This window comes from Phyllostomus discolor, chromosome 3, assembly GCF_004126475.2.
Source record: "Phyllostomus discolor isolate MPI-MPIP mPhyDis1 chromosome 3, mPhyDis1.pri.v3, whole genome shotgun sequence".
NCBI classification, from domain to species: domain Eukaryota; kingdom Metazoa; phylum Chordata; class Mammalia; order Chiroptera; family Phyllostomidae; genus Phyllostomus; species Phyllostomus discolor.
The window spans coordinates 211,820,846-211,942,057 of NC_040905.2; the positions used below are offsets into that span (position 1 = coordinate 211,820,846).

Sequence of the window (121,212 nt, forward strand, 5' to 3'; positions counted from 1 at the left end):
ATCCCCTTGTTACGCAGATGGAGAAACTGAGGCCAAGCACAGGGGAGTGAGGAGCCCAGGCCACGTAGCTAGTTTGGGGCAGACCCCCCCCACCAAGAAAAGCCCATTACCCTGACTCTCAGTTCAGTGCTCTCTCCACCACCCCCTGATCCCCAGGGTCTGGAATCAGGGAGACGGAGGGCAGGCTCCGGAGCGGGCCCCTGAGAAAGCCTGCTGGCCCCTGCACGCTGGAGGGGCAGGGAGTCCCGGGAGGCGGGGGCTGCAGGCTGTTTGCAGGGGGGCACAGCTTTGCCTCTGGGCCACAGAAGCAAACGACGGAAGGACACCCTCGGGCCCTCCACTGTGTTTAAAGGAGCCACAGTAAGAAGCATCCTCCTCCAGCCTAGTCCTGACAGCATCCGGACAGGTGATGACGGAGGAGCAGGGCGGGTCCCGGGGACCGGGGACCGGGGACCACACCTGGGGGCAACAGCGGGCTGAGGGCTGCCTGCAGGCCCAGTGCTCACAAATCCAACCGGGACCTGACCTCCCTGAGGAGGGGTGTCTTCCTGTGGACGCTGTGTGGCCACTGCCAGGGGCGGGGCTTCTGCTCCCGGGGACAGCTTTGGGCGGTGGGCCCCTCCGGGGGGTGGGGGCTGGGATCTGAGCCCCCAGTCAGGAGGAGCCGCTTGACGGCCTTGTTTTGACCCCTGCTCAGAAAGGAAAGACTCAGTATCCCCATCTCGCAGATGGGGAAACCGAGGCCCACAAGCAACCTGTGCCAGGCCCCAAGTTACCCGGCCCGTCGGGCAGTGGCAGGGTCCCATGGGGGGGGCAGTGAGGGGGCCAGAGGGACCTGCCTCCCAGGCCAGAGACTCCCTTAGCTGTGTGACCTTAAGCAAGGAATTTAACATCTCGAAGCGTCATCTTGGGACCTGGGACTTGGCTCGGGGGGGTTAGGTCACGGAGCTGTTGGGGAAAATCCGTGGGTAATACACAGACTGGTTTGCACAGAGCCTGGCATAAAACAGCCATTCAATAAATGTCAAATAATAGTAATAATTATTATTAAAGCACACGAGAGCCTTCCACCCGGCGCCCTCTGCCCGCTCTGTGACAGCAGCAGCCTCCGTGTTCCTCAGCCACAGCACCCCTCCACGCGCTCGAGCAGGGAGTGGGTGAGGGGGCCAGGCCCAGGGAAGGGTTAGGGCGAGGGCAGCAGGTGGCGGGAGGGTGGGGCGCGGAGGTGCCACATCTTGCTCCCATTCCTGACACCCTCTGTGACCTTGGACGAGTCCCCCTCTTTCTGTCTCTGTCCCCGGGCTCTTTGTTCCCGATGCACCCAAACGAGGTTGCTGTCTGCTGTGCGCCGCCCTGAGAGCCCGCCCTGGAGGAGGGTGGGAGCCCCTGGGAGCCACAGGCCCCCCTTGGAAGACCACAGAGGAGCTCTTCCCACCGCCCAGGGCTGCAGGCCGGCAGGAAACCTCCCGTTGCAGGGGGAGGGGATGAAGAACGCAGGGCCCTCCAGGGTTGCCAACTGCCTGGCCTCTGCCCTGGCCACTGCTGGAGTCCTCCCGGCCCTCCTCCGGGGCTGGCCAGGGTCTGAGGCCCTCCTGCCCCCCTGCTCCCCTGCTCTGCGCTCCCTCTGAGATGGCTTGGCTTCTCAAAAGCAGGGCCCATCAGGGTGGAGGCGGCATGTGTCAGCTGGTATTCAGGCTCTGGTTGTGCGCTCCAATCGCTCCCCCTCCCCATCTCCCCAAATCCACCCACCCACCCCGTTACCCACTGCTTGGGGCCTTCTGGGCGGCAGCACTTCGCGCAGGGAGTCAGAGCAGCAGCCTTGAGCCCTTGGCTGTTGGGGTGGGCGGACTGACTCACTGGGTCCCCTCCCCGGTGCCGCCGATGGGGCAGCCCCCACGCCCATGGGCGCTGGCGCCCCGTCAGGCCCCAGGGTCCCGGTTTCGGGAAGCGGAGCCGCAGCCCTGCGGCGCCTGACCCACGCTGGCTGAGGATGCGCCCTGCGCGCGGGGACCCGCTGGCCCCCAGGCCGGGAGGAGATGTTTAGGCAGCGACCCCCCAGGGCAGGCTCGCTCCCGCGGCCGCCTGCGGGGGCCACCCTGGCCGCGGGCCCGCCGGGACGCCCCTGCTCGCGGCGCCCCTCCCGGGCCGTGGCGCGTCCCCCGAGCCTCGCTGTATTTCCTTCCTGCACCTTTAAGAAGACCGTTGCTCCGCGGTGGGATGGTGTGTTAAAGCCACACAGAGGAAGTTACGCAGCCCGGATCAGACCGAGAGATAAAAGCCCCGATGGTGATCGTGAGTGACGGCAGGAGGATTTAGCCTCGGCATTAACTTGGAGCGGAGTGCAGGGGGGCCGTGAAGCGCCCCGCCAACCGGCCCACCCCGCGCGGGGGGATGCCCCGGAGCCCCGACGAGCCGCCGCGAAGCCCACCCGGGCCGGGGGCAGCCCGGCACCCGAGCGCGGGTCCTCTCCACCGCGCCCCGGGGGCCCGAAAAGTTTGCACTTGTTAGCGGCGACCTCCCGCTCGGCCGGGGCGGGCGATGCTGGCGGCGCGGGCGGCCCCCTCCCCCGGCCCGCGTGCCCGGGACGGCTGCGGGCGGCCCCCCCGGCGGCCGGAGGGCGCCCCAGCCCCGCGCTGACGGCCCCGGCGGCGGCGGGAGCGGCGCGGGGACGGAGCAGCAGCGCGCAGCCCTCAGCCCGCGCCCCCACCCAGCGCCAGCCAGAGCGGGGAGGCGGTCCTCGGCCTCCCGGGTCTCCGCTCCGGGAAGCTGCTCCGAGCCCGGGTAAGGCGGGCGGGGAGAGCCCGGCCGGCGAGCGGGGGGGAGCGCTGCTGCAGCTTTGCCAGCCTGGTTTCGTTTTTAAAGGGCTTCGGTGACCATGCAGGCTTCCCCGGCCGGGAGCCGCGGACAGCCGCCCGGCAGAGGCTCGGATGCAAAAGTTATTTGGTCGCGGCTGTCGCCGGCGGAGGACTGGAGCCGGAGAGGGGCGTGTGAGTGTGCATTTGTAGCGGCGTCTTAAAGGAGTCGCCGGTCTTCCGCGCTGGCTCTTCCCCACCAGGGGCTTTTTCCATCGTGCGCGTGTGTGCGCGCGCGTATGTGCTGGGGATGGATGTGGCGAGAATGCCTGGATGCGTTTGCGGAGAGGAAATTCGCCCTTCTCTCGCGCCACTCCCCCCACCCCAATTTAATTGCCGACCCGTAGAGCCCCCCCCCCGCCCCCCCACCCCCTTCCCATCTCTCCGAAAACTGGGCGTGAATTGCACAGCGAAACTCTGGCCAGCCAGGACTGGAAACTTCTCTCCGTGCCGGGAGGGGTGGATTTCTGGGGGAGGGGTGGCGCAGGGACAGGCTTGGGGACGAAGTGGAGTCGCACCTCGAACGGGGTGGCGCACAGATGGGGGGCGCGGAAGCGGCGGGAAGGCGGGAAGAGGACCGTGGGCTCGCGGGGTCGCCGGATCCGGAGTAAGTTGCCCGCGTGGGTCCGGGGTGGGGGGCGGGGGTGGGGGGCGGCAGGGTCGCTGCTGGCTGCAGAGCTGGGGAGCAGGACGCAACTCCCGGGCGCCGCGTCGCTGGGTGTCTTCCCATGAACGGAGGCTGGACCCGATGAGGGGCACCCTCCGGGCCGGTCCGGCCTGTATTAAGGGCGTGATTACTCATTGCCCCGGTGGCCTGCACTCAACTTCGGAAGACAAAAAGCAGCCGCGGGGCTGCCCCGCACGCTCGCGCGCCGTGCACGCCGTTTGCAGCCGACCCGAAGCGCGGACTCACCCGGACCTCCAGGCGCGCGCGGCTGGGAGCGGACCCGCCCCGGCCCCCTCTGCCCTGCCGCGGCCTCTTCCTCGCGCCGCGTCTCCCGCACGGAACTTTTCGGGGCTCCGCGGTCGCCGAGAGGGCGTGGGCTCGTCGGGAGGCGGAGCAGGGTCCTGTTCCGGGGCTGGGGCGCCGAGGCTTCGGCAGCGGGATGCTCGAGGAGCCGGCGGTGAGAGGAGCACCTACGGAGCCCCGCGTTGCTCGCGGAGGGGAGCGGAGGGCCGGAAGGTGACCCCGGCGGGCTCCCCCTTTTTCTCCCCCGGCACCACCGCCCCCCCGGCAGGCACTTCCACCCTCCGTGGCCGCCCACGCTGGGAAGGGAGCGGAAACCTCGGGGTGGCCGGGTCCGGGGAGAAGCCCCCGGCGCCCCCCTCCAGCGACCCCAGGGGCTCCGCGCCCACCGCGGCAAGTTTCCCACGAGGGCGCAGCCCGCGGGTCCGGGAGGAGCCGGCTCGGAGAGGCGCTAATTCAATAAGACAGAGGAATCGGAGTTCAGAAATCCTGGTAAAATCTAATTTTCGGGTTTTAATACCGTGGCCATCAGCCCCCTCGGCTCCGGAGGACTCTTAAAAGAAAATAAAGCGCATCGATTCCATTTGTTTCGGGGAGCTGCAGTTTCTTAATAATATCAGGTGGAGATTTATTTTCCAAGGAGAAAACGATCCGCCGGGATACAACCTCTCACTCTGAGATTTCCCGGCTGGCTTCTCTCTGCCGCTTCCCGCCTCCCTATTCCGGGGACTGTTGCGTCTCTCCGCCCCCTCCCTTTTTTTTTTTTTTTTTCCTTCTCTCTTTTGGCAAAAACCGACTGTAATATTTGCGTGCTGAGTTCACAATTCCCCCACGATGGCAGCAACGCCCAGCTGATGGACTGGTTGTAAACACATTTATTACCCCCGCTCCCGCCAGATTTTGTTGTGGTCCGCCGCCGCCCCCCTCCCCCCCCGCGCATTTTCCAGGGAACGCGTGGCATTTAAGCCCACAGAATTGCGATGCCATTAATAGATTTGCGAGTGGCCCCGCGCGCCCATGCCTCCGGGCCTCCCGGCCTCCCTCCGGGCCTCGGCGCCTGGCTGCCTCCAGCCCAGCGCCGGCGGAGCCCCGAGCGGCGGAGCAGCCGCTGGTCCTGCCGGCCGCAGGAAGGAAGCCCCCTGCCCCGCGCCCCAGGTGCCCCCCGCCGGCAGGTGCTTGTGAACAGTCCGGGACGCCGCGGCCGGCAGATTTAATTAGGGACCCGCCGTTTCCTGGCGGCGCAGAGCTCGCCGGGGTAGAGAGGGGCGTCTAGACCTTTGCTGGCCGAGCTATTTTATTTTTACTACATTTTCTCGGGTTGTAAAAATAATCGCCAGGCGGGTTCTTTCTGAGAGTTTCCTAGCCAGAAGCGCAGTCAAGGCCGGGCAGACTGGATAACAGGTTTCTCTCTCAGCAGCCGGAGAGGTGAGGCGTGAGCCTGTGGTCCCCACGGCCCTCATTCATCTCCATCAGGAGCTGCTCCGGCCGGAGGAGGCGGGGGCGGGGGCCGCCTTAATTCAGATGGACGACCTGGCCCTGGAGCTTGGGGCACCGGCGTCTCCTGGGGCGGTGCTGAGCCGGCAGCCCCCTCGGGACAGGGACAGCGTCCTCCCCTCTGGCTCGTCGTGCGGGGCAGGGGTGTGTGTGTGTCCTGGCGGAGAGCGGGGTCTCACCGAAGTGTAGCTGCCTCCTCAGGGGCCCTCGGTGCACCGTGGCTGGGGGGGGGGGCGTCCGGTGGGAGTCAGGCTTGAGTGGGCGCCCCTCTGCAGCAGGTGGGGCGTTGGGAGCCATCCCCACGGGGTGACAGCTAGAATAAATGAATCAGGTGGGTGGTCTGCTGGGACTCGCCACAGTGACCTTTGCCCTGTTGGCCAGGGCTTTCGGCCCGGATCCCACACTGGCGGGACTCCCGTTCCCCGGGTGACAGGTGTATCAGGTGTCTGGGAGCACACCGCATCCCTGCAGCTGGCTTTTTTTTGCAAGATGACATTTGCCTTGGTGACATCTGTTCGGGGCTTTTCGATCACCTCCAGTCGCCTAACACGGGGGAGCAGTAGCCACCCTAACAGCGGCCCGCTTCTAAACACGCCCGCTCCGGCTGCTTGCAGAGGTCTGCTTGGCCTCGGCCGCAAAATCGAAATGACAAACCCCTGTCGCTCGGGTTGAAGCCTTCGACACCCTTGGGCTCTCGGAGGTAGAGGTGAAACTCACTGCTTCCAAGTTTGGAGAGACGCTGACCGCTGACCCGCACCGGCTCCCTGGCCGGGGGCCGCCCCTGCACCGCTCTGTTTGCGTGTCCCTGAGCGCACGGCCCCACGGGCACCCACACTTACAGTCTCACCTCTGCTCGGATGTTTGGACTCACCCGTCTCGGTGTTGTTGTAAAGCAGCCACTCCAATCCCGGCTCCTGGGCGCATTGGAGGGGGTCGCTGACCCCAAGCGGGGGCCCTTTGTCGGCCTAACGCCCCCACGAAGCGAGGGAAAGATGCATCCCCCTTCTAACTGATGCGCCCCGTTTCCAAGCGCGCGACTCCAGCATTGTAAAAATAACCCAGTTTCCTCGGGAGGCCACGCTAATGCGGCCTCCTTTTTGCGCCCCGTGCCAGAGTGCTTTTGTTCTCACGCATCTTCATCCCTTTCTCTCTTTAATTCCTTGCAGGTGCTGTTGCTAATGAGTCCTCCCCCCTCTTCCCCGTGAAAGACAAGCCAGACTCTTGAGTACCTGCATGGGCTGAGCCGAAGTCCCCGAACTTCACAATAAGTTGCCAATGGCTACCAGCCAAGGGCAGCCGGCCCCGCCTCGTGCCCGTCCCCACAAGAGCAGAGCCAAATAAGCTTCTCCCCAGTTAGCACCTCGGTCGCTTTTGGATGGTCCGGCCCAGCCTCACGGGCGCTGCCACTGGAAGTCCGCGCGAGAAGAAATCTCTTTTATTGGCCTGAGATGCCGCGCGCAGCCCCGGGGAGGCACATGTTGGCAGCGAGCACGTCCACCCCCTGATTTTTATTTCTTCTTTACGACACAGGCCCGAGGGCCGCGCTGCCGGTGGCGCTGGGCACATCACCCGTGACGGGCCCTTCGGAGAGCTGGCCTGCGTGGAAGGACCAAAATCGAAGGCAATCCGACCCGGCCCCATGCCAGGTCCCCGTGGGCTTCCTCCCTATCCCATTTCCACCCTCTGTCACAATTTGAGAGCCTGCCTGACTCGATCACGTTCGCCTCTGGGGGAGGTGCGATGCCAAGGTCAGGAGGACGCCGAGTCGTGGGCCACTTTCTGACCTGCCCGTCGGCAGCCTGAGAGACGCCGGGGCTGGGTTTTCCGTGCCGGCCTCTCGGAAAGAGCGGGCCCCTCGCCGTTCCCCCCCTCGGCAGCCGCGCTCGCGTCCCCGGGACACCTGGCTCCTGTCGCCCGGCAGATGTGGCCTTTCCATGCCGGGGCCGCCAGTGCCGCCTGACCCAGCCGCTGCTTCTCCGGGGCCTCGCCGCGCACTGCACAGCCATGCTGGGCCTGCTGGCCCTGCTCCTGCCCTGCCTCCCGCTGGCCTCGGGGGACTATGACATCTGCAAGTCCTGGGTGACCTCGGAGGAGGGCCCCACCTGGGAGTTCTACGCCTGCCAGCCCAAGGTGATGCGCCTGAAGGACTACGTCAAGGTGAAGGTGGAGCCCTCGGGCATCACGTGCGGAGACCCCCCTGAGAGATTCTGCTCCCACGTAAGTCAGCTCGCTGCCGTTGGGTGTGCTCGGGCCGACGGGGGGTGGGGCCTGGGACGGACCCCTGGGATGGGCGAGCAGAGTGGGAGGAGCCAGTGCTAGGTTGGCCGTCCTGCATTTGCGATTGGGACCGGGTTTCTGCCCCGCCTCAGAAATGTGCCAAAGCCGAGGCCACCCTGAGGAGTCTGGGGTCAGGTGGCACTATTATTCGGGTGGGAAACTCGTAGCCAGCGGACCGCTGAATCCTGTGCTCTGGGGACGACCACAGTTGCTGAAGTTCCAGCCTCACAATGCGCCCCGCCTCCCTGTGGGAAGTCAGCATTCTGGGCTGGTGAGCCAGGTGCCGTTCGCCACGCTACACTCTGCCCTCCCTCTGCTCCTCCCTCCTGCCTGGCGGCCTCCTGGCCCCACCCCCCAGCCCAGCACACAGTTCTGCCAGGCCGGGGTATGCCAGGCACCGAGCTGGCACTGGGTGGGGGGAGGTGTGATGGAAGTGCGGAGGGTCTGCGCCAGAGAGGGAGGGAGGAGGGGTCAGACCAGGGCGGGCAGTGTGTCTGAGGCCCCTTTGGATGCCGTCCCTGTGTGCCACACGGAGCACCCCGTACTCAAGTGATGGTGGCGGCAGCAGGACCGCCTCTGCGTGTTCCAGGAGTCTGTGGGCGGGGCCTGGGTGGCTCTGTAGGAGCTGCTGGGGGGAGGGTGGCTCTGGACCGGTGGCATCCCTGGGCCTCTGTGCCGTCTTCTGTAAAGCGGGCACCCAGCCGCACGCCCTCCCGGTCCTTGTAAGGAGGACATGCGCTCATTCACGCGTGTGAAGTGCTCGGAGTGGGGCTGGGCACCAAGCGAGGGCCCCCGGGGGGCAGCCGTTGCCCTTCCCATCACACAGGTGGAGAAACTGAGGCTCAGAGTCGCACACCAGGAAGGGGTGAAACTGGGAGTCAGCTGTCCGGGCCCAAAGTCGCTGAGCCGACGGCCTGTCTAGGGGAGCCGTCCCCACTGGGCCCGGTGCCTGGCAGGGGACCAGGCAGGAGCTTACTGGAGGGGCTCAGTGTCACCCTTGGGGTGTCTGTCGCCTCCGTGTCCCTGGGGGAGCCGCCCGGTCTGTGGGTGTGTAGCTGGGCTGAGCCAGTGTCCCTACCAGGCTCCTGAGGGGGCCTCAGTCCCAGGGGACACGGCAGTCCCCTCCCAGAGCAGCCAGCCCAGCTGGGTATCGGCTGGACTGAGGAGAGAGGGTTGGGGGAGGGAAGGCTGGGGGCTGGGGGCTGCAGTCCACGGGGGTCACTGCGCTGGGGTCCCCGGAGCTCCACTGGCCCAGGGACAGGCCAGGAGGCGGGTCCCTCAAGGTCAGGGGCAGGGCCAGGGGCAGCCCAGCTCTGAGCCTGCACCTCAGGCTGGCCGTCCACCCAGCTCACGTGAGGGCTTCGGCACACACTCCCCGGGGCAGAGGCAACCTCTGCCTCTCGGGTTAGAGGCTTGACAATATCGCTTCTGTTAAATATTAATCGTTGCCTTAATGTGCTGGGGGAGGGGTGGGGGCGGGGCAGCTAAATCCTACTTCGCTGGGCCAGCTTCTAGTCAAAGGACTGGAGGTGTGGAGATGACCAGCAGATGCAAGTCCGAGGGCCTCTCCTGGCCAAAGCTGGCTTGGATGCCCTTGGCCCTGGACCTCCGCCCTCACCCGGAGAACCGGGTGCTACTGCCGGGGTGGGGGGTCGCCCCACAGTCCAGCCTGAGCCCAGGGCCTGGGAAGAGGCTTTTGATTCCGCCTGCTTTTCCCCTGGGCAGACAGACAGGGGAGAGCGGGGAGGGGGCGGGTGGGGGAAGAAGAAGAAATCTGACGCCCCCCTCGCAGGTGGGCCCTCGGTGCCTGGACACCTGTCTGCGGGACTCCAATGTCCCACGGCGGCCGATGGCCACGCGCAGGTCGCCAGGGTGGGCCACCGCCTCGTCAGGTGGAAGGCATCCTTCCTTGGGAGGGGGGGGCCGGCCTCCGGCTCCTGCAGACAGGAGGGGGTTCCACCCAGGTGGGTTTGCCCCCGACGCCGCTGTGGGCTGCAGTCTCTCCTGAGCAGGTCCTGTGTGTGTCTCCTTAACGGTCCCCCGGACTGTTTGAGGCGGGGACTGTTCTAATCCCAGTGGAGGGATTAGCAGGTGCCGTCTAAATCCGGCCAAGGTCACCTGGTTTACAAGGCAGGCTGGGAGCGTACCCACCAGGCGGCCCGCGCCCCCTCTCCTAGCTTCAGCCTCTTCCTCCGTCATCGTGGGGGGAAGGATGCAGCCCGGGCGTGTGTGTCCTGGGTACAGGGCCGGCACATAGTAGGCGCTCAGTGTGTGGCAGCTGTCATTCGCCTCGTTTTGTAGTCATTCCGCCCTTGGTGGCGTCCCTGCTCTTTCTCCTTCGCCTCCCTTCTGCCTGGAGGAGGCCACGCCCTGCGTCTCCAGCCTCAGGACTGCAGCGGAGGGAGCGTGCTCGGGCAGCTCAAGCTCCTCCAGCCACAGCCCGTGTTCTCAACTGGCCACCAGGGGGCGCGCTAATGGTAGCTGGGCGGCCCACTGCCCCCTTAACCTGGCCATCCCAGGTCGGGTCCCTATTCCCGGGCCACCCTCCTGCAGCGGGTTCTGGGCTGTCCCCCTGTCCCACCAACTGGAGCGGGAGCCCCAGAGCACCCCGAGAGTGCAGAGGGGCCACGGGGCGGCTGCCCGTTCCAGGGTTCGGGGCGCAGGCCCCGCCTTGCTCCAGGCTTGTGTCCTTCCGCAGAGCCACCTGAGAACCGAATTGTAAATTCCAGCCTGGCGAGGAAGGGGCGGGGGAAGGAAGACGAAGATAAATGAATAAATAAAAACCGATTGGCTCTAAATGCACAATGAGAATTAATAGGGATGCGCTGTCAACCAAGAGTTCGCAGGCAAGGGCGAGAGCTCAGCAGGGCTGCAGGGGAAGGGAGGCGCCCGCCACCCCCCCGCCCCAGATTCGCAGGGCCTGGCCGGCGGGGCTGCAGGGCGGAGGGTGCCGGGAGAGGGCTCTCGGCCCCTGAGGGCAACTGCCACACCCGGGCCCCCCTAGGGTGCCCGTGGGCATGAGGAACAGCCCCACAGTGCTCCGGAACAGAGGGGACCCCCGCCCTAAAAGGGGAGGAACCCTTTCCTTGTGTCTCTGAGACAAAAGCTAATAACCCTTGAGCTTCAGGAGAGAGCTGGTGAGGAAGGAGGGAGGGAGAGAGGGAGAGAGGGAGAGAGGGAGAGAGGGAGAGAGGGAGAGAGGGAGAGAGGGAGAGAGAGAGAGAGAGAGAGAGGAGATGCCGGCACCAGCTGCAGACCAGACGGGGCAGGCAGTGTTCAAAGGGAGCCCACAGCCACCAACCTGCGACCCGGGGTGTGGTCCTCGGACCAGGCGCGGAGCCTCCCCTCGTTGGAAATGCGGAGTGCTGTGTCCCGCCCGGAACCTGTCCCCACTCTGCATTCTGGCCCCAGCGCCACAGAGGAGAGCAGGGGACGGCCCTGGCAGCCTCCCCCTCTCCCGGTCCCACCTCTCCGGTCGGTCGGCAGACCTGAGGTCGACCTCACACTGGACGCAGGGGGCAAGGCAACGCGAGACAACTCCTGCAGGGCCAGGTCAGCAGCAAGAGGGACACAGCAGACAGCAGGGACAAAGGGGGGGCCCTTCATCCCACCCCACAACAGCCCCCTCGATGCCCCCCTCCCACCTTGCCTGTGCCCAGACCGTTCCCTTCACCCACAGCACCCTCCTTTGCTTTCTTCCTGCGGCCTCCCCATTCACCTGGGTGACCCCGCTCAGCGTGGAGGTTTGGGTGGGACTCCGCCTCCTCCAGGAGGCTTGCCCTGACTGCCTGGCCCAGGTGGGTTCCACTGTCCCCGTCCGGGCACGCCCCTGTCATTGTTCTCACTGATGTGGCCCGACGGTCAGTGCTCAGGCCCCCGGGCTGGACAGGTGGAGGTGGGCATCCCGTGCCTCGTGACCTCTGGCATGAGGCTTCACCTCCCGGAGCCTTTTCCCCTTAATCGGGGGCTAGTCACAGAACACACCCACGGGGCGGCCCTGAGCGCCGAGCACCCGGGAGGTGCTTGTTCTTGCTAGTTCTCCTATTCCCGACGGCTGCTCCTGCTTCGCTTGTGAGCTCCTCAGGGGGCGGGGCTGTCTTGTTCGTCTTTGCCCCCCCAGACCCCCCCAACCCTCTTGGCTCAGCCAGGGCTCAGACAGCGTTTTGCAGAGTGAATGGGCGGGCTGGAAGGGCAGGGAGGTCCAGGGAGGCCTTGCGGACGAGGGGAGGCCAGAGCCGAGCCCTGCAGGGAGCGCCAGGGCCCCCACCGGCCCCCGAGGCCTCTGCCCCATCCTCCAGCGTGTGCCCCCCCCCCCACCCGTTCTGTGGGAGTCGTGATCAGATGACACCGGGAGGTCTGCAGGGCTCTGTCCTCAAGCAGGAAGTGACTTTGGAACCTGAGCTTCCCCCAACCCTTCGTTTTACAGCTGCTCAATGTCTGGAAACGCCTGAGGCAGGGCCCAGCTGAGGACAAGAATAGTTCCATGCGTGACATCTTGTTGCACAGGGAGGTGACAGGACGGGTGGCTCTGCCTGAGAGGTCTGGGGCGCAGGAGCGAGCCCTTGCCCCTGATTCTTCTGAAGAGAGCGGGTCTGGGCCCAGAGCCGCGCGGAGAGGAGGGGGCGGTACGGCCGGAGCGCCAGGTGGGGGAAGGAGAAAGGGCCTGGGGAGACGTCTTTCCAAAGAGAGTCAGAGACCGTGAGGTTCTAGAACTTTCCAGTAAACGTAGTCGCACCTTCCCCAGGCTCCTCTTTCTCCTCTGTGTCTACGCTCCCCAGCCCTGGTTTTTGGTGCATCTCCGTTTTTCTCCAGGTGCACCGAGTTGGGGGATGGGGGATGGGCAGACAGGCCGGCTGCCCCCCAAGGGGGACGGGGGGGGGGGACGAGAACTCGGGGTTTGGGATGGGGCCGAAGGGGCTCGTGCTTCTCCCACCTCTCGGGGTCGTGGCTCTGGGACTTGGTTTTCTTCACCTGAAAGTGGGGGTGATGCCAGGCGCGCCTCGAAGGCAGCCCCTGCCAGTCAGTGGGAGGAGCAGGCATGCAAAAGGCTTCGGTGGGGTGCCTGGTGCCGAATGACGACCCGAAACTCGGGAGCTTTCCTCGACCCTAGAACGCAGCTTGAGAGGCAAGCGGGGCAAAAGCAGAAAATGCAGGCCGGAGCTGATCCCGTCGGCCAAGCGTGGAACGTGGGGGAGGGTCTCGTGGGCGCTGGCGGTTCTGGGGCCTGGGCACCGGGGTGGCCCCGGGTGGTCCGTGGCCTTGAAGGGCCGGAAGGATTCAGACGAGCGGTGGCCCCGGGCGGAAGCAATGGCATGAGCACAGACGCGGAGGAAGGGGGTCCAGGTGACATGTGGGGGGGACTGTGTGGGTGACCGGGACAAGCCACTCCACTACTCGGCTCCTCAGAGCCACAGGCGTGGGATGCTCCAGTGCCGTTTGATGGATGACCAGAGTGAGGCTTCCCAGGCCCCCTAAATGGCTCAGCCTCCCTCTGTCCAGCTGGAAGCCAGTCTCTAGGGTCCGGGGCAAGGCCAAGGGTGTGGCTGCAGGGAGGGGAGAGGGGACAGCGGGCCGGCAGAGGCCTGGGGGGCCCACAGGGCATGGAGGGCCCTGAGGCTGGACAGGGCCTGGCCGCCTCGACGGACCAGCTCTGGGACCCAGCCGTCGCCGCCCCAGCAGCAGCCCAGGCCGCAGAGCTCTGTCCCCATCACACAGCCCACAACCCCGGCTCCCCTGCCCCGGGGCGGGGCCCAGCCCACGTGGCCCCTGCGGGTGCCGGGCTCCTTCCCGGGGGGCCCAGAAAGTGGGACAGGCAGATGAGGCAGGAGCCGGTTCTGTTTGCCTTTGGTTTACGGGTTCCGATTTGTTTTTCCTCAGCATCAGATTCGCTGAAATATATGCAAATGTGCTTCTAATTCCCCGAGCACACGCCAACTGTTGGCAGGGGGAGGGGGCGGGGCAGCACCTTGGAGCAGAGCCGGCGCTGGCTGGGAGCCGGCCCCTCTCAGCTGGGCGGAGTCTCCGGCTGCCGGGACACCAGGCCACGCCCCCGGCCTCAGTGTCCCCAGCTGTGCGATGGTGCTGGGTTTGGCCAGATGAACCAGCTCCTGGGTGACTGATGGCCAGATACACCCTGGGACTGGGGGAAGCGCAGGCTGGGGGTTAGCCCTGCTCACAGACCCACAGGAGAGGGGACTCCAGGCACAAAGCCGTGTTCCGGTGTGAGTCCTGTCCCCAGCGCAGGGTTCAAGTTCAAGTTCACACTCCTTTACCATAGTGTTCTCGTAAAGGAACATCAAAACAAAGACCAAGCCGAGTGCTACACCATATAATGCGACATCACAAAGAATCTGAATCGTCTTTCATGTTAACGGCTGCCACGCCCACACGGCACCGTGCTGGTCTCCGGCCCCCAGAGTGACGATTTGGGGCTCCGCACCTGTGTTGCCGCGGGGCTGCCGCCACCGGTTTAGTTAGCGCCTGGCACCGTGCATGGTTAAAACATGTTTTCTGTGATGAAGCATTTTAAAATGTTTTAATTTTTAAATGGAGGTGAAATTTACGTCGCACAAAATTAATCCCTGAAAAATGTTATTGCTGTAAGAAAAAAATGTGTGTGTGTGTGTGTGTGTATGTGTAACATAAAATTTGCCTTTGCACCCACTTGCAAGTGGGCAGTGTCCTGGCACTGAGCACGCTACGAAGCCGTGCAAGCACCGCCTCTGTCCACCCCTGGGCAGGACGTCCGGTCCCCACTGGCGGCCACTCCCCAGGGCTCCCTCCTCCCGTCCGGGCATTCGCCCATTCCAGTTGCTTCATACGCAACGTGGGGCTTCTGGGCCTGGCTCCTTTCACTCGGCATCCTGCGCCCCCACGGTTCTTCCGTGGGGCAGCAGCGGTTGGCCAGCACCCACGCCTTCCCGTGGCCGAGTGGTACCGGCCCCCCCCCCCCCCCCCCCGCACCGTCCACCGCAGCTTGCTCATCCGCCATCCGCCGAAGGACCCTGGGTTGTGCGCGCTTTTTGGCCGTCATGCATCCAACTGTCGTAAACATTTGCGTACGGGGTTTTTTATGTTTTCCTCTCTCTCGGGTAGAGACCTGGGAGTGACATTGCTGGGTCAGACGCTGATTTTTGTACTCAAGCGTCTGAGGAGCTGCCAAAGTGTCTTTCCGCAGCAGCCGTACCCCGTCCGCCCCCATCGGCCCTGCCCAAGGCCCCGGTGCCCCACATCCCTGCCAACACTTGTTATTTTCCATCTTTGTGTTTTACTGTGGCCGACCTAGGGGGTGAGAAGCGGCATCTCACTGTGCTTCTGAGCTGCATTTCCCGAACGGCTGACGGTGCTGGCCCCGTCTGCTTACTGGCCACTTTGTGTGTCTTCACAGAAACTTCTCTTCAAGTTCTTTGCCCACTTTTTCACTGGGCTGTTGGTCTCTCTGTTGCTGAGCCGTCCGTGTTCTCTGTATACTCTGGGTGCCAGGCCCGCGTGCTCCACGATGTGGAAACTCCCCCCCCCACCCCCCCAGTTCACAGAAGATTTTCGGTCCCTCCATTGAGTCTGTGGACGCACAAAGAATTTCTCAGTCAGGTCCGATTTGTCTGCCTCCTCGTTTTGTGTCTCATCTGGGAAACCACTGCAAAGTTCCAGGTTATAAATGTCCGTGCCTCTGTCTCCTTCTGAGACCTGTGTAGTTGCAGCTCCTCTGGTTGGGTGTTGACCGTTTTTAGGTCATCTCTGTACGGAGCGGGAGACACATCACGCCCGACTGCATGCTCTGGCTCTCGGACGTCCGGTTCCGCCGACAGCGCTTGTTGGAGACGCCGTCCTTCTCCCCCAGTGTTCTCGGCGCCCTTCCCAAAACCAGTCGGCCGTGGGTGGCAGCGTGCGCCCCGGCCTCTCGCGTCACTATGCCGAGGTGCTGAGTGCGGTGTGCATGCGGCCCTCCCAGACCCCCTGCACGGCGGGGACGCTGCTTACATCCCATTGTCCCCATTTCACAGATGCGGGGACTGAGACTCCAACACCGAGGGGCAGAGCCCAGGCTCCAACTCAGACCCTGGTCATTTAACCACGGGTCCACGGTGAGGCCTGAGGACAGGGGGGCCACGTGCTCACCCCAGCCTCCCCCCTCACGGATGTGCGTGTGTGGATACATGCACGTGTGTACACACGTGCACACAGGAGCACACATGCACACACATAAATACACGTGCATGCACATACATATAACACACAGCTGCGAACACTGGCAAGGCCTCCCAGATCATCTCCCCGCTGCCCCTGTGGGCCCTGCGGACCACCCTGTGGGCCAGCCCTCTCTTGGGGTGCCTTTAAGGTCGAGATGTTGTCGTGTGTGGCTGTGTGTATGTGTGTGTGCGGCCGTCTGTGCCCAGGGAGCGTCCTGTCCTTGCCAGCCCGTGTTCCCAGCCCAGTGCAGGGTGGGGGAGGGGTGCCAGGTCTTCCCCCACCCCCGCCCCGGGAGACGGGGCGGAGTCTGCGAACCTGTTTCCTTCAGGCACCCGGCAGCGTGTTCGCTCCCACGTACCAGCTCCGGGGACAGCGAGACGGCTTTGCCCGGGGCAGCCTGACCTGTTTTTCTGGGGAAAAGTGGGGGCGGGGGGGGATGCGCCCAACAAGGGACAATGACGGACCCAAAAGTAGAGGTGGAGGGAGCGGCAGGGAAGGGTGGGGGGGTGGCATCTGCCTTCCATGTGGCCTGTCTCTCTGGGACCAGGCAGCCCCCCACCCCATGCAGGTCCCCAAGGGTCTGGCTGCCCCTCAGCCTGGGCTGGGGGCATGGGACAGAGAGGAGGCGGGAAAGGGAGCCGGGGAGCCAGGTGCCACCCCAAGATGGAGAACTGTCCCACCGCAGGGTGCTGGAGGCAGTGGCCTCAACCTTGGCTGCACAGCCTTGGGGTCTCCCGGGGAGCCGTCATCTGCTGGCTGCTGGGGCCAAGACCTGTCCCCGAGGGCCTGATGTGGTTGGCGGTGGCAGCAGGACAGGGGGATCGTATTCTGTGGCTTCCTCCTCTCCTGTGCTTCTTGAAGGCCCAAGCCTGGTGGGGGCTGGGGCCCCCGGAGTGGAGAAGGCAGGGCTGGGCTGTGTGAGCCCAGACTCTGCCAGGCCCTGTCCCACGCGGGGGTCCTCAGAGGGCCGCATGGGGGAGTCCCGGAGCTCGTGGCACTCCCCACCCAGGCTGCGTGGTCTCTGGGGGGCGCCTGGGCGTTGGGATTTATTACAGCCACCCCCTGCAAACCCGCCACCAGCAGTCTCCCCAGGACTGCGCCGGCCCCTTCCAGCCTTAAGCATGCTGCTGCCGGTTCAGTTCAAAGTCCCGAGGGGGAGAGTTTGCTCTCAGAACCCTTCCTGGTGTCTGAGCTGCAGACACCCCACCCTTGCTCTGGCCCCCTGGGGGCTGGGGGGGCCGGCTCCCCACTTGCCCTTTGTGCCCAGGTTCTGCACCTTTCTTCCCGGGTGGGCCCTGGCAGCCAGCCTCAGGGCCTTCCTGCAGCTGCTACTTGTCAGGTCTGCCAGCTCCAGGCCCCTCCCGTGGCCTTGTCACCTGTGCAAGCCACCAGGCTCCTGGCCTAGCCTAATTCATTAACCCTTCTCTCCCTGTAGCCTTTTGCATGTCTGATCTGGCCCCTTCGCTTGGCCCCGCTCTACGTGGGGAACCCTCCTCACAGCCTGGTCCATCGGCTTCTACCTGTGCATATCCAGCCCACCCATGCTTGCAAGCCTGTCCTCCTGAAATCTCACCACCCCCAGGAAGCCTTCCGGGTTTGCTCTCCGTGCCACTCACAGCACCAAGCATGAGTGACTGCTCTGGTGGTCACGGCAACGTGGTCAACACCCCCCCCCCATAAGGGGTCAGAGGGCCCAGGTTCCCAGATGTGCGCCTGGCCCCTGGGAGCCTCCGTCCCTCACCTATAAAGTGGGGGATGACAGCTGACATCGTGGTCCAGGGGCCTTTTCTTGGATCGCTGCACTGGGCTCCCCAACCTGCCCGGGCACCTGAGTCACCTCAGAGGGTTTTTCTCGGTTGCTTCGCCGGATGGTTGGCTTGCTTGCAATCTGGCCTCTGGAGCAGAGGTTCTGGCCCTGGGTCCAGGCATGTTTTCACGCCCCTCCCCTTCCCTGGGACCGTGAGGGGCGACCAGGCCTGATCGCTGCCTCTCCAGGGCTGTTTCGCCCACAGAAGACATGCACAAACAGCTGATGAAGGACTACGTGAGTGAATGAAGGAATGTGTGAATGAATATGTCCTAGTTCAGCATGGCCACTCCCGCCCTCACCAAGGGCTTCACCCAGAGTGATGCACCTGTCCAGGTGTGCCCAGGTGTGGGGCGGGGCCAGGGACTTCTTACTTACCCTCTGCCCACCCCCCAGGGGGGAAGTGGCTTCAATAGTAAAATAATCCATAAGAATTGTGTGTGCAGTTTGCAGACACAAAAAAGTCACTGCACAGTCCCCTCGACCAGGGGCTGACCGTGCAGCAAGAAGCGGCTCGGCCGAGTGGGTCTCCCAGAGCACGTGGGAGCCCCGGCCCCCCCCTGTGCCTCCCTGACCTTGGGCATGAGATGGGGACTGTGCCTTACCTCATAAGGTGGCCACGAATAGAGAAAATGAACTTCCACGTGGAAGATCACCCCGGCGAAGTCTGGTGAGATGCAGTTCTCACTGCGGAGGCTTCCGGAAGGAAAAGGAGAGAGGGTGGGAGAGGCGGGCAGAGCCAGGGGCGGTTGGGGGCTGGACTTCATCCAGAGCGGGGTGGCTCTGGGACCTAGCAGGGCGGCTGAAAACACACTGGTGGCTTCTAAAGGACATCTGGTGGCCCGTGAGGGCGGGGGTGGGGGCAGGAAGAGGCAGAGGGAGTCAAGCTTCCACCTCTCGCCCCTGTGGGTGGACTCCCCTGGCAGGGCGTCCCCGCACCAGCCCTGGGCCTTTCAGGCCTCAGCCAGGCCCCATTGTTCTGCTTCCCAGGAAGAAGGCCAAGGACACCTCTCAGGAAAGCAGAGGGGGCTCTGCAAAGGCCCCAGGGACAGGCGGCCGCCCTCCTGGAGCACTCCAGCCAGACACTTGGAGGGGCCCCGGCCGCCCTGCCCCCAGCCCTCCCCCTCCGCAGCGTTCAGAGCCTCCGCGCCGCTCTTTTTCGCTCCGTGATAAAATATTTATGTCAGCAGGCAGGCCCTCTCTGGGAAGGCTGCCTGCGTCTAGCGTATGCTCTGCACGAGCTTTTAAAGAGCAGGACGTTTTTCCTACTCTCTAAGCATTTTCTGAGTCCAGAATCAATAATGCACTTTGCCGGGCCGCTCTTCCTCCGCGCCCGCCCCCCACGCCCCCACGCTGCCGGCTCTCCTTTCCTCTCGCCTCTCTGCCTTTCCTTCGGCTCTCCTTTCCTTCTTTCATCCTTCCCTCTCTCCTAAGTTAGTTTTATTTACTTAAAACACAATTAAATGGAAGCGTGGAGCTGTTGGGGTGGGGGAGGGGGAGGGCCGGAGAGAGGCCAGGGCAGCCCCCTGCAGGCCAGCTGCTGGGGGAGCAGGTTGGGCCGGCGGGGCCGCCCTCTGGCCCTGGTGGGGAAGCTCTGGGCCGGGGAGGAGGGCTGGGGCTAACCCCGCCTCCTGCTCTCCTTTCCCTAACCACTTAGCAAATGTGTGCAGCATAACCAGAGAAAACAGGACTAACGCGGAGAAGAAAGGAGCCTAGAGCGAAGAAAATATGTGGACCGTGAACTGACATCTATCACCAAACTTTCTGGGGAGTGAGCGGTTCAGTTTGGCCACTCTGGTTTTTGTGGTAATGAGTTCCCTGACACTAGGGGTATGCAAATGGAGAGGGAGCCATCCCTTCTCTGAGACACATGCCCACATGCGTCTGGTCTGCTCAGTGGTACCAGGTGCAGAGCTGGGGTGTGGAAGTCACCTGTGGGGGAGGGGCACAGGGGTCAGTCAGGACAGAAACTTCCCACCCCAGACATTCCTAAAAACCTGGCTGTTGTGCCCAGGACAAACTGGAATGCATCCTTTTTATTTTTTTATTTTCTTAAGGAATAACATTTCATTTCCTGGAGAGAGTAACCCTTGTCTGGCCAGAGCCTTGGCAACACCCCAGCCTGCCCCCTCTGGCTGTTCCCCCTGCCCTCTGACCTGGGCTTCCCCCGCGGACCCTCCCCTGGACAGCTCAGGGCTCCCCTCGAGGGCAGGAGGGCCCTGGGAAAGGCTCTGTGGGCGGAGCCAGAGCTGCGGGGAGCAGAGGGGCCCCACTCAGCCAGCTGCTTCCTGCTCCCCTGACTTAGTGACTGCACGACCCCCCTGGGTGATGCCAGGCCAGTCGCCTGCTGTTCTCGAGTCCAGGCTCAGACAGAAGGTTCTAGAAGGAGGTCTCCCTTTCCCCCCAAACACCGTGGGGAACCGCTCTGGGCACTGAGATGCAATTCCTTCCATTAGGGCCAGGCCTGCAGGGCTCGTGGGGCCACTGAGACTGGGGTCCTTGGCGGACCTCTGCCCTGCAGGTGTCCACAGGGGCTGATCAGGGCCGGGGCCACCACCCAGGCTCTGGAGGCTCTCCAAGAGGGAGAGCGAGTCCCCAGGAGGCGACTGGCCCTGGCTCTGGGCCCTTCCCTGCCCGAGGAATGGTTGGGCTGGGAAGACCCGGCTCCGGTGAGAAACAGAACCCAGGAAAACAAGAGAAGCTCCCCGGGCAGCCGCAGCTGCCGCCCGGAAAAGCCAGGCAGGTCAGTCTCCACAGGTCCCCAGCAGGGAGCTGTGACCTTGCCGGGGTGGCTCCAGAGGGAAGGGCAGAGAAGCCGGTGGGCGGGGATGGAGTTGGAGGCGCGAGCAAGAATCAATGAAACCAGAGGGAGGCGGGGAGAGGGAGCAGGTGGGGAGACAGGGAGGAGGGGGGAGGGGGCAGGGGAGAGGCAGAGACAGAGCCGGTCAAGGCATCTAGAATTAGAATCTGCCCCGGCAGACTCTCCGCTTCCGCTCTGTTAATAATTTATCCCCACTGCAACTTTTCTTACCAATAAATAGGAAATCGTTTGTCAGGGAGAATTCCCCTGGCACCGCGCTCTCTCCCTGGAGCAGGGGAGGTGGGGGCTGTTTCTGCTCCTGTCCCCCCCGCCTCGGGGACCTGGGGACCCAGGCTCCAGTACGACTTGGGGAGGTCGCTGCCAGAACTCAGTCGTTTCATGAATGGGGCAGCGGAGGAGGCGAGGAGAGGGCACAGCCCTGCCCAGGGTCCCACCAGGGGTTAGGGACCATCCCCCGGATCCTCACCCCAGGCCCTCCTGGGTCAGGGTACCCATTACAGAGTCGCAGGCCCCAAAGCTCTGGACACACAATGCAGGGGGAGGGTGGGCCCAGCGCTGTCTTCCTGCCTCCCCCCCGCCCCCACCGCCTTTGCTCCTGCTGGTGCCGCCTAGCCTCCCCTTCGGTGTCCCTGCATCCCAGTGACGGGTGCTGGCCGTGCTGCCTGTCCCTCCCCTCAGCCCCTCCATGCCCTCCCACCTCCAGCCCCCGCTGAGGTGGACAGGGCTGAGGAAGAGCCACGGACAGGGTCAGAAAAACCCGCGGGCCGCTGCACCGCTCCCCGGGCCTGCCCACATGCCTCCGCGGCAGCGCCAGAGGCCGCCGTCCTCCCGTGGAAGCCGGTCTTGGGGGCAGGGCCCGGGGCGGGTGGCAGCACCCCTTCCCGTTTGGGCGGAGGGCACCGTTCCCCGGCTTGTCTCCGAGCCTGGCTGCCTGGCTCCTCGTCCCACGTCTGCCACCAAGGAGGAGCGGTGTGACCTCGACCACTTCTCCACCTCTCCTGGCCTGTGGGCTGTGAACAGCCGGGCCCCGCTCCCCGGGCAACCCCTCGTGGTGTGTAACTCGGCCAGGGCCTCGCCTTTGCTGACGCCACGGGCCAGTGACAGTCACGATGCTGTCTCCCTGCCTCCGCCACACGTGGGCCGGGCCTCCAGGACGCCGGCCACGTGGCATCTAGTATTGTTCTCTCTCAGCCCGACGAGGTCAGCGTTCTCAGCCTTCCCGGGATTCCATCCAGTGGACAGAGCTTTCCGGAGTGGGTGCCCAGGCAGTGCTGGGGGCCGGGGGCAGCGAGGAAGGAGGCGGAGGAGGCCACTGCCCTCACGGCTTCCCCTCCCTCCGGGCGCAGAGCTGCTGTGGCCGGTGGGTGGGTGGCTGCCCCAGTTCCCTCCCTGCTCGCCGGCTGCTGCCCAGGTCCCCAAACCTGCCTCGTCGGGGTGCAGCAACTGCGAGGTTCTGTCCTGATGCAGGTGTGAGAAAACACTTGTCCTTCTTCCCCAGACTCTGTCCCAGTTCCGGTGACGGCCCCTCCATGGGCGTGGGGGTCAGGGGCCGGAGGCCCACGCAGCCAGACTCCCAGGGGCGCGGTTACCTCCGTGCCTGCCGACAGCGACCTTCCCGCTCAATTACACGTTCGCCGGCAGCCTGTCTGCGGTGTTTACAGCCTGGCCTCTGGCTCCCACCGCACCCTTCGTGCAGAAAACAACATCAAAGCAAGAACATTTAAGGGACCGTCACGAGGTCTGAAAAGCGTGGCAGGAAATGGCTTCTCCACAGAGCTGAGCCTCTGAGGGTCCGTGGAGGCAGCAGAGCTGCAGATGGGAGGGACACGGTCTCCCCAGGGTGCCCTGGGTTGGGTCCCCCGAGTCCAGAGGAAGTGAGGAGGGGCCGGCAAATGCTCGCCTCCGGTCTGTGGATTGGAGATAAGGCAGGGAGGTCCTGGGCCTCGCTGGGAGAAGGTGTGAGGAAGGCAAGGGGCCCACCCAGCCCAGCTGGGCGCAAGGCTGCCACTCAGTAAACGTCGTGACGGTCACCTGGTCACCTTCGTCCCAGCCAGCAGCAGTCCCAGGTGTGCCGTTCCGGCTTTCCACGGGGGCTCCTCGGCCCGTGCATGCAACACTGCTGTTAACCAATCACTGCCCCCGGCTGGGGGCGCTCTCTAGGCATGTCCTACACAGCTTCTCACGAGATAGTGGACGAGAAAATACAGACTCAGAGAGGTAAAGCAACTTTCTCCGGGTCACACAGCTTCAAGGGGAGGAGCTGAGGCAGAATCCAGGGCCTTCTGATCCAGAAGCCCGTTTCTGTAACTGCTCCCGACTCCAGAAAAGGGGTCCCCAGCTGGGGACGGGGGGCTCCACGCACCCCCTGCATCTGCACGGAAAGTGCGGCGCATTGCATTTTTCTGGAGAAAGCTCCGAGGCTTTTCATGAGGGGTGTGATGTTTATATATATATGTATTTGGTGATGTTCATGGAATGTCTCAAGAAACCGTTAACCGCTTTTGAGAATATCAAAGGTCGGCCCTGGTGCCTTCTGAAAGGTCGCACGTGCGTGTGCCTCCGCCAGTCCTGGCGTTGCCCCCGGCACAGGCCACTGGCCACTGGCTGGGACTGTTTGTTTCATCGTGAAATCCGATCCCACGGGCACAGGAGGTGGCAGAGGCTGACCGCCCACGCCCCCAGCCTGGCAGCTGTCAGATGGAGGTGGGGTGGGGGGGGTCCACCCACGTCCCGTCCCGGGCTGCCTCCAGGAGCCCTCCCAGCACAGCCCTCCCAGCACAGCCCTGCCAGAACCTTCCGTGGGAGCCACGCCCCACACTCCTAAAGGGTTAACGGGACTCCGAGGTCCTGGGGCTGGAGGGCGGTGGAAGGAAGGAGAGGAGAGGCCCGTTGGCGACGGCTGGGGATTTATTTATTGTGCTCGCTCTGCAGCCGGCGTGGGCTGGAAACACACAGGCTGATTCATTAGTTTCTGACCATCTGCTTCCCGGAGCGGGGACGGGAGCGGGGGGCCGGGGGGCCCTGCAGGTTAGGGCAGCCAGCCAGGCCGGAGCCCCCGTCCCCTGGCAGCACCGGCTGTGTCAACCTTCGTGGTGACAGACAGGCTGGCGAGGCCAGAGTCTGCGAGGGGTCTGATGTCCCCCAGCGGGGCCCGCCCGGAGGTGGGGGCAGGGTGAGGGGAGGGGAGGGGAGGGAAGGCAGGGGGACAGAGAAGGACTGGGGGAGAACAATGAGGTGGGGGTGCCTCACGGCAGTTAGTGGTCGACAGAAATATCAGCAATCAATTAGATATCTTAACGTTAACCTATTTGTTATTATATCAACAACTAATTAATATGATGACGATAACAACTAAAATGGAATGAGCAGCCACGGAGGTCCAGGCCACGTGTGGAGACTTCATGACCCTGTCCCAGATAAGCGCACTCCACCCCCTGGTGGATGATGAGGGAATTGGCTTGAAAGACCCAGTCAAGCAAGGAGGGCTTCCTGGAGAAGGGCTTCCTGGAGGAGGGCTCTGAGCACCGGGAGGAGGGAGCGCAGGCTCAGAGGTGAGAGGGGGCGAGGCGGCTGGGGAAATGGCGCAGCCCTCCGTACTGTGCTGACGAGTTTCCCAGGGGGACCAGGAAACAGCACCTGGTGACGGCGTGCTGAGAAATGGGGCTCGTGGCAGAGGCCCCAGCGAGCGCTTCCAGGGAACTTACCAGAAACTCACAGTTCCGGCCACCCCCAGGCCACTCCCCCACCCCCACCCCCGGCCCCCTGTGGCCCCCCTGGGACGAGGCCTGCCTTGGTTTGCTAGGGACTCGGTGGCTTAGTTACCCAACAGATTCATTTTCTCAGATCCTGGAGGCTTCCAGTCCAAGGTCAAGGTTCGATGGACCCTTGAAGGCCAAGGCAGGGTTGGCTGCTTCTGAGGCCTGTCCTCCTGGCTCAGTGAAGACCAAGGAGCGCCTTCTTGCACCTCATCGTGCGGTCTTTCCCGTGCACGCATGCACCCCCGTGTGTCTCCGGGTGCCCAGATTTCTCCTCCTTGCGGGGGGGCACCAGTTAGGCCCATGCTGAGCACCTTGTCAGTTTGCCCCCCCCCCTTTGGGGGCCCATTTCCAGTACATTCCACGGCGAGGTGCTGGGGTTAGGGCTCCCCCATGTGAATGGCGGGGGAGGGGGGTGTGGACACAGGCTAGCCCCTAACCAGGCGTCAGGGGCAGCAGAAGGAGGTGGCCTGGGGCTGAGGGAAGGATGGTTGCCGGTTAGAGGGGACCGGGCGCATGCTGACCTGGCTGGGGACCGTGCCCTCCTGCCCGCGATGTCTGGGCGTGAACTCGGGGGCAGCTGCTCCCTGCTCCCGGCCCTGAGACACACAACTGCAGCCCATCCCGCCCCTGGGATCAGGGTGCCCCCCAACCCCCCCGCTACAGGCCGGCCAAGCGTCTGGGGAGGGGACCGTCCACCACAGGCAGGCCTGCCTCCCCGCCCCAGCGGGAAGCCTCACCCCAGCAGGCCACCGAGCCACCCCGTGGGGCCTCTCACCTGCCCCCCCCCATTCAGGGCCCCCAGCTCGACCCCGAGGCAGCTCAGACCTCCTGCGGCCGAATCAGGCCCCTCTGCCTGCCGTGCTGTGCGTGAGGTCGCCAGCGTTTGGGACACCCTGAGGTTGTCCGGGACAGGAGCAGGCTCTCCCTCAGAGAAAACAGCATGGGCCTCGGTTTCCCCCCGGTGTTCAGGGGGGGTCGGACTCAGCAGTGAGCCCTCTGCGGCCCCAGGAATCACAGGCCTGGCCGGGTGGGGTGAGCAGCGGTGGCACGGGGGTGGGGGGCCAAGGGCAGAGCTATTTCGGTCAAGGAGGCCTTTGTGGAGCCCGCCGCAGTCAACCCCAGGGCCTGCCTGCCCACCACGGGGCCCAGGGCGGGCTGGGGGCACGTCCGCCCCCAGAGGGATCAAAGGCGGCATCCTGGGGCCGAGGCAGGGACAGGTGTGCGCCGCCCGGCCCCTCAGGAGGCGGGAGGTGGCACCCCCCACCCCCGCCCCCGCCCCCAGGAGCTGCGTGGCTCATTGGAGGGGGAGCAGCTTTAACTCAGATCCAAGCCACTTGTCACGGAGCAAACGGGAGACCTGAAATATTCATCAAAAAAGCCGCGAGTGGTCCGGGAGCTGTGCAGTTCTTAGTGGCGGGTTTATTTTCTAATTAGCAGACTGTAGCTCTGAGAGCAGCTTTCTGTGTGCGGACGCTGAGCGGACAGCCCGGACAGCCCCAGCTCGCTGGCCCCCACACGGCCTCCCCTCCCTCGCCAGCTGCCGGCCACCGACGCCCATACGGCCTTGTGCGCCCACGTCCACAGTTCACAGTGGGGTTCGCTCTGGGGCGCCGGTCGGCGGGGCCGGACAAATGCCGGATATCACGCACCCACCACGAGCGTCTCTCAGGGTCGTCCCCCTGCCCTGAAACGGCCCCGGGCGACCAGCCTCCATGTGGGTTTGCATGGTGGGCCGGACCGGGGGGAAGGATTTGAGCTGCGTGGAGGGGAGGCACCACGGGCCCCCCGGGCCTCCCAGAGGTGGGGGGGGGGGCAGTAAGCCAGGGGGCCGTGCCCTGCATCGCTCACCAGCGTCCCCCACGGGGCCCGCCAGGCTGAGGACCCAGACATGACCGGCCACGTGGATGCCGCCCCTCGAGAGGAAACCGCCAGCATCGTGTTGGTGTGCCCAGGTCACGCAGGGGGCAGACTCGCAGCTGTGCCCAGGACGGGAGACTGTCGGGCTCTGCCCAACTGGTCAGGGCGAGGCTCCTGGGGGGCGGGGGGGGGGGGGGCTTGGGTGGGGCCACCGCTCCCCGAGGCCAGGTTTCCCCACCGCAGCTCGAAGAGGGCGCTCCCATTCTGCGTGTGGCGGGAGCGAGTGAATCGGGGACAGATGCGCCCGAGCCGAGTGCCAGCTCAGCACACACTCGCAGCGAGTGTAGGAGGCGCTCGGAGAGTCAGGGGTGTGGGAGGGAGGTTTCGAGGCAGACACAGAGCAGGAGGGCCGACCGCAAGGGCTCGGAGGCCCGGACAGGTGGGGCTTTGGGGACCGTGGGCGTGGGTGGGCTAAGTGCCAGGAGGTCAGGACCGGTGGCTGCAAGTGTCAGAGCCAATGTGCTGAGGGGTTAGACCTGCTGCACCCGCCAGGCAGCGGGGCGTCAGGGGCACCTGGGAGCGGGGGACTGACACCCGCCTCCCTGGTCGTCCATGCACGTAGGGCAGGGACGGCTGTGTGGTTTCCTGGGCAGCCGGGACGCGGCGTGCCTTCACGAGTCTGGGGGGATGGGGGTACAAGTCGCAGGCCCAGGCTATGCTTCGATGGGGTGCCTGGGCAGGGATGGGACCAGCTCTGTGGCCTCTGGCTGGGCACGCGGCAGGCGGGGCCTCTCAGAGCAGCCAGCGCCCAGCCTTGCCTCCCCCACCCCCCCACACAGGAGAACCCCTACCTGTGCAGCAACGAGTGCGACGCCTCCAACCCCGACCTGGCCCACCCGCCCCGGCTCATGTTCGACCGGGAGGACGAGGGGCTGGCCACCTACTGGCAGAGCGTCACCTGGAGCCGCTACCCGAGCCCGCTGGAGGCCAACATCACCCTCTCGTGGAACAAGAGCGTGGAGCTGACGGACGACGTGGTGGTGACCTTCGAGTACGGCCGGCCCACCGTCATGGTCCTGGAGAAGTCCCTGGACAACGGGCGCACGTGGCAGCCCTACCAGTTCTACGCGGAGGACTGCGCGGAGGCCTTCGGCATGCCCGCCCGCCGCGCGCGCGACCTGCCGGCCTCCGGCGCGCACCGCGTGCTCTGCACCGAGGAGTACTCGCGCTGGGCGGGCTCCAAGAAGGAGAAGCACGTGCGCTTCGAGGTGCGGGACCGCTTCGCCATCTTCGCCGGCCCCGACCTGCGCAACATGGGCAACCTGTACGCGCGGCTGGAGAGCGCCAAGGGCCTCAAGGACTTCTTCACGCTCACCGACCTGCGCCTGCGGCTGCTGCGCCCGGCACTGGGCGGCACCTACGTGCAGCGGGAGAACCTCTACAAGTACTTCTACGCCATCTCCAACATCGAGGTCGTCGGCAGGTAAGGCCGTCTGCGGGGGACCTGTATTGCCGAGGTTTCTGGGGGCGGGGGGGGAGGGAGGCGCATGGTGGGTGATGAGCTTCCGAGAGCCCAGCTGCCGCAGCCCACGGCCCGGGAGGCCCGGGGGGCACTGAGTGGAACTGGGCAGTGTGGGTGGCGCTCCAGCGAAAGCCCAGTGTCCGGGAGGGGCTCGGTGGTCGTCCGCCGATGCAGTGACCGGGCACTTGTGTCCCCAGACCACCCTCTGGGTCTGGGGTTCGCTGGAACGGCCCACCCAACCTGCCACAGCTGGCACAGTCAGTTAGCTTAGGCCAAGGAAAAGGTACAGAGGGAAACCAGACACAGGGCCGGGGTGCAGGGCTGGCGCCTGGGATGCTGTGCGAGGTCCCAGCCGTCTCCTCCCAGTGCGGCCAGCGCTGGGCTCCCCCAGCGACGGTGTGTGCCGACTCGTGTGGACTGGTGCGCCCTGGGGAGTCCGCTGTGCCTGGTGTCCAGGATTTGTACGCGGACTCAATCGCGTGGGCATGGCCACTCCCCTGCTGGACCTGGGTCACCAGTCCTCTGGCCCAGAGGTCAGGCCAGGGCCATGTGGCTCCGGGACTCCACCAGAAACCCCATTACTAGCATGGACTGTCTGAAACAGCCCAGGGCCCCAGGTACACACACACACACACACGCATCAGGCATGACGAGTGTCACATGACACGTGTAACATCCTCATGTAACAGGAGGATCAGAAGCGTGACGAGACACTCCCAGCAGCTCAGCCGGGAGCCAGTCCAGGGCCAAACTCTTCTTAAGAAAGGGTAAGCGGAGAGGCGAGGCGTGCTGAGCTGGTCCTTTGCTCACAGCTGTGGGCGAGACTGTGTTTTGAAGACACATTGTTGCCGGGAGGTGAAAGCAGCCTTTGATCCCCGGGGACTGTTCGGAGTCCAGACAATGGGCCGGCCTGTGGGGGCCAGGACCGCATCCCTGAGCCACCTCCTCTGCTCTCAGGGGCGAGGCTCCGAGGCCCCGCCCCCCAGGGTGGGCCGAGGGGCTGCAGTGTGCACAGCCGGGCTCCTCTAGCGCCACCTGGGCCGGCAACATCCGCACCCCCAGGAAGTTTGATAGACATTCAGATTCTCGGGCCCCACACCAGACCTACCGCATCGTGAACCCAGGCGTGGGCCCAGCGGTCTGTGCATCCACGAGCCCCCCCCCCCCCCCCGAGGTCTTGGTGCCCACGCAAGTCTCAGAAGCCCTGCTGTGATGGCTGGCGCTGGGGCCCTGGGGCCAGAAAGCCTGGGCTGGATCCCCGGCTCTGCTCTCCCCTGGCTGGGAGGACAAGGACCGCTCAGGGCCTCAGTTTCCCCACCTGCAGAACGGGGATAACGATCCTGCTTCTCTCTCCTTGGATCGTGCTGAGAGTTAAACCAGTTCAAGTTGATGAAACATTCCGAACAGTTATGTGTTTGGCACATAACATGTGATGATTTTTTAAAATTCTATTTGTTGGATAAACTAAATAGAGGTCAAAATAAGGGCGTCGGAGAGCTGGGGCAGGCAGAGGAAGGCCCGGGTTGAGACTCGAGGCTGCCGGGACGATGCGGGCTGGAGCGTGGCCGGAGCCAGCGCGGACAGGGCCACTCTGGAGCCCAGCAGGGGCGGCGTCCTTGGGTGTCGCCCCACAGCAGGCCCTGACGACCGCTGGGTGTGAGGTCTGAGAGCGGATAGGCCTCTCACTGCGTGGCGCGCCTCGATCACCCCATTTCTGTAAAATGCGTGGCGCGCCCATGCGTGTCCGTTGTTAATTTTGCATAGACACTACAAAGCAGGCCCCGCCCAGAACGCCTCGAGGAGGCAGGGAGAAGCCGGACGCATGCGCGCTGCGCGATCATCGCCGTGCCCGCCCCAGTGGACCGCGGTTGGGCGGGGCTGCGCGGTGCCTGCGGTTGCAGCCGTGTTTGCGTTGCGTTGCACTCGGACTCGGCGTGTGGGCTCCAGGTGGGCCGAGGCAAAGGCAAGCAGTTCACGCGGCGGGGTCAGGTTCAAGGCCAGCTGGTGAGCGCGAGACAGGTGCATATGCAGGGGCCTGTGGTTCTGGCAGCTGGACTTCTAATCCCCCCTACTCAGGGCAGGGTATTTTAAATCAAGAATGTTCTGGAAGCCTGATATAGGGCCAGCACTGTGGGCACCGGGGGTCAAGTTTCGGCTCCTGCGCCGGCTTCTTGTGTGTGTGTCCAGGGTTTGGGCGTCTGGTCATCTCGGCGACCTCTGCCTGCCCTCGAGTGCAGTGGTCATGCTGGTTGAAGACCCTCCCTCTGCCCGGCCATCCAGCGAGGCTCAGCAGACCCCACGCCTGTGGGGGCTCCAGCCCCTTGTCTGACCTGCTTGGGGCAAGAGTCTGGTCAAGAGGCACCTGCCACTTCATTGGGTGGTGCAGGTGGGGACCTGAGGTCGGGCAGGCTGCAGATCTGGGCTGGATGCGGACAGTCCGGGCCGGTAGCGCCCCCAGACCTCCCGAGGTGAAGGTGGTCTCGTGGGGGGACTAGCTGAGCCTCGGTTCTTCGGCGTCACACAAATTAAAAGTACCTGCTGGTGCCAGGGTACCTGGGGGCCATGCATGGGGTTCCAGCCCCCTCTGCACCCTCTCTGTGCCTCGGTTTCCCAACTGTAACATGAGGATCAGAGGCGCCTGGAGCCTGCGTCTCCCTAGCACGGTGGCAGGGCAGTCCCTGCCCAGCAGCTCCCAGGTCCCCTTGGCTCCCAGCCCCTGTGGGTGGCGGCGGCAGCAGCTGTGGTGGTGGCAGAAGTGTGGCAGTCCATTCACAGAGAGAGTAAGCACTCTTCAGGTGGCTGGTTGGCAGGCCGGCCGCAGCTTGGCTATCGATTAGTCAGGTCTGGCTAGATGGTCGGGCAAGGGCTGCGGCTGCCTCTGTTTCCTTTCAGATTCCTTGTGGGAGAGCCCAGCTGTGCCAGGGAGTGGGACAGGCCCAGAGGGACAGGACAGGGCATCAGAGGTGGGCGTGAAGCCCGTCCTGAGTGGGCGCCGGGGACCCCCAGGGCTCTCAGGTTCTGGGCTCCTTCAGAATGTCCTGACCCAGAGAGACAGGCACCTCCCCTGTGGCCAGGTCACAATAGCAGCAGCTAGTGACCATTGAGCCTTTGCTCAGGGCCACTTCCCATTGAGCAGATTGAATCAACAGTTGAGTGCTTCCCTCGGTGGCTGTTGGATCCGAGCCCCACAAGCAGAGGATGTAGCATTGAGTAAGCTGGACCTGATCTCTGCTCCGTGCAGCTTCCCCCATGGGGCAGCACGCCCCACAGACCCGTGTTTTCAGATGAGCAGGCGAGGTCAGGGAACGTAAGGTGGGCACACAGCTACACTGAACACCAGGCAGCCCAGGTCCCACCCAACATGTCCGAGCTCCAGCCCAGCTCTGTGTGGGACCATGTCACCCGCCTCCCCTCCTAAGGGCCAAGGGCTTTGATACTGTGGCTGTTCCCAGCTCTGTCAGCTATTTCCAACGTCAGGGGGAGCCCTGCCGGCAGGGCAGGTAGAAGACACGGGGCAGAGGCCCCAGGCCCGTGGGGAAGGGGCCAGAGCAGTGGGGGCCTGGGGGGTGAGGAACGAGAACTAGTTATGGGTGAGGAGAGAGGCGAGGAGCTGCGGCCCCACAGGGCGGGGCAGTGGACAGCCCCCAGCCCCTTGGGGCCACTGCCCCCGCCGGCCGTCACCGGACTGACTGAGCTGCATCTGCACGGTGGAGCTACAGCAGGACTTCGCCGGCTTGTGGTGAAGTGACACATTAGAAGAGCGTGCCCAGTGTCCCATTCCTCTGGTGAGGTGTCCAGAGAGGCAAGGGACAGCGGTGCGGGGCCAGGGCTGCCTGGGAAGGAGGGCGAGACCACCCCGGCCCGCAGACACCACTGCTGAAAAGGAAGCAGGAAGCCTGCTTTCTTGGGTCAGTGGGGGTTACTCTCCCAAATGTCCAGAGGGGCTTGGAAGACGGCGTATGTGGGGAACATGGGCCAGGAGAGGCAATAGGGAAGGGTGGGGTCTGCGGAGAAGTAGAACCACCAGGCTCCTCCCAGGACAACGGACCAGTATTGCCAGATGTTTTGCTGTTGCAAGAGCAGGCGCACGCAGGTATATATGTGAAACATGCCACAACATTTTTTGAAAACCTTGTGCGGATCCAACGAAACACACCTGTGGTTCATGAGCTGCGGGTGGCCCCTCTGCTCTGGCCTTTCCATGTCTTCTTGAGGCAGAGCTCACACAGCCCCTAGACTACTAGAAGTCAGCAGGCCGCCAGCAGGACAGGCACTCTGGGCTGTGGGGCATGTGCAAAGCAGCCTCGCCCAGCCTGCCAACTCCAGGCCTGAGGGGGCCGGTCCTCCTAGCCTCGCCCCCAGGCCCTGCCCAGGGGCAAATTCTTCTGCTCAGAAAATTCTCAGAGGTTCCAGGGGAGCAGTCCCTCTGGGCCTTGGCCAGCCAGGGACAGGAAAGAAAGAGTGAGCTCCCCATTCCTGGAGGCATGCCAGCCAAGCAGGGTGGCGTTTGTGGGCAAGGAGGGAGCGAGGGCCTGTGCCCCTGCTCCGTGCAACAGGAGCAGACGTCCGTGAGGTGAACGGGAAGTACAGACGGTGCTTTAAAACGTGGAGGGTGGCGGGTGCCAGGCATTGCGTCCTCACCCCTTTGCACCCGGGAGGAGGCTGAAGGCCTTGGAGAGGTGACACCCGCCAGGCCCTGAGGCTGCATGGGCACATCTGACCAGGACTGGCGGAGCCCTCGGGCTCCCCCCACCCACCCCAAGTCTGCTGGGGTCCCTGGGCCGCTGACACGCCTGGTTTTCCTCTGCCTGGAGCCCTCCCCCTTTCTTGCCTTCTTGTCTTCTTCCCTAAACGTCCTGTTCCTATCGATCACCGGTAACTGGAGATGGACGGAACTCAGGACGAGAATAGAAACCGCAAGAGGGAAGAGGACCCGGCTCGGTGGGGCGGGGCCGGAGACCACGCCCCCTCACTCAGTGTGCGTGCGCAGGCCCTCTTCTTCTCTGCCCCGCAGCCGTGCTGCAGGGGAAACAGGCGAAGGTGGGAGGTGTGGGCGCTCAGGCTCCTCTGTGGTCCCCCTGCGGGTGGGGCGCAGGCCGGGCCTTCCTCCTTCACTACGATCAACGCTCATCTGCTGAGCGATCTCAGGGCCGAGGGGCATTGTGAGCCTCCTTTGTACGTTTCCTCATTGGGGCTGCCCTGCGGGGATCGGCGTCCCGGCACACGGACGAGGAAACGGGGCTTGGAGGTTAAGGGGGCGGCGACTGTGCCCACTCGGACGGCGGCTGCCAGATAAACAGAGAAGGATGGCGTTGGCGCGGATATGGGGTTGCACCCGCGCACGTGTGGTGGGGGGTGTGCAGTGGCGCGGCGCTCCCAGGAAGGTTGCCCATCCCTCAAAAACCAGCGAGGACCCCATGGGACTGGCAGCTCTGACGGCACTGAGCGCAGGAACGGGGACAGACATGCCGGCACACATGTCCGGGGCAGCACCGCTCACAGCAGCCAAAGGTGGAAACGGCCCGAGCGCCCGTCCACAGGCGATGGGCGAGCAAAACGTGGCCCGTCCGCACGAGTGCCCAGCCTTCAAAGGAAGGACATCCTGCCCCCTGCCACCACACGGACGAGCCCCGAGGCAGGACGTGGAGGGAAACAGGCCGGTCACGGGAGGACAGACACTGGGGGATTCTGCCAGCAGGAGTGCTGTTACATTCACAGACGCGGGAAGAGGGAGGAAGGTCGCCAGGGGCTGGGGGAGGGAGAGTACAGAGTCGTCATTCAGCGGGCGTACAGCTGCCATTTGGGCCGATGTGGAAAGTTCTAGAAACGGTTACCTATAGTGGTCACACAATAATGCAAACGCACTTAATGTCACTGAACTAGATACTTAACATAGTAAAGTAGTAAGTTTCACATTGTGTATTTGATTATAACTTTTTCCTTTTAAAGACAGAAAAAAATGGGTGGGTGGATAGTTTCCTTGCCCGACTGTCCAGGCATAAAATCCCGGCTCAGGTGTGAGCCCGGGCCAGTCCCTGCACCTGCCCGTGGCTCGCTCCCACCTCCACAAAACAGAGACGATGGCCGTGGGGTGTCACGAGATAGCCCACGAAGAGCGTCCAGAGCTGTGGCTGGGCCCCGGCAGCACATGGCACGTCCCAGTGTCACCACCATCGATGACACAGCAGGTCGTGGGGCACGCCCTGGAGGCCCTCCTGCCAGCCCGTGGGCTTTTGGGAGAGCTGCGTGGGAACCTGTGCTCAGTGTCGGGTGTGCTTCGAGCCATGGGCCAAGGAGAGCGCCCCATCTTCATTCCAAAAGGGGGTCCATGACCCCTAAGTATTTGAAGAGTCAGCCTTGGGTTCTGTTTCCGATTTTCTCAACCCAACACGCGTGAGCCCAGCTCGCTGGGACGGAGACCTCGTTGGGTGCCGTTTGCACTCCTGGAACTGAATCTGGGAAGCTCGAGGAATCGCTTCCCGCCGGAGAGCGGGCTTGCTCAGTGAGAGCCGGTGCTGGCTGCTGAGAGCTGGAGCGGGGTGGGGGGGGGCAGAGCTGGGCTGAGGGTGGGTGCGGGAGGTCCCTCAGGGCGTCTCTGTCTGGTCTGCTCACCTGACAGGTGTTGCCCCACCCTTAGTGGGAGGGGCAGAGGGGGTCCCAGGTTTGGCCAGGGTCACAGATGTGGGGAGCCCTCAGTGAGCTGGGAATGGGGTCACTCACAGTGACGCCTTCCCAGCTGTGCTGGGAGCTTGGTGCCCCCCTTTCTCTCGCTGAGCGAGAAGGCGTTCCTTCTGAGATTCTTCTCACTGTCGTATTCATTCATTCCACAGTATTTTTTAGTGGGCACTTGTGTTAGATTCCTAGGGCTGCCGCAACAAGGTGCCGTACGTTAGGTGGGCTTCAAACACCTCAACGTGCTGCCGTACAGTTCTGGGGCCTTGGGTCTGGTCAAGGTGTGGTGGGGCCTTTGCACCCGCCGTTCCCCGCCCCCGTCCACTGCCAGGTAGGCACCCCCACCTGCTCTTGCTCACCGTAGGGCTCAGCTGCAAGACTGCACCCTCCCCAGCTCTCCTGGACCCCCAGGCCCCGGTGCCCGGTGGGTTCTCCCAGCCCCCACCATTCCCCTCGGTGGGTTTCCTTCTGGCACCACCATTCATCTCCCCGCTGGTCGGTGAGGCTGTGGCCCTGGCCGTGTTGGGCATGGAGGGGGTGCCTGTTGGGGGTTGACTTTCCTGTGTCCCCCCCAAAAAAAATTCACTGAAGTTCTAACTCCAGGTGCCTGTGAGTGACCTTATAGGGAAGTAGGGTCTTTGCAGATGTGACTAAGATATAAGTTAAGACGAGGTGAGAACGGGTTAGGGCCGGCGCTAATCCAACATGACTGCTGGCCATCTGCAAAGAGGCGCCAGGTGAGCCCCATGCAGGGCAGAGGACCAGAGAAAGACAGGTGAGAAGACGGGGGAGGGGCGGCTGCTGGGCGTCGTGGCCCAGGAATGCCCACGGTTGCTGCCAAGGGCCTGACACACGGCAGGCGCTCAGGGACAGGGAGTGCCTGTTACTGGGTGGGCCATAAAGTCCATTATGTTTTTTCTGTAAAATGACACATTTTTCACTTTCACCAATCACTTGGATATTTTGAGTCTGTTGGCCATCTCCTGTTATTGGCTTCTAGTGGGGGAGGCCGGGGTGCTGCTGAGCACCTCCCAGGGCATGAGACAGCCCCACGGCAGAGAGTTATTTGGCTGAAATGTCAACAGTGCGAGAAACTTGGCAAACCGCTGTTGACACGTTTAATCGGTCACAGCGCCTTCCCCACATGCTGCACACATCTTTTTGGGTGTGTTTCAGCTGCCTTTTTACCTTGATTGAAATAATGAAGCACAATACACCAAAAATGTTGAGTATTGTCTTCCATCTTCAATATTAAAATGACTGCACAGAAATCCACCAATTTTGATTAAGTTTTTTTAAACGTATGCTGATGTGACAGCTGCCACGATACAATCTAAGGAAATTGTTTCAAGTGAAGTTAAAGACAACCAAGCACTACCAGAGCCAGCATGCAGAGAAAGCGTAATGGACTTTTTGGCCGACCCAATCTTTCCCAGGAGTCGGGGTTGAGTCCCCTGAACAAACCACCCCCGGGGGAGCGTCACTCGCTGGGACCCTCTCCTGCCACTGGGAATCTCTGGACCTCGTCTCCTGGCTCTGCCCCCTCCCACAGTCAGCGGCCGTGCAGGAAAGAGAAGCTGATTTTAACGTGAGATGTTGCCCAGGGGACTTCGGCGGAGGGTTACCGCCCAGGGTAGCGGGCACGGGGCCAGGCGGACGGACCGGAGGACCCAGCGCCTCTGGCGGCTGGGCTGGAACGCGCTCCCGCACCCGCCTGCCGGCTCTGTGACGTGCAGGCCCTTAGGAGCCAGAACTGAGGCAAAGGGCGTAGGGCAGGACAGACAGGGCTGGACCGGGGCGACAGACAGAAGAGGCGGGTCAAACGCAGACGACAACCCAAGCCTGACCCTCGACCCCTCCGCAGAGGGAGGCTGGGGCGGGTCCTATCGGACCCCTTCAGCATCAAGCAGGCACTACATCCAGAGAGCCTCCCTCGCGTGCGCCCCCTGTAGGCCACACACGCGCCTCCACTTCCACCAGCATGCAGGAGCCCTCCGTCCCCGCGGGCCTTGACCTTGGGGAGTCTCAGGGCTTCCCCCTTGCAGGAGTGGCCCGTTCAGTTCTTGGGATCCCGGAGACTGGTCCCATTCTGGGGGAAATGTGCCCCCTGTGGTTCCTTTCCAGCCCTCCCGCCCCATTTCGCAGCCTGCGCAGGCTCCTAACGTGGACGCCCATGACCCGCCCCCCCCCCCCGGGGGGAGTGGCACAGGCCAGCAGGACGTTGCTGGGGGACGTGGCTGGCCTCCCGCCCTTCCGCCTTGCCCCTCCGATGTGGAGGATTTCTGTGCCAAACACAAGCCCGGCCGTGTCGCTTTACTGCACGGGGACCTTCAGGGGCTTCGGGTTGACCTCGGAACCGAGTCTGCACTCTGGGACCCCGCTCAGGGGAGCCGGGCTTTCCCCCACCCCCGTGGGCAGCCCGGGCTGCTGCTTCAGGGACACAGCCCGGCCCCCCCGGACCTCCTCAGCCCCCGGGGCTTGGCTCAGAAAACAGCCCCGTCCTCTGTCCCCTTCTCTGGCCTTCAAGGAGAGCAGCGCTCCCGCCGCACTGTCCTTGCTCTGGTGGCCACAGGGACACAGCTGGCCTGGCCCCCGCCCCCGGGCTCCGAGAGAGGAGGCGCTCAGGGTCGGCGAGGCCGGCACGAGCCCAGGCTGGCAGGCCGCGCGCCTGTTAGAGTCACCCACTTGCTCCGTCGCCAGTGAACAGACTCACGTACGCGGACGGACGAGTCTCACTGTGGGCGACTCCGTCCAGGCAGGGGAGGGACCAGGACGCAGGCGGTGCGAGGCGAGCGGGGAACCTCCGCTGGGCCCGCCCCACCCACGCCCAGCGCCCCCCCCCCCTCACGTTTCCTGGCCCCTCCCCTGCGGCCACCACCTGGCCCTTTCCTCCAGGGTGATGGCGCCCCCCGCAGGGGAAGGGGGGATTTTGCTTCAGTGAGTTCACCTGGCCGCACCCACGGGTCACCCCCAGGCTGCGCAGCCCCGGGACCCACCGGCCCCCCTCCCCGGGCCCCTCTCTTGTTTGCCGGGAAGCTGCCTCCGGCTTCATGATGGGTAATAGGGTTTAGCAGTGGACCGCGGGCCGCGACGCACGTTAAAGCGCCTAATAGAAAAGGACTTCGCACAGCCGCCCAGATTTGATTTGGCCAATGAACTCAATTGCCAGCCTAATTACGTTCCAGGAGGAGCACCAGCCGGCATCTATCCGCATTACCCCGGAGGGCCAGGTCTCGCCAGGCGACCATGGCCTCCCAGCCCTCGTACTGGGCACCTCTGCTCGCACGGCCCCACCCAGGGTCTCGGGCCTCCACGGGGCTCGCTCCCCACACTCCTGCGCCCCCTTCCCGCTGACACCCTAGGCCTGCTCTGTTCCACGGGTGAGCTGAAAGTCATCACCAGGTGTAGGTGATTGACTGCCCAGGACTCCCAGGGTCCTGGGCTCCCCCTTGCACCCGCCAGTGCACCCCATGTCTGAGGGGTCCCGGTCAGTGCCCTGGAGTCCTGGTGGGGGCCTGTGAGGGGAGCCAGTGCGGCCCCCGCCCTCCCTGCCCGGCTCTGGCACGGTCTCCAGCTCACCCAGACTCCCGCTTCCTTGGTTCCCCCCACCCCCACCCCAGAAGCCGATGACATCACTCTTTCCGGCGGCCAGGGGTTGACCTACATTCCCTCCCGCCTGGGAGGCTCTCCAGACACCCCTCTCCCCTCCCCGGGAGGCGGGGAGGGCCCAGCTCACGATTTTCACGGAGCCATGGGGCCCGGCCCGTGTCCAGATGGCGCTCCTGCAGGCAGCTCCCGGGCACCGCCTGCCCCTCCCCGCCGGGCCCGGCACGCTCGGCCTGGCGCCGGCTGGTGTCCCCGCTGTCCTGGGCCCCGTCCTGTGTCTGTCGGGCACCTCCCCCTGCCCAGCAGATGGACGGGACGGGGTGAAGTCATCACGCCAGTGGTCCCCGGGCAGAGGCAGAGTGAGCTCCCCGTGAACTTGGGGTGTCTGGGACTGCATTCCCCAGAGCTGAGGCCTGGCTCTGCCTCCGGACCCCTGGGGTCTCCTGGGGCTCGTTAGGGGCTCATCGGTTCGAGAGGAAGGGACAGCTCACCAGAGCCGGTGGCTGTGGCCGTCTGTCTGGTGGGCGGGCAGCAGGGCCAGCTTCCTGGGGGCAGTGGGTGCCCCCCACCATGGCAGGCCTCGAGAGAGGTCAGGGGTCACAGAGGGCCAGGACGCAGCCACGCGGGTGAGCAGGTGGCAGGTGGGGCTGCCAGATGAAACGCAGGACGCATTTAATGTTGTATTTTAGATGAAGCATTAATCACTTTCAGTACTTACACTAAAAACATTATGGATTGTTTGCCTGAAACTCAAATTTAGCCAAGCACCCTATATTTTTATTTGCTGAATCTGGCAACCATAGTGACAGGAGGGGTGACTCGGAGATGGGGACGTGAGTGGGTCCCCTTTGTGGGGGTCCCAGGGGCCCGAAGCACATGTCGGTCCTGTCTGCTCCGGGCACGGCCGGCTGCTGAGAGAGGCCGGGGCACGAGGGACACGTCCCTTGGGCCTCAAGCCCGCAGGGGCCGCAGGGTAAGGCCCGCCCCTCTCCCAGGAACCCCCACGCCCACTCTCACTCGCTGGCCATCAACGACAGCAGCGGGAATAATTAATAGGCACATTTCAGGACGGCCATCTGCGTGCCAGGCCCTGAGCCAGGCCCTCCTCAGGGACAGCCCTGCCACGTGGGGACAGCCCAGTCCCCGTTTTACAGACCCAGAGACGCGGCCCCCGAGCCTGGTGCCCGCCGCTACACGCCACCCGGGGCCAGCCGTGACGCCAACCGGCCAAACACGAACAGAAGCTTCTGCACAAACAACGGAGAGCCTCGGGGTGCCACGAAGGCCAGGGACCTGAGGAAGCGACGTGCTCAAGGTCACCCAGCAGGTCTGCAGCAGGACCTAGTGCGGATCTGGCTGCTGACTCAGCATCCACCTCTCTCCCTCCGTCCCTCCCCCTCCCTCCCTCTCTCTCTCTCTCTCTGCACCGCCCCCGCCCCCCGCCCCCGACTGGAGAGACCATACGAAGAGTTACAGGCGTGGGAGGTGGGGAGGGGACAGCAGGCCCGTGGGCCGGCCGGCCTTGCCCTGTCCCTGTGTTCATTATTAAATAATGCTCCCTGATGGATGAGCCGAAAAGTGCTGTGTCGCGGGGGCAGGCGGGCAGCTGACGCTTTCCTCGTGAGATTGATGGTTCTCGAAGGTCAAATTCAGAAAGCGATTCCTTGGGAAAATTGATTCCGTGGATGCGGGGGGGAGGTTTGGGCCGCAGGCGCCGCCGGGAGTCTGGCCGGGGGCAGAGGCTGGGGCTGGGCTCGGAGGTCGGGAAGGGGGGCTCTTCCTTCCGTGGCTGCGTTTCCTGGCCAAGTCTGGGCCTCGGAGTGGGGGAACAGGGCCGTGGGCGTGGGTGGCGGGCGTGGGGAGGGTCTGCTTCAGTGCCCCCTCCCCTGGTCCTCGCCGCCCACGTGGAATCCACAGAAGGTGAGCGCTAGCGGTGGGAGGGTGGCCATGAGGTCAACATCCCTGGGTTCAAATCCCGCCTCCTCCAGTCAGAGACGGGGCAGAGAATCCTGCATCCTCACCTGTGAAACAGGAGAGAGGTGCCTCGGCCCTTGCGCCCTGGACAGCACCTGCTCACGCTGGAGCACCCGATAAACAGCGTGCTCCCCCTTCCCAGGGCCCCCCGAAACGGGGAAAGGAAACCCTAAGAGGCGAGCAGCCCGAGGAGGGGCAAGGCCACGCCTGTGTCCGGCGGAAGTGTGGGCTGGCTGGGCGTCTCCGGGCCGAGGTCCGTCTGAGAGTCCGCCCTGGAGACTCCCCGGGCTGCGGCCCAGGGGCCTGAGACCCTTCCCGGAGTGGGGTCCACCCGCTGTGCGGCCGTGGGCAGCTTACTCACCATTTCTGTGCGCCCTTTCCTGGTCTGGGCAAGGGAGCCCCTGGCGGCGTGTCTCCCACGGGACTGGGGTGGGGGCCGGCGTTCCAGTGCGTGCGGGGCGGTCCCAGGACGCGCCTCTCTCTGAGGCCCAGCGTGGTGGGTCTACAGGAGCAGCGCCGGGAGGGACGTTGCAATAAAACCGCTCCCCAGGCCCCGTCTCCTGGCAGCCCCCACCGTTTCCCACCCGTGTGTGTGTGTGTGTGTGTGAGACGCCGTCGCTGAGATCGAATTCCCGCCCCAGAGACGCACGCACTTTACGCGCACAACCCCATGGCTTCCGGCGTACTCGCCACGTTGAACGAGACAATGTTCTCATCACCCCGAAGAGAAGGCCGGCCCCCTCGGCCTCCCCCCCCCAACCCCAGCCCCTAAAACCCCTGCGTCTCTGGGGCGTTGCCCCCTCCGCACGCACGTCTCCTGCGAAGGGAGTCATGCGTCACGTGGCCCTTGGGCCCGCCCCCGGCGCTCAGCACGTGGCGTGCGAGGCGGGGCCACGTCCCCGCGGGTCCCGGCTCTGCGACCCTTTTTACGGCCCAGCGATACTCCACCGCGAGAACACGCCGCGTTTTGCTTTTTCGTTCACGGACATTTGGGTTGTTTCCATCTTCTGGCTGTTACGCGCGATGTGGGTGTGAGCACGCACGCACGAGGTTTCGTGTGGACGCGTGTTCTCGTCTCTCCCGGGTGGACAGCCAGGGGCGGAATCGCCGGGTCTATGGAGATCCTAAGTCTCGCCTTGGAGGGCCCGGCCGACGGCTCTCCAGAGCGTCCACGCCGGCTGACCGTCCATTTCTCCGCGTCCGCCCGGCACGTGGTATTCCCCGTGACCTCGGGAACAGCCGGACGGGGGTGAGGCGGGTCCTCCGTGGCCGTGGCCGTGTTGACTTCCTGCTCCCAAGGGTTAAAGGTGACCGAGCGCCTTCCGTTGCCCGTTTGCGCACCTTCCCCGGGGAACTGCCTGTTCAGATTCTCCCCCCATTGATAAAAACTGAGTTGCTCGTCTTTTTATTATTCAGTTGTAAGAGCTCATCATCCATTCATACAATGAAGTCACATTCATAGGACAGAGAGAAATCTCTCCTCAGAGACACAGTTGGCAAAATTCCGCTCCCACTCGGGGGGTCGTCATGTCACTCCCGCGATGGTTCTCTGAAACACCCGGGAATTCTCCGAACTTCCGTCCTGCCGTGAGGCGGCGTTCCAGCTTCGTGCCTGTGCTGGAGGGTCCCCGCGTCATGCACTTACTCGCTGATTTACTTCCATCGCTGCACTTGCACGTTTGGGCCTCGCCGACGTAATGATGCCCCACGTTTGAGGAGTGTGTCACGTGAAAGAAGTCCACGGTCGCCATCGGACTGTTGCACAGCTCACGCGTGCCCGCCGGGCAGTCTGGGGCGCACTCCACCCGGGGAGACGCTGATGCCACGCTCCCTGGGAGGAGGCAGCATGCGGTGGCGGGGGATGTGATCAGAGGAGGAGGGACTGTAAGAGGCCTCCCTGGAGAAGTGACATTTGTCCCGGTACCTGCACCTCCCCTAGGTGCTGGCTGGAGGAGGAGGGGGTGGGTGGGGCCGGGCAGCATTTTCCAGGCAAGGACACAGCATGTGCAAAGGTCCAGAGGAAAGCGAGCTTGAACAGGGAGAGAGAGAACATACGGGGGCATGGAGGGAGGGACACGAAGGGACCCTGAAAGGTTAGGCCCGTGCACAGACCCCACTCACACACACACACACACACACAGGCAGCACCCCGCAGGGCTCCCTGCAGAAGTCAGGAAAGGAGAGAAGCCCTCGCTGACTGGGTTCTGTTTCTCTGCCGTCCACTGGGGCTCCCCCGCACACTATGGGGGCGCCTCCTGGCAGCCCTGCCCAGCGGGGAGGTGCTCACCCCGGGCCCTGCTGGGGAGGGTTAGGGCAGAGAAGCTGAGGCAGCCTCTGGGAGAGGAGGCTGGTGGGAGGTCCCGGAGGGACGCCTGGGTTGGGTCAGGAGTGGCCAACCGCATGGCCTTGGGCGGCCTCTCCCCACCTGTAGACCCCGCAGCCTCATTACAACCTGCCTCTTGGGTGCAGCAGCGCTTCTGTGCACTTTTAACAAGCCGAGGGCAGCGTTCCCGCCGAGGTCAGGCCGGCCGGCTTTCCTTTACTAGCTGGTGTCTAAGAATGCCTTGTCCCCGGGCCGGAGGCGGGGAGACACTCCCGGTTCCCCACGGCCAGGTGTGTCCCTCTTGGCCAGCTCCCTGGGATAGTGAAGGGGACTTGAGAAGGGGAAAAAAACCCTAAAACCTTCCAAGGTCAAATACATTTTGCAAACAAAGCTTTGTTAGACCGAGTTAGACAGGTTTCATCCCGTGGGGTGTCAGAGCCTGTCTCGTGCTGGCGCGCACCGTGCTGCGGGGGGTGGGGGGCAGCGTACCTATCGGCTGCTAGACTATGCATGGGTGCTTTCTCTGCCACAGATCACCTCTGGGGTCCCCAGGAAGGGGCGCCCCAGTGCCAACAGGAGCCTGCCCGCCTGCCCCCTCTGTGCCTTCCCCAGGGCTGGCCACAGCATACAACACGGGGCAGAGGGAGGGTCACAGTGGCTCGTGGGGAGAAGCAGTCACAGTGACCAGTAAGTGGCGCTGCAGGAACGAGCTGTGTGTTCCTTGCACCCACACCTGGGACCGCTTCTGCCTCCGTCTGCAGGTGTGACCACAGGTTGGAGCTCCAGGGAAATGGAGGCGGGCTTCGCCATGGGCCCCTGCCTCACCCCGTGTCACGGGGATGCCGCGACAGGCTGTGTGTCCACTCTGGAAGGGAAGGAAGCCGGGTCCATCGCTGGACCTGGGACTTGAGCGCTCTTCTCAGCCCTAGGGCCTTACTCCTTCCGGAAGGTTCTCCCCTCCTCACCCGAGTAACACGTGGTCCTCCAGGTTTTAGCTTAAAGCCGCTCACCTGCTCGCACGTGACCCAGGCCGGCCCCCGGGCCCCGCCTCCTCCCGATGATGTCGGGCGCCTGCAGCAGTAGGCATTCATGAAAGACCTGCTGCGTGGCTGCCGCTTTTAAACTGCGGGTCTCTACTAATCTTCAGGCTGTAGGTGAGCAGAAAATTGGGCAGACTGCACAGAAAGCTCCTCACCCCCTTGCTTGCCCTGCACAGCCTCCTCTGGCTAACCTCCGGCGTCAGCCGGTGCATCTGTGACAGCGGACGGGCCCACGCCGATGCATTATTAATGGGCTTCCCTCTCGGTGGTGTGGTTCTGCGGGCTTGGACACGTGTCCGATGTCATGTATCCACCAGGACGATGTCACACAGAGTTGTTCCGCCTGCTCATCCGCCAATACCCCCCCCCACTGATTTCTTAGGTGTCTCCCCGATAGACCCCACCCTTCATCGGAGTAGGGACCCCATCTGCTTCATACCCACTGCCCCTGCTCAGAGCCTGGCATGTAACAGGTGCCTTGGAAATAGTTGTCTTTGCGTATTTGAATAAAACAGGATTCTGTTAAACACGTTATCCTACAATTTGCTTTTTACTAATATTGAAGTATACCTTGGACATGTTCCCGTGTCAGAATATGGAGCATTGTCTGTCTTTCGCTTGTTGCCGTGGGAGATTTCCAGCACGCCCACGGAAACAGAGAATACTACAGCAGCCACCAGCCAGGCAGCTGTGGGCCAGCCCAGCCCTGCCCCCGCTCACGGCGGCTCTCGCTCGCCCCACCTCTGCCCGGGTCCCCCCTTCCCCCTGTTGGGGAGCAAACCCCGGGCAGCAGAACCTCGCCCGTCAGTGTCCCAATGTGACCCTCTGAAACCATGACCTCGGGCCCACCACCGCACCGTGAACGCTCGCCTGGTTCGTCAAGCACAGTCACTTCAGACTTCCAGCCGCCCCACGAAGGCACGTTCTGCTTGTTTGAGTTTGGAGGTTGACGGAACAGAGATCCAGGGAGGTCTGTGCCCCCCTGCCGCCGGGGGTCTGCCTCTGGGGTCCCTCTCCGCCTGGCCCTCCTCCGTCCGTCCCAGTCGGACTCTGCGACTCGCCTGCTCGGGAAGCTGGGGGGTGATTAGGGGTTCCCCACCCCTCCCCACCCCACCCCCATCTGGATTCTTCTGGCCGCACCGCCCTGGTGTTGATGAGTGTGTTTCTCTGTCCCCTCTGTTTCCTGCACAATCTTCGCTGGATCCAGAGGCTTGATCCGGTTCGAGTTCAGTGTGTGTGACAAGACGGCTTCGGGGCCGGGGTGTCCTTCTTTCCGTCTGGAAACGTCCCTCTGGTCGTCTCTCTGTGACGTGCCAGGCCGAGGGGACGCAGAGCAGAGGGGCTGCTACCCGGCGACCTCCTAATTCTGTCACTCCTTCTTCGGCGGTTTGCTGGAGTGTTTCCGTAAAGGAGACGCCCCCGTCTACCGCGGGTCTCCCAGGGGTGCTGTCTGCGAGGGACGGGCAGGACCGACGCTCCGTCCTTGCCCTCCAGCGGCTAGGTGGCAGAGCGACGGGCTGCCTGTGAACGTCCGAGTGGGGGAACCACACACGTGTGGACGAGCTGACGGGGCTTGGGAGACCGGCAGGTTTTCTCTCCGCCCTTCAGGGCGTGGGCGTGGCCGCAGTTGCCAGCACAGTGCCGCCCGGGCCAGGTAGGTCCGCAGCCACGGAGCAGCTCCTGCTCCCTGTCAACCCACCCCCGTCCAGCGCAGAGTCAGGAGCTGGGCCGCTGCACACGCGGCCTCTGGGACCAGGGCACCTCGCACCCCGCCCCGGCAGGGACGTAGTGAGCCCTCGCACCCCTGACCGCAGAGAGGCCGGCGGCTGGGTCCCGGGCGGCCTTCATCCTGGGCGAGGATGGGGTCCCGGCCGGGCCGGCCCGACGCCTCCCGCGCCCCGCGCCCGGCTCGCCCACTCTCCGTCCCGTGTCCCCGCAGGTGCAAGTGCAACCTGCACGCCAGCCTGTGCTCCGTGCGCGAGGGCAGCCTGCAGTGCGAGTGCGAGCACAACACCACGGGCCCCGACTGCGGCCGCTGCCGCAGGAACTTCCGCGCCCGGTCCTGGCGGGCCGGCTCCTACCTGCCGCTGCCCCACGGCTCTCCCAACGCCTGTACGTACGGCCCCTGTGCCCCTGCCGCCAGCCGGCAAGGCCATGGTCCCCCCGCCCCACCACCCCTCCCCCTCTCCTCCCTGCCTCCTCCCGGCGCCCCGTTCTCCTTCCAGAAGGGTCCTCCAGCGTCTCCAGACCCCCACAGACCAAGACCCAGTCCTGAGGGTCACGCCCAGTGACGGACAGACAGGCCGGGCCCGGCCTTGGCTCTGACACCTCTCCTCCCCCCGGCCCTATCGGGGCGGCTGAAGCTGCCTTGTTTGGGGTGCTACCCCTGCACCCCGCTTCCCCAGGTCTCCAGGGGCAAGGTGGGGCCAGCATGTTTCCATGTCCTCAGCTGAAAACTTTCCCACCCGGGTCCCCACCTTCGCTGGGCCAGCCAGGAGAAAAGAGCCCCAAGAAAAACAGACTAAAGCAAGCCCCCTCAGGTCCCCATCTCAGCATGAGCCCCTGACACCCAGGGGCCAAGCCCTCAACGACAGCCCCACCTCCACCTCTCCCTTAGGGCCCCCCCTCCGCCCTCTCTCTGCAGACACAGGCCTCTCCTCACCTGGGGGCCCGGGCTCCAGACCCTTGGGTGCCCTGCGCCCAGTGACCGCAGAATGAAACCCTGACTAGCCACACCCCCGTCCAAGGCCCCGTGAGGCCATTCACCCCCACACACCTCGAGCCCCTTCCCACCCCCACTCTGAATCCAAACGCCCTCCCCTCCCCAAGTGTCTCTTCGGCCTGGACCTTTCTGTCCCTGTGGCGTGGGACACACACCTTGCCCCCCCGACACTCATGTTCCCTGACACCCCATCGCCCCCCAGAACCGCCTCCCGCCTGTTCTCCCCAAGCCTCCTTGTCCCATGTCTAGTAAGAGAGGCGCATGCGCACCCCCAGCAGAGTGTGTGGCCCTCATGGGCATGTGCCCTGACGGGATGAGTCACGGCTCTGAGACTCAGTTTCTCTGTCTGCAAAATGGGCTAAGGGCGGCCCCTCCCTTTCGGGGCAGCGGTACATGTTCCGGTCCCTGCAAAGTGGGGGCTCACGATGGCGGGGACTGTGAGCTTCCTCCCCCGCCCCCCCCCCACCCTGCAGCAAGGAAGAAGGGGCCTGGGTCCTTGCGTCTCCGGCCACCCCCCTGTGACCCTTCTCTCCCCACAGGTGCTGCTGCAGGCTCCGCCGTTGGCAGTAAGTACACACCTGGGTCCCCACCCTGGGGACAGTGACAGGGACCCACAGTGCTCGAGCCCCTTTGCATGTCCTGGAAAGAGCAGGAGACAAAAGCAGGGGGTCCCCGACCCTGCTGGGCACTCAGGCCCCCCACCCTCGCAGCTGCGCCTTGTGCACGCTCACCTTTGGCTGCTCCTCCCGCCCCCTTTCACTGGCCCTGAGGCCACCCCCCACCCCCACCCCCCACTGTTTCTCCCTCAAGCCTCTTGGTTAGTGCTGCTTTGGAGAGGTCCCCACGACCCCTGGGTGAATCATCCTGGCCGCACCTCTGGCCCGGCAGGAGTGGGGGTCACGGCCTTCCCCACCAGACCAGCGTGAACCGGCGCCTGAGGCGTCCAGAGCAGGCAGGGCACCTGCAGGAGGGACAGGGGCATCCCCAGAGCTCACAGAGGAAGGCGAGGGAGGGTGGGCGTGGGTGCCTGGCAGACACCACACACCCCATCCCACTTGCTCCGAGTTGGGTGCGGGCCCACTGGGCGGTCGCAGTGTTGCATTTGACCCTGGCACCCGGTGGGCGTGGCCATCGGCTCCAGGAGCGCCTGCCAGTGCCAAGAAAGCTCAGAAACGCATCTGGGAGCACGGCCTCCCTCCGCCAGGGCTCTGTGCGGCTGTGCCAGCCCCGGGGGCACCTGCTGGGGCACCAGTGGAAGGGGGCGCCCAAGGCAGCTGGAGCTGGAGGGGACTCAGGTCCACACCATGGGGCCCCAAGTTCTTCCCTGGGCTGCCCCACGACCCCCACCCTCTCACCAAGCATCAGCAGGTCCCAGGAAGACCCCGTCCCCAAAGCCCCCATGGGCACTGTGGCCATGAAGGGGGACCCGACCACTCCTGGCCTCTCCATGTCCACTGCTTGGGGGATGGCCCCCGGCAGCCCACCGCCCACAGGTGGGGGCCCAGGCACAACCCGGCTGCCCCACCTTTCCCAGTCCCTGCCCCGCCCCTGCCTCTGGCTGTGGCGTGACATGATGCGGTGGGGTCACGGGCCCTGGGGATGGTGGGCATGGCTCTTAGAGAAGCTCGGACCCTACAGCTCCCAGAGGGTGTGGCCTCGGGGCCATCTGGGCCCCAATCTGGGGTTCAGGGCTCCCTTCAAGCTCCTAGAGTGTTCTTCCTCTCCACACTGCACCCCGCCCCCCAACAATGCACTGCTCAGCAGGGCACCAAACTAGCACGGCCAAACGGGCAGGGGGACCCGGAAGGACGGGCCCGTGGCAGCAAGGCCACGCACGGCTCACCCAAAGCCAGCGCCTGTCTCCAGCGGGACTCCGGCTTCAGCGCCGCCCCTGCAGGCTGCCCCACACCCTGGTCTGGCCCAGCCCCCAGCTGCCTGGCCCCCGGAGCGGCCCAGAAGGCAGGGCAGCCGGGCCTTGCGGCCAGGTGTTTGGGATACGGGCCGCAGGGCACCTGGGGTCAGGCCGGGGCCCGGCTCCCCGCCCACATCAACCGGAGCGGCCATCCCCGGGGGCCCCTGCTCACGACAGAATTGCAAACACAGCTTTCTGGGCCTCACTCCCCTCCAGACCAGGACTGGCCTGTGCTCGAGGCGTGGGGTGCTGGGTGGCCCTCTGGCGCCACCTGGGGTCGCACCAGACTGCTCCCTGCAGGGGCCAGGCGCCCGGAGGGGACCCGGGGCGGCATACGGCAGCTCTCTCCTCCTTCACCCTCTTCCACGGGGGCACTGGCAGGAGGCGGGGCCAGCCAGGAGGGTCCAGGGTTTCGGTGGGGAGTCCTTGTGGCCCTGGAATCGTCTGTGAGGTGGAGGACGGTGGGGCGGGGGCAGGCTGGGGACCCTGGCATGGGTCGGCCCGGCCGCCCGAGACCGCTGCTTTCCTTGCGGAGCCTGCGATGGGCGGACCGGAACAAAACCAGTCGTGGCAGGCATTGCATCTGCCCGCTCCGGGTGGTCCGTCCGGGCGGGGGCTGGATGCTCTTAAGCATACACGCTGAGGGCCCCAGACTCTGTTTTCTGAGCTGCTGCTGATGCGGTGTGAGGGCACAGGGCAGGACCCTTACAGGAGAGGCCAAGGTCCTGAGCTGAGGAGACGAGGAAGCCTGGACTTGGGAGGAGGGGGCGCCCCTTCCGCTGCGGGGGACGTCCAGTGAGGCCGTGGTCGGCGGTGGGGCCTGAGCCCGGCGCCGGGGCCTCAGGGGAGCAGGCGGTGCCAGGGTGCAGGCCGTGACTGCAGGGGCCGTGTCTCGGGGTCACCACTCCTCCTGGGCCGCGGACGCCTGTGCCCGGGCCCGTTGGTACTGGACCCCGCTAAGGCGCCCCAATGGTGGGGTGCACCACCCCACCCCTTGCAGCTCTGCGAGGTGGGGGCTGCCGTTGCCCTCGCCCCCAGGAGCGGGCATTCAGGCTCAGGAAGAGATGGCCGGGCTGAGGGTGTGAAAACGCACCCCATGAAGCTGCCAGAGGAGAAAAAAGCAAACAGTGACAGAGGCACATGGACAGGACTGAACTCCGGGCGGGGCTTGCTGGCCCCCAGGGGTTCCTGCCGCTCCCGGCCCAGCACCGCTGCCCTGAGCCCCCGGGGCCCGAGGGTGGGGGACAGGGGTGCTGCGAGGTGGCGCCGTCATTGCGCCCGGCTCCCCCAGCTCCCGACTCCCAGGGAACAGCCGGGCCTCCATCTGCTCCTGGCACAGGACACCGGCCCCGCGAGAACGCTCTCCCGGCACACCTGAGTCCGTCCCTGGAGAGCCCCACGGGGGCCTCTCCCGCCCCCGAATCCCTGTCCCTGGAAAGGTCCCGAGTCTCTCCAGGCACCTGCCGGCAGGTGCTTCGGGCTCTTTGGCTGGAGGCCAGCTGGCCCAGATGTTTCTGCTTCCTGCCAACGTCAAGCTGCCCGAAGGGCGGGGCCGCCTGGTGCAAAAGGCCACCCCCCGACCTCTAATCCTCGCCCTGAGGCGGGGGGGCAGGGGCGGGGGCGGCGCCACAGCCAGAGGCCTTGGCGCGGGTTTCTGCGCCTCTAACGAGGCCCCGCCGACCGCAGCCGCGGCCTCGGCTCCTCGCCGAGCACGGCGGTCATGTCCGTGTGGTGTCTGAAGGCTCCCGGCCCCCGGCTGGAGCGGCGCCCACGCTTTCCAGCTGGTAGATTTCCTGCTTCTTTCCCCGCGAGCTGGCATCCCCTGTGATCCCTGTAGAAGTGGGAAGAACCGATTTCCCCACCGTCCCTCTGGGTTTGTCCTTGGAAATGCGGCGCCGAGCGACGCCCCGACTGGGTGGGGTCAGCCGCTGCTTCCCGGGCCGAGTGTCCGTCCCGTCGGCCTTGGAGACGGCACCGTGGCATTTGGGGGCTGACGCACACAGGGGTCCCTGGGGAGAACCGGCCCACACCAGGGGTCGGAGGGGAGGCGGTGGCTGGAGAGGCGGGCCGGACGCCGGAGGGCGCCGCCGCGCCGGGTCGGACGGGGGCCTGCGAGGGCCCTTCCGCACACGCTTGATGTCTCGGCCAGAACGCGCGCCTCCTTCACAGCCGCCAGCGCGAGAGGCCTGGGCCCGGGTGTGGGACTCGGTGTTGCTCCGCCCCTCAGTAGGGGACGGGCCCACACGGGGAGGGCAGGAGAGTGCCCGAACCAGGGGTCCCGCGGCAGACAGGAGCGCCCCGAGTCTCAGGCACGGAGGTGCCCGCCCGCCAGGTGTCAGGCCCGTGGGCGCCCGCCGCAGGCTGCAGTAGTGCGGACGGACCTGGTTCTCCGTGGCAGGTGCAGACGGCCCTTCTTACAGAGCTGCGTCTGCTAGGGGGCCTGTGGGGCAGGGATGCCGCAGACCGTCCCCAGGACACCCCCAGCCCCATCCTCTCGTGTGACCTGCTGTCTTCTCTTCTTCCCCCCAAGAGTGGATCAGGCCATGGACGGGAGCCCCCCCAGGGGAGAGATCCCCCTGGCCCCAGGGGTCCTCCAGTACACAAGGTATGGGGGGATCTTCTTAGACCCACAGGCCCCTCCCCCTTAGTGGAGGTAGCAGGTGTACATGGTGGGGACCTGGGGTGGGGGCTGCAGGGGACTGAGGGCGGGGCCTTGGTGCTCTCCTTGACCCCCACCTACCTCTCACCTGCTTAGGGTCAGTGACATCACCAAACCCACCCCTTGTGGTCACACATCCCCCGAAGCACTGGGGAGCCCAGTGCAGGTGCGATGGAGCGCTGAGTGTCAGGGCTTCCTGCAGGGGGCGACTGCGAGCACAACAGGGAGATAACAGGAGAAGTGGGCCCCGGGCCATCCCGGTGGCGGGCCCACGGGCAAAGGCTTCTCGGTGGTGTGGCCGAGAGCGGCCCGCCCAGCAGGGGAAGGGGTGCTGGATGAGGGAGGGCTGAGGCGGCGGCAGGCCCGGAGCCTCGGGCCCCAACTGCGGGGGAGGAGGCGCACCTGGGCTTGTTTGCAGCCACAGATGGGCGCGCACAGGGGGCACGCAGACCTGCCCCAGTCTCCAAGAAGGGGAGCCACCCTCCTCGCAGCCCACCTGTTCCCTGGACATTAGACTCTAATGCCCTGGTAGGCAGGAGTGCCATCTCCTCCTGCCCCAATTCAGTTCCCCTCCGCACGGGCTCTGCTCCAGCGCCGGGCTGGGAGCAGGGGTTTGAGCGCCCTCTGCTGGCAGGATGTTGCAGAGCAGGAACCAGAATCGGCGAGGGAGGGTCTGCAGTTAGCTCCCAGACGCTGACAGTTGGAGGGGCTGGAGCCGCCACCTCCCGGCCCTGCACTGGCTGGGACACCAGGCTCCTGGAGTCTGGCAGGCTCGCCCGGACACGTGGGGCGGGTCCTGAACAGGCCGTGCCCTGCAGCGCGTGCCAGTGGGGAACCGGGGATGGGAAAGGCCTGGCTGTGGCTGGGGTAGGAGAAGCTTCGGGAGGAGGAGGGATGCCAAAGGCGTGTGTGGCTGCCACTCGCAGACTCGGGGGGTGATGCTCGTGGGAGTCTGGGGGGTGGGGACAGGGGAGCAGAGGAGAAGCCCTGTGTCCGACCCGCCACGAGACTATCGGGGGCTTCCGCCCGGTGTTGCGCATGCTGTGGGGGATCCCGGAGTGCAGTGACTCGGGGGTCTGCCCAGCTGGGCGTGGTGATGCTGTCTGAGGCGGGGTCCAAGGGCAGGCTGGTTCTGGGTGCTCCTGGACGTGCTCGGTCACCTCCACTCCGAGCTGGTGGCAGAGCCGCCCGGAGCTCGCCAGGGGTCCTTGGGGGGGCCCTCGCTGAGCCTTCCCTGGGCCCGGACCGCCCACCCCGGGCAGCAGGACTGTGGCTGACGGAAGAGTTTGCTTCTCGCCTCTCTAAGCTGTGGGCACCTTCACCGCTGCCCCCACCCCCGCCAAGGCCTCCAAGCCTTCCCAGCTCAGGCCCAAATCTCCTCAAGTGGTGCCTGATGGAGAGTTCCCAGGTAAGAGGAAGGCCCCAGCGCCGGGTCAGCCCTCCTCCAGTAACCGCCCCCCCCATCCACCCTCACGGGAAGAAACCGAGGCAGGGAGGAGGGCCGAGGCCAGGCTCAGAAACTCTCCCGGGGAGCTGGGTCAAGGTGAAGCTGAGCCTGCCTTCTCTCCAATCCCCCACCCCCACCCCCCAAGGGAGCTGGGAGCAGGTGTGAGTCAGAGGCACAGCAGGCAGTGCAGAGCAGCTGCTGGGAAGAGCCTGTCCCGGCTCCCCTGGGGGGTGTGGCCTGGGGCTCATCTCCATTGAAGGAAGACCTGGGACACAGGGGTCACCACACTGCTCCTCGGGACACTGGGAGGGTGCCCTGCCTTCTCGTCCCTGAAGGGACAAGGGCCAGGGGCAGGTCCTGGAGGCCCATCTCCTCCTGGGCCCATCTCCTCGGCTCATTTCCTCGAGGTCTCCCACGGCCGCGGCCCCTGACACCCAGTCCTCCCTGCTCTCCCACCACAGAAGGGAGGCTGGGTCCTCTGGAGACACCTAGCAGGCGCTTCAGAGAGGGTGGCCGGCACCCTCCCTTGGTCAGGGGCAGCCACACTGGCTTTCTTAGTCAAGGAGGTGTTGAGCCCCATTGGAAGGACGCGAAGAAATGTCCCCCATTCTTATGTCAGGGAAGGTGACCCTCCTCGCCAAGCCCCACCCCTTTACGAGGGGGTGGAATCCACCTCCATCCGTGGGGCCTTGCCCCAGGTGGTCACGGGGCTCGCCCCATGCCTGGAGCGGATGCAGGGCTGGGGTCCTCCAGCAGAGACGGGGCCCTGTGCCTGTGGTTGGAGTCCAACGCTGGACTCCGAGGCTGGAGGGAGATGAGGTGGGCGGGTCCTCTGGTGTCAATCACATTTGCAGAACAGCTCAGGCTAATAAGAAGGGCCCTGCAGGTGGCATTCTTCCTTCCAGACGTCTTCCAAAGCAGCATGGGGGGGAAGCTTCTGGCCCTTTCCATCCATCCTGCCCAGCATTCATGCATGCACCTACCCTTCAGTGAGCCTCTGGGGGCGTGGTGGCGAACACCCGCCCTGGGCGCACAGTCCGGTGGCCATTCCCCCCACCCCCTGCATGAATCACTCCTAATCACCCTGGCATCTCCCGACGTCTCTGCTAAGAGCACCTCACCCTGGCGTGCCCGGCACCTGCTGCCCACTGGCCCTCCCTGGACCCCGGCCATGGGGTGAGGGGGGTTTTGCAGGCCGGGCTCAAGCTGGCGGGCCCATCTCTTCCCTGAACCTCCCTCCACCGGGCCTGACCTATGGGCCCTGGGGCTGGCCCTGCCTCCCCCTGTGCCTCAGTTTCCCTGCATGCACGGGGGAGGGGCAGCAGGAGGGCCTCCTCGCCCTGCACCCCTGACCCCGGTGTCTCCCGCGCCACCGGCCCAGACTGCGAGTGCTACGGCCACTCCAACCGCTGCAGCTACATCGACTTCCTCAACGTGGTGACCTGCGTCAGCTGCAAGCACAACACGCGAGGCCAGCACTGCCAGCACTGCCGCCTGGGCTTCTACCGCAACGGCTCGGCTGAGCTGGACGACGAGAACGTGTGCATCGGTGAGCCGGGAGGGCGGAGTGCGGGGCGGGGCGGGGTCTGAACACCCCTGGGTCGGGACCTCGGGAGGCTGCGGGAATTCCCATCCCAGGGCCCACGAAGCCCCCGAATCTGCTGTCAGTCACGTCCCAGTTTGGTTCCGGGCCTCGGGCTGGGGTCAGACTGGTTCGAGTCTTAGGGAAGCCATCGTTATCCCCGCCCACCGGTTCCCTGGACCTTTGACCCTCGTGCCCTGTGAGGCAGGAACCCGCCTGCCGCTTTCTGGATCCAGTTCCCCTCCGCTCCAGCTGCAGCTCCGGGCTGTGAGCAGGGCTTTGAGCGCCCTCTGCTGGCAGGATGAGTTTGCTCTGTGCATTTGGGCAATTCCCTTCCCTTCTCCCGGCATCCCAGGTTTCTCTGCTTGTAAAATCAGGAGAGGAATCAGATCAAAGGTTTTCAACCCTTTTCCGCGGCTAAAAGCCAGAAAATTCTCAAATGAAATTCTTCTAACGCTTTATAAGCACAGCCCCAGTGGGTTTTTTTCAAACTCTGCTCCAGAACTGGCTTTGGGACCCTGGGCCTGGGCAGAGACAGGCCATCCCAAAAGGCCAAAGCCGTGGCCCCCAACCAGCGCCCACCATGCCCACCACCCCTGCCCCTGTCTCCAGCAGAGGCCAAAGCTCAGCCCTGGTGCCCAACCCCTGGGGCTCCCACCGCCCACCCCCAGGCCAGCTCTGGCTTGGAAGAGGGGGGGCCGCCCACACAGCTGGAGCTGTCGGTCTGAATCACAGCCGCCGCCTCCGGGTAATCCCATCAACTCCAAAGTGATCCAGACGGAACTGTGCTGCAGACGTCACACGGCCGGCGGCAGGGGCAGGGCTGGGCCTCCGGATCCGATTAGAGGCGCCCCTCCCCCACCAGCGTCCGACTGCCTTAACCCCCAGGCCCAGCACTGGGCTTTTCGGATCCCTGGAGAGGGGACATTTGTCCCGTGCTGTGCATGGGCCCCAGGAGACCAGCTGGAGAGGCTGGAGGCCTCTGGGGCTACTCCTGCATGGGCCCTGGAAGGACCTACAGGTGGGGGCTACATCTCCCACCCCCAAGACACACACACCCCTACCTACCACAGGCCCCGGACAGAGGGCCCCTGCCTCTGATGAGGCTCCTTGCACCTATCAGAGCTGTTTGGAAGTGACTGTTCTGGTCACAGATGCGGAGACTGAGGCCCAGGGAGGGGGAGAGTCTGTCCCAGACCACACAGCGCCGGAGGGGGAGGGGCACCAGGGAATGAAGTCGGTCTTCCGTCGAGTTCGGACGCCCGCCATCTAGCCACGGGCTCACGCGGACACCGCTCGCCCGCCGAGCCGGCTGGGTGGGGTGAGGTCCGTGCCCACAAGTCCCCCTGAGCGCACACGGCGCCCCTGTCCGTCCAGAGTGCAACTGCAACCAGATCGGCTCCATGCACGACCGGTGCAACGAGACCGGCTTCTGCGAGTGCCGCGAGGGCGCCGCGGGACCCAAGTGCGACGACTGCCTCCCCACACACTACTGGCGCCAAGGCTGTTACCGTGAGTGCGCGCCCGCCGGTGGGCGGGGCCTGGTGCTGTGGGGGGGGGCGGTGGGCGGGGCGCCGGGAAGCCAATGCTGCGGGGGCAGGGGCCTGGCGCATTGGCAGGGCTTAGAGAGGTGGCCTGAGGTTGCCGGAGACAGTGTCCGGGCGCTGGGTGGGTACAGGTGGGGAGAGGGCCTGTGCAACTGCGGATAGGGGCGGGGTCAAGTGCGAATCCCGAGAGGCTGAGCTGGAGTTGTCTGGGAAGGGAGTGGGAGGCAAAGTGCAGCCGGGGGTTGGTTGGAGTTGGCTGGGAGAGGAAGGCAGCGAGGCCGTCGGAGGAAAAGGCCTGGCGGAGACTCGCATTAGCCGAGGTAAGAAGATGGGCGAGCGCTCCAGCCACACGGAACAGCCCCAAGGCCAGTGCCAGGAGCGGGGACAGCCAGCAGCTGCTGCGGAAGGGAGGCACAGGCGAGGTTTCCTTGACGTAGTCACCGTCCACGCGGGGACGTTCCACACCAAGTGCGCCCCAAGTCTCCAGCACCCACCTGGTCCAAGCGGCACCCCCAGGGGCTCGCCATATCCCGTCTCAGAAGCTGCGACTTGGGTGGGGGAGGTGGAGTTGGACTGGGCCTCGACTCGAGTTAACTGCCCCTTCGCCCCGCAGCCAATGTGTGCGACGACGACCAGCTGCTCTGCCAGAACGGCGGCACCTGCGTGCAGAACCAGCGCTGCGCCTGTCCGCGCGGCTACACCGGCGTGCGCTGCGAGCAGCCCCGCTGCGACCCCGCAGACGAGGACGGGGGCCTGGACTGCGACCACGCGCCGGGGGCCTCACCGCGCCCCACCACCCTGCTCGGCTGCCTCCTGCTGCTGGGTCTGGCCGCCCACCTAGGCTGCTGAGCCCACCGGAGGACCCGCGGCCCGCGAGGGCCGGTCTGCGAGCTCTGCGCCCTAGGCCCTGCGCCCCGGGGGCCGGGCGACGAGAAGGGTGCGGCCCGAGCTGCTCCCAGGTGCTACTCAGCGGAGTCCTCCGCGCTCCTCCCAACCCCCTCCGTGGCACCTGCCCCCGCCCTGGCGCTGCAGCAGGGGGCGCCGAGGGGTCCTGACCCCAGCGGCCTGCTATTCTGGTCTTAGTTTTTCTACGTCCCGCAGCCCCTCTCCTTATATTTTTTTTGCTGGCGGTGAGACCAAGGGCGGAGGGAAACGCTGCTCGCCCAGCACCGCAGGTCCACACACACAACTGTTGCGGACACCCCGCGCCCGTCCCTGGCTCGCCCTCGGCCGGCGGACCGGAAGTCCAGCTGCGACACCTGCAGCGGCTGACTGCGCCCTACATTCCTTCTCCGTTCTCCTCTGCAGCCCACCGGACGCCAGGCGGGAACCACGCCCGGGCCCGGGAGCTCTTGTCCGGGGGAGGGAGGAGGAGGAGAGCTGGGGGCGGGGGGCGCTGGAAACTCCGTTTTGTAGAGAACTATTTTTGTTCGTGTTAACCGTCCCCTGCAGGGAGGGGCAGGAGCGGGGCGCCGGTCACCGCGGCGTGGTTGATGGTGTGTAACTGCACAGAGTAAAGGTCTGCTCGCTGCTGCCTCCGGGGCCTGCTTTCTTTGTGTTCGCTGGGGATTGGAAGAGGAGCCCAGGAAACTGCCTTAAAGCGCCCGTGTCCCTCTGAGGCCACATTCTCCAGGCCCTTCGGGGAAGGAGACCGGGAAGCCCCGCCCACCGCGGGCGGGGCCGGCGGAGCGCTCTCGCCTGAGCCAGGCACGTGGCCTTGCCGGGGACCGCTTATTCCCCAAACTTGGGAGGTTGCCTCCCTCCTCTCACCAAAAACCAAACCAAACCCGGCTTATTGCACTTTTCCTCGGCTGTCAAGTCTGCGAGCGTGGGGTGGGCGTTGGTATGGCTGCTGAGAAGCCCGAGGGAAGCGGCTGGCCCCGCCTTCTGGTGCGGCACTTCCACGCTCGGGTTCTGAAATCACGACACTTGTGGGGCGTCAGAGCTGCCAACCCGGTGCTTCAGGCCCAGCGTCTGCGGCTGCTGCTGCCTCCCTCAGGAGTCCCCCCACCCCAAGTCCCGGGCTGGGTCCAGGGGCAGCTGCAGAGCTGAGCAGTGCTGAAGGATGGGGCTCATTCGCAGAGACCCTGTGCTAGAGAGGGTGTCCTGGGGGTCCCCAGCTCTTGGGGTTCCCCTCCCCACCAGCTTCCTAGCGGCCGGGCAGTGACCCGGGGCCACCTGGGTCCCCCTGACCCCTCCAGCCCCTGCCCTGGGTGGGTCAGACCTGCCACACACCCCTCAAGCCCCCCAGGCCACGCTAAGAGCCAGCTGAGCCAACCTGGCCTCGGGAGTGAGGTCACAGCAGGAGCCACACCTGATACCGGACCCACCCCCAGCCCAGGCTGCGGGGCTCAGCTCCCAGCCCCCAACGCAAGTGCCTTCTGTCCTTCTGTCCGTCCTTGTGGCGCACACCACCTTCCTCACTGACCGAGCCCTCCCCCTCGGAAGTGAGACGCGGGGGGGGGGCTCCCCACGAGTAGGAGTGGCTGTGAGATAGTTCTGGCCAATAAGCTGAAAGCAGGGGTGATGGGTGGGGCTTCCAGAGAGTTCCTCAGATACCTCCCCTCCCCCCACTCCACACCCAGCCTCAGCTGGCCCTGTTTGGGCCCTGGCTCAGCAGGCTGTGGGGAGGGCCCACCTGGCCACGCAGGTGTGAGACTCCGGTGGCGGCTGAAAGGTGGAAGCTGCCGCCCTGAGGCCCTGGCAGGGCCGAGGACCTGCCCTGATAGCCGACCTCCGCACTTCTTGACGTGTGACAAAAAAATAAACTTGGATGCGATTAACAACTGGAATTTGGCTTTTCTGTTACCGGCAGACTTAGCAATTCCTAAGCCATAGGCCCCGCCCCCTGGCATCCAGCCCCGGGTCCAGAGACCCCAGCAAACCCTTCATCTCTGGGCCGCGGCCCCCACGCCACACAGTTCGCCACGAAGACCGGTTCCAGCAGCGTCAGGCCGAGTCGTCAAGACCTTGCCGCCTTGGGCCACCTCCTTCCAGAACAGGCCCTGCCTGCACCCCCACCTGAGAGTGAGGACGAGGGGCAGAAGCAGACCCAAACCCACGGGGGGGGGGGGGGGGGTGACGACCGCCTACGCAGGCTACCATCTGTAAACAAGTTGCCTTCGCCCTGGTCACCACAGCACTGAACCATAGGGGAGTCCAGCCCGGGCTCGAAGCACAGTCTGGGGGCTGGGCTGGGCATGTGGGCTCCTTAGGAAGGGAGGGAATTGGGATGGAATGGTGGGGTGCCCCCCAGCGGGCTCTGGCACGTCAGTCACACTTTGGGGTGAGGGGCAGCCTCCTTCCTCGGCGCAGCTGCTGGGAGAGCAGCTGTTCACAGGCCAGCACTGTGGGGGGGGGGGGGCGGCCTTAGAGAGGAGCTCTGGGCTGACACCAGCAGCTTCTACCACCCCCACTTTGTGTCACCCCGGGTGTGATTCCCTGGGCAGGGGGGGAGTCTCCAGAGGGGTCTGGGCGGAGAGGGTCCTTGGCGGCCTCGCTGTCCTCCCCAACCCCTCCCAGCCAGACCAGGACCAGAGCTGCGTCAGCCGGTCTGCACGTGAGGGCTGCACAGGAGCAGCTGCAAACCAGAGCGGCACCCAGCGTCTGAGGGCGGGGCCCAGACCGGAACCCGGGTGCAGGCTGGAGAGCAGGCTGCCAGTGGCCACTGGGAAAACTCGGACATCTCGCAGGCAGCTGAGAGCAGAGGAGGTGGTTAGGGGAGCCCAGTGTCCTCTCCCAGCCGGAGTGCCCTCTGCCATGGGGCTCTGGGAGGGGAGGAGAAGAGCCTCTCATCTCCTGTCTCGGGACACAGCCAGTGTTCATAGCGCTGGGCAGCATGGTGACCTTCGCCTTCCCCCGGGGACAACTTTCTCCAGCTCAGTGCCACCGGCCTCAGGGGCCAGGCGGCCCTCTCGGGAGGGGCCTGTCCTGTGCACTGCAGGTCGGCAGCAGGCCCGGCCTGGAGCCACTCCGCGCCAGCGGAACCTCCCTCCCCCTGTGATAGCCAGAAGCATCCCCAGACATCTCAAGCTTGGAGCAAACTTCCCCAGGTCAACACCCACTGACCGGGAAAGACGGCCACACCCATTTCACCAGCGGTGATGTGGAGGCCGGGGGAAGGGACAGAACTTGCCCCGAGTCCCACTCACTGAGCAGCAGAGGCACGACAGCCTGACTCCAGAGCCCAGGGTTTGACCCAGACCAGGGCCCCAGCAGGGGGCACCCCCCCCACCCCAGGGCCAGACCCAACTGCTCCCGCCCCCACCCTCCGCCCGACTGCAGCACAGGGCCCCGGGAGCCGGGCTTCAGCTGCACGGCCTGGCTGTCGGGGGACATGCCTCCCCACCCACCCCCTCCTCTAAACAAGCAGACACCGCACCTGCCATTTCTGCCTCCTCTGCACCCGGTCCAGCTGCGCAGCGTCTACGGGCACCTAGGGAGCAGCAGTGGGCACCGCTGGCGGGCTGGGCCCGGCTGATCTACTCACCACTCCCCTGGGGACCCCTCCTCTGCCCACAACCCCCAGCACAACTCGGGCCAGAAGAGTTCAGGGAAAAGGCCTGGGGAAGAAAAGTTTTGCTTGCTGATCTTTCCCTTTTTCAACACAGATGTCAGCTGCAGAGAAGTCAGAGACACAGAAAGGCGAGATGGTAATTTCTAAGTCAAAACCACCCCCATTCTCCACCCAGTGCTAGTGACCGCTGAGATTTTGACACCGGTCCCCAGTGCTTTTCCACGAAACACAGCCACATGCGGCAGCCTCCCTGGCGTCCGTCTCCCCGACGTGGGCAGAGCCGAGAGCCACCCATCCGTGCAGCCACTGTCCGGCTTCGGCCACTGTGGCCCCGGGGGTGCCCTGGCCACAGAACCGAGGCACTGTACCCAAAGGCAACTCTGGGTGGCCCCGGCGGAAAAGGCCACCTGAAGGCTCTCGGGCCCCCAAGCCCCTGAGGACCAAGCTAGGCAGATGTGCGGGGAGGGCCCCAGGGAGCCGGGGCATCACCCAGCGTCCTGCCCGCAGTGGCCAGGGCGCCCCGCAGCCTGCACACCTGCCTCCCTCCGGTGGGCAGTCCGGCCTCGCGCCTGCTGCGGGCCCAGCCCTGCGTGTTCGTGGCCAGTGCTCCCACTCCATCCAGGGAGGCGGGCTGTCTGCCCCGTCCCGAGGAAGGGCGCAGGAAGCAACACAAGCCAGCAGAGAGGACAGGCAAGCTGCCCAGGGCCACACAACCCAGGCGCGGCCGAGACCAGACGCAAGCCCAGTCCTGGCACAGAAGCCCAAGCCGCAACGCCAAGCCGCACAGCTGTCCCCCTTCCCTCTACTTCCCTTACTTCCTAAAACAGGAACAGCCTCGTTGAACGCACGCCCCCCACCAGCCCGCGTGCCCCCCACAAGCCTCTAGGGCAGCACTTAGCAGCATCACCCTGCACATCACGTTGAAGGCGCTCTTTGGAAACAGGGAGGGAAGGCCCGGCCTTTGGCTTTCGGCCCCTCCTAGCGTTCTCCTCGCCCCCCAGGGCCTGCTGGCCGAGGGGCCCGGCTCCCAGCGGGTGTGCCACAGCCTCGCCCACACGCCCCTCAGGCAGGACAGGGTCTGGGCGGCAGCTGGAGTCGCTGTGGCTGTGCAGCTGGTGGCCCAGTGGCAGAGGGCCCGGTGCCCCCACTCCCCGAGAAGGGGAGGGTGGTCCCGAAGGCACACACTCGGGGGTCCGGCCACCTGGCTGACCTTGGGCAAGTCACCCCGTCTCCGTGTTCCCCAGGCTCCTCTCCTGTGAGAGGGGGTGTTCAAAACGCTACCTTATCACGGCGTGACGGTGAGGACGGAACAAGCCCACGCGCACACTGCCACCAGGCCGGCTGCAGTAACCCATCTCCTCCCTGCACCCCGGGGGTGTGGGACCCCACGCGCTCCACGAGGCAGGGGGAGCATGCGCAGCGGCCCTTCCTCCTAGGAAGGTCAGCTTCTTGTGCTGCGGCGCTGAGTGCCCCGGCACGGACTTCACTGCCGGCCTCCCGTCCCCTCGGGCTCACATGCACTGTTGGGACTGATTTCACAGAGGCAGGAAGAGCCGGGACTGCCCATCAGTGGCCTGGGAGTCACTGTGGACACACCCAGTCCCCAGGTCACAGAGTTGGCCCTGACTGGCCGACCTCATCCACTCGCCCCCAGGGCTAGACCAGGAAGCCTGGGGCAGAGCCCAGGAGAGCAGGGTTCAGCGGCTCCCTCGAGACTCCAGAGTGCAGCCGTGGGGGGACAGCGCCATCCAGCGCGAGACTCTGCAGCAATGCCTCCTGGGAACGGGCAGCCGAGCGCAGGCCCGAGGCCCAAGTTAACCGGCGAGCTGCAAGGACGCCAGCACACTGGGCTGCCGCCTGCCACGCTGTGGGCGCCGCTTGCGCCGGTTAACTTGGCAAGTGTCCTCTGTGCACGACGGTGACCGTACCTCGGTCCCTGAAGGGTGACGGAAGGGTTCTGCGTGCACAGAGACTGCCTTGCGGTCCCCACGACACTGCGTTCCACCCAAGCTGAAGCTGGGTTTCAGCGTCCTCCTTGGACTATTTAGTCCTCAACTAACGAGAGGGGGTGGCTGTGCGGCCGTTGGAGGGACTTTGGAAACCACCGCCCCAGCTGGGAGGGGCCCCTGCGTGCAGGCCGCCACAGGGCTCGCACGTCCCTGCAGGTCAGGGTGTGCTCGCCGTGCCCTGTGACTCCCCGAACGTCCTGTCCCCTCCCCTCCCCCTGTGCAACCGTCTGGAGCGAGCCAGGGCCGGGGAGGCTCTGCTCCCTTGCCCCGGGGACAGTGCCCCGAGGCCGAGGGCGTGTGCCTCTGAACAGGCCTGCACTCCTGGACGTCCCCCAGCTCCGTGAAGCTTGTTCCGGCCGCAGCCGTCAGCAGTCAGCCCCAACCAGTCCCTGCCCCCGTCGGGGGTGCCCCGGGAGCTCTTTTCATGGGTCACCGTTTGCTTGCCCCCGTCCCCAATCCCGCCCCGACTCTGGGGAGCCTGCGTTCCTGGCGGACCAGATGTCGGTGTCTGACGCACCATTGCCACCACGGTGGGCCGGCTGGGACGTACACCTCCGTGCCTTCCAAACAAGACTCCAGAGAGGGCTGGGGAGCCAGAGGCGGCGCCGGGGGCTGAAGAGCAGCCCGGGTAAGACGAGTCCGGCGGCAGGCCCGGCGGGTCGCCTGGGAAGTACGCTGCACCTCACATCATCGACACAGAACTCCTAAGCCATGTCAGTCGTGTTTCCACTTTTTAATTCTGCTATTTTCTCTTAAAATTTAAGTTTTAACAAAGAGAACAGATTGAACGTTTGCCAAATCCCTGCTAGGAATTCAGAGCGTAGAAAAATCAAAGCTCCAGCAAAAAATTATAATGTGCACAACTAGCTTCAGAAAATAGTTTAGTGCATCTCGGTTATAAAACTCATTTACAGATTATTGACATGTACTTATCAAAACCGGCTCCCGACACTGCGTGAAACACAGTGACCTGTGCACCCAAGGCCAGCTGCACTGAAGAAGTGGAGTGAAACCCACTCGTGTTGAAAGAAGAGGCAGTGGGAGAAAACAGGTTCTCACCACGCCCGGGCGAGGACGAAGCCACAGGCCCTTCCTCACCTTGCAGTGATCTCCCGCAGTGACACTGCCGTGAGGGACAGCCACGTCGAGAACGGCATTGCAACACACAGGAAAGGCTTTACGCAAATGCTTTCACCAGCTGAACAAGGAACGGTTTCCAGGGCAAAACCGGGCAGGCCTCTTCCTCCAGGAGGGGCCCAGGGTGCAGGCTTGCTCCTCGGGAAGGGCAGTGCGGGTCTCCGACTGGATTGTGCACGACCAGACCGGGCGGCCAGTGGGGACGCTCCGAGGGGGCAGGTACCAAGCTTTCCGGGAAGCGACGCTGCTCGGGCCTGCGGTCCTCACTGCAGCTGTGGGCCTCGCTTCCTGCCCCAGCTCACAGCGTTTTTAATTCTAAATGGTCACCGCTGCAAGGGTCTGCTCCACCGAGCACTTTACCAGGGTTGCAGAAAAGTAAACTTAGAGCAGCAATGAGCTCTCATGCCCAGGCACACGCATGAAGCTCGAAGGGCCCCCAGCCCCACCCCGCACCGCCCTCTCTGGCTCCGCCAGGACCGCCTCCCACCCCGAGATGGGGAGGGCGTGCTCCCTGCTGACAGGAGCGCTGTCTGGGTGCCAGGGAGGGGACACAGGTCATGGGGAAGTGTGGTGCCGAGACTTTCGGCAACCAAATGCTGCTTTTTAAAGAACTCTCAGTAATCTACTCGGTAGAAATCTCTGAGTAGTGCAGAGCCCTGTCTGCTTAAGCAGAAAACAAGGAAGGTTTCAAGCGGGGCCCATCCAGCTCCAGGGCCTGTTCCCCTCATCAGCTGGTGGCTGAAGCGTGTCGCCCCGAACCTGGCTCCACACCTGCCAGCCGCCGCCGCTGCTGTGCCTTCTCACGTGGGATAGTCCCCGGGCGATCCGTGCGTGCTCAGGAAGCTGGGCTCTAAGACTTGGCGACCGCCCCTCTGTCCAGGTCCCTCCCACCCCGCGGGGGCCAGGCCCCACACCAGGGACACTGCACCACCACGCGTCCTCACAGGCCGACAGAGCTCCCAAAGGCCGCGGGAGACTCCCGCTCTGACCTTGGTCTGAACTCCAAGGACCTGCACCCCCTCCTGGCCTTCCCTCGGAGCGGGTGTTCTGTTCCCACCTGAGACAGTTTGCCCGGCCTGTCCCACGAGGGCCGAGAGGGCCTGTCTCTCTCCTGCTTTTCTTTCTTCCTTTAAAACAAAGTTGGTTCTGCTGAAAATAATCAGCATTGTAAGCAGGAGAGAGAAAAGCGGTCTACGGATTAAACTTTAAAAGGACTTTGCCGTTTGCTATGCAAATGCGTATTTCAGCTTCTCTGGCACGCACTCGGTGGGACTGGCCCTTTTACAGGAGGAGGAGAGACCGGTGTTCAAGCCTGCGGCCTCAGGCAACACAGATGACACTCGCACGCCCTCTGGGAGGGTTTGCAACGGGCAGGAAGGTGCCAAGGGTGACCCACAGGCCCCGGGGTCAGGCTGCGTTCCCCACGTTCCAGCAGCGCACACACTCCTCTGAAGAAACCCGAGTCTTATCTGGACAGTCCCACCAGCCGGCCCCCTGAAGCTGGCGGCGGTGCTTGTGGCCGGGGGGCTCGTCCCCGGCTTCCCTACAGTTTCCTCCTCTTTGAGCGGCTGTCCTCCCTCTCCGGTCTCCGGTCCCAGCCCGAGTTCCTCTTGGGGCGATGGCTCACAGGGCTAGGCATCTCCTGGTCCCAGTCCCTGAAAGCCCTGGCGTCTCTTTGGCGGCTGTGCCCCCACTCCTGGTCATACACGCTTGTGGCGGCGGCGCTGGCAGCAGGAGGTTCACACGGCGCGTGCGGCCAGTGGACGCTCCCTGTGGCCGTGGACCACTCCGTGGTGCTGCCCGGCACCTGGGGGCTCCCAGGGAAGCCGGGCTCGCCCAAGGGGGGCGTTGCTCCCTGGTGCTGGGGGCTCGAGGGCTCCGGATCCCTCAGGCACCTCCCTTGCGCTTCAGAGCTCAGGCCCATCCTCTTAAGCAGTCGTGGGTCCCGCGGCTGGTCCTTAACCGGAGGCCTCTCGGGGTCCTTGGCAGCAGCGGTAGCAGCAGCTTCCTTAGGGTCAGGGGCGGTGCCATTCACGAAAGACGCAAACAGCGCCTTGATAATCTCGCTCTCGGACTTGCTGCTGGGGGAGCCGCCCCGGGGGCTGAAGCCCTCCAGGGCCAGGGCGGGGGGGTGGGTCAGACTTCGCTGCAGCGTGGGCTTCAGTTTCAGGATCTTCGTTGCGTCGTGTCTATAGTTTTTGTCGCAGGTCTTGATGATGGCACCGCGCCTCTGTGCGTCCTGAATCAGGTGGTTCCAGTGCTGATTGTCCTTGAAACCAAGAGAAGGGAGAAAGAGTTACACCCCAACAAACACTCACGAGCTCGGGAAGCTCAGGGCTCCCGCTTCGTTCCGGGACAAAGAAAGAAGCAGACTCCCGCGCACGTCCCCCAGAGCCCGTCGCCGTTCGACAGGCTGGCAGGGAAGCGGCCGGCGCCGGCCCTGCACCCCGGGCAGCAACCTCGTGACGCTGTTTCAACGTCAACTAACTAAATGAAATACAATTAAGAATTCAGTGGCACCAGCCACACTGCAAGTGCTCAGTGACCACGCGTGACCAGCGACACACGTGCCGGACAGTGCAGAGCGCGTGCCCGTCACCCCAGGAAGCTCCCGGGGGCTGCAGATGCAGTCTCGCAGGTCTCGCGGCCGGGCTACCGGCATCCGAAGAGGAAGGCTTTGGCTTCAGAAAGCCCTAAGTGCCTTTTTTGAGTGCCTCCAGCTATTCTAGAAAAGGTCCGCAGCTTTCATCAGACTCCCAAAGGCCTCCCCAGCTCCAAAGGGCTACAGTATCTTCATCCCCTGAAGCCCTACTCCATGCCCTGGGCCTCTGCTCAGAGGAGCTGAGGCTCTAAAAGAGCATCTGCGGAAAGAGCCCCGCCCCTCCCGCCCCTCCTCCCCGCGGCAGTTTCCTCAGCAACACGCAGAAAGAGGACAGAGTGGGCCCGAGGGGGAAAGACAGACACGGGCTGAGGAGGGAGGGCCCGGCTGCTCCGAGCCTCATGCTGCTGCCCAGGAGGCAAGAGGGCGCAGGGTGGCCGCGCATGCAGCATCACCTTGGCGGGACCAGGTCACTGGGCCTCTCTGCGCTGGCTCCTCGGCGGTGAACAGCCGTGTTTCCTGCACTGATTCTAAATGTGCGCTGCGTCGCAGCGTCCCAACCCTGAAGTTGGAGCAGCTGGCCCAGGGCGGTGCCATGCACGGCCTCCTGGGGGAGGGCCCGGGCCGAGCGCCAGGACCCTGGACTCACAGTCAGTACGCAGGTGGAAAAAGGGAAGTGTCCCGGCTCTCGCCTGCAAATCTAGCCACAGACGCCCGCTGACCAGGCAGAGCCGTCCCAGCCCGGGACCCTGGGGAGCGCGGGCAGGACTGGAGGCCGGAGACCGAGGCGGCGGAGTCAGGAGGCACCGTCCCGCGGACGGCACCCAGACGGGGTGCGCACAGGCAAGGACGTCGTGTGTCCCGACCTTGGAGAGGGCGAGTGTTCGACACCGAAAGTGAGTGACTTTCAAGAATATCTGAACCTATTCGCTTCACTTGTATTTTTTATGTATCAGCATGAATGATGCGATAAAAATCTGCCTAGGTAAGTCTAAAAAAGTTCCTTCACCAAATATAAAATGAAAGTTTTCAGCAGAAACCAGGTGCCGTGTCCCAGCTGAACCGCAGCAAACCGAGGAATGCTGCACGTCATAACTGACGGCTTCCCGGACCGGATCCATGACGGCAACCCCGTGGCCCCACGGGGTATGTGAGCCCCGCAGGAGTCACACACACCATGCACCCCCAACAGGCCCACATGAGCAGCTCCGGGGCTCCACCCCCTCCTCTCTCCTCCTGTGGCCGAGACACAGGCAGAAGCAGATGCTCGGCTGCCACTGCGGCCAAGCCTCCCGCACCTCAACGCGGTGCCTAACCCCATCCGAAGACTGCAAACACTGTTTGGAGAAGGGGTTATTACTCTTGGTTTTGTAGAAGAAACCAAGCGCCTTAACCACTGATTCCATTTCTGTGAGGGAGACGGAGCTAAAGAATAGCAACAACGAAGCAGCCCCCAAGACGACAGAAGTTGGAACACCGATGGTAAGGTGGGTGTGAAGATAACATCACAGCTAGAGGTCAGTGGTGTGCAAATGTGTGCAAAGACTCTCTAAGGGGGGTGGGTGGTGGAAGAACGCTATACAAGAATCAATTCCCTACATCCTCGTGGGCTTCCCCGCCCTTCCGTTCCGCGCTTCTCCGCCACAGCGCTGCCCGTCCACCCCAGTCTGACCGCGGGGTGTACCGCTGACCACAAGGGCGCAGCCACAAGAAAACCCCTGGGTGCCAAATAAAGAGGGCAGTGCAAATCGGGGTGCCCACGAGAGCTCCTTGAACACGGCACCGCTAAGAGACACATGGCTCTAGTAACGCTTTACTTTTCAGGTTCAAACATGATCAAAATGCAACTGCATAAAAACAATCATTGTAATAGATTATTCAAGTGACAGTAAATCCTTTTTAACATTCAGATCTTTAAGGTCACAGAAAAAAAAATTTTTTTAAACAGTCTTTTACTGCCCTGGCTGGCATAGCTCAGTGGATTGAGCGCGGGCTGCGAACCAAAGTGTTGCAGGTTCGATTCCCTGTCAGGGCACATGTCTGGGTTGCAGGCCACAGACCCTAGCAACCGCACATTGATGTTCCTCTCTTTCTCCCTCCCTTCCCTCTCTAAAAATAAATAAAATCTTTAAAAAAAAAAAAAAAGGATTCTTGAAGAAAAAGTCTTTTACTTTAGGGTAACCACAGATTCACAGGAATTTGCAAAAGAAGTACAGAGCCGTTCCATGCACCCTTCACAGTTTACACAAACAGCTATGAAAAAGTTTTTTTTCTAACTTTCAGTTTATATACAGATTTGCGTGGCAGAGAAGCAACAGAAAAGTTTTTAATCGTGAAAATGTATAACTGCACTCGATTTTATCCTCCACAAGAACGAGGGGATGCATGTCACGGAGCAGAAAGAACAGCCTCGTCTCCACGCCACTGCACGCACTTGAGAGTGATGTACTAGATTTATTTTTAAAAGCCTCATTTTAAATTGTCAGCATTTATAATACACCAGAAACAAAGCCTTTAACCACACTTAAAAACCGGAGGTACGCAGCCTGAAAACACTGTTTCAAGGGGGCAAACAGCAGAAGCCAAGACCCCAGAGGGCGTGAGAGAGGAGGATGGTGTTTGAGCGCCCTCTGGTGGTGCTGACCAATGCGGGGAAATCCCCGCTAAGGGAACTCGTGACTGGCGGAGAAACCAGGAAAGCGGAAAGCTGTCGCCCCAATGAGCCAAGGAGTGAAGACATGCTTCAGCCAGTTGTGATACCAGCAGTCCCGCTGCACAGCTCTCTACCAAACAAGCCCCTGTCGCCTTCCCGAAAGAGCGTCTGCACCGGGTCCCGGGGACGCAGCAGCAGCCCTGCGCCAAGAGCCCGGGCAGAAGGGGACCCAGCCGGGCCGACAGCCACACTGAGGAGTTCGAGCGCTCTGCACGTCACCTGAACGGCCCCAGAATGCAGGTGCAATGATTCTTACCAGGCCCCCTTGAGAGGACGCCGTGGCTCGCCGTGGCTCCCTGGGGCCCTGGGCTGCGCAGGCGAGTGGCCTCTGCGGAGGGAGCTCCAGGGAGAAGCTGCCGGAGGGCGGACAGCGGGGAGGAGGCTCCCAGTGCACGCCTCCGTGGGCCCCTGCACTACCCCACGCTGACGGGCAGTGAAAACTAACCTCGCCCCACCACCGGGGACGCCAGCGCGCCGGCCCCGGTCCCGCACCTACCATCAAAGTCCGCAGGTGGCCCAGGATGAAGAGGCTGTACTTGGCTCGTGTGATGGCGACGTTCAGTCTCTGCAAGCTCGCCAGAAACCTAGGCAATCGGAAACAAAGTTACTTCTCTCTGCGCAGTGTCTCGGGGGTTTGGGGGTTTGGGGGTTTCGGTGTGGGTGAGACGCAGGCAGTGTTTAGACGGTTTCCCATGGGCTCTTCTGACTTGTAAAGGCACGGTGCTTTCTCCTCTTCTTCCCGACGCAGGGCCCCGGCTCAGAAGCAAGACCCACTGAAGACAGTGCGCAGAGCCCCCAGCGCCGTCCTTTAAACCGATGTGCCTGTCGGCTTCCTGTTTTGACTCGAATGAGACACTGGGAATCTGGACAGTATGACTTCTAAACCTGACAGACGTCTTAAAAATACGGGACTTGATCAATCAGCCTTAAATTTAAACGTGTCTGAGAGCACTAAAACGCGGGGGAACGAGTGCAGAAACAAACGCAACGCCAGATGTGAGGAGCGCTCAGAAACGGCGGGTCTGCTGCAGCACGCAGACCAGCTGCAGGCAGGGGCAGAGACGACATCCGTGACTGTTTGCTCTAAGCGCAACTGCACATATTTACAGCCAGTAAATTTCACCTGTCACTCACGAGAGGAAAAATCTCAGTGCACCGAGACTCGGGAGTTTTCTGTCGCCCACGGCACACCCACTGCACCCCCTCAGCCTCTCTGGAAGTAAGCTGACCGTGGTCGAGGCGAACAAACTCGGCCGAAGCAGCAAACACCGAGAGGAGGAAAAACCACGTCACGACACATCCCGTGGGAGAGGAGGCCCCGCAAACACACCGGATCCAATGACACACTCACGCTCACTAAAAACAGAACAGACTCACACCGTGCCATGGGTTAATGTGCAAGTACCCGGGCAAGCAGGACCAACAGTGGATTAACTTCACAGCTGGGACAATCACAGCAGTTACTCACCCAATTGAACCTTGCACAGTGTTCGCTCGGACGCACGTGACAATGATACAGTCTTTCTGACGACCCTGAAACGCGTCCACGGTATCTACTTCTGCGAGCCTGTTCACAAGAGAGAGATGTTTGCTGCAGAAAAACACGCATTAAACACACATGTTCCTGCAGTAGTCTTCAGAAGTGTTTTCGTGGTGTGTGTAGTTTCGGAAATACAGCTCACACAACACAAAACTCGCTATTTCCAAGTCCAGTCACTACGCTGTGCGACCATCTTCGCTGACCGCACATTTCTGCCACCCAGAGAAGCCTGGTCTCAACTGCCCCTCCCGCAGGCCCCGCCGACCACGGACCTCCTCTTCATCTCCACGGAGCCACACGCCACGTGGCCTTTGTGTCTGGCTCCTGCTCCCAGCACATTTTCAAGGCCTACCTGCGCTGTCACAGGGGTCAGCTTCTGTTCTATGGCTGAGTATTTGTACAGGTGCACAAATAAGAAGTGTATTCACCCATTTACAAAGCCTGTCCGAAGTGCTTGCTTACTAACTCTGTTTCTTTACTTTTTAAAGGTCTGTTTAAATCTTTCATTTCCCGAAAGCCAGTTTTGGTAGTTTGTGCGTTTCTAGGTCAAGAAACTTGGAGTCAATCCGTTTCCAATACTTTTTAATTTTACTGCCAAGGTAAGACCACGACAAAAACGGGATCTTCCCTCTATGTACAAAGACACTGAAAGGGTTAAGGAGGGGTGTCCTACCCACAGCCCAGGAAGGCTGTGAGTGCAGCCCAACACAAAACCGTAAATTTACTTAAAACACTGAAATATTTTTGTTACGCATCGCAGTGTATTTACCGTGGGGCCCAAAACGACTCTTCCTCCTCCAGTGTGGCCCACAGACGCCCAGAGGCTGCACTCACAGCCCTGGGTCAAACCATTTACTCAGTGACAATGGGATTCCCTGTGTCTCGCAAGAACAGGACTGAGCGAACAAGCCGTGAACTAAACGGGAGGGAGCGCCCAGAGAGCTCCGAGGTGGATCGTACCGCCAGGTGTCCGGTGGCGGCGGGTGTTCCACAGGCAGGGGCTCGGTCCCCGGGGCTGCGAGCGTGCCCACCCGCAACCCCGTGCCCTGGGCTAGACCACGACCCCGGTCTGAGAATACGCCCCACGTTTCCTCCCTTTGCAGCCTCTTTCTTCTCAAATTCAGCTTAAAAACGGAAAATATCTGTACAGATGAAGATGCCTTACCCTTTTCCTTCAAATTCTTTGTCCAACTCCTTCTGAATCATCATCTTCTGAGCCTTGTAATGGGTTATGATGCCCACATTCCGGAAAGTAACATCCTTCCTCTTGTCTTTGAGAAGTTTGATCAACTCTATGACCACTTTTATTTCTTGAACGTTCACGTAAGAGCTAAACAAGAGGGACAAAAGGACACGTCAGAACTAACGGCAGCCCCGTCTCTGGCTGAAGGCCCACTCCGTTTCCACGACAGAAAGGTAGGTCCCATCACCGCTCACGCTCAGCAGTGACTCAAAAAGGCGGTTATGCCGGCCCTCCGCGTCGTGGTGCGAACAAATACAAAATAACTGGTGAAACCCAGGTGTACGAGAGAAAACGTTTTAAGTCAACTGAGGCTTAGGCGCCACTTTCTTGACATCTGGTGAACACCTGTCAACACAGGAGCAGCGGCGGTAAGAAAGAAAGCGTAACAGGGACGATGAGGACAATCGAGATGCGCTATCCTCCATGCTGCGAGAAGAGGGCTTCAGGTGGGGTATCTTTTTTTTACTGCCCTGACCCGAGGACATGTTTTATTGATTTTGGAGACAAAGGAAGACAGGTGGGGGGAGAGAGAAACACCCGTGTGAGAGAGACAGATCAGCTGCCTCCTGCACGTGCCCCAATGGGGATCCAACACGCAACCCAGGCACACCCAGGCACGTGCCCTGACTGGGGATGGAGCCCGCAACCCTTTGGTGCACGGGACCATGCCCTAGCCAGCCGAGGCCCTGCCCAGACGGTGCTCCAGCCCAGCCGTGCGAACCGCGCACCACACGAGCAGGGCGAAGCCAACCACACAGACTCCCAGGTCATGGCCCTAGGAGATGAATGCCAGGGGATCCTACAGCAGCCCTGTTCTCGCTGGCCTCCCGTGCCCCCCCAACTCATTACCCCACAGGGGACAGGACACGCAGAGGCACGGTGGGGGACACTGCACGGGCACCACTGTTCCCAAGGCCACCTTGTCTCACTGCAAGAGCCTTCGGTGCCCACCACCCTGAGTTCACGACGTCCTGTGCAGATGAGCCAGTAACCAGCTCTGCCTCCCGTCCTCGTCACTTCTGTTCTGCTCAGTCCCCGCTCAGGTCAGCGCCCCTCGTGCCCTCCCACCCCACGACGCTCACGGAGCTCAGCTCTCGGCCCTCTGCCCCACCCCACAGTCCCTCTGGCAGCGTGAACCCGGCGTCGCCGCACTTCTACCCCCCCACCTCAGGGACTAGTGTCCGGTCCTCCCAGGACTCTGCCTGCTCTGCGGCTCTCAGGACTCAGGAGGGTTCGTGCTTCCTCCTGCGCCATCGTGCCCCGGGGTGCCCACACCTGTGCCAACCCGGGCAGCCCCCGGCCTGCCTCTCCTCCGCTCGCTCACAAGCAGCCCTGGCTCCTCCAGGCGTTTCCCGATGAGCAGCCCCCACCCCCTCTGCGGCCACTCACAGACCCCCCAACAACGCAACACGTCGAGTACTGTCCACCCTCTGTCTCACACCCTACGCTGGCCGCGTCTACGCTGCTCCTTCACAACACTTAACCCAAATGGCGCCACTCACCGCCTCGGCGACTACCTATCAGAACGTAAAACGGCTTGCTCAGAGCTGTGGCAGCGGCCCGGATCTGCTCCAGTGCCTGCGCCACATGGGGGGCAACACAGTCCCCATCACACACTCCAGAACCCAAAGGCTGAGACACAGACAAGGGTATGAGTGGTTTGTGTTTTAAACAGGAGACGCTGTTAACAACCTGGTTCAATGAAATGGGCTGCGCTGCCATCAGACGGAGGGATGTGTGCGGACAGTGTTTTGAATGTAAAAATGAACAGAAACACACAGCAATTGTGGGACCCCCCCAGGGAGCGAGAAGAGAGGGAAACGTACTCGTTGTCCCGCCGCTCCAGGCCATCTCCGACGTCGAACACCAGGTAGGGCTGGAACGGCCACTCCGACGAGCACCGGATGGTCTCCGTCACCCTGCGGAAGAACAGACGCCGCTCAGAGCACAGGCCAGCTGCTGGAGAAAGCTAACTGTCACCACCGTTGTCCTTGTGTAGGAGGAAGCTGGGGGAAATAAAGGCACCAGAAGGACCACCTTCTATTGAAATGCGCTTTAGCGAAAGGTAGAACACCAAGTTCACTTCTATTCTAGTGCTTGAGAGAATGAATGATGTAATTAAAACCTAACAATCACAGTGGAAAGTTACTCATAACACAGGAAGTTAAAAAAACGCAAGCCACTGAACACTGTGTAGAGCACGCTGTGATTTTGAGTTAAAAAAAACTAAAAAGACGCGCACAGCACAAGGACCAGAAGAAGATAAGCCAAAATGTCACTGGTGACTACCTCTGGGTGGTCCAAACACCGCTGGGGTTCCGCCCTTCTCGTCTTGCTTGCCTACATTTGCTGTAAGCAACGTGACTTTTATAATTACAGAAAACCGGTAAGTTTCAGATCGACGCTTTTCACGACAGGACCGCAGAACACAGTAAACCGGCTCTCCCCCGAAGCCGCTAAGCCCACACACGGACCCGGAGGGCGAGGACGGGGGCCTACCTGTTGGTCCTCAGGCTCTTGCCGTACACGTAGTTGGAGGGGAAGAGGCAGATGTCGGGATGCATCCGGTACTGCATGTTCAGCTGCAGGATGGGCAGCCTGCCACTCACGTTGTGCTCCACGTTCTCCTCCAGCAGCTTGCAGAAGCGGGCCATCATCGACTGGTCGTAGCCGAACTCCTGCGCCTTCTGTCGGGCGGGAGAACAGCCACCTCTGAGGGTCTGCCCGCCCTCTCCCCACGGGAGCAGCAACGATCACTGAGCTCTAGTCCGCGCACAGCGTGGTTCGGTTCGGGACCCACGCCCGACAACTGAGGCTCCGAGAAGGAAGACATTTCTGAGCCTGGCCCTTGAGGAGCCGGGCAGCTGGCCCCAGAGGCTGAGGCGCGGCCCCTGCCTTTAGAAGCCCACACCCTGCGCGTGAAAGGGACGGGCCTCAGGACTGACCACCACTGAGGCTGCGCTGATGCCAACACCTGTCTCAATGACGAAAACACACAGAAAAAAGGTAGATTTGAACAATTCTTTCTGGGGCATGGTCTCGGCAAACACTCAACGCCATTGTAAATAAGCCTTTTCAAATACTGACTGCTTCACCCCCCCCGCCAGCTGATTTCACGTGCCCACAGCCTGAAAGCCTGCCGCCGGCCTGACGAGGGGACAGAGCTGTGGGGTCGCCATGTCTGCGCCTTGGGACGCGCCGTCCACCGCCGGCCTCGGACCAGGACTCGGACAGCACCGCCTCGACCCGCCCAGAAGCGGAAACGTGCTCGGGAAAGTGCAGGAGGACGGGCCCTCCGAGGGCAGGCGTGGGCACTGCAGGTGCCTCACCCCCAGCAGTGGGCGGGGAGCCCGGGCTTATGTCTACACTGATCACTTCCTGTGTGGCTGTAACTAAATAAAGTACGTACTAATAGACATTTGACCACGTCATTTACACGCCCTGAAAAAAAAATTTATTCAAGTTAGCCAAAATCTCACTTTGACTCTTCTCTCCAGGGCAAGAGAACAAGGACTCACACGAGGTGACACCCCCACTCCCAGAGAGAGTGCTGAGCCCCTACGAGAGTGCGGGGAAGGACCCCCCTGGGCCGCCTGCGCCGGAGATGCCGCTGTCCCAGAGCCGAGCCCTCTGCGTGCGTGCACAAGCACACACCTGGCAACCGCCCGGCACCCACCAGGGACACATCCGTGCCTGTCACCCGCTGGGACGTGCGCTCTTGGGGGGGGGGGGGCAGGGGCTGCAGCCCACTCTCTGCGCGGTCGCCCCGGCACTGGAGCTGGCACCTGAGCGCGGCCGGCACGCGGCGAGCCACAGACTGAGGGAGGGGACGTGTGAGCACACGGGTGCCCCGCAGGTCTGTTCAAGTACTCGCTGGGCTGTCCACAGTCATCGTCCTAGAAAGAGGTCGAAGAAATTAACCTGTACTTATTTTCTGAACTTTCCTCAACAAGCCTGCATTATTTTTGCAATGAGCAGGAAGTCCAAATGGATTTCTCTCATGTCTGCTGTTTTTATCACTCACTAAAGTGGGCAGCTGGGCTGAGGTCCCGCAACAGCCTGTTCAGCCCTCGGTCCTTCAGAGTCCGAGCAGTGCATCTCGGGGTTGCGTGCCGCCTCACTAGAGGGGCACGGCCTCGCTCAGGGCCAAAGACCCCACACCCGCCCCGCCCTGGCCTGGCGTGCACTGCCGGCGCCAGCGTCACGGGGACAGGAAACACGCGGGGCGGACCACGAGGCAGGTGCTCGCTGTCACCTTCCCATCTGAGGGCGTGAGGGCCACAGACAGTTTCTTGTACCACGGGGCACCGGATTCTGAAACTGGAAACATACTCCAAAGGTAACTTCTCTTTATAACGCTTTCCTCAAATTTGCACGTATGTAAATACGAATCAGTAGGCTGAGATTCTTTCCCTTGCTTTGAAAGTTTTTCCTTCGTTATCGTTGTGGTGTCCACGTTACCCAAGTAAGCCCGACAGGCCCCTTAAAGCAGCGGCGCACAGCCCGCCCCGGGGAAAGGGGGCCGGGGGTCGCTCCGAGTCCCTGGTGCTGCCCCTGCCTCGCACGCGCGCGCGCATGTGCGCAGAGGAGCACCTTCAGAGACGTGGACTGTGGAGACTCAAGCTGCGCTCCTCTCGCCCCAGCCTTCCCAACACTTTGCCCTGCAAGTAGGAGGGAATGATCCAACAAAGGCCCCCCGCCCACAGAAAGACCCCAAAGCAGCCCCTTCCACGTTAAAGCAGCCGGAGCGAGAGGGACTCACCAGGGAGATGACCGTGGGGGGGAGCTGCTTCGGGTCCCCCACGAGGATCAGCTTGTTGCAGCGGTGGATGAGTGGGGTGAGGGTCTCGACCTCGCACGCCTGCCCCGCCTGCGGAACACAGCACGGACGGAGACGCGCCTTAATGGTCTGTGCGTTTCGCCCAGCTGTGCAGGGTCTGCCCGACTCACAAACGCTCCAGCCGTTCGGAGAAGAGCCCCCCTTCCTCCTTCTGCACCGAGTACTAAAAGCAAGCATTTTCTTAGAGAAACACACAACACAGCAAACACTCTTCACTTACACACACACACACACACACACACACACACTTGGAAGCCAGCCACCACTCAGGTGCCCGAGACTCGGAAGGACACGGAACGTCCCAGGTGCTCGGTCCCCGTTCCTGCGGAGACTGCGTGTCCCACCCCCCCGAGTCCCCCCTCAGTCCTCAGGCAGCCTTTCCGCGGCGAGACTGGGCATTCTGTCCACTGCACGCCGTGTCCTTCAGTCCTTCCTCACGCCCACCTCTGCCTCCCACCAGGTGACTTGGGGACCGTGGGCCTCCTGTCGCTAATACGTGTTTGCTCACAAATGACCCAGGACAGCACTGTGGCTCCGAGCTGTGCAAGGGCATATTTAAAATGCTTCAAAGGGCAAGGGGAGACGCTTCGAGGAGAAGCTTAGACAACCCTTGGCCGGGGCTTTGTGAGGAACGCCCGGACATCCCTACGAGTAAAACCCTGGGAGGGCGATTTTGACTGTGGGGAGTCCTTGGCAGCCTACGTCAACATGAACGAACACTCATGTCGTGGCAGGGAAACTCGGAAGCAAAGACCACTGTATCAACATCTCAGCATCCCATTTGTCTGCGACCCCTCACGGCGCCGTCCAGGCCCGACAGCGGACTGACCTCGTCGACGATGACGCAGCTGAAGGGGACGCCCCCCTGTCCGCGGAAGGCGGACTCGAGCAGCAGGCCGCCGCTCGTGCTCAGGGTGCAGCAGATGACGTGGGACTCCAGGATGATGATGCTCTGGGTTTTCTGCGGGCGCCCTTGAACCTGAGACAACAAGCAGAGGTTCGTTATTATTCAGTTGCATGTAACTTCTTGACCACAGTAGGCCTACTCTTACTATAAAACACCCACCTTTATTATATGACAGGATAATATTTAATAAATATAAGGGGATAACCTCAACCTACAAAAACAGCAGAAGCATTCAAGATAACCAAAAAACATCGGAAAAATGTATTGCTTTGCAGTACAGTCTAAGCTTAGAGTCAGATTTAGGCACACGAAAAGAAATTTGCCCAGGGTCTGATTTTGTCAACGTCAATGACGACTCTTACAGCCAGAGATGCACGTGGGCGGGTAGCAGAATAAGCGGAGACTAATTGGTTCTACTGAGTTGTGAAGTGATTGCCTGAGTAAAACCAAGGTCGGAACTAAGCTTGACTGTGTTTCTCTGTTTGTTTTTAAGTCCGTGAGGACATTCTTCATTTTCTGAAGGCTAGCGCCAACAAGAGGGCCCGGAGCACTGACGAGCACTCCCCTCCCAGGCAGGAAACAGCCCTGGCCAACCCCAGGGCCCCCGTGCTGACGCTCCGCCACCCGTCCCCTCCCAGTCATCAGTGAGAAAACGGACAGGCACCAGGACCCCAGAACAATGTGACTAACAAAACCCACGCTGCCTGTGAGCATGAACTTCATCCTTCAATTTGGAAAGACTGGGTTTGGCTCAGTTTAAAATCTTAATGAAAAGCTCTCCACCTAATTTTAATTTAAATAAGCAACTGCTAATGGAAATATGCATTAAATTCAATTGCATTTATTTAGCCACACAGAGAAGGCTGACAATACACTGAAGACAAAAATCTCCTCAAAAACACTGGGGACACCACTGGTTTGTCTCCTGCTCGCTCCCTGGCCCCAGATGAAACACTGTGTTATCTGAAGACACGCCATCGGAGCCCCCGGCGCCCCTGCACGTGAATTCAGACATGCGTTCTCCTCCTCCTTTTTCGTAGGGAGAACACCCACAAACCGATTTTCATTATTCACCTGGCTCTAAGTATCATAATTGACTTTGCAGTTTGAGGGGGAAGGAAATAGAGCATCTAATAATGGATTTTTAATACGTACCCAGACCTAGAAAAGGAAAAGCTATTTTATGATCACTTATTCCTTAGAAATCTCAGGTGGTGATCAGACTTCATTATCAGGCTCAATAAACAAATGTAAATATACATGTAATTATACCACTATCTCCACTTTTGTATGTCTCAAATTTCTCATAAAAATGTTTAAAATGTAATTGATAAAAGCCCACTGGTTGTCTGAACTATGTTGTAATTACAAAAAGAAAAAAAAAAAGAGGAAAATGTTATACGGCTAAACTACTTACCTCTTTAATTTTAGAAGCAAGTTCCTGCCTTTCTTTGGAAACATGAGCAATTCTTTCATCTAATTCTCGCCTCTGGAAAAAATTAGAATGCCGTCACCAAAATTGAACAAGCATTTCAGAATGCTCTCCGACGAACTGCTTCACTTCCAAGGGGGAGCCTGCACTTGACCTGCGACAAACACACCGTCGGTTTGCTTTCCCTTCACGGGTGAGGCCCCGACACTCTCCTGCGTCGCTGCAGTCCGGGCTGAGCTCAGCTCCTCTGCCGAGCCCCAGCCTCCGCACCTGCTCGGCGTGGCCGGGCAGCCCGCAGACCTTCACGGACTCCAGCCCCTTCCCACAACACGTGCCCAGGGCAGCAGCCCAGTCACAGCAAATGCCAGCTCCCTAGAGGGTCTCTCCAGCAGCGTGGACACCAGCGGTCTCCTGGCCCACCCCCCACCCTGGCACATTCCCCATCTGTGCTCCCAGATAAGGTCTGTGGGTGGGACCAGCCCATCCAGCCTCAGCTCGGGAACCCCAAAGCACTCCCCCCTCAGGCCCTCATAAAGGCATGTGCCCCAGGTGCTGCATCTGTCTGCCCTTGGCCTTGACCTCCCATGTGGCCCCTCAAGGAGAGCTGTGCCCTTCCTCCAGGACCTGAGTAACAAACTTCACTATTTCCGTGTCTCTCCCAGTCTGTTGCTATGTAGTGCTCTCCACCCAGCACCCTGTGCTCCCCTTAGCAGTCCGTGAGAACCTGATAAATTCTTCACTGTGTGGGATGCCCTTAGGTCCAGTGTATGGCATGTAGGCTACTTCTGAGCACCCCGACCCTTGGGCTGCCATTCCTTCACTCAGTCGGTTGATTATGGCACCTGGCCCCTTAAAAGCATGGGTCAGAGCTGCCTGCACACCAGAGACTGACCCGAGTTTTTCCTTGGAACCGATGCACGGGTAACAGGAGGGGCTCTCTCCACCTGGGGCTTTCTGAGCTGGGTGGTGGAGCCGAGAGATGGCTGACACACAGACAAGCCAATCAGAGGTGGAGAAATGACATCACTGGCTGAAGTTAACCCACTCCTAGATGTCCCAAGTCAAGATGCCAGTGAATTCCCTTTTGTCTAGCGTGAATTGAGTTTCTTCAACTTGTAATCCAAAGATACCTAATGAATTCAGCACAGCTGTAACAGAAGGCAGGCAACAGCAAACTACAGCCTGTGGGCCAAACTCAACTCACCTCCTGTGTATGTAAATACAGTTTTATTGGAATACAGCCACACCCGTTGTTTATACGCATCTCCTGCTGCTTCTGTGCTACCACAGCAGAGCTGAATTGAGGAAACAGACCTGCAAAGTCTAAACCATTTACTGTCTCGACCTTTGCAAAAAAAGTTTGTTAAAACTCTGATGTAAGGCAAACCACTTTTGTATATGTTTTTATCAACAAATTATGCTCTTTTACAGTGAAAAATGTCATCAAAACTCATCTAGTCTGTGCACATGGTTTATTAAAAATGTTAACCAGCCCTGCCTTGTGTGGCTCAGTGTATTGAGCGCTGGCCTGTGAACCAAAGGGTTGCCAGTTCGATTGCCAGCCAGGGCACTTGCCTGGGTTGTAGGACAGGTCCATGGTGGGGGGGGGCGGTGAGAGGGGCAACTTATGGATGTTTCTCTTCCTCTCTTTCTCCCTCCCTCTTTCTCTATAAATAAATAAATAAAATCTTTAAAAAACTAACCAACAAATGTTTAGATACCTGCATTTCCCTCCCACCTCGGCACAGAGCACGCTGGCGGGAAAGTTCATCTAGCTGATGGTCCAGGTACTCCTTTCTTTTATGCATCTCCTGAACGTGAGATGGTAAGTCTTTTTCTAAAAAAGATAAAGAAAAAAATAAAGAATTACATGCTAACTCTCATACACACACATGCATACCAACGAGACTCCAACCGGTCCCCGAGGCTGGACTCTCCCCAGGGTCTCCACAACACATTAAATGCCCAACCCCACCCACTGCACAGGAGGAGGCGCAGCCGATGTCGGCGTGAACCTTGTTTGGTACTCACTCATTCTGTGGCTGACTTGGTTGTCCAAACTGAATTTTAGGACCTCATTATTAATAGCCTTTTCTGGCCCCAGACGTACTAAATTGATATCTCCACAGTTCCCTGTTGATGAAAAGCACAATCATGAGATGGAAAGGACACTGCCAGCCTCTGTCCACTGGAACGGGAATTTCTGAGCAAACACATGAGCACCCAGGAAGGGGCTGGCCGTGAACTGGAGGCGGCGCCACCAGAGGCTTCACACATGCCACTCCAGAGATTCTGCCGCAGTTGAGATTTTGAAAATGAGAATACAAGGAACAACTTTACACCAATGTATTTGAAAACCTAAGACAGAGTGAAATTCTTTTGAACACGTGCATTAGCAAAATTCACTCAAATCCAGAAAATGTAAATCAAGCCTTAACAATTCAAGACATTTAGACAGTAGATAAAAACTCACCCCTCGGTCAGAAACAGACAAAACAAACAGCACTAAAAACAAGTGAACCTTCAAGGGAAAGACCATCTGTCCTACACAAAACATTCCAAGGAAAAAACACTTTCCCCTCGACTCCACTTTTGGTTTAACTTCAACGCTAACACCAGAAAACAATACGACAAAGAAGTTATAGGCTGGCCTCATTTATGAATTTTAAAAATTCTAAATAAAACATCAGTAATCCAGGTATATGTTAAAAAATAGTAACACAACCAAATTGGCTTTAAGAATCAAAGCTATTTTATCATTAGAAAAAAGTAATTTACCACATTAACAGACGAAAGAAAAACTTCACTGCCATTTCAAAGAACGACAAAAAAAAAAAAGCCCCCAAATGCAACCAAATTCAACACCCACTCCTGAGAGAAACCGGAAGAAGGGAATGTGACCCAGTAACGGGCACACGCCAGGAACCCAGATGCAGAAGCCACACCGCATGTAAGGTGTCATTTCCTTACAGGACACCCACACGAAAGCACGTGGTGAAAAGTGGTGGAAATGAAATACTGAGAAAGACGGAAAAAGGTCCCTTTACTGGCAGAAGCTATTTGCTAAGAAAAAGAACAAAACACCCGCCCCCGCCCGGCCGGCCCGGGGGGCCTGCGGGCCCCGCTGGTGGGCATCGGACACGGGGCAGGGCTTGCGCACCAGCCCGGGACGGCCCACGAGAACCACACCCTTCGTGCCATCGGGGCACGGCTCCCGGTCAGGTGCGCCGGTACAGCCGCTTTCCAGGAGAATTTGGCCCTGTCTAGAAAACTGAAGACACACGAAGCCCTCACCCCAAGATTTTCGCTCCAGGTGCACGTGCAGCAGGCCAGCGACCTGCACCTGCGCCATGAAGTCAACTCCACCCATCAGCAACGAAAGAGGTTTTACAAGACACCTTACCCTCACCACCTGTCCTCTGACCTTTCCTGTTTTTCCCTGCCCTCTCCTATCTTGTTTAAATGCACCACTTCTGGCCGCCCTAAACTGATGCACAGCCCACCGGGGACGGTCACAAGCCGCCATCTGGGAGGCGCGGCACTGCGCGGAGAGCTGCAGGAACACACGGAGACGCGGGGAGGAACCCGGCACCCACTCCACTCCGTGCGCTGCCCCTGCCCGGGGCCCACCACACCGCCGAGCGCCCCGGCGGGCCGTGGCGACCTCGCCTGCACCCGCACTGGAGAACAGCGCGCCTAAAGGCGCGCCCACCCACCGCAGTGAAGTCCGAAATAACAGACGTCGGGAAAGAGGCTTCCCGTCAGGATGGCGGCGCAGGCAGACTCCCTCCTCGGGGCTCCAGCCCCGAGATGGCAGCTTGAGGGGCACCAGTGGCGTGCAGGGGGGCTGAGGTGTCTGGCACCAAGGCCAGCAGAGGCCGTTGTCCCTTTTCTAAGCCCTCCCCACACAGAGCCAGCGAGCTGGTGCCGTATCTGAGACTCCATCAACCTGGCTAACACTGACCTGCCTTGGAGATCCCCAGGGACTCCACCCCACCCTACTCACAGGCCCACCCAAGCTGCTTTTCCTCGTGAATGGTCTTGGCTCAAATGGCAGAACTTCCTAAATCGTCTCAAACCAGCAGCAGCTGGCCTCAGTGGGCCCCAGGCCCAGAACTGGCAGCCTAGATTCACAGGGTGGCTTTGCCTGGGAATCTCTGAGCCCAGCACAAGGAGCAGCCATCTCAGATTGCCTTACAGCTCAGGCAGGGGGCCCCAGGCAAACACAGGTGGGGGCGGATCTTGGCCGGCACCACCCGAGAAACCCCAGGGCCAGAGCACCCAGTGGACAGCTACAGACCACATCTGAGCTCCACCACCCTGTCCTGCACAGCTGGTCCTCCCCGGAGGGCGGAGAGTGGTGGTCAGTGGTCACAGCCAGTCCTTGCAGCTGACTGGCCTGGGCAAATCCCTCCCACTGACGTGCCAATGGCAACCAAGGCTCAACTACAGGAGGAGGGTGTACTCAGCCCTCACAAAGGGCGAACCTCAAGTACCCACCCTGGGTGACAGGGAGGCTGCACCCCTGGACCCTACAGGACACTCAGCACGTTAGGCCACACCACCAAGACACGGAGTCAAATCAGCTCTAGAAACAAACGCAGGGAGGCTGACAAAACGTGGAGACAAAGAAACACAACCCAGATGAAAGGACAGATCCAAACTCCAGAGAAAGAGCTAAACAAAATGGAGATAAGCAGTCTAGCAGATGCAGAGTCCGAAACACTGGGGATTAGGATGCTCGAGGAAACCAGTGAGGACCTTGGCAGCATAAAAATGATCCAGTCAGAAACGAAGGATGTAAGAAACATTCAGAGTCACGAAAAGCAGGGACCTACAGCCAAGACTGCTCTACCCCACAGAGCTATCATTTAGAATCGAAGGGCAGATAAAAAGCTTCCCAGACAAGAAAAATACGAAAGGAGTTCATCATCACCAAACTGTTATTATATGAAATGTTATAGGGACTCATTTAAGATCAAAACTATGAACAATAGAATGGCAATAAATACAAACCTACCAACAATTAAATCGAAACAACAAACTAAGCAAACAAGAACAACAGAGACAGAATCATGGATACAGGGAGCATTTTGACAGTTGGCAGATGGGAGGGGGTGGGGGATGGGTGAGAGGTGAGGGGGTCAAGAAGTACACACCAGTGGTTACAGAATAGCCATGGGAAATAAAGGCCCTGGGGAGGTCAAGTACAGCATAGGAAATGGAGCAGCCTACGAACTTGCACCATGGCCCATGGACACGAACAAAGGTGGGAGGATTGGTTGCCTGAGGGGAGAGGGAGTTGGTGGGGGGGCGTTATGGGGGGAAATTGGGACAACTATAATAGCCTAACCAATAAAATATAACTTCTTCAAAAAGATTTCTTTATTTGTTTTCAGAGAGGGGAAGGGAGGGAGAAAGAGATGGAGAGAAACATCAATGTTGGCTACCTCTTGTGCGCCCCCAACTGGGGACCAGGCCTGCAACCCAGGCATGTGCCCTGACGGGGAATCGAACTGGTGACCCTTTGGTTAGCCGGCCGGCACTCAATCCACTGAGCCACACCAGCCAGGGCCAATAAAACGTAACTGTAAAAAGTGGAAGAGAAGCTAACTGTCTGTCAACAGGTAATGGACACACGGTGCGCCCCCACAGCAAAGCGCCCGCACGGCCGACGCGGAGGGCCGTGCTGACAGCGGGGCGCGTGGACTCGTCACCCTCACGAACGAAACGGTGGCTGGAAAAGCTGCAGACTGACGATGTACTGTACGTCTTACGAGCCCATGAATTCCCTTTGTAGGTGACACACTCGTGGCGAGAAGAAAACGAGCGTGGCCCCTCGGAACGAAGACGGTGGGCCCGGGCTGCTCCCGAGGCCGGGTGCGGCCCATGAGAGGGCCCTGGCCCAGCGGGAGTCCGCAGAGGAGCTGCGGCGGTGTCTAGGAACGCCCCTGAACACCAGGCTGGGGTGTTCCCCGAGCCCTATCCCCACCTTTCCCGCGGGCCACTGCTGCCAGCCGCGTGGCAGCGGAGGTGCGCTCGGGAAGAAGCCGCACCCAGGGCGGCAGCGGACCGAGGGAGCCCGGGCCCCGACTCGCGCCAGCACCAGCGCCGGCCTGCCCACCCCCGGCCTTCTGACTAAGAGGGAAGCTTCCACCATGCTTGAGCCCCTGTATGTGGAGTCGCTCACACTTACAGCCACGTCTCACCCTCACTGATGACAAGCTCTGTCAGGTAACCTCTTCAAGAAACACGAAACTTGGTCAGGAAAGACAAGACATGTGAGCTCCAGCGGCAGCCTAACACAGAGCCCAGCCACGCCCCTCGAAGCGGACGCGGTGGGCAGGGGCGCGGGGCGAACAGGAGCTCTCCACCTCCACGCCAGCGTCGGCCGGGTCAATACAGGGGCCCCGCGGGCACCGTCCACTCTACTCTGCAGCCTCTCCTCCTCCGACATGCGCGGAGGGTTGTGTAACACAGCCCACGGGAGGGGTCTCCAAACTGCCGGCACAGCAAGCGCCCCTGCAGTCACTGCGTGCCTGCTGGGCCCCAGGGGGGTCTCGCCCCCGGAAGCCGCCCTGAAGGAGTCAGTAACCCTCGCCCTCGGGGAGTGTGACCGCTCCAGCTGTGCGGAACCAGCTGCGACGGAGAGCAACGCCCGCTGAAACCCCGCCCTCACACCCCTCCCTGGCCTGTCCCGAAGTGCCCTCCAGGTTTCCTCTAGAACCCACTTCCTCTGAAAGCCCCCCAACCCTCACGTGATGGTGTCAAGGGCCCCTCAGAGGTGTGTGAAAGCGCCCACAACCATTCCCCCAGGAGAGGTGCCAGCCCCGCACTCCGGGTGCCGCTCCACCCACTTCCTCACCAGACCCACCTCTGGGGGCTGCACTGCCGAAGCGCCAGTGCTCGGCACAGTGCCTGGCACAGAGGACACGCTCAGTGACATCTGCTCGAAGAATCACCAAGGACCAGAAGGCCACACAGCCTTAAGGACGAGTCACGACCAGATCCGGCTTGCTCTTTGTCATTGAAAGCTACTCACACTCAACACCAAAAACACAACAGAACAGATCAAAAGTCCACGTGAGTATCATACCCATAGGATTCTTCTTGTCTTTACACTTTTCTTTGAATTCGAGGATAATCTTTTTCATCAGCTCGTCCACGGCCGCGTTGGAAGGCGCACACACAAGCACACGGTTCTGCTTGATCTTGGCGTTCGAGTTTTCATCAAAGTGCCCCCTCCTCTGATTCCACAATTCGCCACATGCACCAGACAGACGGACGAAAAACACCAGTGAGCTCTATTATGTCATTTTATCTACTTCCACATATGTTTGCAAGTTTCCCTTACAAAGAGTTAAAAATACATAAAAGCATCTATACCTCACATCGATATGAAAATTAAGTCTGGCATAAAACCTCACCCCAACTTCTTTGCACCTTACCTCCCTAGTCATTTATTTTACCCAGCTGTGTTCAGTCCAACCAGAACTCCACCACCCAGGGAGACACCAGGACGGTCTCCGAGCACAGTGTCACCCAAAATAGCATGTTCTGCCTTTTTTCCTTCTTAGGACCTTCTCGCCCTCCACTACACCCATCTGTGCTAAAACTGCACACGAAATCAGAAAGGTACACAGACACGAGGGAAGAGGCACGCCAGGGTCCTTCACACGCCGGCTAACTCGAGTGGAGCACGGCGCCCACCCCGCCGTCCCTACCTCCGTCAGCAGGCGGTACAGGAGGCCGACGATGGTCTTCGACTTCCCCGTCCCAGGGGGCCCGTGGATGAGACAGATCTTGGCGACCGCCGGGGAGTGTTTCACCATGGCATAGGCGGTTTCGATCGCCTTCTTCTGTTCTTCGTTGAAATCTCTTAGGTAGGCAGTCTACACGGAAGACATGAGTGAGGGTAGGCAAGAAAGACCCCCGAGAGACCCGCCCTTCAACTCAAAACCGCTCTCGCCACTGGAAAGACAGATACTCAGGAATGCCTGCAGGCTTCAGCCCGTCAACAAATGCTACACCTGTATTACTACTCATGATTCTCATCAAGATGACGACGACAGCCGTGACTGGTGTGGCTCAGCTGGCTGGAGCATTGTCTCCTAAACCAAAAGGGCACCTCTTCGAGTCCCGGTCAGGGCACTTATCTGGGTTGTGGGTTTGGTCCCTGGCTGGGGGCATGTGAGAGGCAACCAACTGATCCGTTTTTCTCTCTCACATCGATGTTTCTATTCCTCTTTCTCCTTCCCCTCCCCTCTCTCTAAAAATAAATAAATTAACATCTAGGGGGAAAAAAGATGATTACAATAAACTGTTTTCTTTTTCTTCCTTGGTCCCTCCCACCGCAGCCGGCTCTCTCCTCGCACAGTGAGAACAAGTGACACGGTGCGAAGCGTGGGGTGTGGGGTCGGGTCTCAGTCTAAGCCTCAGTGCCACTCACAAGCCAGGTCCCTCAGAACTGCTCGCCTCTCAGCCCCAGCCTCTGCTGCCCTCTCCTGCTGGGATTCCTCAGGGTGCGAACTGACCGAGATGAAGGACACAAAAGCCCCAGCACACAGCAGAGGCTCAAAAATGCCCCCTTCCCGTGGCCTTTCTCTGTGCTGATTTCCTGCAACGCACACGCACCTCTCCCGGGGAGACAGGCGCTCGTGCACCTCGACAACTCCGTCCCCACGCTAGCGGCAACACCACCCCACCCCCACACTGAACTCGCGCCACCCGACCACATGTAGGTGGGGCACTCCAACGTGCTCACGCAGCTCTTCAAGCACACCTGCGATCGTTTCCAGGGCTCTCCCTTCTTCCCGAGGACAGCTGCCTACCCTGACACACGCCCGGCGATGTCAGGGACCGCAGAGCCCCACCCAGCGTCCCCGAGCGCACACGGGCAGACATGCGGGAACGCGCAGCAGATGAACAGGACCTGAAGCCTTACCGAAGGACGGGACACCTTCTGACTTCCCGCCATCACACAACCATCACTCACAATTCTCTCCGACGTCGTGGTCAGTAAATCTTTCGTACAGAAGTCCATGGGGTTTGGATTCAGGATAGCTCTGGCCAGCTGGTTCCGACCATTCAGCAACGTCATGGCTTTCAATTTCCTTTGCGTAGTTACCAGAGAACTGATTACAACACATTTTACAAATTCGTTCAGATTGACTGGCAAGTCATCTTGAGTCTGGATGCAAAGGAAACACTCGTATTTCCCATTACGCACTAGTATCAAGAAAGAGAAAAAGCAGAGAGTGACCAGTGAGTAACAGTGTCCAGCTCAACAGGTTTTTCAGAAACTGTATTCTGTGACGCGTGTTTCTCTATGACACATGATTTAAATATTCATACAGTCAACCCTTCTCCAAGGCCTCCTGGGAACCAGGCCCCATTTGGACCCTCCAGAGGCTTCTGTTCTCAGAAGGAAAAGGCAGACCACCGACAACAGCTGGGGATGAGTGCTCTGCAGGAAGCAGCAAGGGGGCGGGGGTATGGGGGCAGCTTCTTGCAGGCAGGAGTCAGGGAGGGTCTCCTGACCAGGCAGCATCTGAACAGACACTTGCACAACAGCGCTCAGGAGGCTCCTGCCGTCATCCGGGTAAACGCCGATGGCCAGACAGACCAGGACGCAGCAGCCAAGGTGCGCCTGGGCTCGGGGTACGTTGTAAAGGAAGAGTTGACGGGTCCGCGGATGGAGCAGGCACAGGGCGTGAGAGCATGAGGTCAAGGGCGACTCCCGGGGTCTGGCCTGAGCCTCGGGAAGGGCGGCCCCACTAACTAAGGTGGGAAAAACTCCAAGGACCAGCAAGGGTCCAGCAGAACACCAAGTATGTCTTTTCTGGATGAGGTCTGAACAGTGGAGACGCCTGACGTGCAGATACAGGGAGTTCGGGGAAGAAGAGCACCTCGGAAACACAAACTTAGCCAAGGCGGTCACGTGCCAGAGTCAGAAGCACTCGCACATAGCCCGGTCCCTGCCCTGGGAAACGCGCCCCGCTCCGGAGCTGCACTCTGGCCGTGCGCACTACAGCAGGACGCGTCACAGCGCAGCCGGATGCCGAACTCCGAGAAGCTTATGGTAGCTGCCGTTTCTAAAACGTAGTGCACAAAGGCAAAGGAGTAACGAAATCATCTCCTCCTCACAGCGCTGGGACTAAGGAAGCGGCAATGTCAGAAGGGCAGCTCGGCACAGAATAAATGGGCACTTGGCTGCGGCGCTGGACCCACCACTGGGTGCTGAGGACGGCCTGAGCTGAGGGCCCGGGGCCCTGGCTTCCTGACCAGGATCATATCACCCGTCCTGCTCTGCAGGGCTTCAGGGAGGACAGTGAATGTGGCGGGGAGGACAAGGCACTCAGGGAGGACAGTGAATGTGGCGGGGAGGACAAGGCACACAGCAGGTACTCACTAAATTCGAGCTAACATTTTTGCTATGCGATCCGAGGGAGAGAAGTCCCTATGACCCCACAGAAACAGTAAACCCCTCGAGTTGCCCCACAATTAGTTGTATGTTCAGCCTTCGCATTAACAGTGAGCCAGAGCACCAACGGTGAAATGTGCTTTAAAATGTAGCGAACAGGGATCTCACAGGTTGTACATAGTCACAAACCCATGTTAACATTTGACCCCCCAAAAACTTAACTACCATATTTTTAGGACTATAAGATGTACCGGACCATAAGACGTACCTAGGTTTTAGAGGAGAAAAACGGGGGAAAAATTTTTGAAGCAAAAAATGTGGTAAAATATTTAATAGCCTGTGACCCTGCTACACCGCCCCCCACCCCACAGCAAGCCAGGCAAGCTGCACATTCAGACTGTAAGACGCACCCCCCGTTTCCTCCCAAATTTGGGGGGTGCGTCTTACTGTCTGAAAAACACGGTGCTAATAGCCTGCTGACCAGAAGCTGTACTGGTAACATGGTCAACCAGTACACGTTTTGAATGCTGTCTGTATTTATACTGTACTCTCACAAGGAAGGAAGCTGAAGAAAAGGTAGCGTCACTGTGCAAATCATGAAGAAGAGAAAATACACTTACAGCAGTTATGAACAAAGCACCTGCATCTAAGTGACCCCGTGCAGCTGAAGCCCATGGTGGTCAAGGGCCAGCTGCAGAGCAAACAGGAGGCCAACGAAGGACAAATGGGGGGGACTAAAGATAAGCTGAGCGCCGACGGACTTCCCGTCGACGTCTCGTCGTGTACTTACGGGCTGACGTGCGGCGGAATTTATGGACGTAAGCACAGTGGTATTCACGGGGACCCTGGCTGGGATTCCCCTCCGCATCTCTCTTCTCTCCACTCTGTCGTTCAAGGACCAAAAACACCAAGTCATTCTCCTTCGGGTGAAGCTGTTTAGCTAGTTCACAATCCTGAAGAGAAACTACAGAACAGGGAGAAGTGAGTCCTTATCTTAACAGAACTATTTTAACTACTTTCAGTATGGTTAGCCAGAGGCCCCTGAACCCTGCGCCAAGTCCCAAGCATGTGGAAAGCACTAGTAATTCACACACACTGCAAAATGGTTAGTCTACGAATATTGATTATACAGAGACTTCAGATTTTTCTTAAAAACTGTTTAAAAGGTGAAACAGATGAAAATATAATATTCAAAAGCAGCTGATACATTTCCTTCCCGACATTTATTTTCGTTTTTAACCAATGAAATTTCTCTTTTGTTCCCCACTTTCAAAAACCCCTGGAAAAAACCCAGAGACAGACCCCAGTCTGTGTAAGAACTCGGGGCCTGCTGGTGGAGTTTCAGACGAGGGACAAGGGGCGCACGCACTAACAGGGCTCGGAACCCAGAGCCCACCCGGGGTCACGGGCTCCAGCAGCCACACGCTGGGCTCAAGCACCAGGTCCTGGCACTAGGCAGAGGGACCACTGAATCAAAGAGGGTTTCAAACGCAGCACGTAAGAAATACCTATCTGAAGGTGCCAGGGAGCAAGCACGCCAGCGAACCCCCCGCTGAGACCCAGAAGGAGCGGGCGCAGGACTTCCCACGAACACTTGAGCTGCCTGGGACGGTCTCGTCGGACTAGAGACTGCAGCAGGGGGCAGGCCTGCCCCGAGTGGGCCCCAACAGGCCTCTAGCTTCAGGTTGGGAAAGACTACACCCAAGGATGAAGCTGCAATCACCTGGGTGCTTCAGAATAACTCAGTTCCGTAAACGCGATGAAGATGACACCACCTCGCTAGTGCCCTCAGAAGCCTGGTGGAAGCGAAGGACAATCCACTCTGGTAGAAGACAGTGCATCATCCTAGGACTCAAGTGCTTTCTATAAACAACGTTCCAAAGACAAGACGAACGCACACAGGAGACAGACAAAGCCCGGGAGAGAAGAAATGCGCAAACTGGCGGGATCGGGAAACCAGGGGGACTGCGCAGGAACTACAGAACGGGACCCGCACGCTGAAACCAAGTGGACGCGCATGAAACAGCCCACGAGGCGGGGGTGGGGGGAGGCCCCCACGGAGGCCCCCGCGGAGGCTAAGTCTTGTAAGACTCTGCCTTGTGTACGGAGATGCTTGACGTATCTGTGAAAACCATCGACTTGGATAAATCAGGAATGCACACTGTAAGTTTTCACCTAACTACTAACACAGTAAAAGAGGTATAATTTCTAAAACAGAAAAAAAAAATTAAAAGTTATTTAAAAATGGAAAAAATTTAAAGAAGTAATCAACTAAACAAAAGAGGGTAACAAAGGCAATATATGATTAGGTTCACTTGTTTCTACTAGTTTTCATTTTATAGTTGGCTCTTTTTTATTCACCTCAGTTGACTTACTGACTCCAAAGTCCCACGTACCAACAGGAACCTCTCAAAGACCAGCAGGTCCTGCCTAAGCAGCTCCGGATCAACACAAAAGAGCCAGTGACAGAGGACTGAAACCCCAGTATGTTTAAGTCAATGTGTTTAGAATGAAATAAATTTTAAAAAGCTCATCAGTCAACACCAGTGTTTGCAGTGAATTAACTCATTATTTTGAAGACTGATGAAGAGTCAAGTACTCCTTCTACGTTTCTTTATAAAGCATAACAAAGTAACCAAATAACACGGAGGTATTTCTCTTCACAGAACTATTCCAGCTAATAAATGAAGAAATGATCTAATAAAAACACCACCATTTTGTGTTCTTGCACTAATCAATCAATCAAGGCTTCAAGTATAACAGCTGTAAGTACTGCAGAGAAAGAAATCAGGATTTCTGGCCCAGACACAGGCAGAGGCAGGCACACTGTGCCTCCTCGCACAACCAAAAGAAGGATGACGACAAATTTAAAAACAAAAATTAACCGGAACTATCAGAAAATTGAACTGTATAGAATTCCAACAACCAAGGAGTTAAAGAAGAAACATTCATCCAGACAGGCAGGAGGGGCAGAGACAGGCAGCCGAGTGGAAAGGACTCTTGGCAAGGTGGCAGCTGGCAGACTGGGTGGTCCCAACTTTAAACGTTCCAATATCCGAATCATAGGGGTACCAGAAGAAGAAGAGGAAGAGCAAGAACTTGAAAACTTATTTGAGCCCTGGCTGGTGTGGCTCAGTGGACTGAGCACTGGCCTGTGAACTGAAGGGTCACCAGTTCAGTTCCTGGTCAGGGCACATGCCTGGGATGCAGGCCAGGTCCCCGGTTGAGAGCCTATGAGAGGCGACCAGTATCTCTCTCACACTGATGCTTCTCTCCCCCTCTTTCTCCCTCCTTTCCCCTCTTTCTCCCTCCTTTCCCCTCTAACTAAAAATAAATAAATAAAATCTTAAAAAAAAAGAAAACTGATTTGAAAAAATAATGGAAGAGAACTTCCCTAATCTGGCAAAGGAAATAGACTTCCAAGAAAGTCCAGGAAGCTCAGAGAGTCCCAAAGAAGTTGGACCCAAGGAGGAACACACCAAGGCACATCATCATTACATTACCCGAGATTAAAGAGAAGGAGAGAATCTTAAAAGCAGCAAGAGATAAGGAGACAGTTACCTGCAAAGAAGTTCCCATAATACTATCAGCTGATTTCTCAAAAGAAACCTTGCAGGCAAGAGGGACTGGAAAGAAGTATTCCAAGTCATGAAAGGCAAGGACCTACATCCAAAATTGCTCTATCCAGCAAAGCTTTCATTTAGAATGGAAGGGCAGATAAAGTGCTTCCCAGATAAGGTCAAGTTAAAGGAGTTCATCATCCCTAAGCCCTCATTATATGAAATGTTAAAGGACCTTATCTAAGAAAAAGATGATGAAAAATATGAACAGTAAAGTGACAATAAACTCACAACTATCAACAACTGAACCTAAAAAACAAAAATGAACTAAGCGAACTAGAGCAGGAACAGAGTCACAGGAATTGAGATCACATGGACAATTCAGTGGGAAATGGGAGGGGAGAGAAGGGGGGAAAAGATACAGGGAATAAGAAGCATAAATGGTAGGTAGAAAATAGACAGGGGAGGGTAAGAACAGTATAGGAAATGGAGAAGCCAAAGAACTTATATGTACAACCCATGGACATTAAGTGGGTGGGGGGAATGGGGTGAGGGTGGGAGAAGGGGTGAGGGTGGGAGGGGTGGTGCAGGGTGAGGGGAATAAAGAGAAAAAAATGGCACAACTATAATAACACAATCAATAAAATATGTTTAAAAAAAGAAGAAATCAGACATCAGGCATGTCCTTATAAAGGAAAATGCCATCGATGAAAAAAAGGGACGCTGACAGCCAAGGCCTCCTTACGGCACAACAAGGCAGGGGGACTAGTGACTGATGTTAACATGAAGCGAGATGAAGCATGCAGGCCACGTGACACGGGCACCGGTGAGCCCAGGAACAGGCCCACAAGTTAAGTGGACACGAAATTCACGACAAACCCGGCTCTGTGGAGCCCAGAAAGGGAGGTCTCCCCAATAAAGAACACCGCATCGGGGTAACGCCGTCTCCCCTTGAGAAGAGCGGAACAGACACGTGACCCTGCATCTCACTCACGCACAAAAACCCATTCCAAGTTGCCGGGACACCAAATCCTCTAGACAAGGGGTGGGCCAACCTTTTCTGGGCAGGCCACACATGGCGCCTGCCGCTTCCTCATCCTCTCGTTCTTCAAACCCGTCAGATGCACACCTGAACCTGGGACAGCACAAAAACAGGATATGGGGTGGGTCCGCGCCCTGCAGTTTGCTGACACCTCCTCTTGACGTTAAGATAGCATCTTCAGGACCCACAGCAGGAAGGGGCTCTTAACCGAAGCACAGAGCACTAACCTCATACCCACAAGCATTTATGTTAAAAATAAGAAACTCTTCAGAAGAATAAAACACAAATTTTTTAGGACATCAGTGAGAGAGTCAAAATGCGAGCCCACGCCTGCACACAGATTCTATCAAGAACTGCTACAACTCAGTGAGGGAGACAACCCACCGAACAGGCACTTCCCCAAAGAGGTTACGGAAGCACCTACCAAACCTGTGGAAAGGTGCTCCACCTCCCCGTGACAAAGGCTGTTACAAAATAAACGCACGAGAGGCCGTCAGCACACACCCCGTAATGCTGAACCGAACACGACGACCGGCACAGAGGCGCTGGGGAAGACACAGAACAACGTGACTGCTCGGGCTCTGCCGGCGCAGCACCGCCCTGCACGGCGCGCTTGGCACTACCTGCCCGCACCGAGCTCAAGCATCCGAGACCCCGAGGTCCACCTCCGGACAGGTGCAGCCAAGGTGTCCTCACGAAAGCACCGAGGGACACAAGGGGTCACGGCGGCATTACCTGTAAACTGCTGTGGGAGACAGTGAGCACAGCAGGCCCGTGGCATCTGCAACCTCCCCCGCACCCATGCTTTTCCCTTTGCTGACTTTGCTTTGTGGCCCTCATCACAGTAAGTCACAGCCAGAAGCACGAGAACATGCTGCGTTCTCTCAGCGAATCACTGAACTCGGGATGGTCATGGAAACCCGACGCGCGGGTCAAAACTGCTGGGAAAAATGCCCGCCCGCGGTGAACTGTGATGTGCTCACACAACCCTCCATTAGCACGATGACGGAAAATAACAGATGCGCAACAGAACTGATGAACTGGACAGACATGCTGAATAAAAGCAGCCGGAGACAAGAGTAAACACTATGTAAGTCTATCGTATGATTGAGATAAATGCCAGCCAGCCAAACTAGTGATTTAAGTATTATTTACAACAACGCTTCCAAGTTAAGAAGAAAACGACCTCCCTAACAGAAAAAAGGACAAAGGGCACAATTCCCTGTCCCCACCCCCACTCCGTCACAAATGACCAGTGAAGATCCGGGAACAAAACCACCACCTCACGAGACACAGTTCCACACCTAAAAGTAAAGAGAGAGCTCAAACAGCGACGGCAGAGACGCGCACTCTCACACCCGCGTCGGAGGTGAAAACGCGCCCTGCGGCCGGGCAGAGGCCGTCTGAGCGAACGGCGTAGCACCCTGCTGCCCCGCCTCGGACCTGGCACCGGGGCTTACTCGGTGCGCGTGACACAGGAAAACCGTGAATAATGTCCACGTCTACCTCGAAGTGATCGGTGAAATGCAGCTCTGGAATACGCTTACAACGGGATACCTGCAAATACTAAATCTACTGTCATTATCCTTTTAATAACTCCGAAAAGACATCCGTAATACAGTAAATGAAAAGAAGTCAAATGCAAGCTTCATGAAGGCAGAAGTTCTGTTTTCTTAACAGCTACACACCCAGCATCTACAGTTATCCCTGGTCAACAGCATTTACTAGATGACACAAGAGTAGGTTAACAGTTGACCGTATGAAGAATAGTAATAAATAATAGCCCTGGCTGGTGTGGCTCAGTGGATTGAGCGCCGGCCTGCAAACCAAAGGGTCGCTGGTTCTATTCCTAGTCAGGGCACATGCCTGGGTTGTGGGCCAGGTCTCCAGTGGGGGGTTGTGCAGGAGGGAACCACACATCGATGTTTCTCTTCCTCCCTTCCCCTCTCTATAGAAGTAAATACAATCTTTTTAAAAAAGTAGATTAAAAAAATAATAAACTGCTTTTGCATACTTACAGCTGTAAACCTACTTTTGCCCCACCCTGTATAAAGCCAATAAATATTTGAACGAATGGTCACAGAATGGGTAAAACGACCCCACACACGCGCACACGCGCACATGCAGGCAGGGAGAGAGCCTGGCGGTAGGACACACAGCGGTGTGCTCACAGGGCTGTCTCTGCACGGCAGCACCGGGGGTGGTCTCCTCCGCTGCTGGCTGGCATCACCTGCCGCCCTACAATGAACACATGGTACCTTTCCCCAAAACGGACACATGTGTGCTTTCTTAGGTGACTCTACGGAGCAGGGCGGATTTGGGGGAGTGGGCAGGATTCATACTTAGGTTAAAGATAACCAACACTTAAACGTGATCATGCGCCCACACTGATCACGAAGTGAGAAGACAGACGGCAGGAAGGTCTACTTGGAATCTCTGCACAGTTACTACAACCCACCCCTCAGCCCGCCATGCCCCCTCTGCTCACCCCTCCCCGCCGCCCAGCCTCCGTGGAGAGTCCGCCCGTGGTAGTCTCTTTAGAGAGAGATTAAAGCCACACACTGACTACCTATAACTGTCCCAGTAACTATACCCATCAAGACTTTAGACAGATTCTTTGTAAGAGGTTACATATTCAGCTTAAGAAAACTATGTCCCAGAAAATTCAAACATTTTCTTGAGCAGAAAGCTCCAATTACTACATAGTATGTTCCAAGTTACATAAGAAAGAACTTACCAACAAACTCCCAGTATTTTTTGTATTCTACAGGAAATTTTCGTAACTGCAACTCATAGGATTTTTCTTTATTTGGAGAGCTGATCCATTCCTGTGCTACCTATACAAAGCAAATAAAATAAAATAAAATAAAATAAAATAAAAAGTAAATTAAGAAAGCCAAAACTGTGGAAAGCCAATGCTAAACAGCAAAACTTTCCAAAGTAAGCCACAGTAAAACGCCGAACTTAAAATCTCAGGTGACGAGAACACTAAAAATTTGGGACTTGCAGTTTCCTGTCTAGCATGTAAGGATCTTAGAAGCTGTCACTCTATCCTAACACATAAAAAGCTGAACAAGATGAAGAATTACCTTCCGTTACACCCAACACAGAGAAGTGAGGGTGCTGCCCCCAAACTGCTGACAGGCAGGTGGACGCGGACAGTCACCCCTTACCAGGGGCCCCTGCGCGGAGGAGCCTCTGGGCCAACACGGGAAAACCTGGCCTTGACTTGACAAGCTGCCGGGGGTCTCAGTATGAACAACTCTAAACGTCAAAAACACTGGGGGAGCCCAGTGTAAGGGGCTCCCCACTTGGTGAGTTTTGCCTCTTGGAGCTCTACCAAGTCCCCACAGTGAACACTGGAGAAAATTCCCTTTGCTTCCAGCAGAGGGAGGGCACAAGGAACTACCGTATTTTGCTGTGTATAATGCATACCCACATTTTTGGCCCAAACTTTCAGGAAAAAAGTCTTTCATTTTAATTTTACTCAATTTCTTATTGATTTATATTTAGAGATAAAATTATCATATTCCAGGGTATTATTTTGCATATGGATATCATCATCGCTTTCTAGAGTTACACTTTTAATGCATAAGCATAAAGAATTAAAAACATGTACATAGACACAGAACTAGGACTACCCACATATAATGCACATCCTTACTTTTCCCTCAAGATTTGGGCAAAAAAAAGCATACTACACATTGCAAAATCCAGTCTTCTGCAATACTGTACACCAGGGCATTCAGAACTTTGTAACTGCTCTGCTCTGGGGGTAAGTATTTCACCAGGGCCTGACCTGCTAGGGTTCTATCAGAACCTAACACACTTGAGAGAAGAGAACCAACTCCAGCCCACTCTAGCCATGGCGCCCCACCTAAGGAGGCGGGGCCTGACCACCGAGTGTAAGGCACCCAGGCCAGAGGCACAGGCTCTCTAGAAGACCAAGGCCAAGACACAGGACGGCAAACACGCCCCTTCTCCAACAACTCCCCACGCTACAGAGGGCCGACTTACTGCCGCTCCCTTACCCAGCACATCACAGCCACCTTCCAACAAGAATTACAAGCCATACTCGAAGGCCAAAAGCTCAATTTGAAGAACAAGCATCAGAACCACAGTCAGACGTGGCGTGGATGTCAGGACCGTCAAACCAGAGAATTTAAAAAACTGTAGTTAATACACTAAGAGCCCAGGGGAAAGGCAGGCCGTGTAAGAACAGATGAGTAATGTAAACAGAGATATACAGGGACTGGCACAAATAACACCCATTTTTAATTACAAAACCTTTCACTATAAAATCATAAGCATGTATTTCTGTAATGTAACACTATCACACTCAAGCACATCACATGACGTTTTAGGTGAAATGTTCATATTGAAACTAAATTATTACACCCATATCATCATCCTACCAACCACATTCAAGCGGGTGTTACTTCTGCTGGACCCTGTACACGGCAGGAAAGAATGGAAAAGAAATGCTGGCGATTCAAGAGCTGGAGCAGAAATGAAGAACAAGAATGAACGCCTTTGCTGGACTCAGGAGCAGACTTAGACTCGGCTGAGAACACTGTCTGAGCTCGAGGCCACGGCCGCAGAAACTACCAAAGCTGAAAAGCAAAAACTGGGGAAAGAAGAGCAGGGCAGCCAAGCACTGGCAGGGAGCAGCAGAAGGTGCAGCCTGCGTGTGGCGGCCGCACCGAAGGAAGGACAGAGAGGTGTCTGAAGCAGGAAGGACTGAAGGGTGTCCCCAAGTTAACGTGAGACATCAAACAACAGAACCAGGAAGCTCAGAGAACGCCAAGCATATTGCCAAAAAAACCACACCGAGGCTATCACCACCACTGGGAGCTGCCGGCAGGGACAATTAGCTGCTTTCCCTGGGGTTCCGAGCTCCGGGATCCGGTATTTAACCTGGCAGCCCTGGTCGGGGCCAGGAGAACCCGGCAGGGTGTGCTGGGGGGCAGAGGGGAGGCCGCTGAAGGGACAGAGCAGCTGTTATGACGAGTAAGAAACTGAGAAGACAGACGTGTTAAGAAATTCAGGATTTACTGACAGGGTTTTTATAGCTACCACTTCAAGGAAACCTGAGTGAAGGCCTACATTACTTTTCAAAAAAGACTGCACACGGGAAACTCTCTCCTCGGAGCCGCCTGCCTTCCCTCTGTGTTGACAGACAGTTCCCCTGGGCCAGCTCAGGCCCCGGTGAGTGCGCACCGGACCGACTGCGAGGTCCACGAGGGCAGAGCTGGAGCAGCTGCGTCTTCCACGCCAGCAGCACCGCGGACAGCGTCGCACACACGTGCTTGTGAGCTCGAGACGCTACATCACCCCAACACCGGCTGTTCTAACTGCTATCTAACTGCTCTCACTCCGCGTGGTCAAGAAAAGCAGCAGCTCCAAAGACTGAATGGTATACAGTGGAAATACATACTTACTGTTTCGAAAGTATTCACTACCATCAAAGGAAGGAAAACGTTAAAATAATCGTTACAATCTTGGAATCTGACAGGCACAGGTCTTGAGATGGTCTGACAAAGACTTGCTGGGAGCCCGCACTGGTCGAAGGTCACGAACATCTCGTATTTCCACTTCAAGACCTCTTTAACGAAGGTGTCAGAGACGGACTGCGGCGAAGTGCTGTCCAGAGAAGATGCAAGAGGTCTGCTCTCACCAAATGGCAGTTTGTAAGCTTGCCGGCTGGAACTACTTCGAGTTGGAGAAAGAACGTTGCATAAACCCTTCACTTCACCCAATGGCTTTGGAGACACTGGAGACCGAAGAACGTTGCGTAAACCTTTCCCTTCACCCGGTGGCTTCGGAGACCCCGGAGGGGCCGGAGAAGAATGCATGTTGCACAATCCCTTCCCTTCACCCGGTGGCTTCGGAGACCCCAGAGGGGCCGGAGAAGAATGCATGTTGCACAATCCCTTCCCTTCACCCGGTGGCTTCGGAGACCCCGGAGGGGTCGGAGAAGAGCGAATGTTGCACAATCCCTTCCCTTCGCCCGATGGCTTCGGAGACCCCGGAGGGGCTGGCTGTGGTGCTTTCAAAGGAGACCGTCCCCCACCTGACTTATTTTTTAGAGCTGGAAGTGCCGAGCTGCTTTCCAAAGACTTGGAGAGATGAGCAGTCCGTGAAGTACCACTTGAGCTAAAAATCTTAGTGGTGGAAGGTCTCAGAGGTCTAGAGGCGGAAGGAGGCAAGCCAGGTTTGCGGAAGACGTCTTCACCGGCCGCTTGGGCTGCGGAGTGCTTCGAGCAGCAGTCGCCCTGGGTCTTCACAGCTTCGACACAGCCCTGGTGCTTACATTTTGCGCTACTGAGAGACTCCAACCGAGGCTGGTGTGCAGAATGCTCTTCTCCCCGAGCTCTGTTTTCCCCGGGAACCACTTCGATGAGTTTATCGTCATCGTCCTGCATCTGCGAACACAAGTCCATATCTTCAGGATCGTGTTGTGTTAAAAAGAGATCGTTTCCCTCCGGGTCACTGTCGTCGTCAGGCTCTGCCTTCTTCAAAGCTGCCACCTCTAGGCGATGTCCCGTCAGGTCCCCTCTACCTGGAGGGTCTTCGGAAGTGGAGACCGTGATTTCACCCGCTGGTCGTCTTCCATTTAACACTGGGGAAATACATGGGCCCGAAAGACAAGCCCCGGCAGCCACCTGAGGAGCAGATCGTGCTCTAGCGGGTCCTCGTTCAGGAGACGTGCAGCTCACCGGCCGGTTCCCACTGCTGTGAGCCACGGCCTCGGTCCCTCCTCTGTCGCTGCACCCCGGCCGGCCCGGCTCTGCTGCAGCTGCGTCAGAGCTCCGAGCCGCACGTGGTCCCGCTCTTGCCGCACTAGCGCGTGTAGAATCAGGGCGCCCTTGTCTGTTTTGTTTAGACCTCTGTCTCGTCTGCCTTTGAAACCAACGATCTTGACTCACGAGCAGTTTCTTATCTTTCACAGAATGAGTCTGAGGAGCAATCAGTTTAGTCTTTTTTCCAGTATCAATGGCGCCGACGTTTTTGCCGTGGGCGCGTAACCGCGCTGTGCAGTCCTGAGACCTCTGCGACAGGTCGAAGGCCTGGCGCTTGCCCTTCTTCAGCCCGAGCCGCTCTGCGGTGGAGGCGGGCTCGGGACGCTGGCGGTCCTTCTTGGGCGGCACTATGAAGGGCACCGTCCTGCAGCTGATGCAACAGGAGCCCTTACTCTGCCCTCTTCTGGCATCTGAATGTGTCTTCCTGGCAGTTTTGGGAGCTGGGGCTCTCCGAACGGGTCTGGAGTAAGTACAAGGCTTTGGCGAAGCCTTCTTCAGGGAAACCAAGGCGGTTCTCGGAGCACCTGCTTTGGGAGCGGTCCTTGCGCCTGCACTCCTGTTATTTTCAGTTCGCTCACTCTCATTGCCAGCGTCAGACTGGTCCTCGTTTCTGACAGAAGATGAAGGCCTTAAACCATCTTTAGCTGTTGGTCTTTCCATTTTTTTCCTCTTAGGTTTTTTTATTTGAATTGTACAGGATTCCTCACCAGTACTACTGCTCTGTGGTTGTGCACGCTCAGTGCCCTCTGATTCTTTCTCAGTAACTTCCTCGGGCATAGGGTAATCCGTATCATAGCCCCAGTCATTGGTGGTATCTGCCATGGGAGTCCAACACGAACTCTTTTCATCCCCTTGAGCTGAATTCTTGTCTGGTGTCTGATCTTGCCAAACTGAAAATATGTCCCTTTGGCTTTCAAACTCAAACACCTGAGAATCGGAGTCCTCAAACTCCAAGGGGGAATTTGTCCTTTCTTCTTCTGCTAGCTTCCCTTCCACGTCCACACCAGCCATCGAAGCACGCGGCTTGGGACACTCCTCCCCAGCGCACGCTGTATCTCGTCTCCAGTGTCTCTCCAGATCCAGGATTCCTTCGTCATCACCATTGTCATCGGAATCTGAGATGATGATGACTTGTCCACAGCAGGTTTCTTTGACATCACTTTGGTTGGCTCTGAAACCTTTTTTATCTTTTACTTTTCTTTGTAGCTGGGGCGAGCTTTTTGGAGCCGAATCTGATGGAAACGTGGTAACGCTGGCTTGAGCCATCAATGATAATTTGTGGAGATCTCTGTCCACCTGAGAATCTGTTAAGATGTCAGACTGAAGGGTGATGCTAGGGACCTGTTCTATCAGGTTAGAAGAAACCTGATCAGCACCCTTGCTAACTTTCTTTCGCGCTGATTCAGGTGAACTCATAGGATCTTTAAAAGGAGATGCTCTATGCATGGAAGTATTGGTCCCTTCTGCAAACAAAACCAAATCTTTAGTATCAACATGACAGTCCTGTATTTGACAATTGTTTTCATGAGAAGAAAAACCACCTAACTCTTCCTTCTTCAACTGTTTCTTTTTCAGCAACACACTGCTAGGAGATCCGTGCCCTCCGTATTTACTTTCTGGAATATCCTCAGGATCTAAAGTGAGATCGTGCAGGAAGCTATCCCCTTTCTGACCTCCTGTGCCTTGCCTTGAACAGACACTCTCAATGTTAGATTCCGTCAGGTCTCCCTCTGATTTCACAGTACTACTGACCAAAGCACTTTTCCTGTGCTGCTTCTTTATTACATGTGATAACTTAGCACAGATCTCACTCTTCTGTGCCCTCGTTTTTGCTTTTGAGGTTCTGCCAAGGACATCATCCTGTGAAGGGAAGTCCTCCTTTGACGTGGACCCCTTCTCTGGAGGATCTGCACCAGAATCAGCCGACAGGCGCATGGACACAGTCGCTCCTTGGTCACACCCCCTTTCCGGGCCATTTCTTGAAGTACAGTTCTGTGGTGCACATGAGCAATTATGTTTTACAGGATTCTGCTTCCTTGTACATATTTTAACTTGATCTTGGGCTCTTTCCAGGAAAAGGTTTTTACTACTCTGCTTTAAGCATGACTCAGCTGACAGATGGTCCTCCAGTTTCAAATCTTTTATGTAATTCTTCTCATTATCCTCTTCCATGGCGTTACTCACTTTGCTTTCTACGCTCCTCTGCTGCACTTGACACACATCAGCTTTCATCGGTTTAGAGAATGTTGGGCTTTCCAGACAGCGCAGGTCTTTTTCACACGCCTTCCCTGCTTGTTCACTTTCTTCTTTACCACAAGACGCAGGAGGAGTTTTACAGGAAGGAGCCGGCTCCACCAGAGCGGTATGCTGAGGTACTCTGAGTCTCATATTTCTAATAATTTGCTTTAAACAAGACTGTAGCGCTTCGGTTTCCTGACTAGTCAACTGCCAACCTAGAGATAAATTTCCTCGCAGGAATAAGTTGAGTTTATCCCAGAATTCCTTACAAAGAGTTTGCTGCCCAAGCTGATGACCGTCTTTAAGGAGACTTCTAATCAGCTGCACACAAGCAAGCTGGACCGAGTTAGACGGCATCGGATGCAGGGACAGCGATGTCGCTGCTGTTCCTCTGGAGCCGCTGCCGGCCGACTTCTCGGAACTCCGCACGAACGCGGCGGTGGGGAGCCTGGCACACTTCACCACAGCCTCCACCCACCGCTGGGAGTTGACCCAGAGCGAGTGCAGGCACTTCCTGCTTCTGTGGAGCTCGATCACGGACACCAAAATCAGGGAAAAAAATTCAGTGACTTTGTCACATGTGACGACTGGTTGGTTGAGGACATCTTTGACTTGGAAGTACAGATGGTTAATAACCTCTAGTATGTAAACCACACCCAGGTCCTTAAGGTCCATGAGAGACTGGACGAAAGGGATGAACCACAGAAACGTGCTGTTGTGAACGCGCATGTCTTGACCGACATCCGACTGGAGCACACTGGCCAATGTCTCCATTTCTTCGTACATGTTTGGGCAATAGTCCGGGCAAATGGCTGATCTCCAGCCCGAGTCCTGAAACACAGAGACCGGCATTCAGACAAACACGCACCATTCCTGATAGGGCTAGCACACAAGCTGCAAACAAGAAAACAGATGGCTCGGCTTTCCCGCTTTGGTTTACATATACACACCCCGAAGAAACTGCAGGCGCAGTTCAATTCTGAGAGTCAGGCTGCACGTAAGGCGAGTTTACAACACCGCCATGCACCCGGGCCCTCTTCCTGTTAGCTGGCTTTGATTTCTGATCAAGTCACTTATCTACCTCCACCCTAGAAACTTCCCACCCTTTCCACGTGCACTTAAAAAGTAACCCTCCAAAGTAACCCTCCTTTACGTTGTAAAGTCCACTATTCCCTCATGTACAATACATCTGGTTCAGCCAGAAAGTCTTATGCAGCAGCTAACTCAGAACAGCTGCACCGCACAGAATCAGCAATTCAACTAATCACGTAAAACATGATTGTACACAAAGACAATAATACAATGTCATCTCGTGTCAAAACCCTTTATACCTTTTTGGTCTTTTCAGGATTGTAATTGTATACAATCTGGCTGCAAGTCACCATATCATCCAGACACGACTCCGGTTCGGACTTGGTCCTTAAATATTAAGAATAGATAGAAATTACAGAAAGGAAGAACAAAGAGAAAACTAGCTATTGTTAAGATACAACAGACTTCCTTATAGAAGTAACTTTAAAATCCTGACACACTGACAGAACTAACCTTACAGAGCTGTTCCGGATATTCTGGATCTCTCTGTTGTAGCTTGCATTGTTGATAATGGTCTGAAATGCCTCAATCGGATCAATAAGTTGACCCCAGACCTTGGACCCCAGGCGATCCAGAATCACCATGAAACAGTGCAATGCTGGCCAGAAAGGATCTTCACTATCATCTGAAATACAATGGAGCTATTTTAGAAAAGATACTTAACTATATTGAGAAGTAAGCATTCTGGGGTTTTTTTGAGAGACAGAAAGAAGGGGGAAGGGAGGGAGAAAGAAACATTGATGTACGAGAGAAACATCGATCAGCTGCCTCTCGTACACACCCTGACCGGGGACTGACCCTGTGACCCGGGCATGTGCCCAGACTGGGAATCGAACCAATGACCTTTAACTTTGTAGGATGATGTTCAACCCACTGAGCCACACTGGGCAGGGCCAAGATTTAAACATTCTTTATCTGGTAGCAACAAAACCCAAAACAGCAAGTAATTGAAAGTAAAGCACTGCCAATTACAGGCTTTCAACACTGGCAAATTTTAACACTGCCTTTGCATTTTTCCAAGCAGCACTCCATGCCTCTGCGAACGGGGAACACATGGAGACAGTCCAGCTGAACTCGACTTTCTTGCCATTTGCCATTCCTGAAGCGATCTTTCCTACCCGACGTCTCCCAGAACTGCCTTCCTTCAACAAACAACAGAAGGAGAGGAAAGAAAGGGAAAAGGGAAACAGCGTTTACAGACATAAACAAAGCCCGAGTCACCAGAAACCCCGGCCCGCATGGTCCCGAGCTGTGCGCCCTGGTCTGCTGCACACCACTGACTCCCCGGGCTCACGGGCGGGCAGTGCGCACTGCCTGCCGCCGCGACACCTCAGTGTGGCTCTGCTGAGGTCTCCCATCACCCAGGGCCAGGGATGTCCATGACTGACAAGCTCTAGCCTCCAGGCCTTTCCCTCTTCTCTGCTGGACATGCACCGGCAAGATGCTGCCCTGCTCCAAGACCTTCAACTGCTCGTTGAAGTCTTCTAAGAAAACTCCAAGTCCTCAGAGTCAAGCCCTTTCCAGGTCTTCCTCCTCTGCCTCTTTCTAGCCACACTCCCATAACTGTTCCCTCTCTGTAGCAAAAACAGACAGCTGGCTACCCTTCAAACAGGAACAGGAATGCCACCTGTCAAACTCCGATTCACTGAAGCCCAGCTCAAAAGCTCCCTCACATGCCAAACACTCCCTGGCCACTCAGCCTGCCGCAGCGCGCTTCTGATGCAAGTGCCGTCCCTCCCTCGTCCCTGTCCCATCACCCAGTCACCCAGTCGGCCTAGAGCCCCACCCAGCTTCACTGCCCTCAGGGCTCTCCAACTGCACTTCATCACACAGTCAGCCCTGCGGACCTGGCCGTGCACTTTTCTACCCTCCCTCTACTGCGGCCGACACACTGTCTGAGGTCTTGTCTCGTCAGCTGTCAAAGGACGGAAGAGCGTCACCAGCCAGGCGTAGACAACTAAGACAGACCTCAGAGAGGTGTGGCGCTCTGAGGGCGGGGCCGGCCGCACGGGGAGAACAGTCAAGTGTGTGCTGGCCCACGGAAAGGAGTGAGTGACGTGTGCAGCCACTGCTGGAAAACGGACCAGCAACAACCTTAATCAGAAGTAATCCAGCGAGAAAATACACGTGACCCAAAAAAGTAATATTTACATATTTTAGGTCTCCCACAAATGAGTTTATATCCGCACTGAGATTGCCTAAAGAGAAGTCAGCATGAAAAAAAGTTGTATTCATTATTTTCACAGGTTTTGGCATGCTTGCCCTGTACTGATTCGTTCTACCGTCAGGAAGACAAGGTCGGAAACACTTACTTAAGCACAGAACCTCCCTCATCAGCGTGGTACAACCACGAGCAAAAGAAAGGTGGGGTCCAATACTGAACTTGACTGAACATTTTAGACCCTATGGTCCCGACTCTCGAGCAGCACTGTCTCCAAGAACTCTGTGACGATGGAAATGTTCTATACTTGCGCTGTTCAATACAGTAGCCACCCGGCACAAGTGGTTGCTGAGCTCTTGAAATACAACTAGTGGACCTGAAAAACTAAATTTTTAATTTAAATTTAAATAGCCACATTTGGCTAACAGTCACCATCTTGGACAGTAAAACAACAGAGAACCAAGATAAAAGGAAGAACCAGGAAACAGACAGACATGGAGACGGGGGAGACGAGCCCTCCTACGCCACTCCGGCTACCACGCCGCTAGAAACTCCTCTCCTCTGCAGCCTGGCCTTCACCCTACCGCCGGCTGGTGTTTCAGCACCGAGAAGTTGGCTTCCTCGGGCTTCGACCTCTTCTTTTATGAAAGTAAGGTGCCGAATTAAACTTTACAGTTCCCTTCTGATTTACAGTTCTGAATCGGTGACCTAAACCAAAAACTGTCCATTTTCTTTTCTTCACGCCATAGACCCAATTCTTGCAGCGACACCAGTATTTTACAAGTGCATCATCATCATCATCATCAGTATTCCAAAGCATTTCGCAAATAAGGCCGGTTACCCTGCGGCTGCCTCTCCATGGTGTGCAGTATGGACTGCATGAAGTCGTTCTGCTTGTCGGAGCCCAGCAGCAGCGAGTCCATGGCCTGCTCCTCGAGGATGGTCAGCAGCATGCAGATCCCTGCAAGAGCGTTCAGGGTGCCTGTGAGCTGCTGGATCCCAGCGCCCCAGCACTGCCTCTGGTTTAGCTGGCAGAAGAGTAACGAGGCAGAAAGATGACGCAAGAGAGAATCCAGTTCCTCACGCATTCAACTTGGATATTTTCATATACAACTGCTCCTAAGTAACAGGACCTCAGAGTGATTTGAGGATAAAAAAGGGAACACGGCACAAACTTGGCTAAAAAACAAGTTCTAAGATGACTACCACACAATCCATATTTCATGAAATCTAACAAGGCTTCAATTTTAAGATCACCGTATTTCAATTACCAACCACTGCCGAATATGACAAGTGATTATAAGCCCTAGAATCAATGAAGTAGGGTGGAACTACTTGAAGACAATAAGCCTCTTTTAAAAGGAGATCAAACCCTATTGCAGTCAACTACTCTATTAATATTTTTTTACATCTAATATTGCTTCAAATTAAAGATCTACTTGCTATACTTGAAAATGTACCTCTTAAACAGATGGTTTCCAGGATAGGTGTTTAAAATCAAGATGTCTAATGTCCATATCAATTTAATGAGAAAAGACCGGAGACGGAAATCCTGTATTTAGCAACTTTGGTAAGATTACCTGAAGAGATCACTTCCTTTGCAAGGCCCTCGAGAGAACCGTGTGAAAACACTAATCACACCTGTGCGGGCGGCACTCACCTAGCCAGTAGTTCTTGTGGCTGCTCGTGTCGTACATGTGCGAGGGCAGGACGGCCAGTCTCCCCTTCTCGAGGACAGAGGTGGTGTAAATGTCCGGATTCTCCAAAAGCCCCAACTCGATGACTTTGAAGAGGCACGTCAAAACCTCCTGTAGGTCGTAGTAGTCGTCTCGCTCCACCTTCCCCAAGCCTTTTGCTGTCAGGATCGCCCAACGCCGCACCTGGAAGCGTGACACATGCAGTGCTTCATTCAATAAACAACTGTGTACATCCAGGAAAAAGCCAGTTAAGAAAACAGGACTCCCTGTAAGTATTAAAAGACACAAGATACTAATTAATGCAACACGTGAACCTTCTTTGACCCCGATCTGAATAAACTCACCCTGGTAAACCGTATGAGACCCTCACTTCCATTCGCGTAAGCACTGGGTAGAAACGACACGGGAAAACCCCTTCAGGTGCAAGGTGGTGGTGTCTCCTCCCCCCAGTCCTCATCGACTGGCCGTCCAGGCGGCAGAGCAGATGAGCGCTGGTGCTGCGCACCGCCCCCCACGGCCACCCACATCGCCCCTCAGTCCCAGGACCGCCGCTCCTGGGAGCCGCCTGAAGGAGCTGAACACAACTCCCACGGCTAAGGACGTGAGGACGAAGCCACGTTGAGACCGCACAAGGTGAATGGACACGGCGCCCTCATCTTTCGGGAAGACGCTCTGAAGTCATTTACAGATGAGACACTCGGACGCCGCACGTCTGCTCTGACCGACCCAGAGGGGGCGCGATACTGGCGCCGCACTGACGACTGGCGGGGCCCAGCGATGGACACACGGGGTTCACCACACCGTTTATGTTTGCCATTTTCCATCACATTTTGAAAAGGAAGAAGAGATGAAAACAAACCTCAAAGGAAAAACTTATGCGACAAGCTCAAGGTCAGGGTTCAGCACACCAGCGTCGCTCTTGGCCTCTGTTCCCGCCCCAGAACTATTCTGACTGCTGCCTCTCCTCACTTCTAGCTCCAGAAACTGGACCCCCTTCCCTTCCCTGCCCCCTACCCGCCCTGCACTTTAGAAACCCTCAGCTATTAGCAAAGTGCTGGTTTCAAACACCACGGCGGGCGTTCACGCGTGCTTGGCGCGGGGCGGGCGGGGAGAGCGAGAGGACAGTCCCCCTCGCCGGGCCGGCCGCACACCCGGGGAGTCCACACCGTCCCCTTGTCGGTCTTTCAGGCTAAAGCAGCACCTGTCGGAAGTATTCTGACAAACGCTCTAAACAAAACACACACCAAAACCTCAACTACAGCCGTCTGTGTGTGAAAAATGGCACGTCCTTCCCCCGCCTGACGCCCGCACTCACCATTTCATTAGGATGGACCAGCAACAAGTAGATCCCGGGCTGCTTCTCAAACACCTGAAAGGAGCAGTTCGCCTGCTCCATCCGGCACAGCGCTTCCACACACAGCTCGTCTGCAGGGGAAAGCGAGGCAGCAAACGTAAGGCGTGCGTCCCATCAGCTCACCGACCCCCCAAACCCGGCTCCTGCGGGCGCCTGCAAGTCAGGCGGAAGCGTGCTCCTGGTGAGCGCAGGAGCGCCGTGCACCTGCCGCCGTGCGGCTCCCGCGCCGCAGTCCGACTTCACTAGTGCCTGCATGTTCGTTTTTCACTCCTGACACAATTTTCTCCACAGGTGTCGCCTTAAGGTATGTCATAGGTCCAATTCCATTTGCATTTCACATTTTGATTTATACTAGCTTTATCTGGCACTGGCGTGATAAAGTCAGTCATCTCCTGCCCTGGCTGGGAGGCTCAGTTCGTTGGAGCACCATCCCACAGACCAGAAGGCTGTGGGTTCCATTCCCAGTCAGGGCACACACCTCGGCTGAAGGGTCCATCCCCAGTTGGGGTACGTACAGGAGGCAACCAACTGATGTTTCCCACGTGGATGTCTCCCCCTCTAACGTCAATGCAAATATCCTCAGTGAGAATTAGAAAAAACAAGAAAAGCTGCTTCCTTCCCCCACCTCCAGCCCCCTGACGGCTATTCTGTCCAACTCTCCTTTATCGCAGGATGCATTTTCCCCACTGGTTTGAAATGCTACTATCACCAAACACCAAATTCCCAGATCCACCAGCTTACTTCTGCAGCCTGAACCGTCCCACTGTGCGAGCATTGTTCTAGCTCCTGCCGCTTTACGGAAACATCTTCATTAATCTCTCAAAAGTGTCCTCCAGCCCTGGCTGGTGTGGCTCAGTGGACTGAGCACCAGCCTGCAAACGGAAGGGTTGCTAGTTTGATTCCCAGTCAGAGAACACGCCTAGGTTGTAGGCCAGGTCCCCACTTGGGAGCGCATGAGAGGCAACCACACACTGACATTTCTCCCTCCCTTCCCCTATCTAAAAATAAATCAAATAAAATCTTTGAAAAAAAAAAGTGTCCTCTATAGACCCACACACTCACCCTTATCAGGTGAGTCAACTTTAGTCTATAAAGCTCCAGACGATATTGTTAGTGCTAGTGGCTGGCTCTGGGGAGGAGGCAATGACGATCTGAAAAGCATGAGGGGAACCCTGGCCAGGCGGCTCCGCCGGGAGGGGCACCGTCCTGATCTGCCGAGGCTGCGGGTTCAAGCCCTGGCCAGGACACACACAAGGAGCAACCAGGGAGGGCAAGGACGAGTGGGACAAATCAGTGTTTCTCTTTCAAGTAATTAAAAAACCTGTTAGTGGATGAATTAAAGTAATAAAATAGATAAAAATAAAACAGAAAAACACGAGGAGCGCCTGGGGTGTTGACATTGTTTCCTTATCTGGGTGCAGCTACAAAAGCGTGTTCAGTTTGTCAGGAAACATCAAGTGTACTCACTTTTCTGGATATAGTAGTCTTTAACAAATATTTGAAAAAATGACCATTTACAACTTTAAAACCTATTTTTAATGTATTTAGATGTAATCAGCTCTTCAGATCAACTTCCAGTTCACGGAAAACACAGAGGACAAGTTAAGTAATATCACAAGAAAGCCACTGGAAAAATCCAGAAAGTGCCTTATTCCACAGGGTAACTACGTGGTCTCGGCACGTCAGAGGGGGAAGGAACGGACAGACAACAGCCACTCCAACAGAAAGGTGTGAGCACACATGTGTACGAACACTTTCGGAACGCATGATCCCTGACTGGACTCTGATTTACGCAAACCAGCCCAAAAGCGTATTTTGTGTCCACTGGGAAAATGTGAACACAGGTTAGATATAAAAACGCCTGAAAGGTGTTATCTGGTTAGATTTGATGGATCAGGAAATCGTCTTCACATCTAAGCACGTCACACTACGAAATGCAACCACAAATGACCAACACCGCAGCAGCCGTAACCTGCCAGGCCACCGTGAGTGACGAAAACGACTGCAGCCCAGTGGTCTCCGCGGGAACGACTCTGCCTCTCCCCAGCCCGGCCCCCAACACCCCAAGGCGCGCTGCAATGCCGGAGACATTTCTGGTTATCCAACTGGGGGAGGAGGGGAGCAGAGGCCAGGGAGGCTGGCCCACGCCCTGAGGTGGGCAGGTGGTCCCCACAACACGCACTCACACAATCCAGAATGTCCACAGTGCCAAGAGTGAAAACACAAGAATAAAAATTAACTGAATGCAGAGATGGATAAAATATGTAACGAAGCAGAGAGAGCAAGATGTTAGCAACTGTGGACTCTGTGGTGTTCGTTATATAATTAACCTTCTTTATGTTTGGAAACTTGGAAAGCAAAATGCTAGAAAAAATATTAGCAAGCATCCTACCTACATGTTTAGCAACCAGCTTTTCATACAGATAAACCTAAATTTCCACATTTCTCGAGACGATAAAACTGACCTAACCTGTGTAACACCCAAGATACTCACTGACACGCTCGTGTAAAAGCAGATAAGGGTATTTCAGGATTTCAAGAATCGGAACTCGAAGCTTATTCTCGAAGTCCTGGCCAGTGAAGTCGAACAGCTGGGCCTCCCCGTTGTTGTCCACTATGTACAACTCGTCGTCGTCCTCGATCTCTCCCCTCATGGACTTCTCAAAGTGACTTATGAGACGTAAGGTTTCTAGTTCCCATAAAACCTACAGGAAAAGAAAGACGGGCAGTATGCTTTCTATCTTGTCATCAACAAAATATACTGCATATGGACAACTTTCCAAAAGCCCTGACCTAAGCATAAAAATTCAGAAATTTGCCCTGGATGGTGTGGCTCAGTGGATTGACAGCCAGCCTGTGAACCAAAAGGTCACCGGTTTGATTCCCAGTCGGTGCACACATCTGGGTTTGTGGGCTGGGTCCCCAGTTGGGGGCGCACGGGAGGCCACCACACATTGATGTTTCCCTCCCTCTCTTTCTCCCTCCCTCCCCCTCTCTCTAAAAATAAATATGACATACACAAGCGCACAGAGCACTCAAGGGCTGGCGCTGTCCATGCACAGCTGCACCCTCAGCAGCTCAGCATCCCCACTGAGTCGACTGCAAAGGAAGCAAGAAGTCGGAGCTCCTTTGTCAAAGCCAAGAACCAGGCCTTCTCTGCTTTCCTCTCCATGTTCCAGCCATCGGGACCTCCAATGTCTTCAGCACAAAGACTCTGGTTAGCTTCATAACTAGGGAACCTTGTAACTGCAAACGTGTTCCCAACAGATTCCTGACTACCCATCCCTCTCTCTTTCCACGCAGCTCTAAGGTCTGTGTTGCTTATCACATAAATGCAATAAGCCAAATATTCAAGGCTATGAATTTAAAATCGTATGTTGAACTTTGGTCACTACGACTGGAAAATATGCTTGCCCTTGGGGTTTTTAAAAAATAAAGAGAAAAAAATCAATGAATAAAATAGCCCAAACCATTCAGACACATGAATTTATAACATTGTCAAATACACTGACATAAAAACAGGAACCAATGTCCCCCACAAATCACTTCATTTCATAAAATTGTTTTATACTAAACTGACTAAAAGTGAGGTCATAAAATTCTGCTTTAGGTTTCAATTCAACTCAGTTGGTCCGTGACCACTGCCGCAGCACCTACTGCATAGCAGGCAGTGGATTAGGCCCGGTAAAGTATCGGTGTCCCGAGTGCTCCCAGAAGAGCTCGGATTTACTCTCCGGCTGGTCACCAAGCTCCAACGACATGCCCCACCTGAGGGGGCTCACCTCGTGCAAGGCGGGCAGCTCGTCGCGCGCCCTGTGGTACTCGGTCACACACTCCAAGCAGTAGCAGAGGTCTTCGTCCGCGGTCTGGAACTCCTCTGCTGTGGGGGACGCGCCGCCCGGGGCCCTGGACGCGTAGCGCTGCAGGAAGTCGGCGGTGGGGGCCCCGCCCGGGGTGCACCAGCAGCACGTGCTCATCCTGAACCTGCGTCCGGAGCAGAGAGTGGAGCACCCACAGAAAGACCAAACATTCCAGGCCTGCTCTGTGTGAAGAACGGTGTGCTTCCTACCAAGGACCCTCATCCTCACCTTAGGATGTGCCTCCACCACTTCCAGAACAGTCTTCTAGCCAGCTTGACAGTTATTGACTAAACTCAATCTGAGAACACTCAAAAAAGCCTTTTCTTTGACACATGAAAAACAATAAAACGAAAGCAGTTTGTTAGTAATCAACATAAAGCAATATACAGTTGTTCTATAGAAAAGGCTCAAAACTACGTAATACCGATGGAAAATATACTGAGACAGAGAGCTATCAGTGTTTCCAAAGCACAGGTTCTGCCATGTTCTCCTGATGTACTTAAGCTGAATCAAAAGCTCAGGAAACATTTCACATTCCCCAAAACCACGTACCAGAAATCCCTACAAGCATAAAAATCCATACAAACTAGTCCATACCAGTACCAAAAACACAGAGCGAGAAGACTTCCGCTTGTGTAGAAAGCGCGTTCACACGGGGACCTGCCCCAGGGAACGCGCTCACTGCCCGCCTTGCACTGTAGCGCTCCGACGCTAGCCTGCCGCTACTAAGCTTGACGCCTGTGTTTTGGCTGTCTCCGACTCTTTGTTTTTATGCCATCGGAGCCTCTACCACCCAAACTCAAGCGGAAAGGTTAAGTAAGATTAAATCCTTTCCCAAATATTAGCATTCTCAAGGAGGGCAAAGTAGCAAGACTGTACCAGAAAATCCCCAAAAGCAAATGTGTCAAAGATGTGGGTGAAGATCTCTGAGGCAGGTTTATCAGAACTGCAGATGGCACGAAACTGAAGATCATCAAATAGGATGGAAGCCAAAATCCAGAGAGATCCCCAAATGACGTCATAAAAATAAGCTAGGACCTGTATTTTTATCCCTAACTAAATGCACATTAAAGCAAACAGGATGGACACTGTCGGTAACAGGGTACTGTGGCTACACAAAAAGCAACTGTGCTCATTAAAATAAAGAAGTCAAGGAGAGAGGGAGGAGAAGAGGAGACGGGCTGGGTCAGTGCAAACACAAGCTGAGCCGGAGCGTCCCCAAGCGCCGGGAAGGGCTCCGAGTGCGAAAGGACAGCCTGTCACAGGGACACAGGAGCCAACCTGAACAAGCTCGAGACGGCCGGAGCTCAAACGTTTGGAACAAAACCAACGTAGTAACTGAGTTACGGCCCCCATTATAAATATACATGAATCCACACCAGTGTAAACACACGACCGACCGAAGAAACGAATGTGGGAGAAGGGGCACATCTTCCTTTTAGAAGAACTCCAAGTAATATACTGATACCCGCCTCGCCATTCCGGGAGGCAGCCCTTAATCCCACCCCGTCTCGGATGTGGGCCGGACTCGGTGAATCACCTCCACAGAGGGGAGCCCGGAGAGGAACACCAGTCGTTTCACAGCGGAGACACCCGGCAACCGCCACCTCACCCAGCTGATGGAGGTTAACGCCATCTGCGGAAGTCCCGTTTGCAACCCCGACACAATGTGGTCGGGACGCCACGCCACCTCCGGACTGAGCCTCTCCAAAACCCATGGCACCCTCTGCACACGAGAAAACCCCAGACAAGCCCGAAGTGCCACGCAAAGGGCTGTCAGCCGGTCTGGAAAGAGGAGAAATGTGCACCCAAAGGGGAGCACAGCAGTGTTCTTTCCCGTGGAGCTGCTAGCTGACTGGGAACTGGGCTTGGCAGTTATCCAACAAACCTCATCTTGAGAAACTTGACCTTCTGTATGTAGTGAATGTAAAATATCAGCCCAACAGGAAAAAAAAGCATCAAACCCAACTGTAAACTTAACCAAGTTCACCTCAGAAACCAGACGGCCCTAACTGACACTCTCCCGTCGGGGTGACGCCCCCCCCCCCCCCCCCCCACGGAGGTGAGACCTGTCCGTCCCGCTGTCCGGGTCAAGCACAGACACGCACACAGAGATCTGTAACACATTACCAGCACTAAAATGCAGGGGAAATCCACGGGACAGAAATGTCTGAAATGCTTCCTTTCAGGGAGAAAGAAGGGGCAAAAAGGGTGAAGAAACGTGAGCTGAGCATCTGGGAACCTCCACGCGGCAGTGTGAGGGTTCTGAGTGTGCGCAGCCGTGAGGTGCGGAGCGCGGCCTCTCCGCTAAGGACGTCTCGACAGGAACCGCATTTTACTGCTGAGGCTTCTCGGGCACAGTGCCAGTTCTCTAAAATAAACTCATTTTCTTAAAGATCCTTACTTTCTTCTTACACCCATGATTAAAGACTTACACGTAAATGCATAAGTATAATCAAATACATGTACTTGTCTTATGAATTCATTTTTTAAATGTATTAAATATTAACTGTGTACTTTCTTCATGCTCCTAAAAATAATTTAGCACAGCTTTCAACATTAAAGTACTACATATAGAACAGGACAAGTAAAAAGGAGATTTAAAAAGAGCGAGGAGTCCAAACTATTTAGAAAAATGTAATTTCACTAAGTCCTAAATTAGGAGCGCTTCCCGAAAAGCAGGGCAAAAAGACGACGAGCATACCCATACCCAGTCCTCGCGAGGAAAACAGAAGTGTGTCAGCTCGGCGGCAGCGCCCCACCCTGCCTGACACCAGCGCTGACTAAACCACATGTTATTAATGCCTGCAAACTAGGGACTGCCGAGTAGCACAATGAATAGCATTAGTTTTTGCAGAATGTAAAATTACTGCATTCAAAGAAGAGTTGCATTTTCCTAAAAGGCCACTACACATCACCAGGAAGTTAAGTCTGCAGAAGCTACTTGTTTCCAGTGATCTAATTCAACGTGGGAGTGAACTCACATGCAATAGAAAGTGAAACCTCTTGGAGATTTCTCAAACATCAATTATTTTGAGCATGACTTGGCAGATAAATGATTGTAGTCAACTGAAAAAAAACAACAGGACCAAAGTAAAATAATAACTTTAAATATATATAACCTATTAACAGAGCAGCTAGTAAAAGAAACCTTCCATTAAGAAAACCACGGCCCTGGCCAGTGTGGCTCAGTTGGTTGGCGCATCATCCCGTAACTGAAAGGTTGCAGGTTCAATTCCTGGTCAGGGCACGTGCGATCCCCAGTCTGGCCAGTCCAGGCGAGTGCAAAATGCAAGCAAACAATGTTTCTCTCTAAAAGCAATGAAAAAATGTACTCAGGTGAAGATAAAATAAATAAAAAGGAAAAAAGAAAATGACGGAACCTGCTTTTTATTTCACTCACTCAGAGAGCTGGGCTGCTCCCACACTAAAAGCAAAACTAAATTTTCTCAACCAAATGGAAGTCACTGCCATGTAACAGGTAAACACCATGGAACCTACGACGTCCGGCGGGGACTGGCTACAGGGCACACCAACGACAGAAGCACGTTTCTGGGAGTCCTTACAGACAGCCACATGTGTATGGTTACATCCCCAAATCTAAAATTGTCACTGGCCTGCTAACTGAGCAGCAAATTCTGAACAGGGTATATATTGTAATTTTCCTTTCAAGGGAAAACTACTGGTAGGTGCCCACGAATCCTGTTAAGTTTTTGCCCAACTCGGTTCTTCTGGAGGCCAGTTTTGTTACTTTCATCGGCTTTCTAACCGTGTGCACCATTACTGAACCACAGATGGGGTGTCCAGGGAATCCTCAAGCTGCAGAACAGAACTAAGACCAGCCCCCAAGGATCAAACAGAGTCCACTTTACTGACATCTGTCTTATACAAGGCAGTGGGTGCGTCAACACCAGAGGACGCTCCACCAGAGGCAGAGCCAGAACTTCCCAGAGCCTTGCCATGGAGATGTCATTTTTCAGTATTAGCTGGCCAGAGAATTCAAATAACAATAAACTGTTTTTTCTATCCTTCCCAGCTAAACAACTTGGGGAAAAAAATCCAGATTCATTTGCTCAGCAAAGCCCTCTGCACTCCGGTTCCTACCCTGACATTCACTGAATGCTTCCGCACAAGTCCTTCATAATCTCTGCATCCCCAAATCCAGCGGGCAGATTCAATTTAAAACGTGCAAAAGAAGAGAAAGAAGGAAAAGAAAAGAAAATGCTGGCCATGCATTCCTTGGCTGAGACAACACGTTGCTGTCCTTTCCGTCCTTCTGCTCACAGCTCCTTCACTGTCGCCTCTCCCTTGCCGCCTCTGTCAACTCCTGGAGCCCAAAGGCGGTCCGGTCCTCAGGGCTCTAACCTCTCATTTCATGCCCTTTCTGGGTGACCGAATCCCAGCCACTGCTTCAACTGCTGTTTTGAGGCTTCCCCAAAACAGAAGATATGCAGAACTCTTAATGCAATCTCAGCTACATTTCAGCTACTCAATAAGCGACAACCCAGCCGAGAAGCCCGCAAAGATGGGCTCACCGTCCGGCGGCATGGTGAGTCTCTGTTCACCTTGCGGCACCTCGGAGCAAACAGAACCAGGGAAAACAGCCCTGCCCGCACATCTGCTTTTTTCTGTACTCCTGCCATCATTACTACCCCTTTAGTTTCCAAATCAGTATCCCGCTAATCACCCCATCCTCTCCGTCCCCCCAGCCCCCGTCTCTCTGCGACCCTCTGAGTCTACATCCTTGGTTACGTCGTACTTCACTCTCGGTGAGCTGCCTCCGCCTCAGTTTAATACCGTACGTTCTCACTGCCTGGATCACAGACGAAGCCTGCACAGGATTCTTCTGCCTCTTGTTTGGATTCACCACCAATTCTTCTTCCAAAATGCTGCCGAACGGCAAAGGAAAAACCTGGATTTTGAAAGCACAAACGACTCCTCAACAGTCTCGGGGTAAGATGCACATCTCTGAGCTCACCGCACAAGGCCCTCCTTGATCTGGCTTCAGCATCCCCTGCACACGCTCGCTCTCCCGGAAATGCTTCCCGGCGTTGGGGTTTCCTGCCTTTATGGACGCTCACCCATCTGCCTTGAGCACCCGCCCTTCCCACCTCTGCCTGGTTCTCACCCCTGAGGGCACACCAAACTCACCACAGAAACTTAAAAAAAAGGGGGGGACTTCCGGCCAAGGTGGAGGCATAGACAGACACACTGTGCCTCCTCACACAACCAAGATAGGGACAACAACAATTTAGAAACAGAATAACCACCAGAACGGACAGAAAACTGAACTGTATGGAAGTCGGACAACCAAGGAGTTAAAATGGACACCTTCATCCAGACCGGTAGGAGGGGCAGAGTCGCGCAGCGGGGCGGAGAGGGGGTGCCCAGCACAAAGAGCTGTGGCACCGGGCGCGCTAGGCATCCCGGGCCTGCAAGGCATCCAGGGCGTGCGAGACCGCAGCGGGCAGACTCTGGGCCCGCAGGCGGTGGCTGGCAGACCGGGCGTGGGGTGGCAACCAGTAGACCCAGCCAGGCAGCGATCGTGAAGCGAGGCACTAAGCACAACCCAGGGTGCCAGCGCCGGGAAATAAAGCCTAAAAGCACCGATTGAAAACACCTGTGGGGGCTGAGGCGCAGGGAGACTCCCAGCCTCACAGGAGAGTTCTTTGGAGAGACCCAAAGGGTCCTAGAATGTACACAAGCCCACACACACGGGAATCGGCACCAGAAGGGCCCAGTTTGCTTGGGGGAAGCAGCAGAAGGGACTGAAGTCCGACAGAGAGTGGAGCAAGCACCATTGTTCCCTCTTAGACCCTCCCCCACGTACAGCATCACAACCCAGCAACTGGGTTGCACTGCCCTGGTAAACATCAAAGGTTCTGCCCTTCATACGTAACATGCATGAGAAGACAAGAAACAAAAGGCCCAAGTGGAAGAACAGGTCAAAGCTCCACAGCAAATACAACTAAGCAACCAAGAGATAGTCAACCTATCAGATGCACAGTTTAAAGCACTGGTGATCAGGGTGCTCATAGACTTGGTTGAATTTGATTGCAAATTAGATGAATAAATGAAGGCTACGCTAAGTGAAATAAAGGAAAACATACAGGGAACCAATAGTGATAGGAAGGAAACTGGGACTCAAATCAATGGAGTAGACCAGAAGGGAGAAAGAAACAACTAAACAGAAAAGAATGAAGCAACAAGAATTCAAAAAATGAGGAGAAACTTAGGAACCTCCAGGACATCTTTAAACATTCCAACATCCGAATTATAGGGGTACCAGAAGGGGAACAGGAAGAGCAACAAGTGGAAAAGTTATCTGAACAAATAATGAAGGAGAACTTCCCCAATCCAGGAAAGGAAATAGACTTCCAGGAAGTCCAGGAAGCTCAGAGAGTCCCAAAGAAGTTGGACCCAAGGAGGAACACACCAAGGCACGTCATACATTACCCGAGATTAAAGATAAGGAAAGAATCTTAAAAGCATCAAGAGAAAAGGAGACAGTGACCTACAAAGGAGTTCCATCAGACTGTCAGCTGATTTCTCAAAAGAAACCCTGCAGGCAAAAAGGGGCTGGAAAGAAGTATTCCAAGTCATGAAAGGCAAGGACCTACATCCAAGACTTCTATCTAGCAAAGCTTTCACTTAGAATGGAAGGGCAGATAAAGTGCTTCCCAGATAAGGTTCAAGTTCAAGGAGTTCATCATCACCAAGCCCTTATTTTATGAAATGGTAAAGGGACTTATCTAAGAAAAGATAAAAAATATGTATAGTAAAATGACAACCAACTCACAATTATGAACAATCAAACCTGAAACAAAAACAAAAGCAAACTAAGCAAACAACGAGAACAGGAACAAAACCACAGAAATGGAGATCACATGGAGGGTTAGCAACAGGGGAGTGGGAGAGGGGGAAAAGGTACAGACAATAAGTAGCATAGATAGTAGGTAGAAAATAAGGGAAAAGCAAGAATAGTATGGGAAATGTAGAAGCTGAAGAATTTACGACACATGGACATGAACTAAAGTGGGGGAAGGTGGGTGGGAGAGGGTGTGCAGGGTGGAGGGGAATGAAGGGGGGTAATGGGACAACTGTAATAGCATAATCAATAAAATATATTTTTAAAAAATCAGATACTACTGATAAAATTCAGGCTCAATTTTTAAAAAGAACTCCACCAGTGATTCTGATCAAAAGCCAGATTTGAGAACTACCCACAACAGCCAACCCGCCCCCGAGTGCCACCCTGTCTGGGGCCTGTCTGACCCACCCTCCCCTTCCAGTCCATCTCCGGTGACCTCCTGCATTATCCTAGGACTCTGGATGTTTCTATGGCTGCTCTTCCACGTTGGGAAGAGCCATTCTCAGAAATTCTGAATCTGTAGGCAAGGATCTACTCTGCATAATTTCTTTCACTCCTGCTTGGCACATACTACATGATAAAAAAAAATGTCTTAACAACTTACAGAGACTCGATCCTCTCAGTGGCGATTCCTGGGTGTGCCTGTGAGAGGGTGAGAATTTGCCTTCGTATGTACCCAGACTCTGGCCCCAAAAGACTATTTCTGAAACCAAAACAAGACAAAAAAAACAAACCACCAAACAAATGGGTAAAGCAGTGTTTACTCCACTCTCCCCTGAGTTCCACATCAGTGCTGTTACGCAGAGCCAGATGTTACCATTTGACGACAAAGCCCAGGCTCAGGAGCTCGGATAACTCGCCTGCGGGTGCACAGATGATGACGGTGCAACTGGATGCCAACCTGGAGGGGGCTCTGGTTCCCCTGGGTCAGGCCCCGCACGGTCAGAAAGGCCCCCAATGGGCGGGCACACGCAGGTGTGATCAGCCCCAGGATCCGCACTAACTCATCCCTGTCACTGTCCACGTGAAACTCTCCCTCCTAACCGCAGGGTTCTTTTCCCGCCCAGCCTCGTGCCTGGTCCCCTCCGGGCCGCGAAGGCGGGGGTGGGGGCGGCAAAGCCCCTCTGACCGGCTGTCAGCGATCCATCACCTTCAGGAGGAGCAGGGAGGGCTCAGGTGGCCATTTGGGGGAGGCCCTCTCTCCAAAGGGAGAGACTTGGAGCAGGGGAAAGGCAGGGGCGTTGAGAGGACCAACACTTTCTGGAGCGAGACCTGCCCAACGACCCCCACAGACGCCACACGACGCCCAAACCAAAAACAGCTCACAGGATACCGCACTGTGGACAACGCGGAAAAGTGGGGTCCCAGCGCCTGGAATCCCGGTACTCAGGAGGCACCAGATGACGACCCATCAGGCACTGCCGGGGTGCTCCCTTCTGCAGCGCCGGGACCCTCCGAACAGAAGCCGAGCTCCCGCCGCCCCACCCCCACCCCGGCCCGCCCTGAGCTCTCGCGCCGCGGCGGTTACTCCAGCGGCCCCGCGCGCACCAGCCGCGCGCCCTCTCATGTGTGCAACCTCCAGCCCGCCGCTCTCCTCACCCAGCCGGGCCTCGCGTCGCCTGCTAGCCGGGCTCCATGACTCTGCTCCCTACTCCACCGAGGGCGGAAGCGCCAGTCCGCACCCCGCCGCCCAACCCACGGGCGCCGCGACCCAAGAACCTGCCCCCGCGCGCCGTCGGCCGCCCGCAGGCCCCGCCCCGGCCTCCAGTTTGTTTTGGTGCGCGGAGGGGCGGGCCGTGGGAAGAGCGGCGCCGCGGCTCCGCGAGGGGGCCGCGCCCCGGGCGCCGCCGTCACTTCCGGGACACAGGGCCCGCCAATCAGGGGGGCCCGCCAATCAGGAGGGTCCGCGCGGTGGGGGGCGGAGTCTGCGGCCTCGGCGCGAAAGCGGCCGGGTCAGGCACCTCCCCCACCGCCTCCCGCCCCCGCCCCGCCCCGCCCCCCCCGCCCCCGTAGGGCAGGCGCCCGGCCTCCCGCCCTCGGGCTGACTCCGGCACCTACCTTCGTGCCTCCGTCGCCGTCCTTGAGCGTGTCCCGCGCCCCGGCCGTCGCAGGAGGGGGGTGTTACGGACTGCGAAGGAACTTTTTT

The 121,212-nt window shown here is 58.8% G+C and overlaps 2 protein-coding genes across 12 annotated transcripts; one reads left to right on the forward strand and one right to left on the reverse strand.

Moving 5' to 3' along the window:
• The first annotated feature begins 2,613 nt into the window (after nucleotides 1-2,613).
• NTNG2 (netrin G2) lies at nucleotides 2,614-56,568 on the forward strand. 7 transcript variants are annotated; one of them, XM_036022396.1, is made up of 11 exons: nucleotides 2,615-2,781; nucleotides 2,863-2,987; nucleotides 6,480-7,530; nucleotides 26,863-27,506; nucleotides 45,100-45,272; nucleotides 46,422-46,448; nucleotides 50,325-50,399; nucleotides 51,760-51,861; nucleotides 53,282-53,449; nucleotides 54,860-54,994; nucleotides 55,643-56,568. In XM_036022396.1, exons 3-11 carry the CDS (start codon nucleotides 7,318-7,320, stop codon nucleotides 55,876-55,878), a joined length of 1,773 nt encoding a protein of 590 aa, XP_035878289.1. In that variant the 5' UTR covers nucleotides 2,615-2,781; nucleotides 2,863-2,987; nucleotides 6,480-7,317; the 3' UTR covers nucleotides 55,879-56,568. The 7 variants fall into 7 exon arrangements, with proteins under 7 accessions (XP_035878293.1, XP_035878289.1, XP_035878288.1 ...); XM_036022395.1 differs by lacking the exon at nucleotides 2,863-2,987; XM_028518626.2 differs by lacking the exon at nucleotides 2,863-2,987 and having other exon boundaries at nucleotides 6,844-7,530.
• Nucleotides 56,569-62,264: 5,696 nt separating this feature from the next.
• On the reverse strand, nucleotides 62,265-120,865 carry SETX (senataxin). Of its 5 annotated transcripts, none has more exons than XM_036022405.1 (28): nucleotides 120,666-120,865; nucleotides 119,671-119,769; nucleotides 112,424-112,518; nucleotides 112,118-112,319; nucleotides 110,830-111,040; nucleotides 108,297-108,406; nucleotides 106,945-107,164; nucleotides 106,126-106,245; nucleotides 103,577-103,748; nucleotides 103,363-103,450; nucleotides 98,978-102,862; nucleotides 98,432-98,779; nucleotides 95,728-95,827; nucleotides 89,179-89,352; nucleotides 86,961-87,193; nucleotides 85,690-85,857; nucleotides 85,062-85,212; nucleotides 79,997-80,098; nucleotides 79,687-79,802; nucleotides 77,951-78,022; nucleotides 76,456-76,605; nucleotides 75,549-75,656; nucleotides 73,286-73,473; nucleotides 72,613-72,705; nucleotides 70,709-70,873; nucleotides 69,472-69,570; nucleotides 68,500-68,587; nucleotides 62,265-64,960 (listed from the first exon to the last, which is right to left on the reverse strand). In XM_036022405.1, the coding sequence occupies exons 4-28, from the start codon at nucleotides 112,310-112,312 to the stop codon at nucleotides 64,235-64,237; spliced, it is 8,082 nt and encodes a 2,693-aa protein (XP_035878298.1). In that variant the 5' UTR covers nucleotides 112,313-112,319; nucleotides 112,424-112,518; nucleotides 119,671-119,769; nucleotides 120,666-120,865; the 3' UTR covers nucleotides 62,265-64,234. The 5 variants fall into 5 exon arrangements, with proteins under 5 accessions (XP_035878298.1, XP_035878297.1, XP_035878296.1 ...); XM_036022404.1 differs by having other exon boundaries at nucleotides 98,432-98,769; nucleotides 98,959-102,862; XM_036022403.1 differs by having other exon boundaries at nucleotides 98,432-102,862; nucleotides 112,424-112,513.
• Nucleotides 120,866-121,212: the final 347 nt, after the last annotated feature.

Bases quoted from the DNA above. Each gene is read 5' to 3' on its own strand.
- NTNG2 (XM_036022396.1), top strand. From the start codon at position 7,318: ATGCTGGGCCTGCTGGCCCTGCTCCTGCCCTGCCTCCCGCTGGCCTCG. The intron at 27,507-45,099 runs GTAAGGCCGTCT...GTGTCCCCGCAG, and splicing joins AACATCGAGGTCGTCGGCAG to GTGCAAGTGCAACCTGCACG. The intron at 51,862-53,281 runs GTAAGAGGAAGG...CCACCGGCCCAG, and splicing joins GCCTGATGGAGAGTTCCCAG to ACTGCGAGTGCTACGGCCAC.
- SETX (XM_036022402.1), bottom strand. From the start codon at position 112,312: ATGAGCACGTGCTGCTGGTGCACCCCGGGCGGGGCCCCCACCGCCGAC. The intron at 72,706-73,285 runs GTAGGCCCCCGT...GTTCTTCCGCAG, and splicing joins AAGAGCCTGAGGACCAACAG to GGTGACGGAGACCATCCGGT. The intron at 69,571-70,708 runs GTAAGGCATCTT...TCTTGTGAACAG, and splicing joins AAAGAATTTGAAGGAAAAGG to GCTCGCAGAAGTAGATACCG.